A 135,699-nucleotide genomic window follows, 5' to 3' on the forward strand; every position below is an offset into this window, starting at 1 on the left:
TTTGTTTTTTGAAAAGGCCAATTTTATATTCTGCTAGACTGAACAAAAAGTAGATTAGCATATATAGCATTCTTGTAAGCCCTCAAATGTATCTTTTCTGAATGTCTCAAGAGTAGATGTGCCATTTCTGCATACATTAGCTTATTCATACAGACACAGGAGCTGAACACTTTTAAAGGATCATATATTAACCATAAAAGTCTGTAGTGTTCTTCTTATTAGTGAAATATTTGGTTACACTTTATTTCGATTGTCCACTATAGACAATCTACTAACCATGAATAACTTTGCAAGTACATGCCAACTAACTATCACTAGAGTATTATTAGACTGTTGGGTTATGTTAAGTGTTTTTTAAAGAATTTAACATTTTTATTAACATGGACACATTAAATTAATAATAAGTGACAATTATATTAACCTCACTCCGTTCCCACAGCTCTTAACCCTGCTAATAAAACAGTTATTTTAAATTGTAATAAGTTTCCACTACTGATTTTTCAAATTTAGCCTTGGATGGAATAAGTGACCTCTTTCCAAAAATCTTACCGACCCCAAACTTTTGAACGGTAAATGTATAGAACTTTTTATATATGTATATGCATTATATAAAACTGTACTTGTTACGTTTGCATGCATGTATGAGGCAACATGCTGAGACATCATGCCAGTCAACCACAGCATGGCGCAAAGTCAGGGTCAGAGTTCAGAGGCTTTCCCACATCGCAGGCAGTGTGTGTTTCTGCTTGCTGTCACCTCGTCAACATCCATGTGACCCCTGACCTTCTCAACCTTGTGCCTCATTCACACCATAAACTTTGGTGAAAGGATCAGCAGAGGCAAAGTTATAAACAAGATTCAGAAGGTAAACTAGATATAAGTAGTCTAATGCTTTTAGATTCCTATAGTTAATTGACCTTACTCGCCTTTTTGACAAGGAGCTCACTGTATTTTTTCAGTCTTATATACACTTCATGCTCTACCGATAATTCAATATGATTTTAAGAAATCCTAGGCACTCTTAAACTTTAAGAGTTTTGCAGGGTTTCATAACTCCATTATGGATGGAGATTAAATAAACACATGGTGCAAGAGGACTCATTACTCTGAGTTTGTTCTCATCATAAAGTAGCTCAGCATACTGGATTATATTATTGCTAATTAGCCACTAATCACAAGTGGCAAGGCTGAGTGATTTCAGAGCTCATCATCCTCTTTATAAGTGTTTGTTTCCTGCCCCCTCTCATTCAGAATCATTCTAAAGACCCCGGAGTGTTCGGCAATTTTACATGATTCACTGCAAAATGGTTGTGAGCAAAGGTTTGGTGCCAAAACTTTAGCTTTTTATGTGTCTGCATGAGTCATTCTAATTGGTGTGAGAGCAGAGTGAAAGTAGCCATGTCTGAGGGTAGGCAGGGGGGCATTTAAGCTCTTGATGATTTCATAAAATCGCTGTTACTAAGGCAACTAAAGGTAGACCTCTATGTTAAATGCATTCAATTTAGTGCAAATGTTTGACTTCAAAGGATAGTTCACCCAAGAATGACAATTCTAAATGTATTAGGTCAAGCGTTTACCTGTTTGACTTCAGTGGAATTCAAAAGGTAGTGTGTATATATAAAGTGGTGGCCAAAATTATTAGAACAGTAAGATTTTTTAATGTTTTAAAAGAACTCTCTCCTCTGCTTGATCCAAAATACAGCAAAAACAGTAATATTGTGATTTATTTTTTTACAATTTAAAATATATTTTTTTATTTGAATATATTTTAAAATGTAATTTATTCCTGCGATCAAAATTGAATTTTCAGCATCATTACTCCAGTCTTCACATGATCCTTTATTATTCTAATATGCTGATTTTACTAATTATTTTCAGGATTCTTTGATGATTAGAAAGTTAAAAAGAACAGCATTTAATTGAAATAGAAAGCTTTTGGAACATAATAAATGTCTATACTGTCACTTTAGATCAATTTAATGCATCCTTGCTGAATAAAATGATTAATTTCTTTAAAAAAAAAACTTACTGACACCAAACTTTTGAACGGTAGTGATATTAAAAAACCTTTCTATTTCAGGTAAATGCTGTTCTTTTGAAATTTCTATTCATCAAATAATCCTGAAACAAAATTGTACACAACTAATTTTTACATTGATAATAATAATAAATGTTTCTTGAGCATCAAATCATCATATTAGTATTATTTCTGAAGGATCGTGTGACACATAAGCCTGGAGAAATTATGCTGAAAATTAAAAAAAAAAAATGAATGATGTTGAAAAAAATAATGATGATGAAAATAAATTATTTTAAAATATTCAAAACAGTTATTTTAAATTGTAAAGATATGTCACAATATTACTGTTTTTACTGTATTTTGGATCAAATAAATTAAGCCTTGGTGAGCAGAAGAGACTTCTTTTAAAACATTAAAAAATCTTACCATTCTAATCATTTTGGCCACTACTATGTATATATGTTATATGCACTTTATAGGCCATTTAAGGCAAGGCTCCTCATAATGATAGGGCCATTATGGGAGGATCTTTGTCTTTCTCGGGTGTGAAACGCATCAATATTCATGATGATTCACGCCTCCTCGCATAAAGCTTTCTTACACAAAACATGTCTTACAAGTTTTTAAATCAATATATTGTTTTATCTGAATGAGTATGCAGGACTATTTTCACATAGTTTTGAAACAAATATTCTAGGTTACGTGATACAATTTTCAAAAGTCTTGTGAGGAAATAATCAGTATGGGTTTCATGAACTTATTTCAGTGACAATTTTTTTTGTTTTTTCTCAAACCACGCATAAACGTCATTATCTCAAAACTACAAACTTTTACATACATGCTGCTGACATATCGTCGCTGCCCAATGAAACTCACGTATGTCCAAAACGGTTACTTTTCAGGAAGTGAAAAAAACACCGTAATTTGTTTCACCGTAAAGTGAAAAAAACACCGTAAAAAAAATAAAAAACTAAAGCAGTTGAACAGTGTTAGGTAAATGCATTTACCAGTAACGTTACTGACTCTGAAGCTAAGTGAGCAGTTCCACGGCTCTCTTCTCTACTCTTTACCACTACTTTAAAACTGTTTCTAGCTAATGTTGGTAGGTTTATTTTTCACTGCTACAAATTTTTTTTTGAAAAATGTAGTCAACCCATAAACCGTTAGAACCGTGAAAAAATGCACAATAGTTCTATATATATATATATCCAATGCATTGTCATACTTGGTATGGCATCTTTAAATGTAACCATATTCTTGCCAGTGTAATGATATAATCCACATTTGACCAAAATCGAGTATAAATGGACATACGTGCATATTTTACAGTAACGGTGGTCGATACACGTTCTTCCGAACGTTAATTAGAATGACCAAGTCGTGTTTCATATTGACAGATGAATACATTTACATTTATTCATTTAGCTGACGCTTTTATTCAAAGCGACTTACAATTGCTATATTTCAGAGGTCGCACGCCTCTGGAGCAACTAGGGGTTAAGTGTCTTGCTCAGGGACACATTGGTGTCTCACAGTGGATTCGAACCCGGGTCTCTCACACCAAAGGCATGTGTCTTATCCACTGCGCCATCACCACCCCTATAGGCTACGCTCAGTTTATTAAATAGCCTACGTCTCAGTTTATTAAATATGCTCAGTTTATTAAATGTCTCTTGCAAACTATGAAGGGACAATGAATCAATACACTGACATGGCATTGCTAAACTGATACTTTTTTTGCACAGTCCTACCATCATTTTATGAATATATAATAAACTTGAGAACAGTTGTCAAAAACAAACGTTTGCTGATACTTTACCTCACAGTGTTATTCGGCTATCCAATGCTGAGCTTCCAGAGACGCTTAAGATGAAACTTCACGAGACCGGCGAGATGCCTCCACAGCAGCGTGATTGACAGCTTTGACACCATATGGATATACGTGAAAATCAGATGACATGATTTCACAACTTTTCATTGGTCATTTAGATAATGTGAAGCATACTGTATACGGAAATGAACCTGGACATTCTATCCATCGAAAAATCTCAAAATCGGCAAAATGGACATACGTGGTTTTCATCGGACAGCAACTATATTATTGTAGCAGAGTTTGTGCTGAATACAGTGTAATCAGACTTTAGCCAGGAACATGTCACAAGTAACAGAAATAAGCACAAATGTCAGAGCATGTCAGAACACCCCCAGGGCCCAGAAAACACCTCAGACCCCAGAGGGTTAAACGATGGACACGGGTCATCATAGGGGTCACACTCTGATTGGTCTGCGGCTAGTGGGCTGCGCAGCCCAATAGGGATCTCCCAGTCACGTGACCCCTAGCCGCGTATCAGCCATTTTGACGGAATACATCCGTCAGGTACTCAGTGGCAATGTATCTATTATTAGGGGTGGGCCACTCCTAATAATAGATCCATTGCCGTGGGTAATATATATTATTAGTATATTATTATACTAATAATATAATTACATAAAAGGTTTTGACATTGGGCTACAGTGTGTTAGGTAAATGCATTTACCAGTAACGTTACTGACTCTGAAGCTAAGTGAGCAGTTCCACGGCTCCCTTCTCTACTTTTTACCACTACTTTAAAACTGTTTCTAGCTAATGTTGGTAGGTTTATTTTTCACTGCTACAAAAATTTTTTAGAAAAATGTAGTCAACCCATAAACCGTTAGAACCGTGAAAAAATGCACAATAGTTCTATATATATATATATATATATATATATATATATATATCGTAAAATTGGGAACCTTATGTGTTCGGTTAAGACACGCTTATGTTATGCTGAATGGTAGTGTACACACACATTGCGGATTTCTATGGCAACAGTGGATTTATAACATTTGATCCCGAACTCTGAGAAATCATTCATTAGCCTTCGAGGGGACAACTTACCTGATCCAAAATGAAGACTGCAAAGCTGTGTTGAGTTGGACTGTGTTGAGTTGGGAGCCAAACAGTAACACCGCCATCAGTGTTTGCCTGTTTATTGCCGCCAACCACTTGTTTCTCCGTTTTGTTTCTTTTGGGATACGGTATAAAGATATTCCTTTTGTATGATCACGTATCTGATCGCATCCAACTGCACAGCATCGCTCGGGCATTATAGAAATATTTCGCGACGAGCTGTATTATCACCGGCGGTATAACATTTTCTATTCCGTCAAAATGGTGGCTCCAAATGGCGTGACATCACGCGGGACGTCCCTATACGCAGTATGTGCTATGCACTGTGTGTTGTAAAACATTGCTTCCATAACCATCATTAAACTTTTGTGTGACTTGTGCCACACTAGACCTTCTGTTGGCTTGGACCAGATAGGATAGGATGTTCTCTCCCCACTGCTCTTCTCCCTGTACACTAATGACTGCACTTCTAAAGACCCCACTGTCAAGCTCCTGAAATTTGCAGACGACACCACTGTCATCGGTCTCATCCGAAACGGTGACGAGTCTGCTTACAGACTGGAGGTTGAACAGCTGGCTGCCTGGTGCAGTTATAACAACCTTGAGCTGAACACGCTCAAAACAGTGGAGATGATCGTGGACTTCAGGAGGAACAGCTCAGCACTCCTCCCACTCACCATCATGAACAGCACTGTGGAAGCAGTGGAGTCATTCAGGTTCCTGGGCACTATCATCTCTCAGGACCTGAAGTGGGACAATCACATTGACTCCACTGTGAAAAAGGCCCAGCAGAGACTGTACTTCCTTCGCCAGCTGAGGAAGTTCAACCTGCCACAGGATCTGCTGATTCAGTTCTACTCAGCCGTCATTGAGTCTGTCTTGTGCGCTTCCATCACTGTCTGGTTTGGTTCAGCTACCAAATCAGACATCAGGAGACTACAACGGACAGTCCGGACTGCGGAGAGGATCATTGGTGCCCCCCTGCCAAACCTCCAGGACCTGTACTCTTCCAGAGTGAGGAAGAGAGCAGGTAAAATCATCACAGACTCCACTCACCCTGGACACCACCTGTTTGAACTGTTACCGTCAAGACGGAGACTCAGATCACTGGCCACAAGAACATCTCGGCACAGGAACAGTTTCTTCCCACAGGCCATTTCCCTCCTGAACAGTTAACACTCCTCCCAAGGCATATGCCTGTAAGTGCAATACTCCCACTGTTTAGTGCAATATCCCACAACTCAGGTGATACTTATATGTAGATTTATTTATTTATAATATTCAAAACACTGTAAATAGGTTCATAATCTGTAAATCTGAAAATGTCTATTCTGACTAAACCCAACTGTGATAGTTTTATTCTCATATATTTATATTTTTATTTTTTATTCTTATAATTTGTAGTATTATGTTTCATGTTGTATTTGTATATGTCCACTGGAAGCCTCAGTACCAAAACAAATTCCTTGTGTGTGCAAGCACACTTGGCAATAAAGCTCTTTCTGATTCTGATTCTGATTCTGATTCTGATAGCCTTCGTTGCATTTCCTGCATCAATGAGTCTTGGGTGATCCAACACCCTGCAATGGTTTTTGGTTTGTCCCTCATCGGACAACTGTTGGTCAATTCTCACCATTGCTGAACGGGAGATTCATGAGACCCAGTCGCATTCCCATAACAATTTGGCCCTTTTCAGAGTCACTCCTTCCCATTTCTCCTGCATTCAACACATTTATTATGAGAACAACTGATTGTTTGCTTGTCATCTAATCTGCCCAGACCTTAATATGTGGCCTTGTTAGGAGATGATCAACAATATTTGCTTCACCTGTGATTGATAATGGTTTGGCATACATTTCCATTCCACAAAAGGTTCTTTACAGTGAGGAAAGGTACTTTTTAAAATGTTCTTCACACTAAGAAAAAAAAGTGGTTCTTTTAAGAAACTGTTCACTGAAAGGTTCTTTGGGGAAACAAAAATGGCCCTGCTATGCCATTGCTGCAAAACCCCTCTTTTGAAACCGTTATTTCTGTAAGTGAATAGAAAAGAGTGACCGGTGCAACAAGAGTGAAGCTAAGTGGGAGTATCCCATTCATTTTATGAGAAAATATGATATTTATTTGCACAATTTTGTTAAATTCTTTTAGTGTCGTACAATTTCACTCCTCTGATGTTCATTTTATCTACTGCCACCTTGACTCTCGCTCTCTGTGTCCATTTTGATGTCAATTTCAGTGTAATATCAAGGGGCTCGGATCTATCAGGGATGTCAGTGGAGGAATCTCAGAGATGTGATTACTCCACACTTACACATTTCCCCACAGGCTATCAATGGCTGCTTCTCCGTGATCTTTGCTTTTGTCTTCTTCAAAGAGCTGGGAAGGGTGGGTGCGGGAGGGCAGACAGTTTGAGAGACATGGAACATTATGTGATGTTCCACACCTTTGACTTATTCTTCTAGCTCTTGTCAGCAATCCAAACCCCAGGGCAAAGACCTCTTTATAATAAAGAATTCTTTATTAAAGTTTCTAGTGGTTAAACATAGATTTCATTAAAAGTTTAGCTTGTGTTCGGCAGAAGCTTTGTCGTTTTGAATATCACATCAACTAAAACAAAAGTTTGCATTATTTACCTTTTGCATTAACTATGTGTCTGGCTTTTTTATGTGTATATGTCCAATGTGATTATTCACTGTCTACAATGGAATTCAACCACTGACCTATGACCAGTGGTCTGCATTAATAATTAGAGAGCCTGAAATAATGTTTAATGTGGAGGTGATAAGGTCTCTTAAAAAAAAAAAGATATTCTTCCCCAACTTATCATCACTTGCTATGTTTACTTTTGTTGTTGTTAATGTTTAGCATGAAATCAGTCCAATTAATAATTCCAAACATAATGTTTAGCTTGAACTTTCCTTAAAAGCTTAAAAGTTTTTACAGAATGGTGCATTACATTTTTCTTGAACAAGAGCTTTAATTTTTACTTAGTTCTTTGCATGAAATGTCAGGATACAAGTCTCAACTGCAGATACTGTAGTAATTTGTACGATTATGTAAGGTTTACACAAGCCTTTTCTATCAAAATGAAATTTCAAACAGATTTAGTCAGTTTATTCCAAATAATGTGATTGCATGACAACTTCTTAATCAGAATAGACTGCAAGTCTGATTAAAAAAAAAAATATTTCAGGTCCATGTTAAAGGAAGAGTTCCCATTATTTAACACAAAAGAAGAAATTTTGAAGAATGTTGGTAACCAGACACAGTTGATGTACCCCACTGACTTCCATAGTAGGAAAAAATACTATGTAAATCAATGGGGTCCATCAACTGTTTGGTTACCAACATTCTTCAAAATATCTTCCTTTCTGTTCAGCAGAAGAAAGAAATTCATACAGGTTTGAGATAACTTGAGGGTGAGTAAATGATGACAGATTTTTCATTTTGAAATGAACTATTCCTTAATGGAAACACATGCACTTTGCACAAAAGTGCTTTTCTGCAGTTAGGTTGTTTGAAACTAGACAATTGTTTAATTTGTAGTTATTTTTTTTACAGTTAGGGGTGATTGTCGGGGATAATGATCCTGAAGGAAAATTGGATCAGATTGATTATCTCTTCTCACAGCTTCTTTTTTTTAATGCTTGGAGCCTTCACTAATATCCAAGAAAAATGGTTCTGCAGCCCTGCCCTTTTAAACTTTTTGAATTATGTGAACCCATTCACTTCAAAACCTACAAGATGCTCATAAATTTAGCCTCATTAAGCTGTCAAGTACATGCAAGGTGGTTGACATAAATAATGTGTGGGCGAGATCACTTTCTGTCTTCTTCACCAACAGTCTGGGTCTGTTTTCTCTGAAAGGCCCCATTGGCAGGCCTGAAGCCAGAGCATTTCCGGTTGCTCTCTGCTGACAGCAGCGATGGGTCTCCAGGGACCATGTTTTCATCATTCCCCATGCAACACATACATGACCATGAAGGCACATGGCAGGACAGAGAGCATGTGTCTTCCCTGGAGGAGTCCAAAAATGAAAATATCAGATTACATGTTACCAAATTGCTAATATTTATTTAGAAAATAAGACATCGTGCAGACAATTACTGATCTCTTCTGTCATCATGGGAAATGGCACTGATCAATGATTGAAATGTCAGATTAAAATGGCATTTGTGTTGTGTTGCATGAAAATATCAAATACTCACTGTGTGTGTGAGAGAGAAGTGAATGTTTCACAGTGCTAAATGGCTACAAAAATCACCTGTCATAATAGCTCTGTCCCAAAGCCAAGTAAACTGTTTTGCTGTCTACTGCTTTCTAATGCAGCATTACAACTGTCACTGAACTTCATAAATGACTGATTTGGAAAAGTAGCCTACCTGTATAATGACTGCATGACACACAAATCAAGGCATGGCTCAGACTTAAAATTTATTTTAAAAGATATGTTGCTATTCTAACAGCACAAAATACATAGTAGACACAAATATTGTCCAGAGCTCATCGCAGAGTGGATGGCCTTCTCTGATTGTCTTGGTAATGTTGTACTTCTGTTCATAAGATTAGAGCACATTTAAATATTTTAGGACTTGTGTAAGTTTGTCAAAATTCACATTTAAATAAATTAAATTCACATTGATTTATATAAGGCTTTTCACAATACATATTGTTTCAAATCAGCTTTACAGAACATGTATGTGTCCACATTACAATTTAGAGTTATCTGTTATCAAAGGTGGCTGTGTCCAAGTAATGTATTTCAGAAATGTACATATACAATGCAGTTAGCTAACAACAATGTATAATTTCAGGCAGAAACAATGAGTTCATTGAAGTAATTATTACAAGTTTTGGACATAATGATTACAATATATTGTAATCAACAATTAGCATTGCTGCATGATGATTCAGAGATTCACACATCATCTGAAGTCCTTGGAGTCGTCTGTTCACAGGTGTTGGGTCATCTGAACTCTTCATAAGAGGCTGGATCCAAACTGGAGCTGACGTACCTCGGTATGAGCATCCAGAGATAAAACAGAAAAGCAAATGGAAAATAGGCTAATATAAAAATTGGAGTCCCGAGCATTATCAGGAAGGCTATTCCAGAGTTTAGGAGCCAAATGTGAAAATGCTCTCCCTCCTTTAGTGGACTTAGATATCCTGGAACGTGATGGGATTGTAGGGCGAAGATTGGTTTAATAGGAGCTAAAGATTGGTTACACAGGAGCTAAACTGTTTAGGGCCTTATAGGTCAGTGGCAATACTTTTTAATCAATACGAAACTTAACAAGTAGCCAGTGTAGAGAGGATAAAATTGGTGTTGTATGGTCGTATTTTCTTGACCTAAGAACTCTGGCTGCTGCATTTTGGACTATGTTTATTGTGGATGCAGGACAATCAGCTAGTAATGCATTACAGTAATCTAGTCTAGAGGTCATGAATGGATGAACTAGCTTTTCTGCGTCAGAAACAAATAGCATGTTCCGTAGACGAAAGACAAGTTGCTGTCTAATAAAACACCCAGGTCTTTAATTGTAGAAGATGAAGTAACAATATATCCTTCTAGGAGTGAATCGTATTTATTTATTCATTTATTTTTTGGTGGGAGTGAAATTATATCACACATGTAATGGTGCTTTTTATTTAAAGGAATTTAAGGGTTTAATAGTAAGAAAATAATAATAAAATATTTATTTATTTATTTATTTATTTATTTATTATTATTTTAATAATAAAAGAAAAAGGTAGCACTTTAGAATACGGTTCCTTCGTTAATGAATAACTACACAAGAACCAATGAGTAACACAATATTAACAATCTAGTAACTATTATTAACTAACAAGAAACTCTGATTAACGAACTAGTAAGTAATAGCGCACAGATGAAAGTGGTAGTTCACTATTAACTAATCAATAACTACTATTTTTTTTATGCTTCCCAGAGAACTACTGAAAAAGTTTATTAACAATCTAGTAACTACTATTAACTAAAAAGTGTGAGTGAGAAGATTCTACACTTTATTGGCTTTTCATTAGTAACTACTGTAAGAATCATGGGAACAAACTAGTAATGACTCAAGTGTTACTACATAGTTCTATGGGAATTACTAATTATTTGGATCCGTATTCTAAAGTGAAGATCATGGTAACTAACTAGTAATGACTCAAGTGTTACTATACTTCTAAAGAAATTTTCTGAAAGTATACTAAAGTTCATCAAAAATCTCAAACGCTTGAAATTACTTTTGTGTTTGGTTGCACACATCATGACTAGATCATGTAGTAACACTTGAGTCATTACTAGTTAGTTCCCATGATCTTCACTTTAGAATACGGATCCAAATAATTAGTAATTCCCATAAAAGTATGAAGTATGACTTTCATCTGTGCACTATTACTTCCTAATTTGTTAATCAGAGTTTCTTTTTAGTTAATAGTAGTTACTAGATTGTTAATAAACTTTTTCAGTAGTTCTCTGGAAGCATTAAAAAAATAGTAGTTATTGATTATTTAATAGTGAACTACCACTTTCATCTGTGCGCTATTACTTACTAGTAAGTTAATCAGAGTTTCTTGTTAGTTAATAATAGTTACTAGATTGTTAATATTGTGTTACTCATTGGTTCTTGTGTAGTTATTAATTAACGAAGGAACCGTATTCTAAAGTGTTACCAAGAAAAATCGTCAAATAATTAGAATTCATTGTAAAGTTATGAGTACTTGCAAATAATATGTTTTTATTTTACTGAATGCCAGATAAACAAATCAGTTAAATTCATTCACAATAATATGCACGCTGTCACAATTAGCCACGCACTTCCTGGGTTTACTTGGACTACATTTCCCATCATACACCTCCCTGGACTGATAACACCAAACACCATACACCTGCATTGCACTGATTGCACACACACCCGCACTTCATTTACACACACATAAAAGCCACTTCCACACACCACTTCTCTGCGAAGTCTTGGGCCCTGTTTACACGAGAACGATTCTGGGTGAAAACGTAAAAATATTTTATCGGATGTGCCTTTCGTTTAGACAGCGACGGCGTTTTGGAGGCTTAAAAACGCAAAAAAGTGAAACCACCCTCCAGAGTGGAAATCTTAAAAACGATCCACCGTCGCGTTCCCATCTAAACAGTAAAAACGCAAATCTGCTCACTGCGGCTCTCGTCGCGTACGTGTTTACGTCACAGGCATGCGCCATTACAGGAAAATAACCCCAATATGTCGGATTATTTCCATACGTCGGACCTTCAAGTTGCCATTGCAGCTCTGATAATCGTACAATAGTCTTTTCAGCAGTTGTACAAAATATTCTCAGATATTGTTGTTGTGTCGCAGTGCTTCACATTGCCACCTAGCCGCCTGGAGTGCATACTACATCGAATTTCACACACTTTTGCGTCATCATATGCATGCGGATATCCCCCCGATAACGCTCGTCTAAACGCAGAATAAAAAGTGATAACGCAACGCCACTTTTGCGTTTTCTCTTCAGATCGTTTCCGTGTAAACATAGCCTTGATCTGCCCTGGCCATCATTTCTGAGCGTTATCTTCCCGAGTTTGATTTCTGTGTTTGACCTGTGGATTTTTTATCGTTGCTGACCCTTCTCTGCCTGCCCTGACCCTGGACTGTTTACTGGACTCTGATTCTCTCTGCCTGCCTCAACCCTTTGCCTGTCTACCTGGTTTGTCTCATCCTTGCCTTCTTTGTTCTGTTTGCCACTGTTTGACCCTGCCTGTTTTGACCGTTCTAATAAATGCTGCAAATGGATCCCCTTGCGTCTGCACCATCATTACACACGCATTAATCTTATGCCTAATATGCTGAAGATGTCCCTGTTTGTGTTTCTTGTCTCTTCACATTCACATGAATTACATTGTTTAGCATTTCTATTGTGAAACAGATATTAAGAATACAAGAATATCAAATAGTGTGGGGGGCAATTTGGCAAATCTGATTATTGGTATCAATGTCTAGCTGGTAACGCCCCTGAATAACTCCATCCATGAACCCTAAGGACTGATAAACCTGGTCATATATCCCAATCTGAGGGTCAAACTGAGGTTTAACATGTGCCTTTACTTTTGTTTACTAATACTCTAAATGTACCAGTATTGACTTTAAGGCTGAAACTGCAATAGAGAGAGAATTTGGCCTGTGAATACTATGTACACGCAGATAAAATGACATATTAGATTCCCTTTGTGTACAGAGAGAACAGCCTGACACACTTTCAGTGACCTGCCTCTGTCGTTATGAGAAAAGGAGCTTGGAAACTCCCCTCTGGCATCTGCTCTGTAAACTGCTCGAATCAAACTGTTGCAGTGGGATTTGACCTCAGGGATAACTCATATACACCGCAGTAAAATGTAACTGATCTTTGAATGATCTCTAATGACCTGCATGCACATCATGCCTCATTAACTTTTTGTCTTGCATACGTTGCATTTTCCACAGTCAGCTCTACAGTGTATCGTAAACGACTCTTTAGGGTTTTATTCATGCCCTGTTTACTATGCTAATGCAGCTAGGCTGTGATGACAGGCAGTCAGCATTATAACGAATACAAGACAGACACAAACAGCGAGTTCACTTGTTGCCATGGAATCTACAGTAGCTTCCCGAGCCTCTGTTTCAGTCCGGTGGGTTGTGCGGGATTCAGGATTAGCACTGCGCTAAGCATGGTGAGGCTTTGTGTGGGTGATAGTTGTCTTACTTGGATAATGATGGCCTTAATTAGCGACACGCTGACTGCAAGGCACAGGCAGTCATCAAGAGAGTGCTAATTACAATCATGTAGTCTAGACTCAAATTCTTTTATTATTATGCTGCTTACACACACATATACATACACGGCATATTAGAAGGATTTCTAAAGGATCATGTGACACTTAAAGGGATAGTGCATCCAAAAATGAAAATTCTGTCATCATTTAACTCACCCTCAAGTTGTTCCAAATTTTGTGTTCATCAAAAGAAAGAAACTCATGCAGGCTTGAAACAACATGAGTGCCAGTAAATGATGACTTTTGGGGTGAACTATCCCTTTAAGAACATTGAACATGGCATAATTCAAGATCAAAGGTCGAGAACAATTATGAAACAACAAAATCTATACATCATTTTTTAAGAAGATAAAAATGGATCTTTATTGATTTATTCAGTTCAAAATGGAAACATTTAACTGAATATGATCTTCATAACAAAATGTAAAAAAAATAAGAAGTATAAATCTGTTAGTTGTAATGAAAATCAACCCCTGGGACATAGAGAAGAAAGACCCATACAAATGACTGAAATCAGTAACTTTGGACTAGTAACAAAAATATTCAAGTGCAAGTGTGTCAATGTGTTCTGTAATCTTTATCAGCATTGTCATACTGTGATTTGAAATGAGTACAGCAGGATTATGTGATCTCTGTGCATGTGTGGGTGTGTGTTGATACACTCCAACACTGACCTCAGATGGGTTTACTTTACTGGCCAGCAGGACACTGAGTCAAGAATGAAATCTCTTATACACACACACAAGGCAATACACACACATACACAATAAATCATGATGTTAGAGGAAATTTTAGAACACTTTCAAACTGAGATGCAGCATACAGACTTATTATAGATGCATTGATAGTTTTTAAACCTCTTTAAGGGCACAGTGTTCCTCTCTCCGACTCTTTGGCACTGCCAGGATGTGTAAAAAGGGCCATTTGCTCGAGACAGCCAACAGGATTTATGACCTCTGTCTGGTTGTGGAACACACGCACGCACGCACGCACGTACGCACACACACAAACACACACACACACACACACACACACACACACACACACACACACACACACACACACACACACACACACACACACACACACACACACACACACACACACACACACACACACACACACACACACACACACACACACACACACACACACACACACACACACACACACACACACACACACACAAACGAACAAGCCAGTGGAAATATAACAGAATACAAAGCACACAGTTGATGTTTGTCAGATTAAAAAGAGACTAAGTGACCTACACGTTAAATATACTCTGAATGTGAACATTAATGAAGTCAATGTCTGTGTATATAGTCATTTCGAACAGGTGTTTTGTAATGTTTGATATGTGAAGTGTGCTGCAGTATAAGGTTTAAATAGTACAGAAATGTTGCAGTACTGGGGCATTTGTCATCTCTAGTCAAGCATCACTTTCAATTGCTAGATGAAAAACAGTTGCTTATCTCCCAATAGCCAGGTGGAAGCTTCTAGTCAAACCCACAATTCAAACATGCTCCTCGTATCGGGATTCCACTCCTGAACAACTCTGGCACTACCTTTAGGCCCTGTGATGCGGGGCAAACTCACTTGCCCTTCAGGTACTATATGCCTTGATTGATTTGACTGTCGTAACAATTAATAGAAGTTTTTGCATGATAAATGGAACATACTTGACAGAATTATCACATGGTTCTTGAGGCTAATTCACAACAAGTGTGAGTTATAGCTACATAAAATATGCAACAGAATTTTCGGAATGCACCGATATTAAGTTTTGTTAAATATATAAGTGAAAATGATTTTCATGTCATGGAAGTTAACCGATAAATGACATAAAAAAAAAAAATATATATATATACATATATACACACACACACATATATATATATATATATATATATATATATATATATATATATATATATATTGTAGATTAACTTTTAAGGTAGTCAATATGTAAAAATACAGAAGCATGCATAAATGAATAACCAATATAGCACCGATTTAGTGTGCATCCCTCCAAAATGTTACATTTTCATATTCAAACAAGATACAGTAAATGCATCTTTAGTTGAAATAGTTCGAAACATCATATTTTGATTATCTGTACTTTTTGCTGTTCAAATTATTTACACATTTGTTGAATGACCTTGCTGCAAAGTACATGTGTTGTATGTTTTGCCTGTACCAGTATACATCTACATAACGTGCTGCTGCAGTGCATTGTGGGAGTAATAAACACAAAAGAACATTATAGCTTCTGTTTACCTCTCAGGGACACTTGAAAAATATGTTTTTCTCTCCTAACTTTCTCTAGTTCATCCTGATTTAGAGCGGAGATGTTCTGACAGTGCAAGCTTCATAAGATGAAGATTTAATGTCTCTTTTTATAGATGTTATATATTAAAAGTTTGAGGTCTCAGATATGTTTAGCCCTGTGGTGATAAAGTGTGTTTCATTCAGGGCTGATGGAGCAGTAGTTTATATGATTGATTTAGATTCTGTGAATGGGAAAGAAAAGAGAGAGGAAGAGAAATGGTTGGCACTCGGGGTGAGTCTATTAAGCTCTGCTTAAGAGATGTGGATTCGTTCATTGACGTCAGTCCAGTCAAACGAAGATGTGTTGTATATGCCTCTGCATTAGTTGTCACTTATGGTGTTTTGTTCACATATTTACATCATGTATACGCATACATATCTTAGCAGTGTTGGTGGTAACACATTATAAGGAAGAGAGTTAGGTAATCAGAATACTTTTTTCAACTAACTGTAAAGTAGCACATTACTTTTAAACTTACAAGAAAATATTTGAGTAACTTAAGTAATGCAAGTTACTTTGTTTTCCCATATATTGACTGACACCCCTCCCATCCCCATGTTGAGAGAAATCAGGAGTAAGTGCAGTGGCGTTGTGTTCACTGTGAAAGCATGATGGTTAATGTAGTTCTAGACTAAATGTGAGCAGGCATTTACTCATCTCATTTGCACAAAAACAGATTCAGTATTCTTCCAAATAAATAAAAACAGTGACATGCAAACTCATACTATTATGCAAACCTCCAATAATTAAATGTTAAATGAGACTTATGTATTTAATCTTACTTTATTAACCAATGTCTATGCTGCTGCTTATTCATGTTATTTTTGGTGAGAAAGGGCCTTTATTTGCCAAAAATATAACTACTTTTTTGGGGTTATTTAAAAACAAACAAGCAAACTCATCCCAGACGAGAAAAAGTAACTCAAAAGTAACGTAACGTTACTTTTCATAAAAAGTAACTAAGGAGCATAATTAGTTATTTTCTAGGGAGTAATGCAATATTGTAATGCATTACTTTTAAAAGTAACTTTCCCCTAAACTGTATCTTAGTAACTATTGATGGGTTTGAGTTAATACACAAATGTATGGACTTTCTAGAATATATTTCTAAAGACTGGAAATCATGAGATTAATCACAATTATTGTTTTGACATTCACAGTTTTATTCATTTTCAGGTTTATGCATGCAACTAATCTGATCTTATGTAGAAAAAAATCCACTTAATAGAAAGTATATTTTCACAAAATGATTTTTTTTTAGAAATATACAGCTACTTTTATATTTTAGGGGGTATTTGGAGGTCTTTACTTTTAGTGACTTCAGGACAAGGTTGTTTTAATGGGCAGGTTGTCATATTTGTATTGTTGCGTCACGTTTAAAAGTCACTATTGGAAGTATCAGCAGATATTTTCTTTCATTTGTGATGTACATCCACATGAAACAGATTGTTGTTTATAGCTATTTTTTTGAGTAAAAATGTGAGCTCATTAAAATTTCAATTCAACATATGCATGGATTAATCATTCATGATAAAATCTATATGTAGAAATAGATTGAATATCCATTTCTGCCCAATTTAATGTTAAAAATGTGTACAATATATTAATTAGAAGATTTGTTGGCCAAAACAATGATTTGGTTTTGTACATTAATTATTATTTTACTGTTTACATTTTTTGAAAATCCTATTTTTCTACTGTAACTTACCTCATACAGTGCGACAGTATGTTGTTTCAAAAGGTCAGCCTATTCTATAGATAAACTCAATATCTTTTCCTAGAAAATAATAGTGGATATTTTTAATAGTTTGTATATCTTTGGCTTCATGGTATGTGTCTGTACAGAAATTGACTTTAATATAAACCTAGCCTGAGAAATATTCACTGAGTAAAAACTGACTGTCCTGTGCACTATGCATTTACTTGTTTAGACTGAAAACTGTTTGTGTGTCATCATGGAGAGGTCTATGAATTCTATGAAAATACTGATTCCTCATATCCACTTATGGAGGAAAACAGCACAAGATGACTGATCCCACTTTCACATTCTCCACCTTGCTTGCTCTCTCTCTCTCTCTCTCTCTCTCTCTCTCTCTCTCTCTCTCTCTCTCTCTCTCTCTCTCTCTCTCTCTCTCTCTCTCTCTCTCTCTCTCTCTCTCTCTTAGAGTGCACCATGCAAAGTTTACATCTGACAGCTAAAAGCCTGATGTCTGGTCAATAATTGATCCTATCTGAGTGTTCCTCATGCTCTGGAGAGAAAAAAACCTGTGGCCATCTCTCTCTTATCTATCTGTCCATTCCCTAACATATTGCCCCCCCCCCACACCCAGTCTATCTGACGTGTAAGAAAGTGCGTCACTGGTGGCAGTTTATTCCCGGCATTCCCTCAGGCGGCCAGTGACTCTTCAGCTGTGCTTTTATTAATGATCCATTTCTGACAAACTGTCAACAAGCACTCGGACCTGCCAGCACACTCACAAGCAGACAATACTTTCATGTTCATGCCATTCCCACATAATCACACACAAACACACTCATGAGCTTGAAGCCCATCTTGGGCAAGAGAAAATGAACAAGAGCATGGTCATTCACATGGGTGCTGAAATCTATTTTCTCATTTGAAGTATTATCACGCACACACTTGCATGCAATTATTATAATATCTTGCATACAAGCCCTCACACAGACATGAGTATTCATTACATTCATTAAACATGGCCTGTCTACAGAGACAAACAACTGTAATGTCAACAGTAAAATACTACTGCAAAAACATGTTAATTAATTAACTGTAACTATCACCATATATGATGTCAAAAACAAATAAATCAAACATTGCAAATCATGTCATTTTACTGGGAAATGTTGTAAAACTTAACTAAAATATGTTGTGAATAGTGTTGTAAAATATTTTTAAAATGTGTTTTTATTGTAAAATAAGTATGGGTCACCTCATAGTGATGGAGAACAGTATATAATTTCCCGATGTTAGTCTATATTTCTAGGTGCAACCCAGATTTAATTAATTTATTAATTTATTAGTATTACTATTATTATCATTAAATCAGTTAATAATAAATAGTACCGTTTGGGGTCAGTAAGATTTTTTTTTAAAGAAATAATTTTAGAATGGATGCATTAAACTGATCACAATTTATAGTAAATGATTTAATATCATTATACAATTAATTTAAAAGAAATGCCTATTTTTGTAAAAAAAACAAACAAACAAAACAAAAACAAAAAATTCCACAAAAATGCTAGGTAGAACTCTCTTGAGCAGCAAATCAGCATATCAGAATGGGTTCTGAAGGATCATGTGACACTGAAGACTGGAGTAATGGCTGCTATAAAAATTCAGCTTCACAGGAATAAATTCAGTAATAAATTGTTAAAATAGAAAACAGATCTTTTAAATTGTAATATTTCACAAATATTACTGTTTGTACTGCATTTTTAATCAAATAAATATAGCTTTGATGAACATAAAAGACCTCATTCAGAAATATTAAAATATCTTACTGACCCCAAACCTTTAAACAGTAGTATATGCCTACATGGTTATGAACTGTAAAATATATACCATAATCCATGGTGCATCATAATTTTTTTCTGAATCATTTTTTATCATATACATTTAACAGAATTTTGTTTTAGTGTATCTATCCGGGAGCCATGTGTGGTCTTTTTTACTTACTGTTATAATTTTCCCCAGGTAGGTATCATTTGAGCCCCCTATGCAGGCTAATAGATGTGCCCCATGCTGACCTCATCAGGCCCTTTAACCTCTAAAAACCTGTCTCTAAAAAGCAAATCGACAAGCTGCCAGCTCTCATTTAATGGCCAACACTGATCTTTACAGGGTTTCATATACAAACCCTCCCCTCACACCTTCGAGTTTGTTACCTACAAGAAAGTTCTCAGTTGAACATAGAACATTTCATATTAAAGGGTTTTAAATATGAAATGCCTACAGTGTCGCTGAAACAAAGTCAACACAGACAAAACTGCCAGAGCAGAACCCTGACATTAACATCTTTTATAATCTTACTCAGTACGTGGCATTTAATATATATGCATGCATTCCTTAATACCGTTACATCAGAAGTGAATCTCTGTGACCGATTACATAATGCACATGAAATTTGGCTTTCTGAAGAAGGTTGCAGGTTTGATTGTTTTCTAATGATTGCATAATCACAGCAGGGACATGAAAAACATCCACACAATAGATTATGTTTTACGGTAATAAATGGCACTATGTACGTAATCATGATGCATTAACTAAGGATTTTCTCAATCTATTTGCACATGACCTCATCAGAGGAAGTGGAAAGAGCACCATGTACGTAAACTGTTATGATCACAATGTGCTGCAAGTTAAAACTTGTGCTAATGATACATTGTTTATTGTGAGCAAATAGGATTCATTGTTTACACTGTATTGTAAAATTTTTACATTTCAGTCTTTCTAATTTAAAATTGTATTTTTAATTAAATGTATTAGGCATACTTTCTTTTTGGTCATGTACACACTGCAGCTAAATTCGGTTGTCAAATCACTTTTTACTGCGTAATCCTGTTCTGTACACACAGAGTTAAGTAATTTACGGAAATGAAAACCACATTCTACAACGAATTAATTCAGGTAGTGACAACCACATTTACAAAACATTCCATGCAGTGTATGGATTAGGACTGTAGGCCCGACTCAATCGGCCCAATGGAGGTTTTCCGATCAGCGGGTGAAGGTCTCTGCGCGTTACTGTCTTTCCTCGTGGCAAAGTAATTTGATTAAATAAAATACATTTTTTCATATGTATTACCTCGTTATTTAATCTGACTCCATAAATGAAAAGGTTTTAATGATATCTGTGCATCATTAAATGTGAGCGAATGTTTGACTATTCTTTTTAACCCTTTACTGAAAATAATGTCAGAGTTAGTTAGAATAAAATCAAATGTAACAATTTATTATGTCAGGTAAATGTATCATGCCAAATTCATAATAAGTTAAAAGATAACAGATACAAAACATCAAATCCTCTGGAATAAAGAGAGAAGATGCGAACCTTAAAATACATGATGCGGAGTGCCTGCGTACACTATACATCACGGGCCAGTTTGAGTTACAAATCGCCAAGAGCCTTCTCCAGCATCTCCCTAAACTCAGACCAAGGCAGAAATCTCTTTTCAAATGTAAACATGAGTTCACAGGGCATTAATCACCATCCCGGACTTACTGGGGACAGAAGTTGATTTACATAGGGGTACAGCACAGCAGTTAACGAGATATCTCTAAACTCTCCACACCTTATTACCTTTTGGATTACTTCTGTGGGAATGAGACCTTTGTACTAGTCGCACTGAGCCATTTCAAATGATACCAAACATGTATAATACTGTATGATAATTGTTCATATAAAACCAAATAGATTTTTGGGTGAATTCAGGTAGGGATGGGTTAAGTGAATGATGTGTAAATTGGGAGGTGTGATTGTCTCTCGAATGGGGATGGTAATACAGCAAGAGAGTTCAAATGTTAATTTCCTTTGTTTTCTCAGAGAGTAGCACTCTCTTCCGGTTATTCCAGTTTTTCCAGTCTTCCAGGCTTACAATAAACAAAAACAGAAAACAACAACAAGCTCATTATAAACCTAAATAAATCAAAATGCGTTATAATGTAAAATAAGACCAAATATCATGACCCACACCTGCCCGCTTTAAAAACTCCATAAACTTGACTGTTTTATGAGCCAAGCTTAAACAAGCCAAAACACTTATAATGGCAACACTACAAAAGCGAAGCCTTCCTTACTTGCTCAATAGAGCTTATTCTGAAACGTGAAATGGAAAAAAATGCAGGGTCTCGAGAATCGTCTTCTTGCAACTTGACATGACATTTTAATAAAAATATGGCGCTAATGTGCAAGAGGCTGAAAAAGCAGAGAAATGTCTCGCAACAGTCAAAGACGTCCGTCTAGGATTTTTACATAAGACACGATTGAAAAGCAGTGCAGTGACACGATAAAATCCCTTTCTGTGTGAACCGACCCTTAGAGGGAGGATGTGTAACACTGGCGATATCTCCTTGAGTTCTCATGTTGCAATTAGTCACCGGGAATCAATGAGCTGTGATGTAAACGTATGTGTGTGTGTGTGTGTGTGTGTGTGTGTGAGCGCGTTTGTGTGTGCGCTTACTTGTGTGTGCGGTTGCTTGTATGAAAGACAGTAGTGCTGGTCCTTTTCTGACATAGATTTTTGCTAATACATTTTATACTAAGTCCATCAAAAACATTCAATCACACAGTTAAAAAAATTAAATAAAAAATAAACTCCAATCTTCATATTACAGTCTCACATATTCTCCTTCTTAAATTGATCTCTAGTTTGTGTGATGTAACGTGTCTCTTCGTGCAGATCCATAACCGCAGCCCACTGTCAAATTAATAAATAATTACCGTCCTCTCCAAACAAAGCATAAATATTCATTCATTGATGCAGCTTACATAAGACTATCTAAGCCACACTCGTAGACGCGTGTGTTTGGGCGCGTGCATGCGATGAGGAGAGACGTTTGATGTCTTTGAGGTTCTCTCTCTCTCTCTCTCTCTCTCTCTCTCTCTCTCTCTCTCTCTCTCTCTCTCTCTCTCTCTCTCTCAAGTGAGTCATATTATGCCGCAGGGCTCACTAAGGGACAGCAGGTGGCATTAAGCTCTCTCTCTCTCTCTCTCTCTCTCTCTCTCTCTCTCTCTCTCTCTCTCTCTCTCTCTCTCTCTCTCTCTCTCTCTCCCTCTCTCTCTCTCTCTCTCTCTCTCTCTCTCTCTCTCCAGATGTCCTCCTGTTCAACCTTTTGTCATCCCTCTGTTTCTTCTGTTTGTCTCTGTAATCTCTCAGTTCTTTGCGTCTGTTTCCGTTGTCTAATTCATCCTAATATTTCCAAAATGCTCAAAAAGAACAGTCACACTACAAGCTTTGGAGCACCGGCAACCTTGACTGTCACATTTAATAGAGCTTGTGGATGGACAATTTTTTGACATCACTTACAGACTGTAATTCGGAAGAGAAAGTAATCATTTTTTTAACTCTATTTATTTGTCCACATGGAAGGTTTATCGGTTTAGTGCACGGATCAGATATAACAGTAAATGCAATTCATAATCATAAGGGCAATATCTTATTCTCCTTGTGCTTTTTCAAGGACAGGATATGTGAAAGCATTTTATTATTCCAAAGAAAGTTTTCAGAGAAAAACAAAATCAAAAGTTTAAGGCAGTTCAACTTTGATAATGTTTTCTTTAATCTTGCCATTTTTTTTATTTATTTACTCGTTCGGAGACAAATTAAAGAGTTCTTGACTGAGAGTTTAATTTCTAAAAACGTTTTAGATTAAAGAGTTTCTGAACAATAAAAGCCTCATAAAAAAATGAAGACTTCCCGAACTCCTGACATTGAGAAATGTATTGCAGAGTGCTGTTTGAAATTGCAGACGGATTCTAATTGATGCCTTTGCTCTTGAGTGCATGACACCGGTGAAAGGTCATTACAGTATTTTATTCTTGTTTGGATTCAGAGGTGTACGCTCCCTTCAAGCCAGCAGAGGTGAGGCAGAAGGCTTATCGCAGGAAGCACTAAATCATCTTACCGACAGAAACGGCTCTTCTGGATTTACAGAGAGTCAAATATTTACACAAGGTATGCTCTGACCCTCTGTCTTCGCTTAGTTTATTGCCTTTTTTCAACTTTTTTAGTTTTTTCTTTCTTTTGGTGGCCTGAGATGTTTTAGATCCTTCCTGTGTAAGACGCAGGGGAAGCATTATAAACTGTTTTATTAGATATTTTTAGAGGAAGCCAAAATATTTATCTGAGGCTCCAGAGATATTTGAGGGGATGTCCATGCTGAAAAATGGATGACACTTTTAGGACAGTTTCCATTCAGAAGGATCTTTTTCATTTTCATCTCTCTTTTCTCCCCACTTTGTTTCCTTCTCATTCTCCCATTCATTGGCTTGTTTGTTTATGGAGGGCATAAACATGATTGTTGTGCAGGGGTTAGAATACATGACAGGTTGAGCCGTGGTTCCTGTGATGGTGAAAGATAAACTCTGTTAATGTATCCCAGTCATATTCCCACTCTATTTTGTAATTAAAAACATTGTAAAATATTATTTTTGTACAATAAAGGAAGATGAAGTTAAAGGAAGTAAATGAAGGGGGTAAACAAGGGTGTAAACAAGATCCAGAGGGAGAGAAACAGAAATTAAGGTAAAGGTAAAAGAAGATAAAAAATAATATATAGTAGGCTACAGTTGTAATGAGTCAAACATAGCCAGTTTAGTCAAACATAGCCAGTTATTCAGTCAAACATAGCCAATTTAGATATTTCATGTGTTCTAGCTCAATCAGACCTGATGCAACTAATTAAGCCCTTGATTAGTTGCATCAGGTGTGCTTGAGACAACACCTGTTTACAGATTTGTATTGTTGTGAGGGATTCTATTCAGGGAGTTGAATAGTTTTGAGACCACAGAAGTCATTAAAAGTTGCATTTTTAGTTCAATTTGGGGAAACCACTTGAAACATTTGTTGTGTTGAGCTATTTCAATTACTTATGTTTGAAATGTTCATTGCAAACAGCTGAAACTCTGTAAATGTTGCCAATAAACCTGATTTGCAATGGGGGTTGAATAATTTTGATTGCAACTGTATATTATCAATGTTGAAAATGGTTGTGCTGCTTATCCATATGGTTTTAAGGATTCTTTGATAAATAAATATATTTTTGAAACAGTATTTATTTGAAATAGAAATCTTATGTAACATTATAAGTGTCTTTACTGTCACTAGATTTTTTTTTAAAACTGGCTTTCTGGATACACGATTACTACATAAGAGGACTAAAGGAACATTGCTGAACTATCCTGTAATACAAGGAGACACATTCTCCACCCCAAAACACACACAGCCTGACATGAAATATGCATTTATAATTCCCAAAGTATAGCAAGAAAGCCATAGAAAGCAGACAGTATCAATATATTTGTTATAGATAAATACATTGTCTTCTGTTGCGATTTATGCTGAGTGATATACTGATTTGTTTTTGGATGACTGTGTGCAGTAAACATAATTCAAGAATGTCATTTGTGAGCCTAATGCAGAAAATAACATTAGGCAGGTAATGTCACAGCCTGCTCTCATGCCAAACAATTTATGCTTGGCAGGCCAGAATCTGCTCCCATGATAATGAAACAGCATGTTTGCATGTGTTTGTGTGGTATGCTGAATAATCCTCACTATAATTAACAGCTTATTTCTTTATGTATACTGTACATATGTATACTGTATCATATTTCCTGTGATAAGTGCATAATTATTATCACTATCAGTTTTCTTATGTATTTTCATTTGTTTATGCTAAGGGATTGTTTACAGATATATATACGATTTACATGATTATCATCATTATTTTTTTTCATCTTAAAGGACAACTCCGGCGCAAAATAAACCTTTGGTCTAATTACACATTGGTACATAGTCAACCGTTCTCTGAGATTTGTTTTCATGATTATCGAATGTAAAGAGTTTTATCTCTAAAAACTTTAGCTTATAACACTAGTATATAGGGCATAGAGTAATGAAAATAAAAATCGCTAGTTAATACCACTAACAAGGCTCAAAATAGCCCAACACTAATGAGTGTCCCTACCTGCAAACTGAAGCATTGAGAACGTTGTAAGTGTACAGACAGTTTAATAAGAAGATATTTTATAAAGACAGTCCACTTCGCGTATACACATAAATATAAACACTAGATGTCGCCTTGGCTACGGCAGTTCATTGGAACGAATGCGTCAATAGAGCCGCCATCTTGAAACAGGGGAACCCCTCATCAGCGTCAATGTAGGAAAAGGTCTAACGGAAATAAAATCACCATAAATCGTCATGAATGCGATTTTCTAGTTGTTTTGGTTCGTTCCAATGGTCAGACATGTATTTATTATAGAGTCCAGAGAATTTTTTTTTTTTTTTTACAAAATTTCACAATCTTGTGAAATGTAATCCCTCGCTGTCTGGTTTTTAGATTTGGTTCGTGTAAACATCCATACGCAGCACAAAAGTCCCGCATCATACATGAATTCAGCGTTACCTAGCTACTTCCTATGACAAGACCCCTGTTCCAAAATGGCAGCGGTTTTGACACATGTTTAGAACCCCAAGGTGACATCTAGTGTTTATATCTATGGCATATACAGGCAGGAGCCATCTTTGGAAAACAGTCTCGACCAGTCGAATCATGAAACCCTTACGCGCTCAGTGCTTTCTTCCGGAAACAACGGACCATATGAGATTCCAAGACAGTTCAGCGCACTTGGCTCGGCATTCATAATTCGACTGGTCGAGACTGTTTTCCAAAGATGGCTCCTGCCTGTATACGCGAAGTGGACTGTCTTTATAAAATATCTTCTTGTTAAACTGTCTGTACACTTACAAAGTTCTCAATGCTTTGGTTTGCAGGTAGGGACCCTCATTATGCTACTGTGTTAGTGTTGGGCTATTTTGAGCCTTGTTAGTGGTATTAACTAGCGATTTTTATTTGTATTACTCTATGCCCTATATACTATCGTTATAAGCTAAACAGTTTTTAGAGATAAAACTCTTTACATTCGATAATCATGAAAACAAATCTAAGAGAACGGTTGACTATGTATCAATGTGTAATTAGACCAAAGGTTCATTTTTCAGCGCCCCCTGCCCCCCACCCACGTGGCGGGCCTTGTCTCCTTCGGCGGATCCGTCGAGGGACACAACAACAGCCTCTCCACCACCGCACCTGAGAAGGACTGGCTGGGCTCTCTCGACCCGACCACCGCTTCTCAGTCTGGCGCCAGCGTCCCAGCCACTAGGACTAACTCGTACACGGAGATCCCCGATGTGTCGAGTTGGGTCATAAACACTATAAAGCGAGGTTACTCGCTCCAATTCGCTCGCAGACCCGCAAAGTTTCAGGCGGTTGTCGAGACTTCGGTGAGAAGCAACGTGGGTCACGTGCTTCGCGCCGAAATTCAGAATCTCTTAGCAAATGGGGCGATAGAGCTAGTTTCCCCCGCGCTAAAAGACTCGGGTTTCTACAGCCGCTATTTTCTAGTCCCGAAAAAAGACGGCGGTCTCAGACCCATGCTAGATTTGAGACATTTGAACAAGGCTTTCAAAATGTTAACTACCAAACACATCCTTGCGCAAGTTCACCCTGGGGATTGTTTTTTTTTTACGGTGGATATGAGAGATACATATTTTCACATTCAGATGAACCCTCGTCACAGGCCATTCTTGAGATATTCGCCTTCGAGAGTCAGGCTTATCAATACACCGTTCTGCAGTCCGGTCTATCCCTGGCACCCCGTACATTCACGAAGTGCATGGATGCAGCGCTCTCCCCGCTGAGACATCAGGGAGTGCGCGTGCTAAATTATCTCGACGACTGTCTGGTACTGGCACAGTCGAGGACCGAACTACTGTCACACAGGGATTTGATTCTCGGCCATTTCTCGGCCATGTCTGGGTCTCAAAATCAATTTCACCAAGAGCAAACTGATCCCCAGCCAGAGTGTGGTCTTTCTGGGCACAGTTATCGACTCTATAACGATGACAGCGCGCCTCACACAAGAGTGCACGCTCTCTGTGCGGATGCTAGGAGCCCCATTCAAGGCAGGCGAGCACACACCTCTAAAGAAATTTCAGAAACTTCTCGGTCTCATGGCGGCAGCATCACCAGTACTCCGTATGGGATTACTGCGCATGCGCCCATTGCAGCACTGGCTCAAACGCCGCGTCACAACACATGCATGGCAGTCAGGTAGCCTGCACATCATGGTGAATCACGGTTGTTTACGGACAACGGTTTTACGGTGGTTACCCTGAGACAGCGGGGAGTGCGAGTGTTGAATTACCTCAACGATTGGACTGTTTATAGCCCAATCAGAGGAACAGTTGATAACTCGCAGATCCGGGCTCCTCAGCCATATAGAAAGCCTGGGACTCAGGATCAACGTTTCCAAGAGCACACTGTCTCGCAGCCAGAGTATCTCTTTCCTGGGTACAGTGATAGGCTCTATACAAATGAAAGCGCGCCTCACATCAGTGCGCGCGCTCACTATCCAGCACCTAGCGGCATCTTTCAGAACAGACTCGTGCTTGCCTCTCAAGAGATTTCAGAGGATGTTGGGTCTTATGGCCTCAGCATTATCAGTACTCCAGCTCGGACTACTGCACGTGTCCTTTCTAGCGCTGGCTAAAACACTGTGTACCAACTCACGCATGGCGATCTGGCCACTTACTAATCAGAGCGAACCACGGTTGTATCAGAGCCCTGGCCCCCTGAAAGCAGCCGACAGGTATCAGTCAGGAGTGAGTATGGGCGTGGTTACAAGGAGAAAGGTGATCTCGACAGATGCCTCCAATCTAGGTTGGGGGGCCCTTTACGAGGGCAAACCCGTCTCTGGCCTATGGTCAAGCCTGGAGAAGTGCCTACATATAAACTGTCTAGAGATGAGAGCAATCGACCTATCGCTAAAAGCTTTTCTCCCATACTTAAAAGGCCACCACGTCCTGGTCCGGACGGACAACATGAGAGTGGTGTCCTATATAAATCACCAGGCCGGTCTCAGGTCAAACAACCTGCACGCCATGGCCAAAAACCTCATCTTATGGGCTCAGCACAACCTGCACTCCCTAAGGGCGGCGCATGTGCCAGGCATTCTGAACCAGGGTGTGGATATGTTATCCAGAGACAATGTTCCCCCAGGGGAATGGTCTCTTCACCCACAGACGGTGCAGCTAATATGGAGCATATTCGGAGAGGCAGAGGTCGACCTCTGAGGTCATTGCCGAATATTCGCTCATTGCCGAATATTTTTCTCAAAGAGCAGGGATGCGTTTGCCCACAACTGGGCGAGCCGCCCGCTGTCATCGAACGGATGGGGGAGAGCAAGTGTGCAGTGCTACTGATAGCACCTCTCTGGAAGACCCAATTATGGTTCTCCGAGCTGGCACAGTTACTGGGATCAGCCATGGGGCCGCCTCACGCAGGCAAACCGATTAATCTGCCATCCCCGTCCTGATTTGTGGGCCCTTCATGTATGGCCCCTCGACGGATACCCGGGTGTCTCCCGTAAAGGGTGCTGAAAACGATCACTGAGGCAAGAGCGCCGCCAACTAGACACCTCTACGCTCAGAAATGGGTGGTATTTTCTGGCTGGAGCGCTGCACGGAGCCTAGACCCCTATTTGTGCGAAGTATCGAGTGTACTCGCCTTCTTACAAGGGCTTTTGAATGCGGGTCGTACCCCCTCCACGCTCAAAGTGTATGTGGCAGCCATAACAGCTTCTCACGCTCTTGTGTCCGGCCAATCGCTAGAAAGAAGCGACCTCGTCGTACGCTTCCTTAAAGGAGCAAGGAGGCTGAACCCTCCGCGACCTCCATCTGTTCCTATCTGGGACCTGTCCATGGTCCTGGAAGTTCTGAAAGGTGCCCCATTCAAGCCGCTACGGTCTACGGACTTCAAGCATCTCTTGTTAAAGACCGGTCTCTTACTGGTGCTCGCCTCAGTCAAGAGAGTGGGTGATTTACAAGCGCTGTCAGTAAGCGCTTCCTGCCTTGAGTTTGGGCCTAACAACTCCAGAGTCGTCCTTAACCCATGGCTTGGTTGTGTTGCTAAAGTGCTCTTGACTCCGTTCAGAGCGCAGGTCATTTCTCTAGCAGCTCTTTCCTCACCAGAAGACGAAAGAGACGCGAGTTTACTCTGTCCCGTCAGGGCTATCAGAGTTTATGTGGAGCGTTCAGACTCATTCAGGCAGTTAGAACAGCTCTTTGTATGCTTTCGCGGCCGTACCAAGGGGCTTGGTGTGACAAAGCAGAGATTATCGCGCTGGATAGTGGACGCTAACGTGTTGGCTTATGAGTCTAAGGGCCTGCATTGCCCCTCAGGTGTCAGAGCTCATTCCACAAGATGCATGGCCTCGGCATGGGCTTGGTCAAGTGGAATACCCATGGAAGATATTTGTGCAGTGGCCGGCTGGTCCTCGCTGTCCACATTTTCTAGATTTTATAATCTGGAAGTGCCTGCTTTGTAAGTGAGTGTTCTTTCAGTGTAAGTGCAAGCACAACCCCCCCTAGGCCATAGGACCCGATACATATCTGGTCCTGGTTAAACTCGGACTACAGTCCTTATATATTTGTATATACATACATTATAAGGATTTGGCCCTATTAGACCCATTTCCTTGTTTTTTCCTATACGAGACGCGTCAAATTACCGGTTTCTATTGGGATTCATAAACTTTACTCATCTATTAGTCTCGGGCATCTGGCTTCGGCTACTGTATGGAGCGAAGTTAAGTACGCACAGCGTTTTGAAAGGGATTCCCATAGTGTAAGCTAGCCTTATGCAATATGAGAGACCTCTCGAAAGGGAACGTCTCGATTACTTACGTAACCCCGGTTCCCTGAGAAGAGGGAACGAGTATTGCGTAACCCTCCGTGCTATTGTGCTTTGATCAGGGGATCGCTTCAGTCGACTTAACCTGGATTCCTTTGGCTGAATGGGCCACTATAAGGGCTTAAGCCACGCGCATTCTGGTGGGCTCTGACGTGCCAAGGCGCGAAGCAGCCTGATTGGTTCCGCATCTGAGCCACCTCGCCATAGGTTTGTGCAGTTGCCGCAGCACAGCCAATGACCGTGCTAGCCGCTCATCTGTGTCTGCTGTGCAGCTGCACTGCGCTTTAAAAAATTTTGCTTCAATATTCTCGAGAAAAGGAGTTTTCCCATAGCGTAAGCTAGCCTTACGCAATACTCGTTCCCTCTTCTCAGGGAACCGAGGTTACGTAAGTAACCAAGACGTTATTCTGTGAATTCTGAAGTATTGCATTGAGAACAGAAAAACTCTGCCAAAAGAGTTTTGTCCTTCATGTTTCTCTTCCTTCATTACTCTCTGTCTCATTTCCAGTGTGTGTTTATCAATTTTGTTAAACTAATATTTGTCATTCGACCACATGTACACACCCACACACATCTGGAGGCTCATTATACAGACTCAACCCTCCTCTGTGTAACTATTAGAATAACATGCAGTGCAGCAAAGATCTCTTGAAGTAAACTGTTGACAGCTATTAGTCCAGTTTATGCGAGACGTGCAGATTGTGTGTCCCAAAAGGACAGGTTAAAAGCACCATGTTCGTTCATTCACTTACTCACTCACACAGTCCAGTTCAATACAGTTTATTTCTATAATGCTTTAAGCAAACCATATCTTTCCAAAGCAGCTTCACAAGGAAAAAAGCCCCCTGTGAGCAAGATAGACAACTTTGGAATGGAACAATCTCTCTAAATGTTTAAATAGATGAGGAAGTAACTTTTGCGAGGAAGACTCACTTATTAATTTGCTATTTCCTAAAAAAAAAAAAAAGTAGTCCATAGTCCTTTCACACTGAACTTTTAGAAATTATTTTACCATGCTTAGCTTTCAGTTTTAAGTTCAGAAAATGCAGTTCTATGTCAGCTTCATTTTTTTGTCTCTCTCTCTCCTCTGAATGCTGAAATCCTCCTGTAGTTCTGAGGTACCGTGGTTTCGTTAGTAATCTACTGCTTTGGTATGGAAATCGAGAGAAAGACAAAGACATACAGAAGTGTCAGAGAGACAGACCAAGATTTTCCTTCACTTTTTTTACTTAGTGCTTTTATACTTAAATGTCTGTATATGTGGCTGGATATGAGACTTTTAGAAAGGGATTCTAAAGGATTTTACCTGTAAAAACAAGGAAAACAGAGGTCTCGAAACAAGTTCATAGAATTCTACAAATACAAAGGGATGGAAGCCTTTATTTCTCATAATGTTTCTTCATATTTCGTAATTGTAAATTTACCTCATGGCTTATGTGACATATCTCACAATCGGACTTTATATATCATAATGCGACTTTAAATCCCAATTGTGACTGTTTCACAAAGTGACTATACAGAGGTGGACAGTAACAAAGTATATTTACTTGAGTATCTGTACTTTACTTGAGTATTATTTTTTTCTGGAAACGTTTTACTTTAACTTCACTACATTCGGATTGACGTCCGAAAAATTTTCAACCACAATACAACATCTGTCCAACGTTGGAGATTAATGCCAATCTGACGTTGGATTCTTACATCAACCTAATTTTCATTTTCAACGTTGGGTTTGGTCTTCTAAATGCAAATTTTGTCATTGTTTTGGAGCACTCTGGCTTATAGATAACCGTAAGGCTAACATATTCATACTAAAAGCCAAAAAAAAACTTTTAATAGGGCACTATTTGAGGGAACAGGCATTTGGGTGAACGAAATATTGTGGAAGTTATTGAGTGCACTCACATTCAATCCCACTATTGGAACTGTGTTCTAGAAATAAATGTGATATTGATATGAGGGTAGGTAGGCAGGGATAGATTCAGAGGCACAAGGTACTGTAAGTATTACATACAACACTGCAACAATAATAAATATAAGTATAATAAATATACTTTCACTCAAGTAAAGAAGTTGTGTACCTCTATTAACTATTTGTTATTTGAAACTCAAGTCATCATCTAATCCCAACTATTTTTATGGAACATTTCAGTGTTTATTATAATTTGTTAACCCATGCATATCAATATATATTTTTTTAAATCATAAAAATTGTTTTATTCGAAACGACTTTCGCTCCCACTTGCAGCAAAATCTTGAACAGAAGGGAACTAAATACAAACACAGATGAACATAGATTGACAGAACACAGGTGAAACAGATGATGGTTAACTAAACACAGGTGATACAGATGAACTGATAATGATGATGACATGTGACATGAAGACAGACAGACGAGTCCAATGAAACCAAACTAAACAGAAAACAACTGTGACAAGCAACCACAACAATCCAACGATTCAATCAATTCCCCGACAAATTCCTACACTTTTTTTTAGTATTCTACAAAGTCCCACAATTTTTCTTCTTGTTTGAGAAGCCGTTTCACTCGGATTTACTTCATAATATGGAAGAAAGGACTATTGCAACATCCATTTTATGCTGACTTTAACATTTGAATGGCTGTCAATTGAGAGGAATGCCCACTATGATGGCGTAGTAGCACCTTCCAGGGACCAACCGAACCATGTTAAGCAGCCAAACCCTGACCCGTTGATTCATGCATGCTTTAAAACAGACCCTCCTGATAAGGGATGACCTAGCTTAGAAGATCCTTTTTTTCCCCGTGAAAAATGCCATGCATTCCCCAAATATCTGTTTACAACAATTTACTTTGATCTTGTTTGCACACACACAGAAATACACTCCAATATCCATAATATTCTGATTTGTTTCAATTAACCAGTGTCATCTGTGCTCGTGGAAAACTCGCATAATCTAATTTGCATGACAGTGGTAGTCAGTATGTGTGTCAGAGAGAGAGAGAGAAAGCAGGTTCCTTATCTCAGTATGGACAGATATTTATTCAAGGCTTTGAAATGAGACACAGACTAACACAGACTTTTGCTGTGATCCTCTCTAATGAGAGCACGAATTATCTTCCTCATCCAAATACTTCAATGACAGCTGAAGGAAGAGCTGTAAATGGAGAAAAAATGAAAGAGATTTGTTTGTTTGTATGTTGTTGGTGTTTTTTTATCATTACAATGGATGTCAATTGTCCCCAAAACAAAATAACAAAATGTTTATTTTTTTTAATAGAATATAATAGTGGTGTTCTTAAAACGCGTCCTCAAGTCCACAATAGTCTTTGGAATATAGGTTTGGAAAGAACTTTCATTTAATTCAAACAAAACTTTTATTTTTGGGTGGACTATACCTTTAACTACTTCTCTTTTTTTAAATAAAAGCAAAAGCACATTGGGTTGTTATCCTGAATATCAACATTCAAATAAAGAATACTGTTTAACAGTGTGTTGACATTGATTTGGTTACGTTTATCACCATGTGTACTGCAAGTGTGTCTCATTGGGCCCCTGAAATGGGTTATGACTCAGATGCTGGTCAGTTCTGTCACTGGAGACCCATCATTCACCACATTGAACTGCTTAGACCTCACCATCTGGAGCCTGTTAAAACACACTCCACCTTTCTCTTCCCATCGGTCGACCACTTCGCCTCTCTCCAACCCCTTTCATTTCTCTCTTTTACGCCATCCCATGCTGTCTTTCCATGTCCGTCTGCTGTTTGCCTTTTAGCCTGTCTGTCTCTCATTCTGTGTGTTTCAGTTAGACCACATGTATAAACATTCTCGAGTGTCCGTTATGCAAACGAAATGGCCTGAAAATGCCTGTAAGAAAGGATTAATGTAAATGTACAAATTTAATGAAAAATCTGCCATGCAACTTTGACTAAAAAGGCACTACTTTAAGTGCATGTGCAAGTTTAATAAAGCAATAACTCGAATGGTGATTGTCTAATCCGATATACTGGGTAAATTAACCATTACCATGAAACACTGACATTTATTACTTATCTGCATATTTTCCTTAAGAGAAAACACAAACCAACCATGAAATATCCATCAAAGCGTCCACACCCCAACCCCACAGAGACAGACTGGTTTTAACTGGTTAGTCCTCCCTAAATAAGCACTATTGTGACACCATAAATCTGATATTACAGGCTAAATGGCCAACATTACATTTGAACATGTTAAAGTTTAATATGAGAAACTGGAGTATGAAGTAATAAATTCTTTCTGAGAGGTTCAGTTGCTCCATAACTGTGTTTTGTGGAGTCTTATGGGGAAATACTTAATAAAAACTGGAAGTGCTGCACAATCCCTGGGGCCAGATTTATAAACAATACCATGACAATGGTTTCCCCTCTTTCCTCCGGCTAAAACACTTCTAGTTATTTCTCAACGTTGGCAGCAGTTCCTGACCACATGGTCCACAGCATGGTCCAGATCTAGGGTAAAGGCTGACAGTTAAGATCTCTGGAACAGACAGTGACAAACACATGGAATACCTAAAGATCGGTTTATGAGCTGCCATTATGCTTAGAGTATTATTCTTTCACAGGTGACTGCAAAACTACTCATGATAGATACTAATGTGTGGATGTTGGCTTTAGCTTAGTGATCAGTAACCATTCAGACCTCCATGAGTTCATGCTGAACTCATTTACAGTAGATCACGGCAGCTGATGGTAAGAATTAGGGAGGGGGCGTCACATAAAGTTGTCAGGTGAGGGGTCAACTTTGTTACAGACAGAGAAAGGAGACGTAACAGCATGTTATTACTACCCTGCCACCTATACAAACAGATCACATAGACAGTAAACAAGCAGCAAGTCAGCAAATAAACAGTGGACACAGTACAAGTGAAGACATTTACATGTGTTTAATAGAGTTAGTAAATGTTTAGTCTTTACAGAAAAACAAGGTTACACTTTATTTCCACTATAGAAATTCTACTAACTACTGTATACAGGTAAGTAACTTTGCAACTACATGTCAACTAACTCGGTTAGGTTCGGGTTAGTAGAATAAGCTAACGTAGTTGCAAAATTACTTATAGTCAGTAGATTGATTTGATCTATCAACTGTCTTGGGTATGAGTTGAGCAGCAGAATAAAGTAGTAGCAGATATTAAGCAGAAAATCTACTAATACTCTAATGAGAGTTAGTTGACATGTAGTAGCAAAGTAGAATGTCTCAAGTGGACCGTAAAAAGTTACCCAAAAAAGTATTTTTAATCAGTATTTTTGACTTGTTTTCCAGTAAAAATATCGAAACGTCCTTAACCCAAGAAAAATCTTATTTAATCTTTAAATAATTTACATTTATTTTATTTTATTAAGCCTAAATCTAAAAAAAATTATAGTGTTTATACTTTAAGAAATGGAAGATAAATATTATTAATATTTTATACAGTTTTCCCTCTAAATTGATCTAGTTTTAGGGATGAGTAGATATTTTTACTGGAAAGCAAGACCAATTTACAGATTAAGAATTTTTTTTGCATCTTAAAATATACTCTTCTGTTGAGGGGATGAGTAAGTGTGAATATGAATGTGATAAGAGCATGTATGGATCCTGCGCGTGTTCTTGAGTTAGTTCATATGTCATCATTGTTTGCTGAAAGATTTCCCATATCTGCTTGTTCCAGAGGAAAACTGTCAAGCTGACACCTCTGTTAAAGTGTTCAGTATCAGTGTGAGTGAGATACGGAGAGAGTGAGTGTTGTGTATGTATGGTTCTGTGGTGACAGATCTGCACACTGGTCATTCACCAACTGAGGTAAACACCCCATTAATCTTGCGTTGTCAGGGTAATGACCCTGATGACCTCCCAGTGCTGTTGCCGAGTTGTCCCACATGGGTGTAATTGAACATCAGCCTGCTGCTACAGGATGAGAGTTGAACTCTGGGTAAAATAGACATTAGCCAATTAGAGCCTGAGAACATCTAGAGCAAGATGATAATAGTTCACTGACTATTACTATGAGCTGAATTGCAAGAAAATTGCAGTGACAAGAAGGCAATTTATAAGTGAAAAGGCCAGCATTGAATCTGATTATGAGACACAAATGTTTGTCATTTCATTAACTGCCCATTTATGTTTTCGTTGAGCTATGTGTGTTTGTGGACACACTCACACATAACCCAGTTTTAGATGTTCTTTTGTGTTAATACATTTATGGACCTTCAAGAATTTGTTTTAGGCTCCAAGTCTGACAGGTAACTTGTGTATACAAGGAATATGGTTTATCATTTAGAGAAATTTGCTGAAAAGTAACCACAGATGTTAGCTAAATCAAAACGATAAAAAAAAAACTTCCATACTGGCTTTGTCAAGCCAACATTCAAAGTTTGTATTGACAAATGTTGCTTTTCTAGTTAATATTTACAATTTTAATTTATTTTAATTCTACTTCCTTACATATAAGTTTGAATTGCAATAATGCATTCTGATTGCTATACTCAAATTCAAATGGACTTGAATTTGAATTTAAAAGGCATTTTTGATTCAGATCTGACTGACACATAACTTTAGTGTGTACAGTTTTGTTTATTCTTGTGAGGGCCAATTGCTTGAAAATATCCTCACTGATATAGTGAAGTACACTTTAGCATTTTTTTTTAAGAATACACTAAATTGTGAACTGAATGTAATGTTTTCAGACACTAAAAAACATGTTAATTGCAATAAAATAGAGAGTAAACAAAAGTCGGCACATTGCCACTGATACTTCCAAGGAATCAATTTATTGGACTGTACAAAGTTTCGACCCGAATGTCTTCGTCAGGCATTAAGTTTTTTATAGCCTATACTTCATAGATTTGAAGTACTCTACAAGGGCATATTCAATACAATTAAGCACATTTCTTGTTCACAATGGTTGACGTGCCTCATAAATCAGTCAAATTATGTTTTACCCTAAATCTACTGAGTAACATGTTTGCAAGAGAGTTACGTTTCACGGTTTAGCAAATATCATCTCCTTCCTTTAAAAACCATCATGTCTATCAAATTTAATGCAACGAAACCAAAATATGTTTGTCTGCATCCTGTGTGTATCCTGCCATCTGTGTGGCGTAAAGGGAGGTCATAGTATTGGGATTTAGCTTTGCTTTCTCCTCATGTCTCTCTTGAGTAATGATAAAACATCTCAGAGCTTGTCAGTTATAAACATTGACTTTAGCAGACTCTCCAGCCCCCTCTGTCTCTGATCCAGGACAGTGGACTGCCAGCACATTCATAAAAACGCTGTGTTTGGAAGGCTGAACACGGAACAGGCTGCTTCCAAATGAATCGCAGAGCTTACGCATCTCTCTGAGGGATACAAATATAGCCGATAACTCAGCCTTTGGGCAGTTCCACCACTTCTAGATTCTTTAGAGTCTTTGGGGAATAGAGATGGTTCCATCATGAAGTGTGTCATATGCAGTTCTGACCAGCAAGATGTGAAGCGATGGGTGTTCCAGCTCAGCTGTCATGGGATGCCGTATGATTGATGCGCCAGTCCGCCTGTCTCTGTGTTTACGCTGTATTGACCTCTGACCTTTAAGGGTTAGAGTAAGGTTAGTTTATTGAGTACCAAGATGCTGACCATAAGACGCAACAATGTCAGAGACAACTGCCAGACCAACCAGAAAAGAAGATAAAGGGAGAGTGCAAAAATGAGGATGAACTAAATAAGGCGTGTGTTCTAGGAGAAAATGGATTATGTTGTGGGAACGTAAAGAGAGAGGGAAACAGGAACGGGAAAGGGTCCCAAGCTGGGACTCAAACTCAGGTCCCTCACAGCGTATTGCACAAGGAATGTTGCCCATAATGCTATCAGCTCCAATGTAAATAGAAATTTGAGGGGGAAAAAATGAATGACAGATTCATGCGGGCCTAAATAATAAATGACTTTAAAAAATGTACACTTCAAAAAAAGCAAATACATTTTATTCAGCATATGAGAGGAATATGAAAGTGTTATTTTAGTATTATTTGTATAATATTATAGTATTAATAAATATTGTGAATTGCTTCTATTTTAATATTTTCTGTTTAAGTTTTAGTAATTTGACGTGCTGTTTTTTTAAAGTTTTAGTAATATTACCATTTTTTTCTTCTTTTTTTTCTTTTTTAAGTTTTAAGTTTTCATCTAATATTATATAAGATTTTTAAATGTTTTTGAAAGAAGCCTCTCCATGGCTACATTTATTTGATAAAAAAAAAATATGGTAAAACGGTCATATCATGATATATTATTACAATTTAAAAAAACTGTTTTCTTTTTGAACTAACCTGAATTTTCAGCATCATTACTCCAGTCTTCAGTGTCACATGGAATCATTCTAATATGCTGATTTGATGCTCAAGAAACATTTCTTATTATTATTATCAATATTCAAAACAGTTGTGCTGCTTAAAATTATTGTGGAAACCATGATCATTTTTTTAGGATTTTCAACGTACAGAAATTTAACATCAATACTTTTTTATAATATTCTTAAATATTAATTTGAGAAATATTTAATATCAATATAATAATAATGTATTATAGCGATACAGGCGAGAATAAAATGAGTAACTGACAAACTGTTTTGCTAAGTGATAATTTGCCAAGCTACAAATCTATAGTTGATTTGACAAGAATTTATTGATTCAGTGAGATGTTTTGAATGACCAAATTAAAATTGATTTAAGTTGTGTTCCTGAGGACATTTATTGATTATTTTGAGAGAGCGCAATCCTTTGTGTGAATGCAGAAGGTGTTCCGGCAACATTTTTGCCTGTTTGGTCGTAATGTTGCAGGTTAAGCTCAGGGCAGGAAGTACTGATCATAAATCAGTGGGATATCACAGACTGGAGTCAGTTACTCTAGTTCGAGCCAGCCAATGACTCAGACCCCCCAGCATGGGCATCAGACGCAACACACGTTTCATCTCAACAAGACTGAGAAGGAGAGAATAATAAGGCAAGAGCATGAAATAAACTCACATGGTCGAATTAATTAAATCAGAACAGAGATGTGAGTCTGAAAGAGAAGGATTTACAAAGAATTGTGAGGCAACCAGATAAAAAAGGAGAAAAACAAAAAAAAGTAATTATGGGACCTGTTACCACAACTTAAATAAATGCATGGCTGCAAGTTAAAAATTCTAATTTATTGATTTAATTAAACCTTTTAAGTAACAAACATTATTTTGTGGAGTTCTGTTGATATAATAATGTTGATCTTTTTTGAAGTAGTGATTTCTACATTTTGAGGGTAGAATAAAATTCCTGAACTTTAATTAGGAATAGTGAAAACGTTGTTTTCGTTTGCATGTGTAAATAAATAACTCACATAATAATGCTAATGAGCAGCAAGCAAGCATGTGTGGAAATTATCCTCATGTCTTGAATGTGCCAATGTGTTTATTTGTGTGAGTGAGAAAAAGCATGTTAATGTGCGGTCTACTCTTATCTTCTCTCTTGGGTGTGTTGTTTGTAGCTGTTGTACGTCACCCATCCTTGGCACTTCAGACCAGACCATCTCTCACTGTCTCTTCGTCTCCACAGCGACCAGACGGCTGTGAGAGCAGTAGATGGAGGGAGTGCAATGAGCTGTCTTTTTTCTAATGAATAGTGCTGCTATCCTGTGAGTGACCTGTCAGATGTGACAGGCGAGACGTGAGGGATTGTTCAAAGGTAAAGTTTTAAATGGCATGCAGAAATGTATCTAAGGGAGATAGACACCAGAGAGCCATGGCTATCTTGGGATAGTGGGACAGTATAAACTTATCTCTGTAATGAGGAAAGAGAAAGAAAGAGGGGGTGGAATCCCAAAGGGGTTTCTCTGGTTAAGAAGATAAGGGACATCAATGTTGTTGTGCATGTGAATTTTACAGCAATGCCCAAACGTAAAGGTTTATTGCTCAGATGTTTCTCTTTTATCATGCGACTTCTAATCAGAGTTTTCAGTGATGTTTGAATATAAACTTTGTCTCAGGTGTTTCTCCAAAAAAGGAATGAAAATAGACACAAATGAGATAATTTTCTTAATTTTAGAGAGCTTTGAATTGGAGGTGGATGGCATAGACCATTTAATTTGAAAAAAAAAAAATGAATAAAACATATTTACTGGGAATGCTTATGGCTAGAAGCAGGGGTATATAAAATGCTCACAAAAACAAAATAATTAGTAAAACTGAGTAAAGTTTTAAAGAGAAGGGAAGAAATAGGGGAGAGCGGGGTAAGTTGTCACACGGGTAAGTTGTCACACTGTTCATAACTCCAACACTAGAGGCTCTATCTCAAAAATCAAATAGCCACTTTGTGTGGATTCTTCTTCTATAGTCAACTTCCTGTTCACATGTGGTCAAGATCACTCTAATCTGACGTTAGCACAATTTTCTTAATTTTCTGCTTAAAAAGTAAAAAATTTGCACTTTACATTTTATGCAATACCACTTTGTTAGGTATGAATGTTAAAAATAATAATTTTGCACGAAATAGAGGAGACAGTAACGAGTCTTTTGATACTTTAGCTAAAGTGCTATGTTGAGCTTACCTTGAGATTTAGCCAACATTAACACACATGTCAGTTTGGGGCAAGTTGTCTCACTGACTTTGGGGCAAGTTGTCACAGTACAAATAAACGCATAGAACATGCTCAAAAAACATTGTGATATTGTATTTTAATTTATTTGTAATTGCAATAAGGGTTTTGAAGGAAAGGAAGGAAGGAAGGAAGGAAGAAAGATGGTTCGAAATTATCAACGAAAGACAGAACATGGCAGTACACCACCTGACATAATGTTAAAGGCCAGGCCCCAGCACCAACTCTGCTCTGCCAGGCTCTAGCACCAACCCTGCTCTGCCAGGCTTTAGCACCAACCCTGCTCTGCCAGGCTCTAGCACCAACTCTGCTCTGCCAGGCTCTAGCACCAACCCTGCTCTGCCAGGCTCCAACACCAACCCTGATCTGCCAGGCTCTAGCACCAACTCTGCTCTGCCAGGCTCTAGCACCAACCCTGCTCTGCCAGGCTCTAGCACCAACTCTGCTCTGCCAGGCTCTAGCACCAACCCTGCTCTGCCAGGCTCTAGCACCAACCCTGATCTGCCAGGCTCTAGCACCAACTCTGCTCTGCCAGGCTCTAGCACCAACCCTGATCTGCCAGGCTCTACCACCAAGACTGCTCTGCCAGGTTCTAGCACCAACCCTGCTCTGCCAGGCTCTAGCACCAAGTCTGCTCTGCCAGGCTCTAGCACCAAGACTGCTCTGCCAGGCTCTAGCACCAACCCTGCTCTGCCAGGCTCTAGCACCAACTCTGCTCTGCCAGGCTCTAGCACCAACTCTGCTCTGCCAGGCTCTAGCACCAACCCTGATCTGCCAGGCTCTAGCACCAACTCTGCTCTGCCAGCTTCTAGCACCAACCCTGATCTGCCAGGCTCTAGCACCAACACTGCTCTGCCAGGCTCTAGCACCAACCCTGCTCTGCCAGGCTCTAGCACCAACTCTGCTCTGCCAGGCTCTAGCACCAAGACTGCTCTGCCAGGCTCTAGCACCAACTCTGCTCTGCCAGGCTCTAGCACCAACCCTGCTCTGCCAGGCTCTAGCATCAACTCTGCTCTGCCAGGCTCTAGCACCAACCCTGCTCTGCCAGGCTCTAGCACCAACCCTGATCTGCCAGGCTCTAGCACCAACTCTGCTCTGCCAGGCTCTAGCACCAACCCTGATCTGCCAGGCTCTAGCACCAAGACTGCTCTGCCAGGCTCTAGCACCAACCCTGCTCTGCCAGGCTCTAGCACCAACTCTGCTCTGCCAGGCTCTAGCACCAAGACTGCTCTGCCAGGCTCTAGCACCAACCCTGCTCTGCCAGGCTCTAGCACCAACTCTGCTCTGCCAGGCTCTAGCACCAACTCTGCTCTGCCAGGCTCTAGCACCAACCCTGATCTGCCAGGCTCTAGCACCAACCCTGCTCTGCCAGGCTCTAGCACCAACACTGCTCTGCCAGGCTCTAGCACCAACTCTGCTCTGCCAGGGTCTAGCACCAATGGAAATTTTGATGGAAATGTGCATTGTTTGGATTTAAATAATTGTTTTTCCAGATTCTCCAGGCACAAAAGTTTATATTTCCAGTTTTGGTTCGAAATAAATTAAAATCATAAATAAAAAAAATAAAAAAATCAATATTCGCAATTAAGTAGTTGTGTTCTTATTTTTAGATAATCTAGTGTGACAACTTAACCTCCGATGGGGCAAATTGTCTCAAGTGCACACTCTCTATTCTACAGTCTACAACTCTATAATGAGATAAGATATGAAGATATTATGACTACAACATATGTGCCCAAGACTTCCTTCTTTCATTTGGTATGACATTTATACCATTGTGATATGGTGCTCAGTAAATGTTAGACAGTGTGAAAAGTGTGACAACATACCCCGCTCTCCCCTACTTATGGAAGGTTGTTTCTGACTCAGATAACAAAATAAATAGAATAAGTTGACATGTAGTTGCAAAGTTAGTTTTAGAAGGATGTCTGTTGTGGAGCATCAAAACAAAGTGTTAGCACTTAAGCAGACAGTCAACTAATTCTCTAATGAGAGTAAGTACATGTAGTTGCAAACTTAGTAGAATGTCTAAAGTGGACCATTGAAATAAAGTGTTACCAATTTAAAAGGCAATTCAGTTTTAAAGAAAAAAATCTTAAAGTAATTACAACCATTAAAACAGTGTGTTGTGTAGTATGAATGTAATCTGGACAATCGTCATGTTTTCAAGCTTAAGTTGCGTTGATTCACTGACATTGGCCTCGTGGAAAAGGGTCCATCAGATTTAAACTTTAAGGGCAAATTCCAATCGGAAGTGAGCATCCCTATGCCCTGCTCACTCCGATTGCCAGACTTCCTTTTTATGAATACTGTGAATTTGGACATGCTTCTCTTTTCACATGTTTTCACCTACTATATGCGTATTTAGATCATCTTGTTATTCTGAAGCAGAAATCTTCAGGCTTGGCTTCCATAAATAGGCCTACTCAACAGCACAAACAATAATTTCCATTCAACACCAGAATACATTCACAAGCTCCCACAGAAATCGTGTAGCCTAAATACCCAAACATGAGATTTTAATTTCTGTTCTTGATGCCATCATTTTATCTCAGACACAGAAACACAATTCATTGCGTTTGGTTGAAGGTATTTAATTGAAGTAGGATACTTTCTCATTTTTAGGCAGAAGTTGACGGGAGTTGCATTCCAGAACAGTTCCGAATGTGGAAGCGTCTCAGTTTTTCTCACTTATCGCGCTGTACAATATTGATTACACGCAAACTGCTCCTTCGTACATTTTTATGCCTAAAAAATATGTTGTTCTGAAAACTGCCTATTTCAACAGTATCCTATTTGGGAGGAGTTAATTTGAGATGCTGCGCGAAAACAAAGGTGGGCTTATGTTATAGCTAGCCTATACAATGCGCATTCATTAGGCTAGGAAACTGAAAGAGGATTGTTTTTGAGGCGACAAAAGCTGCATTGTGACCGCGGCAGGTCGTCTCTAGGTTACATCCTCCACGCCTCATCTTTCCGACAATATGAACCTCACAATAGGCCTATAGCTTAAAACAAAACTTCGTGTGATGTGTTAACTATACAGATGTTGAACGGGCTAAATAGTTTTTCATTACTGTCATTAGCCTCCATATTTTACATTGTCATGATATTTTATTTAATATGTAAATGGTTCAAAATGTGACTGAAAATGACAGTAGTAGAGGTTTGAGAAATCAAAATAGTGAGATGACGTAGTCTCGTGTTCAGTAAAGCTGAACTCGGTATATGTGTAAGCCAGTAGAAGAACCGACGCTTCTCTACTTACCACTTAGCCTATTACTTCATTTAGTTCCAGTGTCCATTACTCATATGCACCGATAGGGGGCAGTATGTGCCACACAATGAACTTACTCTAGTGGGAAGTAGAGGATACTGCGCACCAAACTGAGTCCCTTCATTGTCATCATCTGTCTTTAAATGTAACTGTGAATAAAAATCTAACGTATGCTAGGGGATAGAGAACTATATTTAAATGGCCTATTCATCAGATTTAATTGTTTTGTAGGGGTAAAAAACTCTTTAGGCAATAATTAATGGACTTGTAGAATTTATGAGCAGAGTGCACAGGCTTATAATGCTTTTCTGAGTCTCTCTTTTTCTTTTCTTTCTGTTTAATTACCCTCCAACACCCCCACTTCAGGGTCAAGAGTCTCTCCCTTTCTCTTTCTCTCTTCACCTTCTAATCAGTTCATCAATTGTAGTATTTTTTGGCAGTCCTCTCCCAGTTTAAAGTAATCTAATGTTGAGAAGTGTCTCAAAGTATGTCCGGGACATTGTGTCTGGGAAGACCGCATGCGTTTGCAGTCTCATTATCTTTTCCATAATGATTCTTCCTTTCTCTTTAATTTCTTTTGCCTGAAATTATGCACATTATTGTCTCTCTGAGTGTGAGAACGGATAGATAAATGGGATGTGAACTATTTACAGTATATTGTTGTTGTAATTAGATAAACAAGCCTCTAATTTTAATATAACAGAAGCCCTTAATACAGAAAGCCCACAATGCTAGTCAACACACGTTACAAGTCAGTCACGAAAAAACATCAAAGGGCCTGGTGTCTGCGATATGGGAACGAGTCCCTGCTGTAGTGGGTTTCCATTGAATTCAAATTTGGATTTTGAGTATGATTTATTTCACAGCACATGGGGAAAAAGGTGGAATGGAGCCTAAAACAGTTCAGACAATGAGCCTCATGTTGCTTTCCTTTGTGGTGTTTGTATTTTTGGTGTAGGGTAAATGGAGATTTAACGTTTGTCTGTGTGAGCGAGCAGAGGCCATAAGACTCACCTCTCCGCCAGCCACACACACACACACACACACACACACACACACACACACACACACACACACACACACACACACACACACACACACACACACACACACACACACACACACACACACACACACACACACACACACATGCTTCAGCAGATTATGACCGCTAATCTCACTTTATGGCACGCTGCCTCAGGCCGGACACTCACACATTCACTTTCTCTCTGATCTCTCGTTCTTCTTCTGTTGCTGCTACACACACATGCAGCTGGAGGTTGGCCAGGCATCAGATCACTGTCAGTTCAACTGAAGAAAGTGAATGAATTCAAGATGAGAATTCTGTGGGCGTAATAAGAGTGGCCGACTGGCTGTACTCATATTGATAAAAATGGTAATTTACACTTTTGTGGTACAGTGACTCCAAAAGTATTCAGACGCTTAAAAGTCACACTTCTGTATGAATTGTTGGGACGAAATCACACTTTGATAGTAAAATATTTAACTGAAAGTAATTTTAGAAAGCTTTGATCAAAAAAGTAAATGCAGGTTGAATCGGATACTTTTTCTCAGTCAATGGCTGTGTGTGTATATATATAGTAGGCTACATCTGATCAAACTGTACCATTGGGTCTTACAGGTAATACCACAAAGTGCTGATTGTCAGTGTTTATTCTCACAATGTAAGAGAAGCATAAATCGTCCTAAATTGTGGACTGGGACTTTTTTCTTTTTACTGTGGTTCTTGTTTTTTCACCTCTGAAGTGGCCTTAAATAGGGTTTGCCTCTTGTGTCAGCCAAGTGAATCCAGTTTTTTCTTCTTCTAACGCTCAGACACTAAAAAAGCTACAACACAAAGGCCCTGAGCTTCAAGAGAATCTCAGACCACAACAAAACAGCAGTGAGTACACACACATATATTTAAATCTTAAATGCTGACAAATACATTGAGACTGCACACCCTCACACACTCAGCTTTACAGATAGAGCGACAAACTTCTAATGCACACATGCCAGAACTAATGATTTGGGACACATCACACAAGCCCACACACTAATTTCAAACACACTGATCAGAAACAGCCCTTTCTCACGCAGACATATAGACGCATGAACACACATGAACACATATCAGGCCTCCTTCTGCATACTCATACCCTGAATCAGCATCAAAGAATTTAACCACAAGACTGTTAGATTGAACAGTGAGAACAGATATCAAAGACATTAATCAAGAAAACTTGAATGAATCATGACACAATTATCAAAATTTTTACAGATGCACAATACATCTGTACCATGTCAGTCGATATTGTGTATTAAATCATTATGTAGATATACATTTGTTGTAATCTAACGCTATCTCTCTTTTTAGAAGATTTATTCAATGCATTTTGCCATTATTCAGCCATTTGAGAGAGGACAGTAAGTGAAGTTGGAGAGTCTTCTCAGTCTTCAGGGTCAGGAAAGGACCTCAAGCTGGAACTCGAACTCAGGTCGCCCAAAGCGCAATTCCACTACATAGAATGTTCTCTTAACGTTCATTTTTATAAATGGTAATGATCTCTAAATTAATGCACACTATGCATGCACACTATATTGATACCATATCATTTATTGCCTTATGTTTAATTATGCATGTTAATTTCTCATTTAGATTATGTCATTAATTACTCACCCTCATGTCCTTCCAAACCAGTAAGACATTCATTCATCTTCAGAACACAAATTAAGATATTTTTGATGAAATCCGAGAGCTTTCTGTCCCTTCATAGACAGCAATTTAATTACCATTTTCAAAGCCTAGAAAGGTAGTAAAGACATCGTTAAAATAGTCCATGTGACTACAGTGAATCAACCTTCACGAAGGCTGGCTCATTATTGGCCAGCTCCTGCGTCAACATCACATGCATGTGTTGTGTTGCTCACGTGAACAGCGTTGGCCAACAATGAGCCGGCGTTCTGATGTATAACCTGGAAGCGCTGCGCTGTGTTTACAACGTGAACAGCGTCAGAGACCGACACGGAAGAGAAGAGATTGTTGAATAAAGCCGTTATTTTTTGGGTTATACTTGTCGCTTCATAAAATAATTAAGGTTGAATCACTTTAGTCACATGGACTATTTTAACAATGTCATACTTTTCTGGGCCTTGAAACTGGTCATTAAATTGCTGTCTATGGGGGGACAGAAAGCTCTCGGATTGTGTTCTGAAGATGAACGAAGGTCTTACGGGTTTGGGACGACATGAGGGTGAGTAATTAATGACAGAAATTTCATTTTTGGGTGAATTAACCCTATAACCTTGCTGTGATCTAACACTCACTTAAAGTTAATCTTTAAAAACACTAATAATTCAATAGCACTGTTAAATGTAATCTTTAGCAAAATCTCAAAATGACTTTTCATACACTGAGACTTTTTATAATGCTGTGATGCTTAAATTCACTTGTATCATTTAAAATGATTGATTATAGTTTTTAGCGTTTTAATTTGAGGGTATTTGTTCATTTTATTTATTAATTAATGCTTTATTTATTTAGTCAAAATTGTACAGAATTATAATATTGTCCATTTATCAATTAGCGACCAAACCATGAAAATAATTATCATATCGGTCATAATTTTAAGATTGATGCACCTCTAAGTGGTGGACCAGTCAATACCTTATTTTATACAGATTTTTTATTTACATAAACCATAACTAAAGTAATTTTTTTCACACTTCACTTTCTTGTGCCTGTAAAAATATGTGTGCACCACTGCTTTTCAGCATCTTTAGTAGCGCATCTCTCTTCTAAAGCAGAGCTCACTGTAAAGGCAGCCGGGGGGAGCGTTTACACAGCACTAATGTGCATGAAATAGAGGATTAGGTTTCGAGGTGGGAGGGGAACGGACATCTTAGGGCCCAGTGGCTGCTGTGCCATGTTCATGTTCCTCATGGGAAGGCTTATCCTAATCGCCCCACTGTCGCACCGGCCCCCCAGGGCCCATACACAACACCCAGGGGCCCCAAGTCTTTAATAAAATAGGGTTATGAATGTATTTGTCTTAATGCTCTACTACTGGTGGTGTGTGTGGGTGGCAGAGAGGAGGGAGATGGTAGACGAGAGGAAAGAGAGGGGGAATGGTGCCGCCATTGAATGGTAAAACTGTGTCCAGTTTAACGGAGCCACTTTAAGCCGATTCTTTTCGGGTCACATCGGCACCAATGAGGGATTAACTTTTTTCACATCAACGCCCGACTGAGATCTCAGCCCTGCTGCATCCTACATCTCGCTCTGAGGAGAAAAGGTCCACAGTTGCCCAATTTGTACCAGCCAGGGAGATGAAAGAATGGCCCATCCTATAAGGGACAAAAAGAAAAATTAGCTCAGTTTTACTGCTTTTTGTTGTTGTTGTTGTTCAGTCCCTGGTCTTTCCCACAAGGGATCAAATAGATGATGAATGCTATAGTGTCTCAGATTCTCTTTTTCCGTCCATCAAACGAAGGAGCTTGTTCACACAGGCATCGCCGTTTGAGTGCTGTCTAACAAGTAGCTGGTATTAGTGAGCACAAATGTGTTTGTATGTAATTTCCATCATATATTCCATCATAACAGTAAACAGGTGTGAGTCTGACGGTCTTTACGTGTGTCAATAACATTAATGGATTTTCCATCATTTCCCCACAGCTTCAGCCCTGAGGCGGTTCGCACAGCATTGACAGCATTTTTATTTGTAAAACACAATTAATCATAAAAGCCATTGTGATTGTGCAAAATCTCTGAGGCAATTCCAATTGTCTCAGGCTGAGTTCTGTATGTTGGCTAGTTTTCTCCTGGCTCATTCTCACTATGTTATTATCTATTATCGTATGAGTAAACAAACTCTCTGAAAGCTGCATAATTAATGCTGGCCTTGACAGCTCCTCTGAGCCTCTCTCTAATCTATTTTTCTAACCCACTCTCATTATAAACATAAAAGATTGAATCAGAAATGTGTCGGAGTAGAGTACATGAACAGACTCGTATGCACAGTCATGCTGTTAAAAAAAAGAGGAGAAATAGTCACACTAAAATGTGTTTACTTTCTAACACAGCAATGTAAACAACAAACCTTAATGATGTTTACATGCAGTAAACATGATTATTCAAACAGTTTTTGCACAGAAAAAGTGAGAAACGGGTGGAAAAGTGGAAAACCTAAATTCCAGAGTCCACTTTAAATTTGTCACACAGTTTTTGAATACCTTTTGCACTGAAGTAAGAAGAGTATTTGGATCTGTGATCTAACTTTTTTTGTCTTACTATCTATTAATTTATTATATAATAACAACCAAAACATTTATTTTTTAAAAGATCAATTTGCCTCTTATCAGATAATTTGACCTTTTTAATACAAATTAAGGTTAGTTTAGTTTGTAAAATGTCATGTGGTGCAACTCCCCTGAAAATGCATCTTTAAGAATGAATAATTCATGATTGTTGTAAAAAAAAAAAGTTTTTTTAAAACCATATATGCAACCAAAATGATTTCAACGAGTACAGTACATATCTATGCTATGAACTTTCCACATGTTTAAACTACATTTTTAATGTATTTTAATGTAATTTTTCTTTTTTGGGGACAGTCTTAATCAACCGTAAGTGGAACGAATGTTCAGAACTAGTCACATTTATTTAACATTTTTTTTTAAATGTTACATTTCTGTGCATTATGACTTGCTGGTAACTTTAGAAGAGTTGGACATGCATAAATCAGGGTTCTAGATTTATCTATGCCCTCTAGACAAATTCATTGCAATGATTGTCAGCTGTAAAAACTGTCTAGCAGTATACTTGTTCTCTTATTTTTAGGTTAATGATGCAAGGTCATGTGTGGCCCCACTGCTCTGGTAACATTTATACAGCGGCAGTGACTGATCAAACCTGAACACACACAAGATGAGCAGAAACTTCCCTACATTCTAAATGTGCAGATTTTTTTATCAATAAATGTTTTTTTTTTCCTTCAATATTTTAGTGCATTCAGATATTCTGATTGTAGCTGAACAACTGAAAGAGACAAGTAAAAACTGAAAAATGGAATAGACAGAGAAATTCTGCAGGTGGGGTGTGTGTGTGTGTTGGGGGGGGTCTCATCATATAAAATCAGACATGTCATGACCTCTGACTTTTGGGTGGCTGCAGCTGGAGTTGGCGTCGGCAACTCTAGTTGATTAAGAAGGAGACTCCACAAAGTGGCTGCAAGATTATAATCCTCTGCACATCTGGGAGGTGAAGAACATTGCAGTGTTTGTGGGAGACAGGAAGGAAGGCAGAGACAGAAACATGTATACAAAAATAAAAATAAAAATACAGAAGACATAATTTATATGTCACACTTTAGGGGAAACTAGAAAACCATTGAGGTCACCATCCACACCATAACTCTAACCAAAAATCACAGAGTGACTGACAATGGATGGGACAAATACAAGTACAGCAGAGAGATATGTGTTGAAAAGATGCCAGTAACATGTAATTGTCATTCAAGCTTTTTTAAAGGGATAAAAAAGAAAAGCTGTCATCATTTACTTTCCCAAGCTGTTCCAAATCTGAATAAATGTCTGTTCTGTTGAACACAACATAAATTTTTTTTGAAGAATGTCTGTAACCAAACAGTTGATGCATGGTTTTGGTACCCCCCATAGTACCCCATACTATGGAAGTCAATGGTGTCCCATAACAGTTTGGTTACCTATATTCAACAGAAGAAATAAATTCATACAGGTGTCAAACAACATGAGGGTGAGTAAATTATGACAGAATTTTCATTTTTGGGTGAACTATCCCTTTAAGTTATTGCACTCACTTCATGCAAATGTAATTTGTGAATGGTTTATTGGCAGCTAATCCCATTGAGGCACATTTGGTGATCTAATTCAATTCATAATGGGATGATTTTTTACATCCTGGGGCATATTAAGGGTTAATGTACATTTAGCCCGTTATTATCGTAAAATAAGCCTTGACAGGGCTATGCATCCCTCTGAGGGGTTTATAATGATATGACTGTTATGCTACTTATAACATTATAGCTTGCCAAATAAATAGATACTTTTCTAAATTAATTATGTTATTAAGTGATAAGAAAAAGCCCGCAGAATGATACAAGACCTGAAACAATCACAGCAAATCAGGTGATTAGTTGTCTGGGACAAGTCAGTTGTACAATTTAATAGCCATTATATAAAAATACTTGACCACATATTTGTCTGCTTGATTCTGATTGGTCAATCGCAGAATTCTGAGAATAATGCGAATGACCAATCAGATTCAAGAAGAGATGTCACACCCATTTAAACTGAGGATGTGGTCACTCATGTTTGACCCAAGTGGATTTTTCAAACTTTCAAAAAAATAACATAAATAATGACCAATTTTCCTTCAAGAAATTCCAGATTTATTGTAGATAAAATTATGCTGTAAATGTGTGATGAAATTTGCTTCTTTGAATCCAAAATGTCATTTTTGTCCTTCATGCAATCATGCCGTTTTTTGTGCACATTAAAAAAAAAATTTGTTAATACAACACCCCCAACGAGTGTTAGCATTTAATGAGATATTTATCATTTTATTTATTATTCATTTAAAAATCATCATTAAACTTCCTTGCATAATACATGAAAATATCACCACTATACTATTATGCCTTACAGTCATAGTGAAATTTGCCTGTCTCCGGTGATCACTTAAAAAAAGAAAGGTTCATGATGCCCCAGTAATTGAGTGTTAATGAACTTTTATTTGTTACTTTAATGCGATAATTTCTTTCTTTCCTTTCATTTTCAAGGCTGGAAGTGGAGCTGACAGATCTCCTGAAGAATGATGGGTATATCCACATACTGTGTTACTGGCACGAGCGAGGAGAATAGCAGCTCTCGCAAGTCCACCTGTGAGTGTTTTCTGAAGAGAGGATAGAAAATACAAGAGGAGTGGGTGGTCACCGTGCTACTCGGGTTTGTGTGGGTGAGCGTGTGTGTGCGTCTCAGTGAGCCAGCTCCCATGCTTGGTAAAAATCACCTAATTTTTCACTTGAGTGGCTCTCTTTGGGCAGTTCCCCCCTTCATCGACCCCTTCAGAGTAAAATTCCTCTAGTGAGTGTGAAGACTGCACTTGCAGTGCCCCCCACTCCCCCAACACACACCGAGGGGCATTGAAAATGCATTAACACCAAATCAATGGAAAACAGTGGAAAAAAAAGCAAAAAGAGAGAGGGCGAAAAAAAATCTCCTTAGCAACATAATCTAGATGGCCTCACGAAAGGAGAGGGGAGTGTGAAAAGAAAGGGGAAAAGAGGGAAAGAGAAAGGGGAGGGGGTAGCTGAGCGTTTAGTGCAGAATAAGAGACTGAACACAGAGAGGTCTTGCACACAGACAGCGACAAAATGGAGAATTAACACAAGAGAAACTGTTCCTATTTAACACCAGGGGAAAAGCGACTATATTAACACCCTCCCATTGGGGGGTAAGGGGGGAGGAGTGGAAGCGGGGAGGACAGGATAGACCCCTGAAACTCTCTCCCAAGGGAAAAGAGAAAGTCAGCAATAATTGATCTTTTTTTTTTTTGTCCAAATAATATAAAGTCATTTTAATATACAATAATATTTTTTTATCTTACTGCTACCTTTTCAGTATATAACCTTTCTTATATACTGTAATAAGTCTTGTATACAAGAAATCATTCATATTATTTCCATTTTTTATCTTTTGTATGTATTATATCATATCATATATTATATTATAAAAACCTATACCAAAATGTATTTAAAATACATTTATTTCATACTAAGTATACTACAAATCCATTAACATATTTACTGACATATCACTTGAGACTTACTTATATAAATATAATTAAACTTTATTTGGAGTACTACTTTATTGCGCAATGCATATTTCTTAATATTAAGTCTTAAAATGTGTTTTAATACAACAATTAGTAAGGACATGATATCTGTATAATATCAGTCTTTAAATGCAAGATATTTAAAGTGGACCTAAAGTATACTTGCAATAGTTCCACTTTAGCGCAATCAAATATACTTAAGTTTATCTTCAACACTATTTCCGGATAACTAAAGTGCATCAAGTACAAAACTAGTTGATCCACCTGATATATTATATTATATTATATTCATAATAATTTTTCCCATATATTTGGCCTTTTTTGATCACTTTAAATTTCACTATATATATATATAGGCCTATAGCATATATATATATATATATATATATATATATATTAGGAGTCATTCTGGGTATTAGTCACATCAGCTATAAGTCAGGAAGTTCAGTTCAGCAAATATATAGTCAAGGCAAGTCACCTATATAGCGCTTTATACAATATAGATTATTTCAAAGCAGCTGCAGTGATAACAGAAAAAATATGCATTTCAGCTGTTGTTCAGCAGAAGTAAGTTCAGTGTTGATCCTACTGAATTTTATTTTTAAAAATTCCAAGCCATGGAACCAGCCGCCATATCGCCCAAGACAGAATGCAGATCCATTATTTTGATTAGATATTGATACATTTATTTATATTTATATATATATATATATATATATAGGAAATATATGGAAAGAAAAGGAAGGATATATTCTGTTATTCCCAATTCTATTAGTTTGGTGGTGGACACTGGTTACCAGTCTCTATGTAAATGACCTTTAACCTCCACTACATGATCTGGTCAATGGTGGGAGGGTTAGACTTAATTAGAAGGTCATTAAAACCTGCCCCCTGCAAGCCATTAGCTTTATAACTGCCCACACACAAACCCACAGCTGACCCTCGGCTGTAATGAGCCCGTTCAGGCAACTTCATCAAGAAACGTTCTGTTTCGCTGCATCTGCACAGATCAGATCCCAGATCTAATGTCAATAAGTGAAGATTCATTTGATGATATTATTTCACTTCAATCGCTTGAATCATGTTGTTAAATGATGAAGTAACATGTCATTGATTGATGAAGTGGAATCATGTGAACTGAAATGTCAAACTAGAATCATATTTTTAAAAGGGAAAAACACATATTTTCCAGCTGAGTGTTTCTGGAGTGTTCGGGACATTATTTTCTAGGCTGCATTAAATTACTGTAGCAAAATGTGTTCCCATGCTCTCTGCCAAGTTAAATAAAATGAAAAATAAATGTGCACGTTAAGTGTACAGGTAGTGTTATAGAGACTGCTTTGAGAATGAGAAGCTTTATAAACGTGCACATTCGTAGATAAAAGTAGGGCAACAAAATTTTGGTTAATGGAAAACGTGGTGGCGTTCAGGTGACGATTTCCTGCCGTCGCTCTTGTCCAATGGAATCTGAAGGCCTATCTAAAGACTGAAAGATTAAGATAAAACAAAGGGAGACTGAATGAGAAAGAGAGAATAAGTGAGAGCCGACAACTTCATCTACAGAGGCATTAACAAAGACAGTACAAAGGCGAAAGGAGAGAAAAAGGGATTGAGAAAAGGGCCAGAGGTTAGCCAAGACAGAGAGAGATGGAAAAACAGCGAGAGAGAGACAAGGCGTAAAAGAGGGAGAAAAGAGAACGACTGATGTAGATAAACAGTGAAGAAAAGGAGAGAAAGAGAGATTAATAAAGAGGCAGAAGTGGAGAAAAATAGAAACTGAGGGAGAAAGAAGGGACTCCAGTGACTCTCTTTGTCCCAATCGCCGATTTCACACCGACACAAAGGGCTCGGTGGACGTTTCATCCTTTCATTAACGTTTCTCCGTCGTTTATTCAGCGTTAGTCTGTGACGTTATGAAGTCAGTCCCATTCAGGCCACATTATAAATCACCTCCGCCGCTGCAGAGCGTGGCCAATCGGCCAATTACGCAGTGTGGCCGCCCCTGAACACGCAGGACAATGGCATCACAAGGCCAATAAACAAGCCTCTAATAGGGCGGCGGGGAAAACGCGCCCAAAACAGGCCCCAACCGCCCGCCGCACGCACGTATTCCATCATCCCCATGCCCTCGCATTTCCTCCCGCTAACGCCAGCGCACACACACAGCTGTGGAGGGGCAGAAGGGTAGCACTGGCACACCGAGAGAAAAATGACCCAGCGATATTGCGCCATGCAAACCCCCCCATAGCCCTTTTCAGGCTGGGAGCCAGAACAAAAGCATACTGTTGCCATACTGTGACGTTCATTCTAGCCAGTTAGCACAGCTGCAAGAGCTCACCTTGCGCTAGCGACTATTGTTGGCCTGTTTTAGAGCCTCTTCCATCCATCTTCTGGACTGGATGAGACAAATACAGACAGAGAGCGAGAGAGAGAGAGAGAGAGAGAGAGAGAGAGTTCGACTGAGAGAAAGTGCTCGGGTGATGCAGCTGCAAAGTGAATGAATGCGAGCGTAAAGGTGAAAAGGGGAAGACTGGAGAGACGGAGAGAGAGGTGTCAATGTAACAGACCGCAGGGTGGTCCCACCCACTCACTTACAGAGCAGCTGCCTAGCAGTTAAAAAGTAACCTCAGAGATCAACCGACCAATGATATTTGCCACTGATATTAGCTATTTTGGAGCTATTTTAGCAACATGAAAAGCTGAAGTTGGATTTAAAGGAATAATCTGGGTGCAAAACAGCTTAAGTTCAATTGACAAATTTTTTTACATATTATTGATCACCACAACAAAAAGTCACTCATCCCTAATACATACACACACATACACACACACATATATATATATATATATGTGTGTATATATATATGTGTGTGTATATATATATATATATATATACATATGTGTATATATATATATATATATATATACATATGTATGTATGTGTGTATGTATATGTATATGTGTGTGTATATATATATATGTGTGTGTGTGTGTGTGTATATATGTATATGTATATATATATATATGCATATATATTATATGTGTGTGTATATATATATATATATATATATATATATATATACACATATGTGTATATATATATATATATATATATATATATATACATATATGTATGTATGTGTGTATGTATATGTATATGTGTGTGTATATATATATATGTGTGTGTGTGTGTATATATGTATATGTATATATATATATATATGCATATATATTAGGGATGAGTGACTTTTTGTCTATATATATATATATATATATATATTAAGTTCTAACAAAGGAAGTGAGTGCAGACAATTTTTGGAGGATTTAAATGCTAAAATGTGACGCATCATTTTATAAAAGCACTTACATAATTTTTTTTGTTTTGTTTAAAAGGCCGTTCACATAAAGAATAACTATAAAGATAGCCATAACGATAATATGTTAACATTATGTTTATTATAAGAATGTGCTAAAGTTTTAAATGCTCAAGCTCTTTTTAGTGATCCCAACCATGTTGTTATTGTTATAGTTGTGGTGTGGACTTCACTATTCTCATAGAATTAGCACGATTATTAAAACTGTATAATAATTGTAGTATGTTTTACAAGAAACTGCTATTTAAGTCTTTTTACTTCGAAATGTCATGTTTAATTCAGTGTGTTTCTTGCCATTTCTTTGTAAATATTTGTGAAATTTACAGGCAATTTTTGTGTAAAAATGATATCCTAGCTTTTTTTTTTTTTTTTACTTTTTTTGTGCAGTTGGTTTAGTGTTTAAAGTGCTTTATTTTCATTGCAACAAAGTTGTAAAGTTTAATATAACTTTATAGAGAGCACACAGAAAAGGTTAGTAAGATTTTTTTATACCAATGTCATGTTAGCAGACATTATTTACATTTTGAGGCCATACACTGCAAAAAAAAAAAAAAGGAGAGTATTTTTGTCTTTTTTCCAAATTTACAAATTCTGAAACCAAGATTGATTTACTAGACAAGTAAAAAGACATAGGCAAAGATAGGCTATTATGGCTTGTTTTCTGAAAAAATAAATGATCATTTAAATTAAATTATATTTCAAATCATGTCATCATTAAAACAAGCAAAATTATCTGTCAATGGAGTGAGAAAAATAATCTTGCTTCCATTTGAATTAAAATAATTGTTCTTACCCCACTGGCAACTCATTTTGCTTGGTCTAAGCAAAAACTCACTTAATTTAATTTAATTTAAATTATTAATTAATTTAATAATAATAATTACCCCCCCCCCCCCCCAGGAAAAACAATAAATAATATATCTTATGCCATTTTACTTATATAGTAAATGCAGTAAATGCAGTATGCATCTTGTTTTAATATTTTTTAGATACTTAGACTTGAAACAAGATAAAAACTGTTACAGTGTACTACTGAAACAGTAAGTATTTTAATGTTTACTGTTTTCTCATTTCCATTGTAAATACCTTACTGTAACCCAGATTTTTGCTTTTTTTGTTGTTGTTGTTGTAATCAACAGTATGCCACTAAAGCTTAACTTGTCTCGAACCTGGAATATTTCATTAAATATGAATGAAAGCGCAGAGGTGCCCGACGTTGGCCTAGCTGCAAGTGTCGAAATGAGAGACAAAGGTCACCGGCACTACAAACTATCCTCATGAACCCTCCCCATGTACCAACAACTCTCGTAAAAACCCACCATCACAAATCGGCAGTGTCCCGTCCTCTTTCGCCCATACAAACTTCATCAACAGCCTGCGTACCTCCGTGAATGCTCCCTCTCTAGATGCTCTCGCTGAAGTGTCTGCAGCTGCTAAGAGAATGTTAGTGTCATCTATTGGTTGAGTGAGACTAATAGCACTTGGTACTATGACACTAAATACCCCTCGCACAATTCTAACTTATTCATTAAAAAGACCCCAGGCACGTTACCAACCGACTAAATATCTCCACCACAATGCCACTTGCGCACGAAATTTCCACGATACAAAAACACTTGTGCACAAAATCTTTCCAATACATTTCTAAAATACCCACTCGAACAAATCACCCTGTAGGAAATACCAACCAAACAATACAACTTCATGCTCTTAGATCTCAATGCTCCGGTCCTCAATTGTGTCTGTTCCAACATTTAACTAGTTTTCTGGCAAAACAGAGGCATTTGTTAAGCTAAAGTATAACCTATAGCTGACAATTGCATAAGCGCTTGGATGAACTTAAAGGTTTAACTGATTAAAAAACATTATGGTAAAAAAGTCATTAACAAATTAGTATTTTTTTCATATCATAACCGATAACCAATAAATTTGCAATATAAATACAATTAATAAAATATTAATAAAACTTTTATCAAAACAAAATTGCTCTATCTTTTGATTATAATTGTTTAGCCAATGTATACTTCTTTGAATGATGTCCAAACGTATGTTATTTAATTATATTAAAGGGTACATATCATGAAAATCTGACATTTCCGGGTTTAAGTGCTATAATTGGGTCCCCGGTGCATCTACCAACTCAGAAAATGTGAAAAGTGACACAATCCAGTAACTTTGTTTTGGTAAGCCTTTCTCTGCTAGCATGTCAAAAAAATAAAACCAATCAGATTTCGCTCACCTTCTGACGTAGGAAGGGGACCTTTTATAATATTTCCGCCCCTTAATCTTCATGTTTCCACCCACGGCACCTCCATGAGGTTTTCGCAAGCGATAACCATTTAGGCGATAACAGTGTAACCAGTTCTAACGCAATGGCAAAAGTTCGAGCAAAGCATGCAGACTGTTCTGTTGTTGCTGCACAGAACACTATTTGACCAGAAAATGTCACCGCTGTCTTATAAAGACCTGAGAGAACTGTCAACTTGCGTAAAGGTTAAACATGACGGTACATGCAAGTCGATCAGATGAATCAATGTAGGCCTAACTACAAAACAACTACTTAAATGTATCCACTAACCATTCAGAAACGTCCAGGTGCAGTCTAAAAGTTGCAGCCTTTTCATGAGTCTCTCCGGCTGCACTCCGCTACTGGTAATTTCTGAAATTTTGGATGATTGAAATTAGCCTGTTTTGTTAATGCCGGAGTATCCGAAGCTCGTGTAAATGATCGACCCTCTTCTGAACAGGGTTGCGGAGCTGCAGCTCGTTTGCATTTAAAGGGACACACACAAAAACGGAGCGTTTTTGCCAACACCCAAAAAGATATAATAAATGATCTGGGGTGTATTTTGAGCTGAAATTCCAGACACATACTGTGGACACCATAGATTTATATTACATCTTGTGAAAAGGGGCATAATATGTCACCTTTAACTTATAAATAAGCGAGGAAAAAACAAAAAAAATAAACCAAGGTAAAATAATTCCTTTTAAATTCTACTAGTGAATGTAGGCACCACTGCATTAAAATTTACAGTATGATTTTTGAGATTTTCTAAAGATTATATTTATTAAATTATTGTTGTTTTTAAAGATTAACTGTAAGTGAGCATTAGATGATGGTAAAGGTAAAATCTAAATGTAAAAATAGTGGAAATGATAAAATATCCAATATTGACCGATAAATGAAAAAACTAAAATATCAACCAATAAATTATATGGTATCGGTATATTGTGCATCCATAAACAAAACTTTAATAATCATTGTCAGACCATTTGCTGATTACAGATATGGAATTCTGGACACAATCAAGTAGAAATGACCAACATTTCACAACTCTCTGAGTCGGTCTCTGTCTTTTTGTTTCTTTCTTTTCAACTAACCCATGTCCCATTTACAAACACATTTCAGCGGGGCAACTTGATTACCATTCAGGTGGACGTCTGGCTGCAGCTTGTACTTGTTGGAAGAGCTCTTCGGAGTTGCTTAGAGAAGTGTGTGTGTGTGTGTGTGTGTGTGTGTGTGTGTGTGTGTGTGTGTGTGTGTGTGTGTGTGTGTGTGTGTGTGTGTGTGTGTGTGTGTGTGTGTGTGTGTGTGTGTGTGTGCGTGCGTGCGTGCGTGCGTGCGTGCGTGCGTGCGTGCGTGTGGTTGGAGGGGGTGGTGGTGCTGAGGGATCGATTTGATTCTAATCGGACCATGAAAAGAACATGATCTAACTGCTTTCAGCTGGGAGTACATTTAGGCCCTCTCCACTATTTGCTCTCCCTCTCTACTCCCCTTTTCCTTTCTTTGACGCGCTCTCTCGCTCTGTCTCTCGCTCTTTGACACACAATGTCTCTGGCCGTTTCAAAAAGCCTTGAATGTCTCATTAATGACTTTGTGAATACTGGGGTAGAGAGATTTGAGGATGGACGTGGGGTGGGAGGGAGAAAAAAACGGGTGAAAAGAAAAGGGTGGAGAAAGCGTAAAAAATTCCAGGATTGTTTAAAAGGCTTTGCCGTGGATTATCATGACAGCGTTTTAGAGGCTCAATGGGGTTGACCCCTTTGAATGCCTGTGTATTCGGCCCGATAGACACTCGTTGGCTTTAACCAGGACTCTCACTGACTCTGAAAGTTTGTCTTCTTTCTGTTTTTTCCTCCTGTGTCTCGTCCCAGCATTTGTAGTCTTCTCTGTGTGTCAGTCTTTCAAATTTTATATCCCCATTTCCATCTTCCATTGTCACTCTCTCTCTTTCTCCCTGTCTGTGATATAATTTATCCATATATCACTCCCGTTCTTCCATCCACTTGTCGTTGGGTGAAAAATATCTCCTCACTAGGTGATTTTCTCTCTCTCAGGATAAATCTGTTAAATTTCCCTCTGCTTTTCAGCCGCTCCAGTCATCAGGATAGTTAACACAACACTGAGGGCCATAAGTCAGAAGCCAAAGGTCAAAGGTCAAGGTGGTCATGAGGCTCTCTTTTTCTGGATTTCTATTTTATTTGACTTTTTTTCCATGAAAACTTCACACATGATTATAGTCAAGACAAATGGTAAGAAGTAAATTATTTTTCATTCCCCGAGTCAAATACTATTGAAGTCTCTCCACATAATACACACACTTCTAAGGAATTACAGAAATAAATAGCCAGTCTGAAGGATATATAAATAGGAACTGTTGTTATTTTTATTATTCCTGATTTCGCTGTTTCTGGCTTTTTGTTTCTGTCTCCTGAAATATTCAAAGCTTGGTGGTGTAAGTTTCTTGTACTTCCACCATTAGAAAGTGTTTTTTAATTGATAGAAATTTATTTATTTATTGTAATAATAATAATAACAATAAAGGAAGTTATCCTATTTAATTTTTAGTTATTATTTATACCCTTATTATTATTATTATTATGAATTACAAAATTTTGATGTTTCTGGCTTTTTGATTGTCTCATGAAATGTAGTAAGTTTAGCAAATACATTTATTTTTTTTATAAAATTACACTAATTATAAAATTAATAGGCTGTTGTATCTTAAATAAAATATATATCATCTACATATCATATATGTATACACCTTATATGTATGTTCAAATGGATTTTTATTGTATTTAAACAAATTCTATAATAATCCTCATGGTACAAAAATGTATTTGCGCATAATCTAATAAACACGGCACTCTCACAGAGGATGAAACTGTGAATATGTCAGTAGACAAACATCAGAGACAGAGGAATATGTTATAGAGACCTTAAAGAGAGCAATATGAAAGAGATAGAGAGGAAGGGATAGAGATGGAGGAGACTTTGGCAGGTGCTGCGAACCCTTCACACATTCATCCACATCATTCTGCTTGACTTGAACTAGAGTCGCTGCAACGAGCAGGTGAGGGGATACAAATTCTAGTGGGAATGAGGGGGACTACAGCTCTGTTGCTTGCATACAAATTTCATCCCCCTACCCCCAAAACACTCACACATGCACACAGACAGACACAAATGGACTAAGGCAACACAAAGACGTAGCCACACTTGAAAGTCTCTTCAGCTCTAGTTAAACAGGACAGAGTGCGAGAGAGAGGAGCACAGCACAGCCCTTTCAGATCGGCCCACTCCTCTCGGCACATGCACAACATTAAGGTCCTCTGGGCTATTTATGACACAAGGAAGCACAAAACTGCCACAATTAATGAGACACAGGGAAAATACCTTATCCCAAGGTGGCTGAAACAGTGCTCGAAGCTTTCCATACAGCATTAAAAGGCTTCCTTATCCTCAAGCTTGTAGTTGAAACCCAAAAGAGTTGTGATAATTCAATTAGTCCTTTTTTCATCCAGCTACGTGAAGTGCACCCCAGATTGTAGAGTGCTTTTCCCTACACAAATTAATTGGGCCACCACAACAATCACAACTTATAGTAGTATTCAGATTGTTTAGAGCTAGATGTTCTTACGATTATAGCGTGGCTTGAATGGATACTTGTAGCACGGTGTGGTTGTGTGTATTGATGTGTAGTGTGGGTGAATGTTGCAGTGGAAAAGACAGAGTGGGAGATGAAAGTGTTTTCTAAATATTAGTCTTTTGGCAATATGTGCATTGCTAACAGTTTATACATCGATCAAAAGATTAATGGTTTTTGCCTTATAGGGAAGGTAAAAGTAAACCATTAAACACTGGAATAAGGAACATCCAATCAAAATAATTTGAATATTTAAAGTCGCGATGAAATGGACGTAGCGACAGATTTGTTTGATGATTAGCTGGAGGCAGAGGAACAAGAGATGTACAGCAAGTGATGTGGTTTAAGCAGACTAAATGATTGGACAGCATACAGAGAGAACAAACTGCACCAACATTATATGTTTTTAATTAAAATTAAAAATGTATCTCTTCACTTTAGCCTATAACTTGTGATGTCCCTTGATGTCTGTTTTTTTATTATTATTATTTTTTTTATTCATTGTTTTTGGTTTTAGAACATTGTACAGCACATTGGTCAACCTTGGTTGTTTTTAATTGTGCTTTATAAATAAATTGAGATTGAGACTGAGAAGTCTGGCTTTTACTAGAAGATCGAGTAACGACATTTTGACTTAAAATTAAAACGCTAAAAAAAGGGAAGCATGCGCATGCATTAATCATTAACAAATAAATAAATAACATGCGTTTAAAAAAAAATAATTCTATGACGGCAGCTGTCTGGCTCTGAGATGGCAAATGGGAACATGGTTTGTGTAAAATTAGCAACACATTATTAGCTGTTGGATAACATAGTAAAGCCAAAGGCTGATCATATTAATTACTGTTATGTGTCTGACGTTGTAAAGACCAATACATAAAGCGCATTACCATTCTGATAAATCAATTTGTTGACGAGCCTGTATAATTCGCTCTTCCTCTTCTGAATCGGTTTCTGGTTCAAACAATTACGGTTGAATTAAACCAGTATTTCTACTTGGCATTGTGTAGTGTTTACTACAGTAAAGTTGACCGAGTGGATCAGGTAGTCCAAGCTGGTGCGATTGAATGGAGGCGAGGACTAACTTACATACATTCATGGTTCCGCGTATAGGCTATAGTAGATGAAGCAAGCAAGTTATTTTAAGGCATGAAGAAATTATTTTCACAGGAAAGATGTCAAAGATGTGTTTTAAGGGATACAATTATTGACTGCTGGGGGATTATTATTTGAGCTGTATAGCTGTTTTCATAATTTGTATGGTCGATTTACTGTTTATGGCCTTGCATTATCATGTCATCAAAGTTGTAAAATTATATGTAACACAGAAAATGTTAGTAAGCTGTTCTTTCCACACTAAAAATGTTAACATGCATATTGTTTTTCTTGTGGGTATACTACCAAAGAAGTGAGTATTTTAATGTTTATGGATTTGCCCCATTTACTTCCGTTGTAAATGCCTGACTGCAACCTAAAAATTGGCTTATTTTAAAGAAAACAAGGGACGAGCTGAAATTATTTTTTGATGTTATCAACATCATGCCAGAAATGCTTTTGACTGACCTTAACTTGTATTTAACCCAGAATACTTCTAGTTTAAGTGAAGGAAAATTCCCAAGCAAACTTGCTTTTTCTTTGACACAATCAGGTTAAGTCAGGTGTTTCAACAAAATGCCATACAATTATTCCTCTGTTGTTTAATAGGCTCCATTAGAGTTATAAAAGTTGCTTTCGGTATCTAACAATCTCCAAAATTTGCATCTATTCCTATTTGTGAACCTTGTGTAACCATGTGTTTTGGAAAATCAGGAACAAGAATGCATCAAATGAATAAACCAACAGCTCTGGGATAAAATCTCTAATCTATGTGGCATTAAGATGTCTGCCTTAGAGTAATTGTTTCTGTATTGAGCACACCATGCTAAAAACACAAGCACTTTAGTGACTTACCATAGATTTGCCACATTATCCTGCACAGCTCAATTCATTCCAGAGCTACTTATCCTGGCTTCAAATGGACGCCTATAGAACACACAGGTTACTAGTGTAGGCTGATGTTTATGTAAACACAGAGAACCTCAAATTACTCAATAAGCAGTACGACCCACTGACGCATGATAGGCCCGCCTAACCTTGGGAACTGGATTAGACGTATAAACAGAGCAGAACTTTGCTTGTAAACCACCACACTGCTGCAAAAACAGTGCAGGGGGTTTATTTGAAAAGAAGTCTGAGACATAGTCTTGCAGGTGTAGTGAGAGTACAAAGAGATTTTAGGTGAATTAGGTTCATTTTATTAATTTTTTTAGTTAAAGAGGTTCCCCAGCACACTCTCAGAATTTTTTTTACAAAAGCTATCACTGGGGCAGCACCCTTTCAAAAGGTTCATATTTGTACCTAAATAGTACACGTTAGTATCTCAAAGGTACATATTGGTACCAAAAGTGTACACATTAGTACCTAAATGGCACATATTAGAACCTTTTGAAAGGGTATTGTCCCAGTGACAGCTTTTGTACCTTTTTTTTTTAGAGTGCATGTGAAACTTGATGCTAGTTTCCTAAGACTATTATCCTTGGCAAATGTTTGTTTTAGTCATTCAGTTTTTCAGTTTAGACAACTGCGGAGATTACATAACTTTTGTGTGCATGATGATGGTCTGAGACTTTATTTTTTGCTTATTTTAAAAATGTAGGATGCACCAACATTACAATTCTGGCTGATACCTCTAAGCCAATAATTTTTATATTTTGTTATGACTTTTAACTGATAAATATTCAATATTAAAATACAACACTGTTTTGTCATAAATAACACACATGTGCGCACACACACAAACACACACACCGTTACATATTTCCATAATTCACCGGCCCAGAGAGTCAGTAATTCCACATATACAGTACTACTTTACCACAACTCAAAACATTGTTCAGATGATGTATTTTAAGACATTTGTCAGGTTTTGTCCAAGATTTAACAGTGTTATTAAATATTAAAAACACTGAAGTATTTGTTTTGCATGTATGTTCCAGGAATGGCAGTGGCTGGACTAGAGGTTTTTCAAAGCACATTTTAAAAAGATTGAAGGGTTTTGGTGGTGCTGGCAATACACATTTTGGCACTTATAACACTGCAAAAAATAACACAAACAAGCAAGAAAGTAATGACAATATGAGATTAACAGAATTAAATGATGCCCCTAACTTTGACCAAATAGGCTCTCTCTGAACTCAATATATGGCAATATCATAACATAGATGCTCTCTACTCTCAAACTAATCTCTGAAAATCATCCTCATCACCAACACAGTAAGAAAACAACAGATTATAGCTAAAAATGGCAGCATAAACTCATTTATGACATGTGCCCTGTTCATCCAGAAAGAAAGTGATGGGGGAAAGAGTGTGTGAGAGAGGGATGGGTTGACGGTAGCCATTAAAGTCAACTATTGTTACCTAGTAAGAGGGCAATCTTGGAAGAGTGGTGTGTATTTGTGAGTGTAAAAATGCGTAACAATGTACGGTAATGAGCCATGATAAACTTTACTGTAATTGACAGAAAAACACCACTTTTACACTCAAGACAATCAATAAATTGTGCATCTGCTCACAAGAGAGTGAACAGAGGAACTCCTCATCAGAATAGGGAACACAAATGAACATCAGTGTCTGCTGAATCTGTGTTCTGCTAACTTTCTAGTTTATTTCTGACAATAGGAGAAGGACTGTCCTTCCTGCCTTTTCGTGTGGTATTGTGAGCTTACTGTTCTGTTTTGTACATTTTCATGTTGTTTATTTTTGCATTTTATATGTATGCATTTATGTAATGATTATTATTGAATTTATTAAAAAGTAAATCTAAACTAAAGAAAGTTGTGTTATACAGATATATTAACAGGATAAATTATTTACTCATAATAGTTTGGATGTAATTTCCATGTGAGCACATCAGTGTAACAGACCATGTATCCCTCAACTTAACTTAAAACTTAAACTCCACACGACCAGAAAAGATCATGAAAAACATAATTTCATAACAATACTAATGAATGAGATAATGCCATTTTTAAGAGTTGAGGTAAACTGAATTGGTCATTTAATCAAACAGTAAACACATAATATGTTGAAAACTTTGACAATGTCTTAATATTCTGATATCATTCATTTGTATAATTCCTATAAGTATATTTTTTCAGGTGCATGACAAACGGAAAACAATTGATTCTAAATTGCATCATATAAATAAATAATTTTTGACTTAAATTTGACTAAATTCAAGATATATTAAGATATATCCTACATGAAGTCACGGCATACAAAAGGATTTCAACTATTGCTTGTAAGATTTAACTGATGGAAATAACATTCTCAATGTTACAATTACTACTTAAAATCTATATCTTAGAAGAGGATTCAAGTTTGTTTACATTGGAATTAAATTGGAAAAACATGTATAAAGTGTGATTTATTATAATGTGGTCCTATTTATCTCGGACCAGTAAACGTCTATTATAAACTAGGCCTACAGCACGTATATTTTAAAAGAGTAGCCTATCTTGGATCCAACTCTGCAGATCTCAGTGGCCCTGAGTAAGGCCTTTATACATATTTACAAGATTTTATTTCGGCATGTCAAGCGAAACGCAATCGTTATAAGGGCTATTTGATCCTGCGTCTCGCCAGTTGTGGTTTAGTCATGAATGTTTGTCTAGTCGTTCGGAAAGAACTGTTGGCTATTAGGAAGAGTTGTGCGCTCTAATAAGGTGATGAGAGAGAGGATTTTTTTAATGAGGTTTGTGGAGGTTCTGTGGGTAACGTTGAGTTCAGCATCATCGAATCTGTCGGCATTTATCTTGTTTTTCTGGCCTCTCCAAATTGCGCGTTGTTTCCGAGGCCTCACTTTCAGTCTCAACCATTCTTTGTGTGTTTTTATTGAAAGATCAACTCTCTTAATAAATATACCCTGTCGTTTAGTCGTGAAGAAAAAAACGTTGAGAATAAGCAACAGTTGCAGATTGCTGTAGAAATTCCTATGTGTGTCTCCGGCTCCTTTTCATAAAAATCGTATCCGTCATTAAGACATAAATTAGATTTTGACACACACAGGCAATTGAATTTAAGCCCCCCACTCAGCCCCCCAAACGATGAAATGAAGAGCAGGCCCTGCAGCTGCTATTCAGATGAAGGAGATAATTGGCAATGAAAAGTCACTGCGCCGCATTATGTTGTCTGCGGGATCATTGTTCATTTTCCCCTTGCTATTGAAGACTATATTGAAAACCCGAGTGTTTCTTTTCAGTTTTCAGTATTCACCGTGTGTTGCTTGGTTACTGGGAATGGGGGGAATCACCCACTGTATCAGTCGGGATGGGCCGCAGGCTGGCCCCTTGGGCCACAATGCAACTTTTGTGAGGAGGCGTTGACACAAATTAATGACACTTATGCAATACGGCAGTTATGAACCGCTTATAGCGCAATATTGCACGGGGCTGAAGGTGAGAGCTTTTGGCACAATACACTGACAACGATGTTCATTTTCAATACATCACATAATAGAGACAGACACATATTTGATGTAAATATAATTCTTGTTTTATTTATTTTTTTAAATATTTGTAAGCAATTTCTCCCAATAACTGCACATTAACTCTCCTAAGAAATTGCACTGTGATCATTGAATTGACAGACATTTAAAATTCAAGGTACAACAGGTCTGGTTTAAGGTGTCAATGAAAATGTGTTTCAGCTGGACCCAAATAGGCTACTATATGAAGAAAAACAAACAAACATTTTAATCAATATTGATAAAACAACCGGTTGAGTAATGGAATATTAAAGAATATTGGAAGTTCAGCAGGGTCCGAGTTTATTTAAATGATTTTGCCATTCGTAATGCCTCAATTTTTAAAACAACTTATTTATTATTCATACAGAACTTTATAGCTATTAGTTCATTGTATTTCACAAAATAAACCCACAAATCCATCCACCCCCTATTATGCAAAATAAGTTGTAGAAGTTTTAGAGGTGTTTATGGTATAATAGTTTTTAAGAGAAAATTACATCCAATGGGGTTTATTATTATTATAATTTTTTTTAGTTTTTTGTTTGTTTTTGTTTTTACCTATATAGGTGGCCTTTGCTGTAGCATCGAAAACATAAGGGGCAAAATCTTAGAAAATGTAAAATATAGTATAGGCTATAATACTGAAAAGCCAAAGGCAAAATATTTCGTTCTTCAAATACTGATTTGACAGTATAAAGATCACAGATGGAGCACCTTTTAGTTTTATGAACAACATTTTTTTATTGTTCTGCTTATATTCTCTTTAGATGTTCTTGACAATGTCATATGACGATATGGTACGGGTCAATACGGGTATAATGTTGATCATTTATTTTTCTCAACATGCTACTTGTAATGAACACTGCAATATAAAGCAAGAACCCAGGCTTCAGATAGGCCCAAGTAGTAGCCCAAGTAAAAGTTAAAAATACAGATTACAATCTTTACAAGATTTTCATTCAGCCTCAATCGTTTCTCTTTGAAAATAGCACTTTGCTACACATTTGTTAGCCTCTCTGTCTTAACCCAAGCAGACAAAGATGTATTCCTATCACCCCGAGCAGAATGAAAGGAATCAAAGGATTTTTTTCCTTAAATGGGCTAATTTTCCCCTTGAATTATGAAAGTAATGGCTAGGTAACACTCTGTGCACAGTACCCGACAGCTTAAGTCTTAAATCCTTCCACGTGGCCCGGCTAGTCGTGGCAATTAGAGCTCATTACAGACTCATAAAGGCTCTCATTTGTGGGATTACTTAATAGACAATGAAATTTTATCGTGAAGAATTATGGAAAGAAAAATAATAATAATATTGAAGACTGGACTGTATGATGGGCGCGCGCCGCGAATCATTCCGCATGGCTTGCCATTCTTCATTCATTCTCTGTCTCTCTCTCTCTCTCCCTATTTTCTCATGTCTCACCGTGTTTCCACCATTACACCAATTACAACCAGAATGACAGATGTGTTTGTTTTTTCGCCTCTCCAATTCAGCCCATTTAAAGTCATATTCTACCTCGTTTAAGAAGGAGAGTTGCCGCTGATTTCAGCAATTAAATGCCTATAAAAGAAAAGCACCCATCAGTCTCATGGTGATATTAGCGCTAAATACTGATATTCTACGAAATCGTCATTACAGCGCTTGAACTTTGCCCTCAATCATTATTAGTAGACTTCAAGTTTTATCATAACATCCATAAAAGCCGGCCCGAATGAGAGCTGATTTTACTGTTTTGCTTGTTATTGAAAAGCTCAGGTGTCAGGCCTGTAATTGAGTGTGCGTAGAGATAATTGCAGCCTACATGCACGGGCATTAGAGCTCTTATTGACAGCATTGCTATCAGACAAGATTTGACGAGGTTAAGTCTCTCCTGCAATAAGTTGAAGGTAGAGTACCAGAACTACCGTTTTGGCGAGGCTTAATCTCGTCAGAGCTCGCTCGCTTAGGCCACTGGCCTCCTCGCGCAGCGTCTGGAGGTAAAAGGCGTTCGCGCGCAGATGAAAGTTACCCCTTTTCCACCAAAGCATTTTGAGAGCCGGTTCGGAGCCGGTGCCTACTCGCGAACCGGTTCTTTGTGTTTCGACAGCCAAAGAACCGGTTCTCGGCCAGGAAAACTGGTTCCAAAGCGGCACCAACTCTTTGCTGGACTAGAACCAGAACCGTTCTTTTACCACCGTGTCATGCTTACGGCGGGGCTGGAGGCGGGTTTAGATGTGTCCTAAACATATTTTCTGACCGCAAAGCCAGGAGAAACATTTGCAGAAACACGATGTAGTCCACCATTGTAATTATTATGCTTGAAGTTGGCGCCAGCGTTTCTAGCTTTTTTTTAAATTTTATTTTTTTATTGAAAACATTATGTAAGCAAATTAGAAAACAGTCAAAATATTGAACAAATAAACGGAAAGAAAAAAGACACAAGACAGAGGTACATAACTAATCAGAAATGATTACATATCAAATGAAAAGATTAAAAGACTTACTTATTTCAATTGTTTTTAAAGCCTTCATGGTACACAAGTTAGAGATAATCCCAAAATAATGTACTTGCAAGCGTTTCTGTATGGCGACGTACACAGTGACGTAACGACGTCGTTCGCTGGGCGCTCTAGTCAGTGGGAAAACAAACCGGTTCTGAGGAGGTTCGCAAGTTGAACCAACTCCGAACTAACTTTGAACCAGCACCAGTTCCGAACCAGTTCTTTTTTGGTGGAAAAGGGGTAAGTGAAGCTCAAGCCGCCGCTGACCCGCCGAGAGATCAAACCTGCTAATTATTGTCACAAGATGAGGGATTAGCGCATTTCTGAAATAGCTGGCTGTTTATCCACTCCAAAAACCTCTACAATAAACGCTTTCTAATTGAATCCTAATCGCTATCAAATTGCAAATGCCCAGACTCCACTGAGAATCATAAATCTTTTAATTGCCGGTCCGAGATCTTTCCAAACAGACTTGAACCAATAAGATTATAACTGCATTTGATTTACATTTTTTTCAAAAAATCAGTTTTTTTATTAGATTTAAATCCCAGAAGTTCATTATTATTCTATTATTCACTACTGTAAACTTTCCTTAGTTAGTCTCTGTTTATAATTTCTTAAATAAATACAATTAAAAGAGACGATCTGTGTAGCCTTTTGTTTGTTTTAAAGATGCCAATACTTCGATACATCCTCTATTCCATTGCGTTGTCTATGAAGTTTAAGTTTAGGTCAATTTAGTGATAAAACAGTAGCCATTTCAATAGATTTTAAGCCTATATCACAGTAGAAAGAGGAAAGATTGTTAACTTCGTATATACATGGCATTTAGATAGTTTGGCCAATGATCCCTTGTGTTATTTATTAATTTGACAACTGAGGTGTAATTCCCCATTTGGAGAAGGTTACCTATTTTAATTCTACGCATACAGACAATGTATAGTTCAGCTTGTGGGGAATTTAGGCCTTTACCTCTCTTGAACATCATCTGTAAATCAAAATATGAATCTATTAGACCAGGAGTATAATGGAATAAGTGTTGATATCTCAGTAGGCGTACTCGCCAGAGCTGTTGTGCCACTTTGTGAGCTAACGAGACTGTATGGGCAAAGATTTGATTGGAGGCCCGCTTGGGCATCACGTGTCTCGGGACACCAAAGGTACTAAAGCCCCTAGGCCGTGCAGCGCACGTGGGTGACGTTAGGGCCGGCCCTCTCCGGGGTCCCTTTTGTTGAACTACCAAACATAAGCCAGCTCCCGAGGGCTTCAGAACAGTGTTAAGACCACTGTGTACTGCGCAAGTCCTTGGAGCAACGCCATCAGTGTGGTATATCACCGACACCATCAGCATCTCACGCAGACAGGAGCAAACATGTCGAGGTCTTTCTACGTAGACTCTTTGATTATCAAGGATCCCGCGCGCCCGGCTCTAAGGGAGCACACGGGGCAGGACTTTCTCATCCCCATTGGCATGCACTCTCCCGGCGTGATGAGCGTCAGTGCGCCCGTTTGCCCGTCCCGGAAGACCGGCACCTTCTGTGTCTGTCCGTTGTGCGTAACTTCGCATATCCACGCTCCCCGCGGTGGAATCCCACTGCTGAAAGGACAGAGCTTCTCTGCCGGTGATGCGGCTTTCTGTCACAGGGTAGCACACCAACAGAGCTCCGCGTTAGCGCACCCGGGACACGGACACGCGCCTGTCTGCACGCCCACAAGCTACAGCGTCACTGACCCTCGGAGGTATCACTGCCTGTCTCTAGGTGAGTGGGTGCGCGCGCATGCTACTACACCTGTTACCGCTCGACTATTTGACATGATATATTGAATGCAAAAGTCTTTACGCATGTTACTTTTTTGTTTTGTTTTACTTTTTAGTTACTTTATCTTTTAATGAACTATCTTGATCTGCATTTTAGCCCATTTTCATCTCAAATAAACAAACTGGTGTGTTAAAGGCATTCGTTGAATTATTCTGCAAAGTTAATAGGCATTGACGTGATTTTAATATTTGTGTGTGTGTTTTTTTTCCCGTAAAGGTGCGTCTGACAACAGTCACATACAGAACGGCAAACGGATGCGCACCGCCTTCACCAGCACTCAGCTGCTTGAGCTGGAGCGCGAATTCTCATCTAACATGTACCTCTCCCGCCTACGCAGGATCGAAATAGCAACATATCTAAATCTGTCAGAGAAACAAGTGAAAATATGGTTCCAGAACCGCCGCGTTAAACACAAGAAAGAGGGCAAAGGCACACCACGGAGCGCGCATGCAGGATGCAAATGCTCGGGAAGCCACTCACACTATCCGCGCTCTGAAGACGAAGAATCCCTGTCACCTGTGTCAGCCACAGAGGAGAAGGAGACTTCACCGATCTAGAAGGGTCACAAACATCACAGACTTAAGTTTGATACCTTATGACACATTAAAAAGTATACGGATCCGTTGAAACGACTGAATTTATAGGACACTGTCTTCTGTCGTTCAATAGCCCAAAGTGTATGGAGATTTAGCACTGCCAATTCCTTCCTCTTTTCTCTCAAAATATAGTTTTACCCTGACACTCAAGTCAGCTATTTGTCTTATCTATAAGACAAAATAATATTTGTTATGCAAGTGATGCGAGTCAATAACCTTTTTACAGTTTGTTAAGTGAAAACGTTCTTGAAACGACCACTGGTAACCCACTATTCTGTCATCCCTGTTCCTTTTAAGGATAAATGTTAGACAAATGGAGAATATAAAAGACTCCCTGCGATATTGTAAATATGCAGACTGTTAATCCAATCTGTCAGACTACTGAGAAGATGTGATTTTTTTTTCACTTGAATTTTATGTGCCTATTAAAAAATGTGTATATTTGTATTTATTTAAATAAATCACTCCTGTAACTACACGAATCAGTTCTGAGATGTATTGATTGTCCTATTGGAAGACACCTGTTTAAATATTACAGGAATTCAAACCAACATTACATAAACCTCTTTCTACATAAACCTCCTTCTAATGAAATAAAAATATATTAAGTGCATATTTATTTATAATTATATGCATATATTTAACTAAATGGTAGATCACATTCATATTGAATTGACAATACGATCAGGATGGAAAAAGTTTGGTTGGGAAAAAGAGAGCCAATTTGGTTTGATACAAACCGTATTTTCTATAGCCTATAAATGCACTCACAAAAATACACTCGTTCAACCCTCATCAATATTCGACATGAATAGAACTTTGAGAGACATAAATTGCAATACGTGAAGTGCTGGCTTTGTATTTCTGCCATGGTGTAAACAAGGGACAGATAGGTTTTTTTAGCTATAGACGCGAAAAGCATTTGTTTTATTAAGAAAACACTGGCTTCTGACCCCTTTTCAAAGAGAACAAGGGAAAATCTTTCTTTAAAAGCCTCCTGAAGTAAATCAATGAACGTGAAACTCATTTGTAAGTCTACACATACAGTTTATGATCTGAAAATGAAAATTGAATCACTTAATTATTTATTATTATTATTATTTTCTTTTTCGGATGTTCAGATCTTTCATTTCAACTGCACGGGCTCACTTGGTCTTTAAGCACCATTCAAACATTATATGAGATATATTTTCACTGTTCTTCTCATATACTCCCTCCTATAGTGCACTGGCCACAAAAGGCCTATAGCAGAGACTTTCTATCTCACGAGCCAGGTGATAGTCAATTATACGCCGACCCTGTGTGCTTTTCAAGAGACGGTTGTCCCCCTGTTAAATTAATCCGAAAGGAGTTTAATTGCAGTTTTTGTCCCACGTTGGTTGCTTATGTAGCAATTCCTTCAATACGAGCGAGGGGGGAAAAAAGCTACGCAGAGCTGGCCAAAGGCTTTGACAGGTTAGATTGTCCTGCCAGGAACTCGCATTTAGCCGGCGGACCCCCGACGGCGGCGAGCCCAAGGCCTTTCACGAGACGTCTACAGGGTTCCTCCGCGCGCGAGAAAACGATTTAGTCACTGTTTCATTAGGCACTATTTGAACCTTTCAACTTGGGCCAAATTGAGGGGGCATTCTGAAAATCGAGGGATTACGTAGGAGGGGTGATAGGAAATTAGCGAACGCTTAATTTAACTCGTGTTCCGTCAGAGTTTGGGATACATTCCTAATTGAGAGGGGAAGCAGGTGAAATTTTGGTCCCACGCAGGTCCTTTCAGAGGGGGGATAAATGGCCTCCATTCACGTCTCGCTTCACGATCATATATTATCGAGGGAAGGAACCTAATGAATATATATTGAATTTCTTATTAATCGAATTAGACTTCACCCCTTGCAGGTGTGTGAGAGAGAAAGACCTCCCGACAAAAGAGTTTTCAGCCGTTTCAGGGCTGACTCTCGTTTTTCAGACGTGACACGGTTGACCCCAGATTCGTCATTTCACTAATTTCAGATGTAACTAAAGTTTTGAGTTTGGATTTTTGAGAACTTTTACTTTACTTATAACGGATATTAAAAGTAAAAATAGCATATTATTTTATTTAGTTACTTAGGCTTCTTTGTTTTGCAAGCTGTATAAAGTTGTTTTAAGCTATTTGGGATGTGAGGCAAGGTGATGCAAGCTTTCATGGGGTGTTATGGCATTTAATATCACTTGTATGGGTGGTGCAGTTGAGTACCATATTTGAGAATCCGATGCTTAAAATCAAATATAAAATGGAAACAAAGTACAGCTCAGCTTTTAAAAGATTACGCTCTGTCGCAAAATGGGCAATTATACGCATGACAAAGAGCAATTAATAGAATCCCCTTTTAAGCGCTTGCAGCTGCTTTCGCCTTGAGAGAAGTGGGGCACTCGGGCAATGAATGCCTCCAAAACCGGTTTTGTCTTCAGTCGCGGAAATCGCTTCTTTAATAGTTTAAACTGCAAAGTACAATGATGAAAAACGTGGTTGATGTGACACTCTCGTCGAGTTTTTCAGCATCGTTTGAACTTGAGGACATCTTTTGGCTTCTCTGAGTATACGTCCGAAACCGATTGTTTCAAAGATGTTGGAACTGCGAATTCTAGACACGTGTCCCATCAGTGCTGTCCATGGTAACTTAATTTAGTGGGAACTCGGTCATCACACAATATGTCCCGAGCGCTTTTGTCGCGCCCTCTAGAATGGGTCCTTTCTGAGACGTGTCAGCTCCTCTTTAATGCGTCCCATTGTTGCGCCTCTGAGCGTGCCCACTATATTATCAAGTGTGCTTAGTGGCTTTGCTGGATTAGAATGTATAGCCGTTGTAAAAAGAGGTCAGCTTTGAATGAGATAATATATAGGCCATTATAAGAAAATAGAATATTATTCATTACTTTGGCCAACTTATTCAGGTGGAAATAATGGGGATCAGGGTCAGATAGATAGATAGATAGATAGATAGATAGATAGATAGATAGATAGATAGATAGATAGATAGATAGATAGATAGATAGATAGATAGAAAGTTAGGTGGATGAATGGATGAGTCATTTAGTTTGAATAAACGGAACTGCTATTCTGGATATAAGCAAGCTGTCTTGACTATGAACTGTTTATAAAAAGAGAGATAAAAACCCACATGCTCTTTGCTTTACAGCCATGTGGGGAACAGGTGGCATTTCCATTTCAAGTACACAGTCTATTTCAGGTATGACGTATGTAATTTTTAATAAAATGTCTTAAGCTTCCCCTCTGATGTTATTTATTTGTTGATTATATTGAAGTTGGAAAGCAGGCTTGAGGTCTATGAGAAATAATCTGAATGTATAAAAACATATAAATGCTTATCATCGTAATTGTTCTTTAAGCAATTCACAAGTTCACATCAGTCAGATAGAGTAAAAGAGTGTATTTGGTGTGCTGTCCGAGGAGAGGGCTCCGAGCTCGGAATTTGGCCCGAACTCAGATTACCCACCCACATCCCAGGCTGGGATAGGAATAGTGAGGAGATGGGGTAGAGGGATGCTGGAAAACTGTCGTAGGAAAGAAGGCTATATATCTACCTCCTGTCACGCTAACTGAGTTGATTAACTGAACGTGCTCATCCCGAAACTTTGCTAATAAAACATCATGTATTGTTATTCTTTGAATGTTTACATTTTAGTAAATTTTATTTCTGCAAGGACAACAAGAGGAGCCAGACCGAAGCTTCTGGAACTGGAGAAAGAGTTTCTGTTTAACAAGTTGGCCCTATAGCCTACATTTTACAGCCTTGGAGGCATTCTGGCTGTAACACTAAACCTGACTGAACAAGATTTCAAAATGTGGATTCAGAACAGGTGGATGAAGTGGAAAAAGACAATGCAGAGAAACGGAGGTTTGATAAGTCAAGAACAAGACTGCAAGGTCAAAAATATGACTTTAATTTCAATCAGATTTTTATATTTTAAAAAGCATTCAAACATCAAAATTATTTATATTTACCAAATGATCAGTATATACTTAACTTAATGAAAAAAGAGGCCCAATGGAAGGGAACTGTGGGGACATTTTGCATAAAGATGTGAAGTTGATGTTTAGTGACAGATTATGCTAAAGGATAGTGGCCATGTGCAATAAAAGGCTGTTGAATGTTATGGCTGAAAGCAGTTTTAATGATTTGTCAAAATGTTGTCTATGGTTATGTTGGTACATGCAGCAAAGAAACTCCAAATGAAACCACAAATTCAACTTCCTCGATAAAAAGGTTGCAGTTACAAGCGTTTTTCTGGTATAGCGCCCATTATGGGTTGACGAATTTTGGTGCTTGTCCTCAGAAAATCCTGTTGACATTTACATTTATCTGACACTTTTATCCAAAGCGACTTACAATTGCTATTTATGTCAGAGGTCGCACGCCTCTGGAGCAACTAGGGGTTAAGTGTCTTGCTCAGGGACACATTGGTGTCTCACAGTGGATTCAAACCCAGGCCTCTCACACCAAAGGCATGTGTCTTATTCACTGCGCCATCACCACCCCATGTTGACAATGCAAACCAAGTTTAATGCTGATTGGTCTTTGCAGACCAACAGCTATTACTCTGTAACTCTTGCCTGGCTTTCTTTTGAAACCAGCAGGATTGAAGATACCAGAGACTTTTAGGGAAGAAAAGTTTATGAAAATCTGGACAAAACGAGGGTTATTATTAGATGCCCATTTTAACAGATTATATATGCAGAATATATTGCAATATGCAGTTTCATCACCCAATAATTCTGCCATACAGATTTTAAAAAAATGAAATAATTGTTTCACTTTTGCTTTGAAATTTTGGATGTCTGGGCATCCCAAACCCATAGTAAAAGCATGTTCTTTAGGTACATTTCTTACTGGGCTAAACGCCTGTGCTGACTTGGTTTTCTGCGTCCAAGGCCAGCCTTTATTCATTATAAAGTATTTCCTCCGCGCAGAGCAGCACCGCCTCTGCCTCGGCCACACGCCCACAGATATATAGTCGATATAGAAAGAAAAAAAGCTGCGAGCTTCAGCACGCTGGACAGCGAGTGTGTGAAAACAGCACGACATACTTACTGAGCCTGCGGTGACAACTGACCATTCAAGGAGTGTGACTCCATATCAGCACCAACTACTACTCACCGGATCTGAAACCTGTTTGAAAAAAATGCACAGAGAAAACAATAAGTGACATATTAAGAGTCCCAGTTCAGAATTCTCATTATTATTATTTTCCTAAAAATGATCAAATTAATCTCTCTAAAGTTTATACCGCAACGAACTTCTTAAAAACAAAGTTACTAGATTATCATTATCTCTCTAAACTCTTTATAATACCTTTATATAAATATATATAAATAAATGCAAATCTGTGCATATTTGAACAGTTACTGTAATGAGCTGTGAGGATTAATCTCATATTTGCCTTAAGAAAAGTTGACATTGAATCGAATTTTGTCTAAATTATTTCCATTTGTGTTACGTCAATTGACAACGCTATAGTAGAAACTGCAACTAAAAAGTTATTAGTCTATTATTTTCCTGCCCATCTCTTTACTGTGAACACCATGAAGCATTGTCATTATCTCCCTATCTCTCTCTCTCTCTCACACACACACACACACACACACACACACACACACACACACACACACACACACACACACACACACACACACACACACAGAGAGAGAGAGAGAGAGAGAGAGAGAGAGAGAGAGAGAGAGAGAGAGAGAGAGAGAGAGAGAGAGAGAGAGAGAGAGAGAGATGCAAACAATAGGCCTAGCTACAGTATGTAGGGCTATGTAAAAATGTCAAACCTCAAATCTTTGTCGTTACTTCGCCCTTTCTTCATAAGAGGTTATTGTGCTAATAAAGTTAACGCCATTCGTTTTGATGTGGTTTGTTATTCGGTTCAATTGTATTACTCCCAGAGGGCTTTAATTCGCTCTCTTTCTCTCTCTCTTACTGAATTGAACTAACGACAGGAGAGAGATGGATGAAGGCTATCCCACCGATGGACATATACGCCACCATGTGGTTCTATCTCTGCAGATAGACTTGGCTTTAAAAAAAACTCAACACACTGCATTTCTTCTTTCAGAAATTAAAGATTAGAAACTTCAGAAATGACTTTCTCTGTATGCGAATATTTATTCATCTTGGCGTCAGACATACTGTGAGGAGGTGGACTGAATTGCTGGTGTCCCGTGGCTGAGACAGATTCTCCCTCCCGCTCACGCATTCGTCCCATACTGGACATTCTTCTATTTAAACCAAAATCGAGGATTTCTGACCAGCAGTCTCATTATCACTGAATGGAATATTTAATGTTATCTAGGATTTGCTCTGTTGTTAATTAGAACACTTATATTACTCTGTGATATTGTCAAGTTTTGGAACTCTTTATTAAACAAAAATTACAATTTGCATTAAACATTATTATTAAATAAAAATCACAGCCCAATCGGAAAACTGGGAAAATAACGGCAACTTTTCAGGCTATATACCTTTTGAGACTTCAGCTGTGTTGATCATTCAGTCATATGGAAACTTTTCATTATCACAGAGCCTAACTCTATATTGTAGTGGCATGTCTGCTTAAGCTCGTTGATTAATACCTTTAATGCAGATATCTTAAGTAAACAATAACAAACCTGCGTAGTTTCGCGTATTTGTTGCCAATATTTTGCTCACTTCAGTGCATTTAAACGATTCCGCACTAAAGCGCCGATCAAGGTATCCCGCGCGCTATTTCTAAAGGCTTCAGTTTTAGTCACAGAGATTAGAGTCATTTGTTTCTAGAACAAGGGGCTCTGTTCTTTTGTGCGGCCGGGCGACACGAACATGTGGAAATAATTGTGCTGAGCAACTGGAGATGTGTTTCTCTGGGAGGGTGAGCTGCAAGGCTTCGGGCTCCTCTGGACCGTCTGCAGGAAGAACGTAGAGGGCTAGAGGGGGGTCAAGCCTACCCCGGGGCTTCACTCACCACATACCGGGTCCGGGTCAGTCATCTGCACAGAGAGCTGCGAACCACCGTGTGCAGGGACATGTTCAGTACCAAATCATAATGAGCCATTATCTGCAGCCTGCTATGTCTTAAAGAAAAGCTGAAGGGCATAAAACAAGAGAAAGAGAAGAGGTGGATGCATTTTTGTTTTTAAGGGAATTTTCCACATTCCTGATATTTTTCAGATAGCGAATACAAATGAACCCTATATAAACTTCAAATTTCATGAGAAGTAGCCTATGTCTTAGGTGCGGTTTCTTTAAAAAAAAAAAAAAAAGGCTAATAAGTGAGAGAGAGTGAGAGAGACCGAGAACGACTGTTTTTGTTTCTTATGTTAGAGCGCCCCCTTGGATGCGTCAGTACGTGCCAATGACGGACCCACAATTTAGTGATTTTTCTCTGCTGAATGTCCCTTTTCACAACAACACTGCACTCGTCACAAAATTAAACTATAGTATCCGAGAAATAAAAATGACAGAACAAACACTGCAAAGTTGAAAGTTGCAGAAATGACGGAGCAACAGCAAGTGAAAGTCAGCTTAAATCAATATGCGTAAAAGAAAGTGCAAATAGCTGCAGCAGCAACCACCACTGAAAAGCGCAAGCATCTAAAAGCTGAATATGAAGAATGAAGCGTGATGATAAGGTTAATCGAGTTACTGAATGTAATTGGGCATTCCCAATTCTTTGATTTCTTTCCTACCTAAGCCTCTATAAAAACACTTTTAATGGGTCACTTGACTTCATTGTCCCCCGAAAAAATATCCCTTTATTCCAAACGGGCCCCCTCTTAGACTTACAAAAAACATATGGTCCTTTTCTTCTCTGCTCGGAGCACCTCCTTCAGAACTGCAGAGCACGGAGTAATCTGACTCCTCTTCGGAGCTGCAGTGTGAAAACACTGACTCTTATTTTGAAAAACGCCTGGGGCAGCGGAGAGAGGAGGGACCGTTTCCTGAGAGTTATTTACTTTGAGCCTGATGATTAGTTCTCTGGGAAGGATGGACTGTAACATTGAATCAATTACAGGTTGCTCTTGTAGAGGCGCATTTGTGTGAGTGGCCGTGGTGCAGGACGGAGGAGCACAGCACAAGGGAGAGGATTACTACTGCTTTACAACTGAGGACCCTTGGGCTGATTAGAGTATTTTACAAGAGCTTTGCCATTCATTTTGGCAGTTCTTTTTTTATCAAAGGGAACAACCAAAAGGGATTAAAAAGGTATTGTATGTTTCAATTAGTTTAATTAGTTTCTTTTTTGCATTTTCTTTCATGCAAAGTTTCCACCAGACGTTCAAAAACATTTGAGCACAATTGCACTTATTCAGGATTAGACTAATTAAAGCTGTTCTTTTATTTCTTTTTTTAACAATTGCATTTTGAATTTATTTAGTTTTCTCCATTTCTGAGACGACCAGTAAAAAACATAACAAAAAAATAGTTTAGCCCTATATTAAATTGTTTTACTTTTAAATGATAAACGGATTTTCATATATATTTTTTTCATAAACGCTCACAATGGACAAGTCAATCATTCGTTTTCATCTCAGAAAAAATAAACAGATTTTTCCACTTTGATTCTGGACACCATCGAGGAGGATATATACTTGTTTCCCCAAAGGAACCGCAGTATCACTCGTAAAGTCAAAGCCTGGTTGTGCTGGATCCCAGTTGGAGCCACAGGCGCGCAGCTGGGGGTGTCTCAGCCCTTGGAGAGGCGCAGCACTGGCATCTAATGGCAAACACATTTCAGACTGGATTTTGAGCCTTGTTTACCCATCACAATTTAAATGGGATGCCCATGACCATTCTGGAATACCCTTCTTTGGATTAGTCAGTGGGATGGATATTTATTTATTGAGGAGCGTTGAAGTCAAAGCACGACTGAGGAGTTTAGTAAAACTTCTTTGCCGCCTTCTGCGCTGAGTTCTGCGTCGATGATGAATCTACATGAATGGGGAACTTCTCTCACATCTGGATTAACTTTATGCATTTTAGGTAGTAATTTCCAAGGACCAAGGAGACCATGTTGCTTTGACTAAAATAAGGCTGTAACTGGATGAAATAAAATAAAATAAATATTTTTTCTTTATTTTTTTCTGCAGCGATTACAGCTGCTCTATGAGACTTCACCTCACCAGGCTATCTTTAGACCGCTTTCTTTTATTCCCATGGAAATCGTTTTTACGCGTGAAGTAACCGGGTGTTGGATGGCACCCCTCGCTCAGCTGTTGCACGAGAGTGTGAAGCGCAGCGGATCTGGTGTATTTGGCAGCCAGTTGCGCATCTTTGTGTGGGCGCCCGGAGAAAAGTGCGCTCAGACACCGCTGGACAGATGAGCGGTACCAAAAGCTCACGCGTCTGCCATTCCAGAATTGATTCCCACAGCAATCCAATTGATTCCCAAATAACGGCACAGAAAGGGGTCGACTAATTACAGTCTTACTCAACACCCCCGGATTCACCAAGGCCAATTAGCTTGAGTGGGGCTGATATGAGCAAATGGCAGAGCTTCAGTCTTCTCTGGGCTGTAAAAAAAAAGAAAAGAAAAGAAAGAAAAAAGTTTTTCACCCCTCCCTTTGAAGTAGACCTTGCGGTATCATTTTTTACAAAAGTTTTAACGAACTGGATATGCTTTCATCAATTATGTAGGCCTACCTTGATATTATTATTATTATTATTATTATTATTATTATTATTATTATTATTATTATTATTATTATTATTATTATTATCATTTTACAGAGAACCAATTAAATAGGTGGTGCATTTTTTAGGATAATTAGGTTTAGAAATAACAGAGATGACCACTTCAGATTGAGTGACACTGGCTGTGTGCTGAAGCGCTGATGGAACCCAGGGGTCTGAGGATTAGACAGACAGAGATAAAACACAAGCGCGTGGAATGTCTGATTAGAAACTCGGCAAGGCAAGCGTTTAAGACCAGTGACGGGACTTTTGAAATCACAGGAACAAAAACAAAATGCAACAATTTGTGCTTCAGCACTGTAATCTTGTCTACGCACTTTAGTCTTATAGTTCATAAAACGTTTGAATATAAATGGTATTTCAGATGGCCAAATTTAATTGCATATTCATTTATACCAAGAAAAAGATATATTTTAAATAAATGAAACCGTCAACCACTCAATAACCGTCAATAACTCCCGCTCAGAGTCATATAGACTAAGCAGTACAAAGAGAAACTATTCTTAATAGTGAGATATAGGCTACTGTCCATATGAGCTGTTATGTCTTATAGGCTATTTTAAGGAATCCGTGTGGTTTACGGTTTAAAAAGTTAAAATTTTACTAATGTAAACAAAATATTTTCGCAATTTTTGGAACATTGACAAAAACAACAACAACCTAATATCTGTTGATTCTACTTGCTGCGGTGGTCTGTCGGGGGAAATGTGTAGGCCTAGTACTGTGTCTCCACCTGCTGGTCAAAAAGCTGAAGCTGAACAGATCTATACAAGCGCTCCCCGACAAAGAGTCTGGCGTCAGTTTTACTGACTGAACAGCGTCCAGACTCTTAAAGACATTTTATGCCTTGGCACTGAATCTTTCCAAAACTTTCTGCTTCCGATGATTCAGGCTACCTGAGCTAATAGAGGTTCATCTTTTACACCGAATTAACCACAAGAGATCAAACCCAGAACTGACACAAAAGAACAAAAAAGTTTAGCTATATATATAAAAAAAAAAAAAAATTGTATATATATATATATATATATATATATATTTTAAATATATTTTCTTTCAAATATTTAAAATCGTAACATCTCTCTCCCCCTTTCAGCTGAGCACAATCAAAGTGACCATGGGATTCCTGGAGACACATCTCGTTTTGGGGATTGTCTTACTAGGGGTATTTTCAGGTATGTGGAATAAAAAAAACTACTAATATTACTAATATAAAAAAGGGTTCTTATATATATATATATATATATATATATATATATATATATATATATATATATATATATATATATATATATATATATATATGCATGCTTTTTAAAAGCTACAGTATAATTAATTAAATACATTAAATATTACCCTGCAGATGTTTCAAAAGCTCAGCCGGTCATTAATTCAGATAAAGAAGAATTTATTCTGACACCTCATTCGGATTTCAACATCACATGCTCTGGAGAAAGCAGAGTGAGATGGGACGAGCCATTACCGGACAACAGCGTAGTGCATTCCGGGTTTAATCATAGTACTTTGGTGATCACTGATGTTGAGGCTTTAAACACACGTCTCTACACCTGCGTATATGCGGATCAGCCTGAAAGCTACGCTGATATCTACGTTTTTGTTTCAGGTAGCCTACGTTATTGTTCACGACTAGCCTATATTACAAATTAAAATTGTATTAAAAATAACTCACCTCTTGTTCCACAGATCCTGAGGTTCCATTCGTGTCTGAACCTGCTGAGACAAATGAGATGGGCATAACTATCCCATGCCTTGCTACAAATCCACATTCTCAAGTGATTCTCAGAGACCTGCAGAGTGGAGATGAGGTTTCTTTGTTTTATGACCACAGGATCGGCTTTTTCGGCAAATTATCAGCAGGTCAATTCGTTTGCGAGACGAACGTGAATGGCAAAGCAGTGAGGAGCAGAGTTTATAATGTGACAAATGAAACGGGTAATTAATGCACAACAAATAATTCAACATTCAAAGTGTTTAGGTTACAACTTATTTCGATAGTCCACTTTAGACATTCTACCAACTTTACATACAATGTAAAAAAATTATATGATCAATTAGTTAGAACAACATCTTTTTTTACATTGCTTTAACTCAATTAGTTAAGCAAAGTTTTTTAATAGGTTATATAAGATTCAACTCATTTTTTTAAAAGTCAGTTCTATGTAATTTATGTTGAAATGACTTAAACATCCAAGTTGAATGTACTTAAAAATTTAAGGCAGCACCTTTTTTTACAGTGTATAACTTAGCAACTTCACATATCTCTTTGCAACAGCTAACTCTTGATTTGATCAGGGTAAGTACAATAAGTTGACGTACTTGCAAAGTTACTTACAGTCAGTAGAATGTCTGTTGGGGAGCATCAAAATAAAACGTTAGCAGATATTAAGCAGACAAGTCTATACTAATACTCTAATGACTGGTCGTTGACATGTATTTGCAAAAAATACTTATAATTAGTAGAATGTCTAAAGTGGACTATTGGAATAAAGTGTTGTCTTTTATTAAAATTTCGAAATAATGGGCCATAAAGTGAAACGTTAGGTCATAGCTTTGACATTACATGAGTACCCAGGGAGATTACAAATTCTTGTTGACGAAGAGATGATGACATTTTGAGTTGGGGTGGGCCGCAGGTGTGAGATGCTTACACTTGCTTCATTTTGGATCATCACACACCGCATGCTACTCATAAGAACATTTAGTAGCTGACGAAGGCCACTGCGTAAAGAATTTGTACAGGAATAAATCAAAATGATTGATAAAGTGATTGGGTGTTTCTGCATTGGTCTTGGGCTAAGTTTAAGTCCTTGCATCAAGTAACTGGTACTGTTTTCACTCACACATGTTTTTATTATTAATAGAAGACTAGTAAGCAAAAATTAGTTTTATAACAGCATTGTTCATTTATTGAATGTTTTTGATTGTATTAAAGATGACGACGACGATGAACAGCATGTGAATAAGGATGAACAGCAGGGCTTCAGCATACAGCTAAGAGCCAGTATGGAGTATGTGAAAGAGGGGGATGCTGTCAATCTAACCTGTGAGACTCCTCCTGGAAAGGCTTTCCACCAGCAGTGGCTGCATCCCCGAAAACAGGCAAGCACCTCAACCAAGAATCGTTTTTTTTTTTCTCTCTCTCTCTTTCCCTCTCAGTTTTGTACTTCCCTAATATATGCAAAACTGGCTCCTCTGAAACTCTAGAACTGAAGACTTCTGATGTGATGCAGAGGTGTTTTCTGGTGTAGTATTCCTTCACTCTTTATGTTACAGTAGGGGAAAATGCAAAAATTGAATCTTAAAAAAAGTGTAGGTAGAAACCTCAAAGGAAAGGAATGACACTAATTTACTGTGTACTTTGACCTATGACCTGCACGTCCTGAGTGTGTTCAGGACAGATGTGTGTTTCTTACTGGTCTTGTGTATCCACATGTGTGTGGGAATATAGAAAACGTTGCATGTTTAGGAAGGATTTTCCTAATATAAAAGATGCCTGATAGTTAGAGTTGTTTTTTGGTTTGTAATATTTGTGTGTGTTTGATGATTAATGTGAGTTTCTAATCAAAATGTGTTTGTTCGTTTGTTTGATAGTTATTTATTTAGTTGTCATTTAGTTTGTATTTGATGATGAATGAGAGTTCCAAATCAAAAAAAATGTTAGTTAGTTAGTAATTAAAAATTAAAGTGTGTGTGTGTGTGTGTGTGTGTGTGTGTGTGTGTGTGTGTGTGTGTGTGTGTGTGTGTGTGTGTGTGTGTGTGTGTGTGTGTGTGTGTGTGTGTGTGTGTGTTTGTGTTTAAATGATGATGAATGAAAGTTCCAAATAAAAAAAAAATGTTTTAGCTTTGATGTCAATTTTTGTTTACTTGGTGAGTTCCAAATCATAAGAAGTTAGTTAGTTTTTGTGTGTGTGTTTGTGGGAAAGATGTGTTTATATTTCAGTGTGATATAGCTCAACATCCATGTTTGTTTTTAATGAGTCTGTCAGAAGCATTATCTTGAAATAAGAGACATTGTTTTTTGAAAGCAGTGTGGAATTGTGTAGATAAGTTCCAAGTCCTTGTCTGGTCTGGAGCTGTGCTGGTTCTGCTGGGGTTGTTTACGATGAGTTTGCTGCGCTTGTCTGATTGCAGCCCTTTAAAGACTTGTGTAGAGCTGATTTATCTCCAGCAGGCTGCACTGAAATATGGGTACAGACTAGCCCTGGAAGAGAATATGTGTTACAGAGGCTAAAGTACATCCTTGCAAAGAAAAGACTGATATAAAAATGGAGTAGGTTAAATAGATTACAGAAGAAAAAAAAAAAAACCCTGCAAATAATGTGTATCATAATTCCACATGTGCACAGTAAACACAATGTGTGTAATATTGCTTTTTTGAATTATTTTCTCTCCTCGTTCTCTCACTGTTCAGGCCAGAGAGGCTGTTCCGATAAAGTTGGCTTTCCCAGACAAGGTTCAGTACATCCTCAACATCCCAAAATCCTCTATGGCAGACACTGGACACTATGAGTGTTCTGTAACCAACCAGTTCACTGGACAAACCAAGTCCAGCAGCCTGGGGATCACAGTCCACGGTATGTACTTCCCTTTCTCACTTAGATTCTGCACACCTCTGCTTTCACCATTAAAACCAGTAAACGGAGATGGGATGAACAGATGTGGGGTAGACAATCAATCAATGTTCTTTCTTTCTTTCTTTCTTTCTTTCTTTCTTTCTTTCTTTCTTTCTTTCTTTCTTTCTTTCTTTCTTTCTTTCTTTCTTTCTTTCTTTCTTTCTTTCTTTCTTTCTTTCTTTCTTTCCTTTCTTTGCGTCCTTCCTTAGAGAGCTCTTTTGTGGAACTAATATCTAATGGTATTGGGCCAGCGGAGGTTGCGTCTCTTCTGGAGGAAAAAGAGTTCACCATTTACATTGATGCTAACCCTGAGCCAAAGGTCAGGTGGTTTAAAGATGGCCTTCAGCTGGATGACAGCTACATCTCTACCAAGACCACTCATCTGGGTGGCTTCAGGTAGAATTTCACAAAATACACAATATTTCAATAATCTCTATTACTGATAATATTTCTATGAAATATATTATAATATATGAATGTATTTCTTTGATAAGGTATTATGAAGGTTTTATGGGAACACTTTTTATTAACCTAAATAAATAAATGCTGTAAAAAGTATTTTTTTTTAATATGTAAAAAATTTACATATACAAATACTATAAAACTTTTATATTTAAAAACTTTAAATTTTTAGTTAATTTTTAAATATTCATGCAACTCGAAATGTTATAAATATATACGAATATGTACAAATTAACATTGAGTTAAATTGATAAATGCTGTAAATGTATTGTTAGTTCATAATACCTAATAGCTTATAGTAACCTTTGTTAACAAAGCTTTGTCACCAGTTTCATAATACCACTCAAATAACTGTAATGATTATGTCTTTTTCGTATGAAGGTATGAGAATATTCTGGTCTTCCGCCATCCCATAGAGGAGGACAGTGGCATCTATGAGGTTGTTGCGTCGACTGGCTCTAGGACTTCAAGATTTTCATTCAAACTACTGGTTGAAGGTATGATTATATAAAACAGCCGAACTATGTATGAAGTGCCTGCATTGATTCAGAAACCCAAATCTAAAGCATTGGTATGCATGAGAGGTGTATGAGAAAATTAAATACTTGTTCATATCATGATCAAAGTGTTTTTTTTTTTGTACAGCCATATATCCAGAGCTGCCACAGTCAGTGCTGGCTCCAGTGATGTGGCCCCAAAGGGAGAGCATGGAGGTGTCTCTCCACTCAACTTTCAGACTCACATGTCGAGGTCAGGCCGAGCTCACTTGGCACACCCCTGTTTATCTTCATGATCAGACCGACTCTGAAAAGAAAGGACTCTTCATCTCTACTGTGACTGTTGGCAATGCGACAGCTGCTCACACAGGAGAATACAGCTGCAGCTATGACCTCAGCAACAACACTGAGGAGACCACCATCTACATCTATGTGCCAGGTAGCTAGTGATTTGGATTTTTCCGCGTCTTATTGTACAAGCTGGATTGCTGCAGTGAAGTTGTTTGGAAAAAAAAAGTATATACAATATATTAGTATGAAGCCTTTTGTACATGGCAAACTGACATTGAATTTCTTCCCTTCAAACATTTTGATTCATAAACGCACACAGATCCACAAACGCCGTTTGTACCATCCATGTCACCTTTTGAAAACCATGTGTTGAGTCATGATGAAATGGAGATTCCCTGCCGTGTGACAGACCCCAGCGCCAGCGTCTCTCTGATTCACATTGAGACCAATCAGGTTCTGCCCAGTGTCTATGACAGCAAGAGAGGTTTCGTTGGCCTCTTCAGCGCTGGGACGTATGTCTGCAGGGCCCTCATTAAAGGACAGGAGAATGAGAGCATACAGTACATCGTTCACGGCTGGACAGGTCAGTTTATTTTACAGTTTAAAAAAATCGACATATTCTTAATCCAAATAATTTCAAAACAAGATTTTACTTGAGAAGCAAAATTGGAAAAGAGGAATATTTTAATTGTGTTTTTCTAAGGTTTTTGTTTTTGTATATATATATATAACCTTTTTAAATTTTTTACTGGAATAAACAAGACAAAAAATGAATTGTGTATTTAATTAAATGCGTTAAGTGTTTATATAGTCTCCTTAAAAACAACTTAATTTATCTTACACTAATTTTTTTTTTCTTGCAAGGTTCAAGAATGTCTAATCTAAATATCTAGTTCAGTCATAAAACTCTAGAAGGTGCAGGCTGATTGGTCCTTTACATGCAATCTGCAAGCAATCACATCGTTACCGCATGGCACAAGATGACTGGCCTCTGCTGATACTGCAGCCAGTGAGATTGCTTCCTCAACATTTAAATAGTCTGGTTTATTGTTTGCTGTAAGCTAGTCCTGCAGCACCATCAGAGATCCTCTTAAAACCTCCCACCTCCCCCAGCTCCACCTGCCTAGATCTGCTACGGGAATTATGTGTTTCTATTAATGCAGAAGCAGCAGATCTTCCATGCCCACAGCAGTGTGTATTTGTATAGTTTAACAGTAGCAAGTCCATACTTGCAACAATAATCAATAGCAGCAGCAGCAGCGTAGTAGATCTAGTCCTAGTAGGCTTCTACTCTGCAGAGACCAAACACATTAAAATTGCCATTTTCAATGACATGCTTAAACTATTCAGAGTTGTCATGATTGGAAAAATATATATATATGTATATATATATATATACAGTATATATTTGGTACATGTTTTGGTTAAATGTTTCCGCCCTTTTTCAGGAGACAATGAATTTTGTTTCTTCCTCTGCCATGCATTAAATCAACTGAATTTGACTTTATTATATTGTTTCTCAGGAGGGTCTGATTTGAGAGTCGAGCTGCAAGCAGAGAAGAAGGCTCTGCTGGCGGGTGAGACAATCACTGTTGACTGTGTGGCCAGAGGCAGTATGATGTTGGAGGATCACTGGAAATACCCTGGGAAACTGGTGAGATAAACAGCAAAAAAAAAAAAGTAAATTAAATAAAAATAATAATATATATACTTCACCTTCCCACAAATTTTATTTAACCTAGATATATAAATAAAATAAAATAAAATACAAATTCAAATTATTATAAATTATATTCTGCCTCTGTCATTGTCTCTCAGGCGGATCGAGGAGTAAAGACCGTAAAGGAGAGTGAGCGAGATCTTGAGATCCATTATACTCTGAGAGTGACGAATGCCTCACCGAAAGACAGCGGCGTCTACGCCTGCTCCATAACTAACATTAACAGCAACGAGAGCCAAACCAAACAGCTCACTATTACAGTCTACGGTACAGAGATCACATATACACTCACACAGACACACGCTATAAAATACACATGATTTTCAATGTGTGGCAGATTCACACTTGCATACGTGACAGTGATTAATTTGCATTCCTAATCTGCCCTAATGTACAGATCATGAGTTTGTGCACATAAATCCATTGATTGGTCCAGTGGAGACTACTAGTCTGGACGAGGTGCGAGAGTTCAGGGTGGACATAGAGTCTTTACCCGCCCCCAAAGTCACATGGTTAAAGGACGGCTCCGTCCTGGGAGACATTGCTGCAGAGATCAGCACCAGCCTCCTGAAAATCAGCGAAACCAGGTGACCAAAACTTCCACCTCACCAACCTCATCTGAGCAGCTGTGGCATGCTTACATCTGTATTTACAAGTGACTAAAATTGCAGTACTTATAAATTGTATTTGTGCTTAAATATTTTCAAAGTGTTGATTTAAAGCTGTTGTGTGGTTTGTTCAGTTACCAGGGTGTGTTGACCCTGATCAGGGCTAAAGCAGAGGACAGTGGGAACTATACCATCTGGGCAGAAATAGGCAGCCTGAGTACCAGCTACAATTTCTACCTTCAGGTTAAAGGTGGGACCTTTTTTTCTGTACCTACAGGTTCTTTCTGTCACTCCTTTGTTTACCTAGATTTACATGTGTTTGCTTTTGCCTCTGCTTGCTGTTGGTTTATCTCGGTGCACCTCTATATCTTTCTTCAGCACTCTTTACATATGTTTGCATATGTTTTTCTTGTTGTCAACTGGAGGATCTTTGTCAAGCAATCTGTAGCTACATGTACTTACAGTACAAATGCTGGATTTCTTATGTTCTGTATGTGTTCAAAACAGAGGTGTAGAAATTACTGAAAATAATTACACCATGTTAAAGTAAATGGTAATGTTTAAAAATGCTACTCAAGTTTCCACATTTAATTGTACCTAATTATGTTAAAATTAGCTTTTTAAAATTGACCGATGAAATCAAGAGATCTTTGTATTAAATAAACATTAACTACAATTCAAGGCTCAAAAAATAAAGCTCAAGGATATTAAGATATTAAATGGAAATAATGTCATGATACCTGTTAAATTAAAATTAATATTAGAATATTGTGAAATATTATTACAATTTAAAATAACTGTTTTATAGTTTAATATATGTTCAAATGTAATTTTTTTCTTTGTGATGCAAAGCTGAATTTTCAGCATCATTACTCCAGTCTTCAGTGTCACATGATCCTTCAGAAATCATTCAAAAAACATTTCTTCCCTAATGAAAAAAAAAACAAAATATATTTAAAATACATTTATTTTATTCCAAGTATACTACAAATCCATTCCATTTGCTGTCACTTTTGATTATTTTGATGCATCCTTGCTGAATAAAAGTATGAATTTCTTTTTGTTGCCAAAAAAATGTGATGGGGCCAGGAAAAATGTTGGCAAGGAAAGTAAAAATGTGTCTCCTCTTACAGTTCCCCCTGTGATTGTGGACCTGATGGACATCCACCATGGCTCTGCTGCAGGTCAGGAAGTGGTGTGTACTGTTGGCGGCTCCCCTGTCCCTGACGTGGACTGGTATATCTGCAAAAACATTAAACAGTAAGCAATGTTCTTTCTTGTTTCGCTCTGTTACCCTACAGGTATTGGGATACAGGTATTTCTGTCTTCCTTCCTTTGATCATCATTGCTCACTCTTTCCTTCTATAAAAGCAGTCCAAACTGGTGACACAGTCACATCCCTAGAGTTTAAAGTTAAGTCACCATAATGACATCTGACCTCACTTTTCTTTCCTTCACCAGCTGTGCCAACGATTCCTCCCAGTGGATACCGCTTCCGATCAACTCTACGGACATCACTGTGGAACTGCAAATGGATGTGTACAACCACATTGAGAGTCACATCATTTTCCACCATCTTGAGAGCACGATTGCTGTGCGCTGTATGGCCAGAAATGACATGGGTGTTGTTTCACGGGAGGTTAAACTTGTGTCAAATGGTAAGAGGCCTGTTCTCGTCTCTACAGAGACTGCTTTTGAAAATTTTAACAGCCACAAAGTTGATTTTTTAAACCAATCCATTCATCTGAAGTGCTCTAAATCTCTTAGTGTCACTGTTTGTCATGCATTCATAGGGTAAACAAAGTTTCAAGCTGATTTGAAACTAATTTGAATCACAGGTGTACAGTTTATTTAGGGATGAATTTTTGTTTTGTTTGTTGAAATTTCATTCATTGTAAGGAAACATCTCCGTTTGTGTGTAATTATCTGTTCATCAAGGTGCTTTAAACTCAGCAAATGCTACTTGTAGTAGTCCTAACATCTGTTAGCCTCATTTCGTGCCTGTCTTGTCAGGCTCCCCATGTCATTTTCCTGTGATAGATTTCTCAGGTGGACCTTCCACTGCTTTTAGAAACAAATCCATATGTGTTTACACTAGTTTCTGTTGGCAGGGGTTTCGCTTCACTAAGTTACAGTGCTCACACTGGGCACCTTGATTAACACAGCATACAAAAGCTATGCAGTTCAAAATGTTTATACTTGTATGATGACATTATTAGGTACATTATATTAGCTTTAGCTCAAGGAAAAGCTAGTTTTGTTGCATCAGTTTTCATAGATCAATTTTGTACCATATCCTTTCATATTTCCACCCTCCACTTCCTCATTGCTGCTGGTGTGTTCAGGTCCGCACTCAGAGCTCACTGTGGCTGCTGCTGTTCTGGTCCTGCTGGTCATTGTCGTCATCTCACTCATTGTGCTGGTCATTATCTGGAAACAGGTACTCACTCATTCATCCACTCACTCACTCATTCACGTTGACTCATTTATACTCAATCACTTGCCTCATTTACTTACACTGACTAATTGACTCAACCATTCACCCACTCACCCTTTTAAATGCTTATTTATTCATTCATACTTACACTACCAATCAATAGTTTGGGGTCTGTAAAAACCTTTTTAAGAAATTAACTTTTATTATCCGCAGGATGCATTACATTGATAAAAGTGACAGTAAAGACATTTATAATGTTAAAAAAGATGTAGCTATGTTTCAAATAAAGACGGTTCTTTTGAAATGTCTATCCATCAAAGAATCCTGAACAAAAATGTATTACGGTTTACACAAAAATATTAAGCAGCTCAACTGCTTAATATTGATAATAATAAGAAAATAGTATTAGAATATTACAGTGATTTCTGAAGGATCATGTGACACTGAAGACTGAAAATTCAGCTTTGCCATCACAGGAATACATTACTTTCTTGTGTAGATTCAATTAGAAAACATTGTAATAATGTTTCATAATAATACGTTTTTACTGTATTTTTGATCAAATCAATGTACTGGTGAGCATAAGAGCAAAAACATTAAAAAACGTACTGACCCCTAACTTTTTGAACGGTAATGAACCTATTTACTCATTCACTCATTGCTATCATTTAATCACTCACACATTCATCCACTAACATGCCTATTCAAATATTCACCCACTGATGCACATATTCACAAATCCCCCTTTCTTACAATCATTCTTGTAATCACTCATGCACATTTGAGGTATGAATAGACCTAATGCATCAACACAGTCATGTTAGCTTCTGTGAGGGCTGAAATGAGATTGTAAACTGAACATATGTCACATTGTTTGAGTGTGAATGACACTTCTCACTTCTCAACCTGAGTGTGGAACAGCCTGACTGTCCTTCAGTATCTGTAAGCTCTGTTCCTGACCACATGCGAATCACCCTCTCCTTCTGCATCTGTGTTACAGAAACCACGTTATGAGATCAGATGGCGTGTGATTGAATCGGTCAGTCCGGACGGTCACGAATACATCTATGTTGATCCCATGCAGCTTCCATATGATTCCCGCTGGGAGTTCTCTCGAGATAGCCTTGTTCTGGGTGAGTCGCAGTTGTAGTGAATCAGTCCACCATGATCTTGTCTTGTGGATTCAGTGTGGGTCAGCCATCTTTAAGTGACATTTTGTTGTGGTCGTGTGCTTGATGGGATTGTGGTTTTGTAATCTGATATCATCATAATCTACTGCACAGATTATATTTAGGTGATTTGTGTGGTGACTGTGCAGACTGATTGAGGTTTTTGACTCAAACATACAAAATGGTCTTGCACAGGCAACCATGGTAATACTGAAAGTTACAGAAAGCGCTTTGTGTTTGCATGCTCTCTTACACTAGATAATGTTTCTGTGGACTGTGGCATCCTCTGGTTATGCAAACGAGTTAAAAGTTTGTATGTGTGTGTGTGTGTGTTGCAGGCCGTGTCCTGGGCTCCGGAGCTTTTGGGAAAGTGGTGGAGGGCACTGCTTACGGACTCAGTCGTTCTCAACCTGTGATGAAAGTGGCTGTAAAAATGCTTAAACGTGAGTTAATTGAAGTTTGACTAGTAGTTCTGATTTGCATATATAAAATGCATGGTGGGAGAGTATTTTTTTTACAAGCAGGATGATAAACACAGCAATATCTCATTTATGAATTATGACGATTAATGATATTAAAAGGAAATTTTTGTTGGCAATATGGTTTTATAATTAGTAATATGATCGCTTCCTCAGCGACAGCACGCTCCAGTGAGAAACAGGCTTTGATGTCAGAGCTGAAAATTATGACCCACCTGGGCCCTCACCTAAACATCGTCAATCTTCTGGGAGCGTGCACCAAATCAGGTGAAAATGCACAAACACACAGATAACAAAGACAAACAGACAGTCTCTAGGGTGGTGTCTTCTTGGTTTGTGGATTTTTATTGTGTGGTGTTTTAACAGGCGGAGTTAAGTGCAATGTAGAACTTTAACCTCCTGCTTTTAGACATTTCACAAGTCTCTGATAATATTAGACCACTTGTATTAACACTGCTCTCAATCTCTCTCTTTCTTTTTGTCCATTTCTCTTTTCAGGTCCAATCTATATTATCACAGAGTATTGTTTCTATGGAGACCTGGTGAATTACCTCCATAAGAACAGAGATGCTTTTCTCAGCCGCCACACAGAAAAGGGCAAAAAAGATCTAGACATCTTTGGCATAAACCCAGCCGATGAGAGCAGCAGGAGGTCAGCCAACACACATACCCACTCAAAAGATGTGATTTGCTGCATAATAAATGTAATGTAAATGTATTTAAATGTATTTTTTAGGTTAAATGTGAGGAATTGTTTTTATTTAGCTCTTTAATCTAATTGAAGATTAGGGGTGTCAGATTTGCAGTCTAATTGGGTGAGTGAAGACATTTATGAGAGGAGAGAGATAAAAGACAAGTAAAGAGGTAGAGTTGGGGTGTGGCGATATACCGGTATTGACGGTAAGTGAAGACATTTATGAGAGGAGAGAGATAAAAGACAAGTAAAGAGGTAGAGTTGGGATGTGGCGATATACCGCTATTCACGGTAAGTGAAGACATTTATGAGAGGAGAGAGATAAAAGACAAGTAAAGAGATAGAGTAGGGGTGTCGAGATATACCGGTATTGACGGTAAGTGAAGACATTTATGAGAGGAGAGAGATAAAAGACAAGTAAAGAGGTAGAGTTGGGGTGTGGCGATATACCGGTATTCACGGTAAGTGAAGACATTTATGAGAGGAGAGAGATAAAAGACAAGCAAAGAGGTAGAGTAGGGGTGTCGAGATATACCGGTATTGACGGTAAGTGAAGACATTTTTGAGAGGAGAGAGATAAAAGACAAGTAAAGAGGTAGAGTTGGGGTGTGGCGATATACCGGTATTCACAGTAAGTGAAGACATTTATGAGAGGAGAGAGATAAAAGACAAGTAAAGAGGTAGAGTAGGGGTGTCGAGATATACCGGTATTGACGATAAGTGAAGACATTTATGAGAGGAGAGAGATAAAAGACAAGTAAAGAGGTAGAGTTGGGGTGTTGCGATATACCGGTATTCACGGTAAGTGAAGACATTTATGAGAGGAGAGAGATAAAAGACAAGTAAAGAGGTAGAGTAGGGGTGTCGAGATATACCGGCGGTATTGACGGTAAGTGAAGACATTTATGAGAGGAGAGAGATAAAAGACAAGTAAAGAGGTAGAGTTGGGGTGTGGCGATATACCGGTATTCATGGTAAGTGAAGACATTTATGAGAGGAGAGAGATAAAAGACAAGTAAAGAGGTAGAGTAGGGGTGTCGAGATATACCGGTATTGACGGTAAGTGAAGACATTTATGAGAGGAGAGAGATAAAAGACAAGTAAAGAGGTAGAGTTGGGGTGTGGCGATATACCGGTATTCACGGTAAGTGAAGACATTTATGAGATGAGAGAGATAAAAGACAAGTAAAGAGGTAGAGTAGAGGTGTCGAGATATATTGACGGTAAGTGAAGACATTTATGAGAGGAGAGAGATAAAAGACAAGTAAAGAGGTAGAGTTGGGGTGTGGCAATATACCGGTATTCACGGTAAGTGAAGACATTTATGAGAGGAGAGAGATAAAAGACAAGTAAAGAGATAGAGTAGGGGTGTCGAGATATACCGGTATTGACGGTAAGTGAAGACATTTATGAGAGGAGAAAGATAAAAGACAAGTAAAGAGGTAGAGTTGGGGTGTGGCGATATACCGGTATTCACGGTAAGTGAAGACATTTATGAGAGGAGAGAGATAAAAGACAAGTAAAGAGGTAGAGTGGGGGTGTCGAGATATACCGAAATTGACGATAACTGTGATATTTAAAAAATTAAATATCTTTATCTTGTTAATTAGGGGTGTCGCAATATACAGGTTTTGGCGATAACCTTAATATTTCAAATGAATAGCACGCGTATTATAAAATGGAACATCAATTATCCAGTGCCTGTCTATGGTTAACATCCCAACGTACAGTAGGTGGCGGTATTGCACCTAAACGCTGGTTGCCACCCGTCATAAAACACAAGCAGTCACAGCACGCAACTGCGACTTCCGCGTAAAAGAATGTCGTTGGATATGACAGATGAGACACTCTACCCACACTCCAAGAAAGTTAGCTCGGCAGTATGGAAGTTTTTTGGATTCCGCAAAAATGACTCGAGAATCAGAAATGTTACATTAACCTGTTAACCTTTCTGTGCTTTTTACATCCCTCTGGGTTTTTAGTCCAAAATTGTGCTCATTCGGATAAAAACTTTACTTATGGATTATCATATGTTTACTTCAAATATCTTTTATTTGACCCAAAATAGGACGATGTGAACATTATGGAGCGCTAAACTCTCAAATGTAATTTATGTTTCATTCATACTCAACGCCGGAGGACTGAAAGACTCATGAGTAATACGTTTCAGGAAATCCCTGATATAGACAAAGACTTCCAGCGATCACTGTCGCTGAATAAAACACAGATATACAGCAGACACCTATTGAAGAAGTGCATACATTTTTGGTCAAGATCTTTTATTGACAATGCAAGAGTAAAGCACTCTGTAAGGTCTACTCCAGCACATCCCAAAGACTTTCAAAGAATTTAAGGTCTGGACTCAGAGGTGCCAATTCATGTGTGAAAATTATTCTTCATGCTCCCTCCCAACCATACTTTCACAATTTGAGCCTGATGAATCTTGACATTGTCATCCTGGAATATGGCCTTGATGTGTCTTCATACATGGTTGTTAGAGAAATTAAAAGCTACAGACTCCATCAATTAGGGTTAGAGGAGCTGTTGGCAAACATAGAAACATAATATTCACTGCAATAATGACCCAATCATTGAGTCTTAAGCATTTGCCTATTTAACTTAACTTAAGTTTTTAAGTTCACAGTTTTTATTACAGCTTTTTAATTAATTAATGAATTCATTCATTAAGTAATTAATTAAAATAAATGAATGAAAAGATTTTCAATAGTTTTACTTTTAGTTAACAATAAAACCACTCCCATGAGCAGAATATATGCAGTCCTGCCTTAATTTGTCAAAATTAGGTATCTTTGGAGGCAGCATTATGCTCACAAGGTTTTGGAACAAAACAAACGTGAAGTTTGTCACCTTTAAAAGAAAATGTAGATGGTTACTTGGCCGTATGTTGTAACCCACAGTGAGAAGATTGGTGATCTAATCTCTTCACATTCACTTATATTACACATCAGATTGTTCTGCTATAAGATGATCTAATCATTCATTAGCGTGGCCAACTATACAGATAGTGTGAGTGTTTTCCCCAGACTTATTATTTCTGTATTTATGTGTGTGTGCAGCTACGTCATCCTGTCTTTTGAGGGGAAAGGTGATTATATGGACATGAAGCAAGCAGACACCATGCAATACGTCCCCATGCTGGAAATGGGTGAAGCTTCAAAATACTCTCCCATCCAAAGATCAGACTATGACCATCCTCCCACTTACAGACAGTTAATTGGTAAGAGAACTCTTTTAAAGGAATAGTTCACCCAAAAATTAATATTCGGTCACTATTTACTTACCCTCACTCTCATGTTGTTTCAAACCAACATGACTTTCATTCCTATGTGGAACACAAAAGCAGATATTTTAAAGACTCTTTAAAAAATTTCCCCATCCAAAGAACAATGAATGCGAACTGAAGCTTTCAAGCTTACAAGGCAAGCCATGTAATTCCAGAATAAAAGCTAATAATGGCTGAATACAAACAAAAGAATATGATAAGAGAATAATGAAGATTAAGTCTCATACCCGCAGAAGTTTTGTCGAAGGAATACAATAGAACATGAATGGCGCAATTCTCCTTGCCAGGCAATAGAAAATAGACTAGTAGATGTTTACAGGGCAATCAAATATTTTATTAACATCTTTTCTAAAAACTCACATGACAGGGTCTTAGAAAATGCTTCATAAAATTAATAGTTTTAGAGATATAATCCTCAGATTTTAAATGAAGCATGAGCAGATTTGTGGCTTCACTTTAACTGTGGTTCTAAGTTGTTATACCACATCTACATAATATTTTTATACATTTAAAATTATATTCTTAATATTTGTTATTGTTTTTATGTTTGATATTATATATCTCCATATTAATAACAGTCTGAGTAATTCTGAGTCTTGAACTGTAAACTCTTAAGTGTTGGCTTTCTAAATATATGTTGGTTATGTGTCTATTCAGAATGACCATAAAAGTTTCATAAAGACTGACTTGTGTGCTATTGCACTAGCTATTTATACATATATGACTATTGCAAGTCTTCTGAAGTCATATCCAAGCTTTGTGTAGGGAACTGGATTAGTCCGATCAATTGATTCATTGAAAAGATCTTACTCCATGAATGATTATTCCCGAAACATTAACTCATACCAAGCAGAGCTGAAGCACATGTCAATATTAACAGTGAAAAAACATCTTACATTTTTGGACTACATACAAATTTACAAAGCCATTGTATGACTTTAAAAACTTTACAAGTTTGAAAGCTCTAATTCATTGAAAAGAACATGAAAAACCATTTTGTCCCTGTGTGTTGTATGGAAAAAAGAATGTCATACAGGTTTGGAACAACATGAGGGTGAATAAATAATGAAAGAGTATTTATTTTTGGTTGAACTATGCCTTTAAGTATAAATCACATCTCCACCTCTTTCCTTTTCCTGTTCTGTTTTCTCATTCTTAATCCTCCTGAATCTTTTTTCTTTTGGCACTTTATTTTTCAGTCTATCCCTCGTTTACTGCACGTACTCCGGTTAGTTTGGCATGTTGTGCTCTAATTTGGCTTGGCTGGTTGTTGTAGGAAACACACACACACACACACACACACACACACACACACACACACACACACACACACACACACACACACACACACACACACACACACACACACACACACACACACACACACACACACACACACACACACACACACTGATGTTTAGCATGTGATAGCAGAGAGGTCCACCCATGTCACTACAGTCCGTGCACCCTGCAATTACAGATGGTAATTGTAGCGCAAACGTCTTAATGCATCCATCTGTCTGCCATTCCTCAGACTTTACACATACACAAAATCATTTTGAACATACAGTTCTTATTTAAAATGTTTGTTTGAATAACAGACGGTGAAGTTGAGAACATTCTCTCAGATGACACCAGTGAAGGCCTGACGACAGTGGACCTCCTCAGTTTCACCTATCAGGTGGCTCGAGGGATGGAGTTCTTGGCCTCTAAGAACGTAAGTTAAATCCTGTTTTTGCAGGATAACTCCCTCTGTCAGTTTAGTCTGTAAACATTTGCTTCAAAACACTTTTGATCTTGCTTATGCAGTTTAGACATAACATTGAGACATAACATTATAGTGATTCTGGATGTTTTTGCGGAGGAGGTGACTTGATGGCAGGTTTCTATGTTTGAGAAAATGGTTGCTTGTATGCACTGTGACTGTATAGTTAAAATACTTAGGATTGAGGGTTTGCAGAACTTCCCTGGTAAACTGAAACCTCTCAGTAAAAACGATGCTGCTATTTCATGTTATGTTGTAGCAACTATTAATTAGTCCTCTTGTTTAAAATTCGGTAACTGAGGGTTTACTAAATCTCATCTCACAAAGGTGGACTTTCTAGACCACCCTTGAAGAAAGACAGAGAGTGATGGCGAGAGTTGAGGAAAGGAGTTAGGTTAGGAAAGAGGTTGCTTAAGAATATTCTAGAGGAATCTTATGTAACTATGTATTTCTTTGTTAAACTTAGAAAATATTAGGACTGTTGAATAAAATAATAGTTCAAATAAAACCGATTTATAAAACTGCTTATAACTAAAAGAAATACACATTTTTAAGCCTTTTGATGGGGCTGTAAGGCTACATGACAAATGTGTACAAGACTGTGTTACATGGAATCGAAAGAAATGGTAAAAGATAAATAAATATGTTCGACCAACTCAAAAAAAAGTTCTATATAATACAACCCACAAAAACTGAACTGAATTTCTCTGTACCAAACACTCTCTTGTTTACTTCTATTTGTCCCTGTTTCACACAGTGTGTACACAGAGACTTGGCTGCACGTAATGTCCTGCTGTCTCAAGGCAAGATAGTGAAGATCTGTGACTTTGGGCTGGCCAGAGACATCATGCACGATAACAACTATGTCTCCAAAGGAAGTGTGAGTGGTTGTTTTAGTCCTAATGTGGTGTTTTTGATTAATAATCTTAGATTATGGATATATTCAGTGTTTTAACATGCCCTATTTTAGCAAAAAGAGCTGGAATAATCATCTTCTAATACTTCGTCTTTTTGTCTCTCACACACAGACTTTTCTTCCAGTGAAGTGGATGGCCCCTGAGAGTATTTTTGATAACCTGTACACTACACTCAGTGACGTCTGGTCTTATGGCATCTTATTATGGGAGATCTTCTCACTTGGTATGATTAATATAACCATGGATTTTTTTTTAGCATTTATTGACAAACGTTTGACAAATGCACAGTATATAATGTGTTTTTGTCGTTTCTGTAGGAGGGACGCCTTATCCAGGTATGGTTGTGGATTCCAGCTTCTATAACAAGATCAAGAGTGGATACCGAATGGCAAAACCCGAGCATGCTTCCAGTGAAGTGTACGTTCCATCTCGAAGTTTGCATGACTGCTTTGCTGTTCTCGGCTGCGGTTGCCGCAGATTGCCTGACCAATGTGCTGTTGTTTGTCTATGTGCAGCTATGAGCTTATGATGAAGTGTTGGAACAGTGAACCAGAGAAGAGACCGTCTTTCCACGGCCTGAGTGATACGGTGACCTCTCTGCTGCCCTCAGGATATAAGAGGGTAAGCCTGCAACATGGACACTAGATTGAGATTTATCACTCTCAAATGGTCTCAGTTTTATTTTGGATGAAATCATATTTAGGAGAGAATATTTCTCAGTCATTTACTAAAACTGTTTAATTATTTCTCTAACTAAAATATTTGTGCTTTTTTAAAATATGATTGAAAAAAGATTTTAATATACTTTATTTTAAAATATATATATATATATTTATTCTTAACTAAAATAACAATGAATTTGGGGGAAAAAAAGAACAAATAGGAACAAAAAATAATAAAATAAAAATAAATAAAAATATCTGATGTTGTAATTAATCTCTTCCAAGACATCTGAACCATGTATTTTGCCAAAAAGAACCACCAAATAAGACAAGGGGGTATCTGATTTATATACAAAAAATAACAACGATAGCCTTCTATATGAGATGTTCAGGGTAGCGTTAATCTAACATTGACGACACCACACTAATTAATTATGTTATAAGGGATGAAATCTACCCTGAAACTAAATTAAATAGCAATTTACAATAGTCATTTTCAAAAAATAAATAGTGAAATAAAATGCTACCTACTGTATTTATGCTCCATTAAACTATCTAAAACTAAACTAAAATTGAAAACTGTAATATAGAATTTAAAAATAAAACTATAATAATATGTCCCACCATGCCCTAATAAATGGCCCAGATAAAAGTACGGTGGAAATGGCTTCCCACTTCCTGTAGCTTAAATGCAGTGTGTCAATCTGGGCTTTGAGGCCTTGGGTATGTCTATGTCACCATTGGCAAAACTGCCAGACCGCTAACAGAGATTAGCACACCAGCGCTCCAGCTGGCTAACGCCCCAGCAAGGCGAAACCCAGCAGTGCTAATGACCAGGAGCATCCGCCAGCTCGCCATAATTGCACTATTAAACAGACACCACACGTGGTACTTCAAAACTCTGCTTCCCAGAGTCACACGGCCCAGGGAATAACTAGCTCCTGTTATAGCACCTTGGGCAGGGGCGTGGTGGGAAAAGCGGTTCGTAAATTGGCCTGTAAGCCCTCAAGTTACCACAGAACGCTTGCAGAAATGGGGCAGAACTTGGGGGTTGAGCAGTGTTTATGGTGACGTTGAAGTGCTATTTACAACAACCAGAAATGATTCAATTTCTCCCTCATTTCCTTCAGTACGACGCATTATAAGAGAGAACGGCAAGCTTAATTTGAGATTAACTACAATATTCATGTCACATAAATCCTATTCAATAAACTTGTTTTTCTACTTGTTATTGCTGTAATACTCTTTCAGCTGTACTTTTATGTTTTATTTGTATAATTTTTTTATATTACATAATTTTAATATGATTTTTTACATATTCAATTGTTATTTATAACTTTTCTTGGTGTGCAGTGTTATGAACGTGTGAATCATGACTTCCTGAAGAGCGATCACCCCGCTGTGACTCGGGTGCAGTGTATTGACAATGATGATGCGTACATGGGCGTGCTCTACAAGAACCAGGGCAAACTAAAGGACCGCGAGAGCGGCTTTGATGAACAAAGACTCAGCTCTGACAGCGGTTACATCATTCCTCTGCCGGACCTCGACCCACTGTCAAATGAAGACTACAGCAAGAGGAACCGGCACAGGTAGCCCACAAATTACATTATATTCTCACTTTGGGGTATTAGGTTAGAATGATGATTCTTAAGATTTTAGACATACACAACAGTTTAAAAGTTTGGGGTCAGAAAGATTTTTTTTCCAAAGAAATTAATACTTTTATTCACTAAGGATGCATTAAATTGCACTTTTGATCAATTTAATGCATCCTTAGTGAATAAAAGTATTAATTTCTTTAAAAAATATTACTGACCCCAACCATTTGAACTGTTGTGTATGTCCAAAATTAATTAAATATTACAAAGGATCTCAATTTAACATAAATGCTGTTCTTTTGAACTTTCTATTTCTCAACAAAAAAAAACAGGAAAAAAATGTATCACCATTTTCAAAATAATATTAAGCAGCACAACTGTTTTCAAAATTAATAATATAAATAAGAAATATTTTCTGAGCACCAAATCAGCATATCAGAATGATTTCTAAAGGTTCACGTGACAAAAAAAAATTGCTATTGAAAATCTTATAGCATAAATTTGTTATTTTTTCTGCACGATATTTTGGCCACCATATCGGTATCAGCCGAAATATGTTCATTTTTAATGTTATTGTTATCGGTCCGATGAGAATATTTGGTCGATATCTTAAAGCCGATAAATAAAATATTATTTCCTTCAGCTGAGACACTTCAGATGCGCACTGTTCGGTGATGGTGTTTAATTGCTTGAATATGATTGACATTTTTTTTTTTTTGATAAGGAAAGTTGGCCTTCATTGAAGTTAATTAATTTTAGCACTTACGCTGGTTAAGACTAGTTTGATTTATGTTGAAATGCTTGGGACATGACTTTTAATGGTGAGACTTTTGTTTAATCAAGCTCTCAAAAATTATTTAAAAATTTGGATTTAGATTTATCGGCCAATATAACGGTTATCGGCTTTCAAATTTATCGGTTAATTTATTTATGATTTTAAAAAATATCGGCCAATATCATTTCAACAAAATGTCATATTTATGACATATTTAAAAACTTTTCACTACTCAGTACAACATGAATGACTGAACTGTCCTCTCTTTTTCTCTGTAGCTCTCAGACATCAGATGAAAGCGCAATAGAGACAGGCTCTAGCAGCTCCATGACCAAGCGTGAAGGAGAGACCCTGGAGGACATCACTTTGCTGGACGAGATGTGCTTAGACTTAGGAGACCTGGTGGAGGACAGTTTCCTGTAAGAGAAAGATGCAAAGAGAGAGAGAAAGACATCTACAGACAAATTTTACTCTGATTTAAGTTCATGGATCTCTCCCTGCATCCTTCAATCATATTTTCCTCACTACACTCTATTGGAGCCTTCAGAAGAAGAAAAAAAACTTTGATGCGTGAATGTCATTGATGTTTTTGGATTAGACATCGCCCTCTACAGGTCTGGAGGAATGAGCTGTGCACCACAGGACTTTATGAGCGCTCTTGATGAGGCTCAGTAAGTGGTTAAGTGACTCTAATGAAGCTAAGACCAATGAGGAGGGGAAGTGGAGAATATAAGTGGTGATACTTGTTTCTGTATATCATTTCTGTATGTTTGTAATGTGTTTGTTATTGTGTGTCAGTGAATTATATGATCTGTATTTTGACGGGCATTCCGATCAGCAATATAAGCATGTCATTTAAAAGCATTTCAGTGACCTGAGCGGTTTCACAATTGCTACCTTTCAGATGAATCCATCTGAGCTACTAAAAAACCACTACAAACACTTAAAAACCAGCATAACTGAGTCAACATTCAACTATTTTGAATCAGGCCTGTTTTGTTTTTTCCTCTCACTCCCACATTTTTACAGAACCTTCTGTAATTTGAGGAGCAGTACACCAACTAAACAGCACAAACCCTGTAAGACATATAGGTTTAATGTAACTGATCGTATATCGTCAATGTCTCAATAAGTGTGGCAGTTTGAATTTTATTTTTGTACTATTTGGATAGAAGGGATATATTATTTGTGAATACTGGGTTTGGAAATGATGTAGTCCTAAATGAAGAAAATGGCAACTGTGTTTTGACCTGTGAGTCGCATTGTATTTTTGTAACTTCAACCTTAATAAGTTGCTGATATGTCACTATTTATAACATCTTTATGTGTGACCAAAGTTTTTTAACAAACTGAAGCAAGAATTTTCTGATTTTGTAACTATTATGTTAGTCTGAGGCATTACTGATATTCAAAGCTAATCTTTTAAAGAAGATGATCCAAATGAAATGGCTTATCTCAAAGAGTTTCACGGCATCTTTTTGGGCTTTTACCTAGTGTTTGAAGCTTGTACTGCAGTATAGTCATGAGGAAAGAATCTGTGAATCAGTGAAATCACTTGCTTATGTTTGAAAGTCGGTACCTTTTTCAGTTTTCTCTGATTCTGCCTCCGAGTTGTAGGCTACTTGTCAAGTGGATTTTATGAGCATTCAACCAAATGGAAATAGAGATAATCATGCCCTAGCAGAAGTGCTTGTGAAGATTTGTGTGACCCCCATACCCTCCCCCCCCCCCCCCCCAAAACTCAACCCACCCACCCCCTCCCAAGAGAGATTAAAAAAATCAGTGTAGATAAAATCACATAGCCAAATCCTGTACTCTTGAAGCATCTTAAAGACATGTCATTTAGATTTTCTTCCCTTTGATGTTATACATCACTGTTTGTTGTAAGTGTGTATCATTGTATAATAGGACTTCAGCATATCACTGCCTGCCCCCATCTTCACCCTCTACTGTGGCTTGTCAGGAGGAGAGATATATATATATATAAAAAAAACTGTTGCACTTTTTAAAACTCTTCTTTTGAATATGTTATAGCATTTCATTATTCTGCTTTGTGTGTGTTTGTGTGTTTGTGTGTGTGTGTGTGTGTGTGTGTGTGTGTGTGTGTGTGGACGTTGAAAATGTGTCTGTGCTGAAAAAGGAAGGTAAATGATTCTTAAAGAGACAGTAGAGTGAATGTTCTTGTGCAGGAAGAGGGGAAACAAAGGAGAGGTATGAAGTACATTTTATGGTACAATATGCGTAATGCTAGGTAGTTATTCCCTTTAACAGATGTTATTCTTTTGCTATAATATGCATTATGACCATGTACATTCAAAAGATTTATATTTCAATAAATGAAATTTAATTGACTCCGTAGTTGAGCATTTCTAGCTTTAAATTGTATTGTATTTTTGAGATCTTGCTCTGATTATAAATAACTCATGCAAGAGTTTCCAACCAGATAGATTGAGACAACTAGAGAATGTGATTATCTCATATAAATAAAAAAATCTAATATCTGGAATATTGCTATAGCACAATAAAGTCTGGCTTACATTCAGACAAGACTCACCCGTTTAAAGTATGCAGTTAAGATTTGGGCAAGTTGTCTCATGTTGTAGACTATATAATTTATATAATTTGTTAAATGCAGACTAGTCTTAGGTTGCATAATTGTCTAACTGTTAGTTGTTGTTTTTTTGGAGCAAGCAATAGCCATTTTTAAGATTGTATATATATAATATTCTTTTTATTAATTGAATTTATATTGCTTCCTATTTTATTTTTTATTATATATATATATAATAAAAAATAAAATAGGAAGCAATATAAATTCAATTAATAAAAAGAATATTAATTGACTATCAATAAAATAAATCTACCCAGATAAATATTCACTGGAGTAAGAAGTGTGACTGTGTGTGACTGTTTGTGACAGTCTCCCCTACAAATTATGCTAATTCTATGTAGATTTCTATTGAAGAATGATGTTGTAGTGAAGTGATGCCATATGGCCACTAGAGTGCGCAATTAGATCATATGTGAGTGTGTGTGTGTGTGTGTGTGTGTGTGTGTGTGTGTGTGTGTGTGTGTGTGTGTGTGTGTGTGTGTGTGTGTGTGTGTGTGTGTGTGTGTGTGTGTGTGTGTGTGTGTGTGTGTGTGTGTGTGTGTGTGTGTGAGAGAGAGCGTACTGTTTGTCTGTCCTTTGCCTGTTTTTTGTGTGTGTTTTTTTGTTTAAATATTGTTACAGCTGGAATTCGTGTGGAACCGCATTCGTCTCACCTCGTTAAACATCGAGTGAGTTTCTGGTTTTACAACAACAGGATATGCAAATATATGGATTAGGGAAGAGAACGAGAGAGGATTTTTGATAAATGTGAAATGGGTGCTGTAAAACGTTGTTTATTTAAAGGCACAATGATTTCAAAGTAGTCATCCCCTATATGCGGAAACCCCCCTTTAAAGGATATATCTGAAGAGAAATTTTGCTGTATACAACCAAGATGCAGACGACATTAGAGAGTTTACAATGTTTTTATTATTATGTAAACACATTTTATTGCTTCATTATTTTGTGCAAGCATATTTTATTTCAAGTGCTTAGCCTTTGAGGTGAATTATGGAAGTGTTTCAAGGTCTAGTGGAAAGTGTCCAGTGGCTGCACTCTTGTAAAGGCCATAGAGAAGGACCCTTCACAGCAAGCTCTTGCACACATTTTAGACTGGCACGTAAATGATGGCTGATGACGCTTGGTTTCTGAAGGGCCCGGTGTGGGTGTTCAAAAAATAATTTTGATTTCAGCCTTAATTTTTTGTACTTTTAGTACTAAGGTATGTTTACCAATTCCTACCAGTTGTTTACCAATTCCAACCAATTCTGTGGAAGATTTTAGTAGCTATATACCATATTATTGGCCACTTCCATATATATGTAGGCCTATAGGCTATATAGCACTAGCATAGCCAGAAAAGCGTCTCTGGATGTGTATAAGAAAAACTGGGTGTGCCACATTTATTGTCAGATTAATGTGAAGAAAAAAACCCGACCCAGTGTATCACTATAACTTTACAGAATAGACGGGCTGATGTGTAAAACTATACTCAGGCTTGCCACATAACCATAATACTAGGCCTATATAAAATATAACTCAGGGCTCAACATTAAGGCTTTTCATGTGCTTGTCCTTCGAACAACTAAATTGGTCATTCACTTGTCAAAGTAAAAAAATTGCTTGTCCAGAACTGTTTTTGATTTTTTTGTGTTGTAAATATACGTTATTCTGAAGCAATATTCTCATCAGTGTTATGTCAGCTTTTACATTTTTAAATCTGCATATTTATGATATTTTAACCTTTATAAAGAGCATTTTTCCCCAATCGTTTTAAATATAGGCCTATGCTTCATCTTTCATTTGAAATTCTTAAATTTGATCAATAAATTCAATTGAAATAATAAGACACTATATGGCTTTTACCAATCAAATTAATTAATTTACACTGAAAATTAAAACTGCATTAAATATTGGTTTGGGATTGTTTTAATTTTTTTTTTAAATATACAAATATGACATTGGAAAGAATGATAGCCTACTTTTAAACACGACACCAAACCACCATTAGGGGGCGGCAAGTGACCGTCTTAATGAGTGAGCTATTGAGTCATTTATTCAAATTATTCGTTCAAACGGCTGAATTGTTCAGGAATGAGGCAGTTGTTTATGGGTCATTGAATCTTTGACTCAACCGATTAGTTCAAAGCCCTGAATCATTCAGTAATGCGGTTATGTTTTCCGGTGATATGCGCTGTGTGGTTCTGCTGTGATCTTTGTTTGGTTGCTGCTCAAATAGAACAAAAACAGTCAATATTGTGTCCAAAATGTAAGTGACTTGATATTAATTACTTCTTTATTCAACTGTCATATGAAATCACTGTCACATTTTAATTGTGATGGTATTCAGCACTCGTGGTCGTGTGATGTTGCTTATCATATCATATGTTATAAATATAAAAACTCCGCATTATTTTTCTAACCGCTGTATGTTCATTAAGTTTCTTTGTGTGAACTGCGCTCACTTGTTTCCATTTCTCCTCATGAGGCTGCGCGAGCCTCAACAGCACAACTTTTTTATTGGTTGGCAGTCCGAATGTCGGCATATATTTTTTAACGATAATAATTTAAAAAAGATTAAATTCATTTTAAATGTACAAATATTGTAAGTAAACAACAATAGTCCAAGTTTAGAAAACATTTTTATTAAGACTTTAAAAAAATAATAATTCTGCATCTATTTTTAGGTGGCACCCGCGGCTACGCCATATAGTTACTAATAATACAATATAGTATATTTTATTGTTTTAAGTAGCTATATACAGTAGCTATATACAGTACCAACCAAATAACCTTACTCACCAAATATTTTTATGTGAACAGACATCAGATCTCACAGAAGAGAAACAAATGCAAAAATGCTATATCCAGAATGTAAGAGAATTGAAGAAAAAATGCACTAAAAATCTTTTGCATGGCTCATTTATTAACTCCAATTGTTCTATTTTTTCTATATTTTCTATATAGTAAATATTTTACATGGAAAATTAATTTGAATATCATTGCTATGTACGTTCTGAAACATCAGGAGTAGGCTACTGAAGGTTTTCTGAGGGTCAGTGCAGGACAGAGTCAAAGTCACTGAAATGGTCTTTATCTGGTGTAATATGAAAATATCATTCTGCTCCTGCCTTCCAGGGAATGGGTGGTGCTTCCAGCAAACCTGTGTGTGTGTGTGTGTGTGTGTGTGTGTGTGTGTGTGTGTGTGTGTGTGTGTGTGTGTGTGTGTGTGTGTGTGTGTGTGTGTGTGTGTGTGTGTGTGTACATATGCAAACTGCAAAGTTGCATAGTATCACTATGCAGTTCTATGCAAAAGAGAAGCCATGAAAGATCATGTAAACAGGACGGCAAGAGTGTGTGAGAGGGAGAGTGCAGAAATGAACCAGAAAGAGTTGGAGATTTGTTTAATAATAATAAAAAAACATAATAAAAAATGGCTTTGGTAAATCATAATAATGACAATTTGATTAGTATGACATTTTTGACGAAGTCTATAGATACTGTCTAATGTAGAGCTGAATCAAACTCTTTTAGAGCTCTATCCAGTAGAGCTGAATAATGACACAATTGTCTTTTCAGAGTTGCTATACAGCAGAATATGAATTTGTTTGATAATTGATTAAATTTGCATCATTGAACATAATTTTCCTGTTGATCAAATCTGTATAAAGCGCTATATAAATAAAAGTGACTTCACTTGACTTAAAGTCATAATTATAAAGTAAAAAGTCGAAACTTGGACATAAAAAACAATTGACACAGAGTCTTATGAGATATGAGATAAACAATTTCTTTTCTCATAAATTATTAATTTTTGTTTCACAAACAAGGCCTAAGCCTAATCCTAGACTACAATGCTTGTTTGAGCTGTTTTAACTGAAATCGACTTAAAAGATGTCAGTGCCATTGTTTTGTCTCAAGATGCACACCACCAGGAATGTTTGTTTCTAAGGCATGTTTAAAAAAGCTACTTAAATGCCCTAATTGAACTAGAGCACAATCCTGGCTTAAACTTTAGCCCTGTCTGTGAAACCATTTTACATAAAATTTGTATTTTTCCCTCACAATTATTAGATTTTATATTATAATTACGATTTACCAAAGCTTCCTTAAAATACATCAACAAAAAGTAGCCTATAACAGCTGTACTCAAAAAGAGTCATATTTGCCCCACCTAGGTCTATGCATCTCTCATTAATGTGGGGAAGAAAATTATAGATGTGTGTGTATAATCTTACTGTTTTCTCACAATATGATGACAATTAGAGAAATACTTCCCTAATTACTCCATCGTTCAACAATCATCCTGTCTTCCCGGCCCACACCTGCCTAAGAATGACAACATCTTCACGTTTAACCTGCCATTGGTACTTTTGGTCACTAAGCTGAGCTGTCATGAGTCATTTGCGAGTTCTGTCGCGTAAACATTAAAAACTACAAAAGCAAACATTCTCAGCTGGATCATTTTGGACCTTTCGATTCACAGAAGAAGGCCTGCAAGCGTAAGGCATCAAAGAGCACGCGATTTAACTCAATCCGTGGAGAGCAATGAAGTGAAATAAGATATTGGTTTGTTGTTGTGCTTTATGCGAAAGCAGCGGGGTGGAATTGGATTTATGATGTATTTGGCTGCAGATGCATTTGAAGGATAATCACATTAGTAATCTCTCAGTCTTTCAGGTGTAACTGAATCCCCGCTTTAATAGCGCTGCTCTCTCATCACCTCTCATCGCTTGGCTCGGTCGAGAGAATATCGCTCAGAGAGAGTTCGGACGGGCTTTTGTGCTGTGTAGTCTTTGGACCCCGCAACCTCCCCGGAGCCCGTCTCTCGTTACCAGCCCGTCTCCATGGCCCGGTGCTCAGACCGCTCTTGTTGTTTGAACAGGGTATCGCATCTAGATTAAAACGCCATTTCTGTAAGTGATACCTTGATTGATTTATCACTCAGACAATAACAGCCGCAACAAAATACAAAATGAAAACTGACCAAAGCTGCGCGGGAAAAACAGCCCTTTGCTTATCCGTGTGCATTTATGCTTAAGTATAGGCTTAATCATTAACCATGGTAGGCCTAACTATAAGTACCATACAATTCCCTCAGGAAAAAAGTACTGTTGGCATATAAGATGACAAAATGGTTGAACGAATACTATATTCAAGTAGTCTATTTTATATGGAAATGGTTCTCCAATAGCCTAACATACTTTAAAAACAAAAATTATTTTACCAGTTTTTTTTTTGTTTTTTTACCATAGAACATGTCCTAAAAATATAGTAACTATTACCATGGCACCATGTCCCATGAGATATTTTGTTACTTTTTTCTTAATGTTGTTGTAAAACAGATTAGCAGATTATATTAGCAGATAATAACACACAGTAACTGTATAGCCTAAACTAACTGGCATAATAGTGGTATTTTTACATTTGCACTCACATACATTTAATAATGTCATTATTATTCACATATATTTCATTATATTTTTCCAGTAGGCATATATACTTTTTATTCATATGTTATTATTGGAGGTATTTGCCAATAAATGACTTAAATTAGCCATTATGTGTCAGACTTGTTTTTGACTTGTTTTCACAGTATACTTTTACGGCTGCTTGATACTATGAATCCATAATTGCTCAGTAAACATTATTAAACATTTTTTCCACACTAATCCAGCCACAATACGATGTGTTGGCAGGTAAGAAATGTTTGTCCAGTTTTCAGCAGGTTGTCATCTCTGGTCTTTAGACATCCTGGTTAAGTGAACAAATCAACTGCCTTAAGTACAAGTAAAACAACTTGGAGGCAGGCGTTATGTACACATGCAATGAGTACAAAACACATGCACACAAATACCCTAGTGTTTTCTCTTTTAGCGCTGTAATTTAGCAAAGAAAAATAGGTAGACAGACTAATAAATGACTATTGGGTCTTATGATCTAAGATCAAGCTTTTCTCTATCATGTGAATATGTGCTACAGGCAAAGTTTAAGCTGGGAAACAAACATCCTTTCTCTTTCTCACACATACAGGGAGATAGTAAAATAATTCACTCTTGAATCTTACAAATTTTGCAAAGGTATTTTGGATTCAAATGTATTTATAAAGATACACTGACAGGCAAAAATTGACAACATTTGGCCACTGTGACAACTTAACACAGTAAACAACAGTCAAATTCACTCAGGTTAATCATTCCTTTAGTTTTGTTTAATATAGAATCAAGATTGGGGATCCCCCACCCAGGAAGCAGGAAGCTACCCACTTCATGTAAATAAAACAGATTTTACTACTTCTGATATGACAGGTGTGAGTGTAATTGATTTAAATATATTTTTCAAAGTATTTTATTTTAATTTTTTAGGCTAGGGGTAAACTTTTTTTTAAGGAAAACTAGTCGTAATTACTTTTAAAATACAGTATTTCCAAAAGTGCAGTATGGCAATGCATCAAACCAGCCAATTATATTGAGCAAAAAGTGATCTTAACCTTTCTCAAAGTGTCCTCACAAGAACACTTTCCATACTAGAAAAACTAATAGACCTCCACTGTGGGACAGCTATGAAGGTCAATGCATATTATCCTACAAATATTTAATGTCAAGGGGTCAATTGTCTACCACTAGCTGACCGCACTCGATGAGGTGGTCATCTGTTCAACAGTGACATCATGAAGAACAAACTCTTCTTTTTGCAAAGAGCAGTAAATTGCAAGAATTCCTCATGCAAAAGTCATGCTAAAGGTTAAGTCAAAATAGAGTTTAGTTCCTAGAAAATATAATTATATTTTGTAACGTTTCCTCATTTGTTTTGTTTTATTAATGTATGTCCCTTTTTGTCCCTCTCAATTTTACTCATACATACTTACATATTGTCCCCATGTAACCTTGTCTCTTTTTTTAAGCCACCTCCCACTAAAACCCATGAAAAATCTCCATGAGACTTTTTTTTCCCTTTCAAACCAGCATTATTCTCATTGTATTAATACTGACAATGAAATAAGGGGGGTTGTTACTCTCAGCATTTGTTTTTTAGATGCCTTCATACAATTACAGAAAATACGAATCAGCACATAACAGTTATATACAATTTAAGTACTCATCTTGGAAAGGACTAATCAGCACTTCCCTGCTTTTGTTTCTATCTTCTTCCCATCCCCTTTTCTGTGCTGTACATACTGTATGAGGTCAAGGACCGAAACTAGGGACCCTCACTGACAGCCAGATGTTAACAGATGGTCAGTCAGCTTATTTTACTGATATACACTTTGCAATTTTTTAAGAAATTAATAGAAAAGTAAAAGTACAGATATTTACAATAGTTTATTTATGTTTTAAAAAAATGCTGTTATTTTAAACTCAATATTAACAAATTAGAATGATTTCTGAAGGATTGTGTGACACTGAAGACTGGAGTAATGGCAACTTAAAATTCAACTCATGCCATCTAAGGAATAAATTAGAAAACAGTTATAATAAGTTGTAATAATTTTTCACACTTTTACCATCAAACACTTGAATTGTCCATCAAATAAATGCAGCCCTGGTGAACAGAATAGACTTCGAAAATCTTACTGACCCTGAACTTTTCAATGGTATTATACACATACCTAAATATTTGCTTATGCGAACCTTCATGTTCTAATGAGATTAACGTTATTATGTTTTGGGGTCCTAAAGACCCCAACTGATATGGATAACAAAGTCCAACAAATTAGGCATTAGCATTCTTCAACAATTATTGCATTCATAATCATGAACCAACAATTGACAATTTTCTTAGGGCATTTTTTAATTTAGAGTAAGGTTAATTTAGAAATATACGATTGTTCATTTATCATTTATGTTGTATACAGAGGTAGACATAGTACACAACTGCCTTACTTGAGTGAAAGTACAGATACTACTGGTCAAATATTACTCTGTTACAAGTAAAAGTTGTAAAGACCGATTTTTACTTAAGTAAAAGTACAGAACTACTCATTTTTTAAAAGTACTGAAGTATCAGAAGTAAAAAGTAAATGTCAATGCATTGTTTTATTATTGTTGAAGTGTTGTATGTAATACTTACAGTACCTTGTGCCTCTGAATCTACAGTGCCTAGTATAAGTGAACACACCCATGCTAAAGTTGACTAAAAAGATAAATAAAAAAATCATCTTTTGGAAATTGATCTTAAAGGGTTAGTTCACCCAAAAATGAAAATTAAGTCATTAATTACTCACCCCCATGCTGTACCAACCCCGTAAGACCTTCGTTCATCTTCGGAACACAAATGAAGATATTTTTGATTAAATCTGAGAGGTGGATCACTGCTACATAAGCTGCCAGAGGGAATGAAACTTGACGGCCCAGAAAGTCATTAAAGAAAATGTTTAAATATTCCATGTGCCTACAGTGGCTCAACTATAAGTTTATCAAGCGACGAGAATACTTTTTTCCCGAAAAAAAAAACATAATAACGACTTTATTCGACTATTCCTTTTCTTCCTTGTGGGCCTGAGACGAGAGTTCAAGAGATTTCCACGACGCATGCGCGAGAACTGAGAAGAGAACGTTCTTCTAATACTTCTTGTTCAGTTCTCGCGAATGCGTCGTGGAAATCTCTTGAACTCTCGTCTCAGGCCCACAAGGAAAGAAAAGGAATAGTCGAATAAAGTCGTTATTATGTTTTTTTTTTCGGGAAAAAAGTAGTCTCGTCGCTTGATAAACTTATAGTTGAGCCACTGTAGGCACATGGATTATTTAAACATGTTCTTTAATGACTTTCTGGGCCGTCAAGTTTCATTCCCTCTGGCAGCCTATGTAGCAGTGATCCACCTCTCAGATTTAATCAAAAATATCTTCATTTGTGTTCCGAAGATGAACGAAGGTCTTACGGGGTTGGTACAGCATGGGGGTGAGTAATTAATGACTTAATTTTCATTTTTGGGTGAACTAACCCTTTAATGCCTAAATTTAAAAAAAAAACCTTTAAGGACGCCAATTTTCTTTGTGAATGAATAATGTATCGTAAATAAATAAATGTTCTTCCTTAAAATACAGGGTGCATAAGTCAGGACACCCCTATGTTAAATTCCCATAGAGGCAGGCAGATTTTTATTTTTAAAGGCCGGTTATTTCATGGATCCAGGATACTATGCATCCTGATAAAGTTCCCTTGGCCTTTGGAATTAAAATATCCCTCATCATCACATTCCCTTCACCATACCTAGAGATTGGCATGGTGTTATTTAGCCTAATAGCTGGTTTGATTTGCATTGAGGGATGATTTTATGGAAAGTACCCCATGATTGAATGTGAGATTGAATAAGTGCACTCAATAAAGTCCACAATGTTTCGTACACCCAACAGATTTGAAATGTAAAAAGTATGATATTTGTCTTTCAAATGTAGTGAAGTTAAAGTAAAAAGTTTCCAGACAAAATAATACTCAAGTAAAGATACTCAAAAAGTGTAGTTAAGTACAGTACTCAAGTAAATGTAATTTGTTACTGTCCACCTCTGACAGTATATACTATCTATATTTTAAAATTGACCTTAAATAATTTTAATAAATGCTATTAAAGTATTTTTCAGTGTAATTTCATAGCTTTTGCATTTAAAATAAATACAGTAATCATATAAAACAACAACAAATACTTATTTCACATCCATCTTGCATCTGTGTGGTTTCAGGGAAAGGAGAAAGCCTTTAAATTTAGAGAGCCTGTATTCTCACTACAGAGAAGACAGGCTTTTTGCTTCACAAGCCATGTGCAATAGCTGGAGTCTAGGCTTGGACTGCTCAAACACTGCTGCTTATTGTTGCATTCTGGGACATTGACCTGAGGCCGTGTGTGTGTGTGTGTGTGTGTGTGTGTGTGTGTGTGTGTGTGTGTGTGTGTGTGTGTGTGTGTGTGTGTGTGTGTGTGTGTGTGTGTGTGTGTGTGTGTGTGTGTGTGTGTGTGTGTGTGTGTGTGTGTGTCTTTCTTTTGTGGTCTGCATTTTGTCAATAGTAACCATTTTACTTGAGACAGTGACTCTTCAGTTCCGTTTGATGAAGCGGTAAGGGTAGCTCAAGTCATGTCCGGTTATGATGTTAATGTTTATAATATTTTAAAATATTCACACCTTATAGTCGCATTTAGCAGATTACAACTGTGGAAAAATATACACTCACCAGCCACTTTATCAGGAACACCTGTTTAACTGCTCATTAATGCAAATATCTAATCAGCCGATCACATGACAGCAACTTAATGCATTTAGGCATGTAGACAATATGCTGAAGTTCAAACTGCATCAGAATGAGGAAGAAAGTTGATTTAAGTTACTTTGAACGTGGCATGGTTGTTGGTGCCAGACGGCTGGATCTGAGTATTTCAGAAACTGATGATCTACTGGGATTGTCACGCACAACCATCTCTAGGGTTTACAGATAATGGACCAAAAAAAAAAAGAAAATATCCAGTGAGCGCCAGTTCTGTGGGCAAAAATGCCTGGTTGATGCCAGAGGTTAAAGAAGATTGGCAGGACTGTTTTGAGCTGATAGAAAAGCTAATAGTAACTCAACTAACCACTCGTTACAACCGAGGTCTGCAGAAGAGAATCTCTGAAGTTTTAAAAGCATAGATTACATTTTTTTTTTAATAATAATTAAAAATTAAATAATTAAAAAATTTAATTAAAATAACAATAATAATAATTTGCCATAAATACAATAGTCATAAGTAATAATTTAAAATAAATATTTATAAAATAAAATAGAGAATAAATACAAGATATGTAAAAAATGTAATAAAATAAACGTCTTACCCCTCTTTATTTCTCACTCCTCTGTTAAAAGGGCGATTCAGAGTTTCTTGAGCAGGTATCTCTCAAAACACAAGCCACCTGACACATGACACCTCACTATAGTCTTTCAAGTGTCCACATACTGTAGATCTAAGTGCAGCATCTTTTGTCTGAGCACTGGGAAGCTTCAGTCAGGTTCATCACCTTTTTGCAGAGCCTGTTTTTTGCCTCACAGCGGTTGCCTAATTTAGCCTAATTGTTTTGAGTGTAAGACTATATATATATATCCGATTCACGTCATGAATCGAGAGTTGACCTGCCAAGTAGAGTCTTTAGTAAAATTGTAAGAAAAACTGTATCTAAAATATGAATATCCTATTGAGAGCTCTGCCAAAAACTTTTCTGGTTAATGTTACACCTGAAACAAATGATTTTGCACACTGGTTGCAGCTGTTTAAACTTTTAGCTTTAGACAGGCAGAATGGCATCTAAATGGCGTCATTTTCAAACTTGTTTCCCCTTTTTGGCTTTTTACGTCTTTTGAGGTCTTTCAACTTCTTTGCAAAATATTTTGAGGCCTTTGAACATTTTTGAAAAAAATTATAATTCTCTTAGCTTTTCTTTAAACTGCTTCTCTACATATTCCAGTTTCAAAACTTTTAGTCTGGCTTTAACAAATCAGTTCTGCTTATCTGAAACTGCCTGCCGTCACTAGCCAAATATGCTCAATAATTCTAAGTTACAGAAAGAATCTCCACCCTGCAAAACAATTTTTCAGATGTATTATGAAGGAAAGTGCTTTTTTATATTATTTTCATTTCCTTATTTAAATAAAGAGAATGCTAATTCATTTTAGGTTTGGCCAATTGAATGTCAAAACATTTAGCGTAGACATATTACTTTGAGGAATGCGTGTCAGATTTACACATCTTGAGCATATGTAACTTGTAGACATGTTTTGAAATGACATCCCTGTCTGACTGAAGCCAGATAAAGAAACTCAGCATGGTGTTGAGAGAATGCCATTTCTCATAAAGATCACCATGACAGTTTTACAACAGAGAAATTGTTTTCTGCGCCCTCATATATGGGAACGTACAGGAATGGCAATTGTGAAAATAGGGGAGTTTGGTCACATTGGAAAGGAAACACAATCAAAGGAAGCAAGGATTGCGATATCACACAGCTCTATGTTTAAATCTGTGCTTGTAGCTAGTTTTGCTAAATGCATGAATCATTGAGGGTGTTGAAAAGGATCGGACTCATCAGTCATTATGTGTGGAAATTTCTGACAATACAATGTCGTTCATTTATGTCATGTCACTTTTATGTACTGTTTAAGAGTGTGAAACTGATTGATTCACAGTTTATAGTGGCTTTGGTTTTTATTAATGATTATCTGATTAACAGTTTTTCCATTGTTTTCAGTGTGTTTTCCCCCTAATCCTCAGTGAGAGGAATCCGCAGAACTGCTGTGACAGCATGGTTGAAAGGAAAATCCATTTTCTTCTCTTCTAATTTATTGAATAAACATGAGCTCTGTCCATCTGTTCCATGGTAATCTAAAAGTGCAGTACTGCAGAAGTCTAATGTTTTTGTTATACATAAAAGAAAGCTAAAGCTACATTAAATTCAATGCTGTAATTTTTAAAAAAATAATAAATTACTTTTTCCTATCTCAGCTTAAGTTGTTCAAAGGCAATTATAAGTAAGCTATTAGTATGATTTGCCAGAAAACTGTTACACGGTGGCTCTTTCAGCACATTATTCTGTTAGGTCAAGCATCCCAAACAGCCGGACACAGCAACATTATCTCAACCAATGGCGTGAGTTTGGGGTGGCACTATCCTTGCATGCAATTATGCCTGCTTCCCAACTGTTTAGTGTGTGAAATATAGTATGGAAATGAGTCTAAATACACAGTATTCCTAAACCAGAAGACAAAGTTTTTTGGCAAAGCCAAAAAATGATTTGGGACACAGCTTATCTGTTTTTTGACTAATGGCAGATGGGTTAGAGCTGTAAACCTGTTTGAAACAATATTTTATGGTTTCCATGAGTATATATGGTTTGAGTAAATGTTTAACTCCAATAAAGTGGGATGATACATACCTATTCTTGTGCCTTTCTTTAAGTGTATAAAACAAGGCTCTTTTGACAATTCTTTGGTGACTGAAAAACACAAAGCTTATGAGGTGATTTGATACAGTTCTCGCTGTTCTGTCATCATGATATGATGCACGAGAAATCATGAAAGACTGTCATCAACACCCCTGCTGATGTTCATTTAAATACAACCGTGAGTGAGGATGGAAAATCGATGCACTGATGAGCTGGAAGCTCTTAACCGATCGACCCCCAGCAGCTCTTTTCACATTTAGCCTCCCTTATTGTTTGAGACAACGTAATGGCATCATTCATCAAAGTTGGGCTTGTGATAAAACTACCACACCACCGCAGCCAATTCAGATCTGGTTATTGCAGCCCTCAAAACGGTCTAGAGGTTAGATTCGTTTAACTGCAGACTAGAAAAATAGGAAATTCTTCTTTTCTTTTAGAATATTACAGTAAGTGTTGCATTGAGACAAGACTAACTTACTAAATAGTCCTCAGTAACACTTTACGATAAGGTTCAGCTCGTTAACATTGATTAGTTAATGCATTAGATATAACAAACTAACAATAAATTAATGGTAGTTTCTATGTATACTAATGTATTTTTAACAAGTCGGATAAAATTAAATTGAACAATATAAATCCATGACGGAAGAAACCTCAACGTAAAGTGTTACAACTTCTTAATTTTATTTGTATGGATTATAAAAGCTGTTCGCACCTTTTACTTCCATAATGTCAGGGTTCGTGCAGGTAGAAGATGACAAGAAGGCAGAAGATTCAAATACTAACACTTTTAATAACAATAACTCACAGAGATGTAGGCAGATCGGTCACAGAACAACGTTAGACTGACGAATCACTGGTGACATTTGACGAGAACGGACAAAGCCAGACTGAACAGAGGGAACTAAATACATGCACTGATGAACATAAACCAGGTGACACAGATGAAGGTGATTAACAATACACAGGTGATGATGGACTAATGACGGTTGGCATGGAGATAGATGAGTGGCGGGAAAACAAAGGACATGACTAATACTGAAGACAAACAGAAGAACTAAACAGAACAGACAGACACCAACATGACACATACGTTTGCTTTGAATAAAATGATCTGCCAAATGTCAAAATGCACCATCAGTGAGGTCTGTGGAAAAGGTTTCAGAATAAGAACACGATTCTGAGACCAAAGAAAAGCTTTGAAAAACTTTTTTTTGTTTTTTTTATTTAATGGTGGGTTCCTTATCAAACACTATATTCATGAAGAATGTTAAACATGTTAGAAAATGTAAATGTACCTAATACTTTGTTTTTTGCAATAAAGAGGTGTTGTCACACCTCTGGAGCTCAGAGCGCTTTCTCAGTCAGACTTCTTGTTCTTCAATGATATTTCATATGCCAAACAGCCGTCTGTGTTCACAATCGAAGGTTTTGAAGTTTGACCCCAACACAAGTGACCTAACTCTGGAACTATATTGAATGCTATTGACACCTCTTCCAAAATACAGATGTACTGTAAGTGCATGTGAAACTCTCTCTCGCGACTGATGGCCTGACATGTTAACTGCCCTCATGGGACATGGTGTCCACTTTACAACTACCAAAATAAACACAGAACTGTATCACACAAGCTAGTAATAGATACAGAATTGGAGGAAGTGCCAAACAAATTACATGACCAATCTTTAAAATGAGAAGTCATATTATGGGTCTTTATCTAACATAAACATTTGAAATCTACCCCAGCGTACAGGTACTGTATAATATTCAATTCCTGATTAGATTAGTCATGAAAAACAGTGACTGGAAACTCTGTAAAGTTTGTCGTACTTTACACAGAGAGGTATTCATTTAATAAGTTTAAGCTTAAAACAGGAAAAATCTGCAAATGGTGTAAGAAAAATAAACTGAATTCAAAGGAAATACGTTATTTTTCCTGCTTCTCAAGTGAATATTTCTTGAAGAAGAATGTTTTGATGGAATGCATAGATGTACTGCAAAACAAGACTCAAATAATGAAAAATAATACTTATTGGTTGCCAAATTATACAGTGTAACATGGTGTGTAATCTTTCAAAATAGGCATAAATAAATGCATGACATTGATGCACTTTTACAGAAAGAGAAGGATGCCATTGCAAAGTGTGTTTGGCTTATTTTATAATAGTATTCATTATTTCATTATTTTTGTTATTGAAATTGCTAGGATAATTAACCAGGCTAGACCTAAATGTTCTAAAAAAAGTGAGGTATAATGAAAGTGTAGGTATATAGACTCATGGGTATTCACACTGTTTTGTTGATTATAGTACTGTAGTTAAAATCTTGTTATTAAGAGTGTTCCACTACAGAGTAGTCAGCTAAATCTTATACGCTTGTTTAAAAGTTGACACACACAGAGAGAGTACAAATATCTTAACCCCAATTTGGACAAAGGGTGTAAACAAAGAGGAGTCTTCATGCCATCTGCCTCGTGGACAGGAGCAGGCAGGAGGCTTGCCCAAGGGAGAATCTTCACTGTATCACATGTGCTGGGCCAAAAGAGAAACCATAACCCAACAGGCCAAACCCTAACAAACTCTGTAAGTCTGGTCTTCCATTTTAGACAGCTAGTGACAACACTGAAAAAATTGGTGCTTATACGCTATACCGGAAAAATTTGGAATAATTAAAATGTTTTAATATTTTTGAAAAAAAGTTCCTCATGCTTACCAAGTCTGCATGTTTTATCAAAATACAGTATAAAGAAATATCGTCAAATATAAAATACATTTGTTTTATATTAAAGTAATTCATTCTTGTGATGACCAAGCTGAATTTTCAGCATCATTACTACAGTCTTCAGTGTCACATGACCCTTCAGAAATCATTTTAATATGCTGATTTGCTGCTCAAGAAACATTTCTTATTATTATCAATGTTGTGCTGCTTAATATTTTTGTGGAAACTGTGATACACTACCATTCAAAAGTTTGGTTGAATTAAATAATTGATAACTGCAGCAAATCAGCATATTAGAATGATTTAGGATCATGTGACACTGAAGATATGTATAAGTAATGATACTGAAAATTCAGCTTTGCCATCACAGGAGATAAATTACATTTTATAATATATTCAAATAGAAAACAGTTATTTTAATTGTAATAATATTTCACAACATTATATTTTGTTTTTACTGTATTTTTGATCAAACAAATGCAGCAGCCTTGGTGAGCACAAAATACTTTTTTCAGTCCTTCTTTACTGTCCTTTAATAATCGTAATAAATAAAAAGTTGTCGAAGTAGTCAATTTGTGCCTTATGGAATGTATTTATATACAGTATGAGGGATAAATGAGTGTGATCTATGATCCATCAACTGGGAAGATAGCACAAAGAGGCAACACACACTCTTCTTATGTGAGTTCACACACAAATCTGTTTCATAGTCATGTGTCATTTGATAGAGAGCTATTAGCCGACATAAAAATAGTTTTTCTTTCTGTGCATGGCCTGCGGACACGCATGGTGTGGGGTGGCTCCGTAAACACATACAGAAGGGCCTCTGTCCGAGACTGCTGGGGTGTGTGGATGTATGAGGCAGAAAGACATGGGGGATTATTGCTTGCATTCAGGGAGCTCAACAACCACTTTTTTCAATTTGGTCACATCGCACAAGGAAGCTGTCTATTACATTTTTTATTGCACTCTCTTATGATGCCACTTAAATGTTCTTAAATGGATCCTAAAGTATGGCGCCTCTTATCATGAAACATTATCTGCAATGTATGCAAGTGGCCTGAAGATCACTATTACCTAAACAGAAGAAACACCTCCCCTGGGTTGTGCATGTTGTACTTTGAATGTCTGATTATTGTAAGTGATTGGAGGAGAGTTTGGGTGGTGGATCAATAAGTGGCGTTATGAGTGAATATTTATGGGACTTTCTGAGACGGTTAATAGTTTGAAGTGATCTGATTTAATTTAGATGGATATCATGTTCCACTTGAGGCTAACCGCCTGACCCCATTTATTGGCTATGCGTGAGAGAGAGACCTGGGCTGTTGAAACTATGTGATAATAGGTGGATGGTTATCATTTAATAAAATATGGTTAATATTATACATACAGCTGGAATTAATATTATAAAAACAAATAATTATTTAGCACGCTGTACCTTAATACTTAATGGAGAATGTAGGATGTCATCCATTTGTATGTTCATTGTCACGATTAGATCCAAGGAAGACGGAGATCATTAAAGAGTAACAAGTTTGTTTAATGAGTAACTCAGAACACAACTAACTGGCGAGACAGCGTGCAACGCACAAACCGTGTGCACTTAACACAAACAATACCGGACACCGAACTGAAGGCAAGCAGGAACTTAAATACACAGATGTTGACGAGACAACGACAGATAGCTGTGAAGAACATTAGTATCCATGGTGATTGATGACATGCAGGTGATCAGGTGATGGCCGATAGTGTGCAGGTGGGAAACATGAGGGATGCTGGGAAGTGTAGTGCCATAGGTGACAGAGCTGGTGACTGTAACAGTACTCCCCCCTTCCGGTAGGCGTTTCCTCGCACTGTAGATGGTGGGCGTGATGACTCCAGGACGGTACCGGCAGTTCGGAAGACCAGGGCGGAGCAGGCAGAGCAGGCTGTGCAGGCGGCTAGGGCGGAGCAGGAGAAGCAGGCGGCCAGGGCAGAGCAGGCTGTGCAGGCGGCCAGAGCTCCGGCTGTGCAGATAGCCAGGGCGGAGACGACCCCTCGGGCGGCCATGGCAGAGACGACCCTTCGGGAGGCCAGGGTGAAGACGACCCTTCGGGCGGCCATGGCGGAGACGATCTTTCGGGCGCCCATGGTGGAGATGACCTTTCGGGTGCCCATGGCGGAGACGACCTTTCGGGGCATCATTCCGTGGGAGCCCGGTCTGGCCACTAAGGCCGAGGACATAAATACCCCCCAAAATATTTTCTTGTGTGGAGCTATAGGGACTGGTTCAGGGCAGGACTCTGGCGGCGGCCATCTTTGGCGAGGGTTCTGCTGTGGCTGTGGCCATCTTGGCCGGAAGTGAGGGTTCAGACGCGGCTGTCCAAGCGTGAACAGTCTCTGGTTCGGCAGGCATGACGTGAACAGTCTCTTGTGCAGCAGGCATGACGTGAACAGTCTCTTGTGCGGCAGGACTGACGTGAAGCTGAGGCTCGGCAGGACTGATGTGAAGCTCATGCTCGGCAGGACTGACGTGAAGCTCAGGCTCGGCAGGACTGACGTGAAGAGGCTCAGGCTCGGCAGACAAGACGTGAAGGAGCACGGGCTTGGCAGACGTGACGTGAAGGAACTCAGGCTCGGCAGACATGACGTGAAGGAACTCGGGCTCGGCAGACATGACGTGAAGGAACTCGGGCTCGGCAGACATGACGTGAAGGAGCACGGGCTCGGCAGACATGACATGAAGGAGCACGGGCTCGGCACACCCTTTTGGAAGTAGGTCACCAGTCGAGTGACGGGATCTGAAGAGGTGACGAGAACGCCCATATTACGTTTTTAGGTCCGGTATTCTGTCACGATTAGATCCAAGGAAGACAGAGATCATTAAAGAGTAACAAGTTTGTTTAATGAGTAACTCAGAACACAACCAACAGGCAAGACAGCGTGCAACGCACAAACCGTGTGCACTTAACACAAACAATACCGGACACCGAACTGAAGACAAGCAGGAACTTAAATACACAGATGATGACGAGACAATGACAGACAGCTGTGAAAAGCATTAGTATCCATGGTGATTGATGACGTGCAGGTGATAGGTGATCAGGTGATGGCCGATAGTGTGCAGGTGGGAAACATGAGGGATGCTGGGAGGTGTAGTGCTGTAGGTGACAGAGCTGGTGACCGGGTTCATTCATACAGTAATAAGCCATGAGAGTTTGTGTGTTACAGCGATTGCAAGAAAAGGATAAAATCACATAACGCATAGACTTGAGTAAATTCTTTTAAAAAATGGTGGGAACTAGTGTTGGGTCTGAGTCCGACTCCAAGTTCACCTGGTTGAGTCCCAGTCAAGTCCAAGTCCTTGAACAATTGAGTTTAAGTATGAGACTGTAACAATATCTAATTGTTATAATGTTGTTCAGACTATACCAGCCGATAGGGGGCGATCAAGGCGACTGGGGAAAAGAGAGCCAGGGAGTGAGAGTGGGATGAGTCTAGATTGGCACAGTGTTTGAGGAACGGGAAACAAATAAAGAGAGACCCGTTGGGCCAGTTCAAAGAATACGGACTCATGTTTTATATGGAAATACCACACTTTAACATGGTGGCAGCAGCAGTGGATTTTTGCCCAAGTTCTTGGTGGTTGGCGGAGGAGGCGCTGGCGAAGTCCGAAGACGGTAAAATGCTAACGTTAATGTGTAGCATGGATTATCATCAAAGTAAACAAGCTAACGCTATCGGCATGGACGGACTTAGACCCCCACAGACGTTGCGTCTGGACTCCAGCAACCTGTCTAAAACGTTGAAGTCTTGGAGAGACGAGGTTGAACTGTACATCGGATTAACTTTTGCCGAGGACGACGAGAAAAAAAAGGTCAGGCTTTTCAGTTATCTGGTCGGTGAGAGTGGCAGGGAGCTACTGGATACGTTAATGGGAGACACAGCAAAGTCGGACTGGGCGATTAAGGACGTCATTGAAAAGTTTGATAACTACTGCAGTCCCAAAGTGAACGAGACCGTGGAGCGGTACAAATTCTTCACAAGAAATCAAGGTACCAGTGAATCCATAGATTGCTATGTTACTGAACTCAAGTTGTTAGCAAAAACGTGCAATTTCAGGACATTACGAGACTCCCTCATCCGTGACAGGATTGTGTGTGGGATTACCAGCAGCAACATGCGAGAGAGACTATTACGGGAGAAAGACATGACATTGGACACTTGGATTCAACTTTGCATAGCTGCTGAGTGGTCGCGGGAAAACTGCAAGGCCATAGCGGGACACACAGTGGAGGAAGTTCACATAGTGCAAGGAGCTTCGCAACTACAACAGAAAGAAAGCACCGTGGATTGCAAGTTTTGAAAGAAAGAAAGAAATGCACAAAGTGTGGAAAGGAAAACCACTTTGCGGTTAAGTGTAAAGCCCGCATTGAACCAAAGAAGATGAAATCTTTGCATAAGGTTACTGACTGTGAAAGTGAATATGAGGACATACTGTGTGTTAGAGATGTAGCAGAAAGTGAAAATGTCAATGCTGTTGACTCTAACAAAAGTAATGACCCCCAGTTGTTTGCAGGCATGCTCCCAGGAAAAGATATTATACAATTTCTGATCAATTGTGGAGCCACATGTAATGTTTTACCTATTAACATGCTGAACACAGATGCTAAGCTGGAGGATACAAATTCTGTGTTAGTGATGTACAGTAGAAGCAAAGTGAAACCACTGGGTCGATGTGAAGTGAAATAAAGAAACCCCAGAAACAAAAAACTGTACCAGCTAGAGTTCCAGATTGTGGACAAAGGTTGTACTGTACCACTGATTGGTAAGAGAGCCAGTGAGGCTATGAAACTCAAAGTACGCTATGAAAACATTATGGCTATTGACAGTATTGTGACAACAGGGATAGACCCAAAAAGACAATGGACATTGGAACAAATACAGACAGATTTTGCAGATGTGTTCACAGGAGACGGCTGTCTGGAAGGAGAATACAAAATGGAAGTAGATGAGAGTGTGAAACCTATGCAACTCCCAAAGCGATGTGTTCCGGTCGCCGTGATGAAACAGCTGAAAGTGGAGCTTCAGGATCTTGAGCACAGAGGTATTATCACACCAGTAGACTGTAGTACGGACTGGATCAAAAGCAAAACGGTAAACCTAGAGTATGCATTGATCCAAAGTCCCTCAACAAGGCACTCAAGCGCAGACACTTCCCACTACAAACCATTGAGGATGTACTCCCAGATATGTCTAAAGCTAAAGTGTTCACGGTGTGTGACGTCAAAGGCGGGTTTGGGCATGTCAAGCTTGAAGAGAAATCCAGTTATCTGACTATGTTTTCCACCCCATTTGGCCGTTTCAGATGGCTAAGGATGCTCATGGGAATAAGTCCGGCACCGGAAGTTTTCCAGCGAAAACTGACCCAAGCACTGGACGGGTTACCGGGCCTATACATTATTGTGGATGATGTGCTCATTACAGGTCAGGGAGAGACGCAGGAAGCGGCAGAAGGTGACCATGATGTGAAGCTGAAACTGTTCCTGGAACGGTGCAGGCAAAAGAACATTAAACTGAACCCAGACAAATTTAGGCTAAGGAAGAGAGAGTGTACGTACATTGGGCACCGCTTAACAGCAAACGGACTGAAAGTAGATCCAGACAAGGTTCGTGCTATTGAACACATGCCGAGACCTACAGATTTGAAAGCAGTACAGAGACTGCTAGGTTTGATAAACTACTTGGCTAAGTTTTGCCCACACCTTTCAGACCAGTGTGCTGTGTTGCGGCAGTTGACACACAAAGACACAGACTGGGACTGGTCGGAGCAGCATGAGAATGCGTTTGTGCAACTAAAAAAGTCTATTGCCGATGCTCCTATACTGAAGTACTACTGCCCAGAGGAGGACCTTGTAGTGCAATGTGATGCATCGGACACAGGTTTGGGAGCAGCACTCATGCAAAAGGGTAGGCCCATCGCCTATGCAAGCAGAGCACTCACACAGACGGAGCGGGGTTATGCCCAGATTGAGAAAGAGTTTCTAGCCATGGTGTTCAGTGTAGAGAAGTTTCATCAGTACACGTATGGTCGCAAAGTTACGGTCCAATCTGACCATAAGCCGCTAGAGTCCATAGTGAGGAAACCTCTCTTGAGTGCGCCCAAGAGGCTACAAAGAATGATGCTACGTATTCAGAAATACGACCTGACTGTAGTGTATGTTCCTGGCAAAGACATGTTACTTGCAGACACCTTAAGCAGAGCATATCTCCCAGAATGCCCATCTCTGAGCACTGTGGAAGCTGAAATAGAGACGGTTAAAATGGTGCAACACTTACCCATTTCAGGTGACAGTCTAAGCCAGATCAGGACAGCTACAAAGGATGACAAAACTCTACAAACTGTGATCCGACTGATGAAGCAGGGTTGGCCATCGGACAAAAGGGCCGTGCCTCAAGAAATTAAACCCTACTTCTCATTCCAGGAGGAATTAAGTTATCAGGATGGCATTGTGTTTCGAGGTGAACGTGCTGTTATTCCAGTATCACTGCAGAAAGACATCACCTGCCGCCTGCACTCCTCACATCTCGGAGCAGAAGGATGTCTCCGAAGGGCCAGAGAATGTGTCTACTGGATTGGCATGAACGACCACATAAAGACACAATCTTTATAGCTCGCTGTGACATCTGCAGGTCAGTGGATGACAAACAGCACAGAGAAACGCTCAACCCACACAATGTGCCAAGCAGGCCATGGGCCAAAGTAGGCGTTGACCTATTTCACTTTGATAACAAAAACTACCATGTAACAGTTGACTACTATTCCAATTTTTGGGAAATTGATTTTTTGCCAGACACAAAAGCTACTACAGTGATAAAAAAGCTAAAAGCACAGTTTGCTAGATACGGCATTCCCAACACAGTAGTCTCAGACAACGGACCGCAATATTCCACTCAAGAGTTCCAAAGATTCAGCCAACTGTGGGAATTTGACCACAAAACCTCATCGCCAGGTTACCCACAGAGTAACGGCAAGGCAGAGTCTGCCCCGTTAAAACTGGAAAGAGACTGTTACACAAAGCCAAAGCTTCGGGACAAGACCCATATCTTGCGCTCTTGGACCATCGTAACACATCGTCAAAAGGACTGGAGAGCAGCTCAGCTCAAAGACTGCTGAACCGTCGAACGATATCTCTGTTACCAGCGAAAAACAGCCTTCTCCAGCCTAAAGTGGTTCAAGTGGAGCAGGCACTGTTTAACAACCAACAGCGTCAATGTGCGTACTACAACCGATCAGCCAGGGATCTAGATGCCCTACGACCAGGTGACACGGTCAGAGTGCAGCCATTTGAGCCTCACACCAAATGGAAGCTGGGTACGGTGAAGAGACCAGTTGACCCTAGATCCTATGAGGTTGAAATGGATTCGGGTGCAGTTCTCAGGAGGAACCGTAGACACCTCAGACGGGCCCATGTTGTTCCTCAAACAGAGGTTGCTGATATAGAGACAGTAAACACTCCGGGACCCCATATAGACACTGTATTATCCCAGCAGAGCCCTCAAACTCACAGCGATACCTGTGACAGGGATGTGCCGAAGACAACTAGATGTGGTAGAGTTGTTCGTCAGCCTCAACGCTACAAGGACTTTACTACTTAAAGTGTAATTTGGGTGATTTAAAAAAAAATATATGTTTTGAGATGTTAAAGCCATTTTGGTAGTTTGGGTAATGGCATGTATTTAAGCTGTTCGTACATTTGAAAGTACATTCTTATGTGCATGTAATGTTTGCATGTGTTTAGAGGTGGGCGATATATCGTTTAGACGATAATATCCAAATTGTTGTCTGGACGATATGCAAAATTGGGATTTCGAATATTTCATAATTTGTACAATCCGACCCCCCAAACATGAAAAGAGCTGAAGGAAGTTAAAGAGAAAACAAATAACGCACACTATAACCTTCTAAACAATTATATGTGGCGAGTTTAATACTGCAGGGGTTTGTTTGACTGTATTTTATTTTTTGTACAAAATCACGATCGTTCCTCAATTGCACGAGAGTAAGCTGCTAAAGTTACTAATTTGCAATATACAACTACGAAGTTCTTACCTGTGTGTTATGACGTTTAGGTTGAAGCAACAATCCAAAATCGTAAACAGGAGGCAAAATATGCGTTGTTTGTGGAAAAATGATCTTAAGTTAAAAATATTTTCTTAAATGTCTGTGGCGTCCTCACTGATTGGCACAGTGTTTGAGGAACGGGAAACAAATAAAGAGAGACCCGTTGGTCCAGTTCAAAGAATACGGACTTGTGTTTTATATGGACATACCACACTTTAACAGAGACGTTTATTAATGTCTTGTCATCTTAATGTTATGTCGTTATATATTGTCAGAGTCTAAAACAAATCCACCCGAGGGTGTCCGAGTTCATTCTTAATTGCAGTCCGAGTCCAAGAAGGCTACCACAACTCTGAATTATAACAATTAGGGGTGTAACGATTCATTCGTTTTCTCGATGCATCGATTACAAATCCTGACGATGCATATGCATCGATCTTGAAACATGTATTTCGAATCGTGAATCGTTTATTTCGGTCAATATTCGATTTAAAATGCTAAGAATCGAATAATTTGCGATTCTATATCGATTCAGTGCTTTAAAACATATAAACATCAAATGACTACATTCGCGAATTGAGGCGTTGTGCGGCGTCATTTCGCGTCCTCACAGCTCTCACATACTCGCTGCACTCTTACCATCTTTCACTGGATTTCGCTCCCGCTCGGTCCCATATAGCTCTCCTCTACAGATTTTTGAGCAGTCCATGTTTATGAGCTCTCCTCAGGACAGCCATTGGTGTTCACATGAGCAGATGACAGCTCTCCATCGAGAAAGCAAGCCATTGATAAAACTGCCATATCATTGCGCGGGCACTGCTATGAAACAACGCGCTCGTTGCGTGGAAACGTCACCGTTATTTTCTTTAAGATAAGATACTGAAGTTTTACGGAAATGGGTCATACCCGTCCTGAGCAGTTAAAGTAAAACCCCACTTATTCAAGGGTGCGGATTTATTACATGGAACGTAAAAATAGGTGTCTAAAATGCACACGCTTCCGATTAATCATGAATGATGAATGAAATGTAACTTAATGTCGTTAAACTGAACTGATGAAATAACTACAACATTAATTACACTGAAATAAGAGCGTGTGGTTTATCCATCAATCAAATGCGCATTAAAGTTGCATTCGTAATCGTTACTATAGGGATCTCCCAGTCACGTGACCCCAAGCCGCGTGTCAGCCATTTTGACGGAATACATCCGTCAGCTACGATCAGTGGCAATGGATCTATTATTAGGGGTGGGCCACCCCTAATAATAGATCCATTGCCGTGGGTAATATTATTAGTATATTATTATACTAATAATATAATTACATAAAAACGTTTCATTGGGCTACAGTGTGTTAGGTAAATGCATTTACCAGTAATGTTACTGACTCTGAAGCTAACTGAGCAATTCCACGGCTCTCTTCTCTACTCTTTAGTACTACTTTAATACTGTTTCTAGCTAATGTTGGTTTTTGTCACTGCTACAAAAAACAGAGAAAAATGTAGTGAACCCATACACCATTAGAACAGTGTAATTTTTTTTCATTGGTTGTTGTGTTAAATCTTACCCAGATACAATAGTGCTATTTTCTGATTGGCTACTGTGTTGCTCGACGAACACCACCAGAGGAGACGCGCTTGATTCCTGCCGGTTCCACAGTGAGAGAGGCGCGGCCAGAGTTTTGGGCGCTGCGGCATATTAAATATATTACAAATAGTTTTTCAGTGTGAGAAATACAATGTGTGGCGGGAGAGCGTGACAAAAGACCGAAATGCGTGACACTTGAGAGCCCTGTTATGTTATGCTGAATGGTAGTGTACACACACACCCCGCCCCTTTTCAGCGCTGCGCTCGTTGTCTTTCGACTTCCGGTCTGTATTTTCACAGCGATCTTGCATAGGTATGAATGAACTGCTCGTAAAAAAATTCCCGGTCGACATTTGTTAAAGCTACACTGTGTGATTTTTACCCCCATCTAGCGGTGAAAAGGTATATGACCATCCAGTGAATATTAGTTTCTGTTCCTCTCAATTCCGATTTCGTTTTAACTCCTACGGTGGCCAATGTAGTCCAAGATTGGAATGCAGCATTACAACTGCATTATCACATTAGGCTACGTTAATTATGTATAAAGTAAAATAAATGAAAAATAACTAAAATTTAAAGTGCCTATATATAACTTATAGCCTACAAATTATAGCGCCATTAAAATATTAATCACATGTTATCCGTCATAGAACACGGATTTATGTTACAAGGTAAACAATACTTTTCATCATTGACGCGAGGAAACCTATCCTAGATGTCGTTCTAGCGTTATGCACAGCACACCATGATATAATTAGCCAAGCAACTTCCAATATACACAAACAGGCTTAATAAACGTTACCTGTCGAGAAGAAAGCAGGCAACGTCGGCATCCTTTTTAAAATCGTTGCTCGTCATGAGCTCTTTCCATCTTGGAAAGGCCACTCCAATATTTACTTTTGTCTTGTTGATTTGCCTGTTGCGTTGCCGTCTTAATTCTCTTTTTCGCTTCCTTGGCGACTCTGATACGTATCCTCGAGAATAAGAGTGATCCTCCATCAGCAACAGACTTTCAAAAAGGCTTTCAGGTTTTTATATATCAGTCTCAAGCAATCCCCCTCTTGAGATTCGACACGGTGCCATCGAGTGTTAAAACGCGAAAGGCGAAGCTTGAATTAACGGGTATGTCCCTCTTTGGCTAATGTACTTTCAAGATGGAGGGGCAACATGGCGACCGACATTAGAACCCCCCACCCGTATGTATTTTCAATGGCATATTATACACTCACGAGAATACTTTATTACTTGAACGAAGTAAATATACATTAATGAGCACATATATTTTTGAAAGAACTAAGTGTTTTTAGCTAAGAATAAACTAAAAAAGTTACACAGTGTAGCTTTAAGACATCTGCTTTACAATGCTTATGATAAACATTACAATGCTCATGATAACTTTTGTTAACTCTACAATAAGTAAATCCACTTCACCAGCTAATTACTCCTGGACAGCGATGCCATAGAAATATACAGAGCGACCGCAAAAACGGAAGTTCAAAGACAATATTCTAAAGATGACGGCGCCCACGTTTCTCTGGTGCATAAGGTCTATAGCAACAGTGGATTTATAACATTTGAATCCCGAACTCCGAGAAATCATTCATTAGCCTTCGAGGGGACAACTTAAGTTACCTGATCCAAAATGAAGAGTGCAAAGCTGTGTTGAGTTGGAAGCCAAACAGTAACACCGCCATCAGCGTTTTGCCTGTTTATTGCCGCCAACCACTTGTTTCTCCGTTTTGTTTCTTTTGGGATACGGTATAAAGATATTCCTTTTGTATGATCACGTATCTGATCGCATCCAATTGCACAGCATCGCTCGGGCATGATTGAAATATTTCGCGACGAGCTGTTATCACCGGCGGTATAGCATTTCTATTCCGTCAAAATGGCTGCTCCAAATGGCGTGACGTCACCCGGGACGTCCCTATAGCACAAGTAGACACCTGGCGCGTTTTCTTTCAGAACCACAAGGAAAATGTTCAGTCGGATAAAGAGAACAAAGAGTAGCTATTGTTAGGAAATGTTAGTTAAGGTTTAGTTGGGAAAGTTCATGGTATTTTTAGTCTCACAATGGAAGGATGTTTAATGTACCAGGAACACTTTAAGGTTGTGTTCCTACAAAATAGTTAGCATGATGAACTAACTATACTTTTAAAGCATTTTTAAATCTTGGTTTACATTTTTACAAATGCTAATTTATAGGCTTTGGAAATATTTTTTATAATAATAGATTAATTAAAAACTAACATGAACTAACGTTAACAATAGACAAAATGTCGTTAATTATTATTATTTTTCCCACTCTGACCCCCGAAGGCAGCTGTATAATTCACACCCTGACTAAGACCCATTGGGGGAAGCATTTAAATAATCCTATGAATGCATATAAAAAAAAATAAGAATCGAATCGAATTATTCGAATCGCATCGAATTTTAATGTGAATCGCATTGAATCGAATCTTTCTGAATTTGCAAAAATCGTTCTTGAATCGAATCGAAAACCTATGGATTGTGAATCGAATCGATTCGCTTCCTACTCAAAGATTCACAGCCCTAATAACAATATTATTATTATTAAATGCACCAATGTTCAAATTACTATGTTGATTTATGAAGATATATAGGCTATAAATATAATTCTTAATATAGATTTTTTTGTGGTTGACAAGCAATGTAGCTAATAGCAATTAAAAGGGCATTAAAAGGGTTAGTTCACCCTTATTGGTTCTTCCAGAAGCTCAAACGTGCTGCGTAACACGAGAATGAACTTCACTGGTTCTTGCAGAAGCTCAAACGTGCTGCGTAACATGAGAATGAACCTCATCGGTTCTTGCGGGAGAATAAACCTCTTGGTTCTTGCAGAAGCTCAAACATGCGGAGTAACACGAGAATTAACCTCATTGGTTTTTGAGGAAGCTCAAACATGCTGCGTAACAC

The 135,699-nt window shown here is 37.9% G+C and overlaps 2 protein-coding genes and 1 long non-coding RNA gene across 3 annotated transcripts; 2 read left to right on the plus strand and 1 right to left on the minus strand.

Annotated features, from left to right (window-relative positions):
- Positions 1 to 46,130: 46,130 nt before the first annotated feature.
- LOC143729368 (uncharacterized) lies at positions 46,131 to 81,031 on the minus strand. The gene is made up of 4 exons (XR_013199991.1): positions 80,940 to 81,031; positions 80,119 to 80,239; positions 78,207 to 78,284; positions 46,131 to 48,821 (listed from the first exon to the last, which is right to left on the minus strand). It is a non-coding gene; the product is annotated as an uncharacterized LOC143729368 (long non-coding RNA).
- gsx2 (GS homeobox 2) lies at positions 68,749 to 73,598 on the plus strand. Its single transcript, XM_077220588.1, has 3 exons — positions 68,749 to 70,226; positions 70,949 to 72,463; positions 72,740 to 73,598. The coding sequence occupies exons 2-3, from the start codon at positions 72,076 to 72,078 to the stop codon at positions 73,078 to 73,080; spliced, it is 729 nt and encodes a 242-aa protein (XP_077076703.1). The 5' UTR covers positions 68,749 to 70,226; positions 70,949 to 72,075; the 3' UTR covers positions 73,081 to 73,598.
- Positions 81,032 to 81,133: 102 nt separating the features above from the next.
- On the plus strand, positions 81,134 to 107,213 carry pdgfra (platelet-derived growth factor receptor, alpha polypeptide). Its single transcript, XM_077220554.1, has 29 exons — positions 81,134 to 81,359; positions 83,944 to 84,022; positions 84,211 to 84,471; positions 84,552 to 84,800; positions 85,801 to 85,967; positions 87,280 to 87,442; positions 87,691 to 87,877; positions 88,325 to 88,440; positions 88,589 to 88,879; positions 89,051 to 89,314; positions 90,255 to 90,385; positions 90,550 to 90,718; positions 90,849 to 91,038; positions 91,194 to 91,309; positions 92,193 to 92,319; positions 92,521 to 92,717; positions 93,405 to 93,499; positions 94,497 to 94,629; positions 95,004 to 95,108; positions 95,301 to 95,411; positions 95,643 to 95,796; positions 98,916 to 99,076; positions 100,744 to 100,859; positions 101,665 to 101,787; positions 101,936 to 102,047; positions 102,142 to 102,241; positions 102,340 to 102,445; positions 103,840 to 104,078; positions 105,141 to 107,213. Exons 2-29 carry the CDS (start codon positions 83,965 to 83,967, stop codon positions 105,283 to 105,285), a joined length of 4,386 nt encoding a protein of 1,461 aa, XP_077076669.1. The 5' UTR covers positions 81,134 to 81,359; positions 83,944 to 83,964; the 3' UTR covers positions 105,286 to 107,213.
- The last annotated feature ends 28,486 nt before the right edge of the window (positions 107,214 to 135,699 follow it).

The sequence above is a fragment of the Siphateles boraxobius genome, unplaced genomic scaffold (genome assembly GCF_051911475.1).
Source record: "Siphateles boraxobius isolate OS27281-9 unplaced genomic scaffold, OSU_SipBor_1 8, whole genome shotgun sequence".
NCBI classification, from domain to species: domain Eukaryota; kingdom Metazoa; phylum Chordata; class Actinopteri; order Cypriniformes; family Leuciscidae; genus Siphateles; species Siphateles boraxobius.

What these genes read in the sequence shown, in the direction of transcription:
- pdgfra (XM_077220554.1), top strand. Translation starts at nt 83,965, where the DNA reads ATGGGATTCCTGGAGACACATCTCGTTTTGGGGATTGTCTTACTAGGG. An exon ending in ATGGGAGATCTTCTCACTTG is followed by an intron (nt 102,048 to 102,141) that starts GTATGATTAATA and finishes TCGTTTCTGTAG; the next exon opens with GAGGGACGCCTTATCCAGGT. An exon ending in TGCCCTCAGGATATAAGAGG is followed by an intron (nt 102,446 to 103,839) that starts GTAAGCCTGCAA and finishes CTTGGTGTGCAG; the next exon opens with TGTTATGAACGTGTGAATCA.
- gsx2 (XM_077220588.1), top strand. Translation starts at nt 72,076, where the DNA reads ATGTCGAGGTCTTTCTACGTAGACTCTTTGATTATCAAGGATCCCGCG. An exon ending in GTATCACTGCCTGTCTCTAG is followed by an intron (nt 72,464 to 72,739) that starts GTGAGTGGGTGC and finishes TTTCCCGTAAAG; the next exon opens with GTGCGTCTGACAACAGTCAC.